The following is a 108,501-nucleotide window of genomic DNA, read 5'->3' on the forward strand; positions in this document are numbered from 1 at the left end:
CTCACAGAACACGGCCTGAACAGTAGCAGGCGTCCCTGACCACTGGAAAGGATTTTATGGATACTCGCATATCTGGGAAGGACAAAAGAAAGGAGAAGGAAGAGGAGAGTAAGCGCTGGGGGAGCTGAAGCAGGGGAGAGATTCCCACATCCGGAGGAATCAGTTGGGACAGAAAGGGAAGCATTTGAGGCTGTCGGAGGGTGAAGCAGCTGATCCATGACAGTCTGAATAGAGTGAAAACCACACAGACAATCCGAGCCGCGGCCCTACATAACCTGTCCCAGGATGCACGTCCACTGATGGCGCATGGTAGCTGGGAGCTGGAGCATGTAGACTGGAGAGCAAACCCAGGGCGAGGACTGCTATTGATTGCGAGGAGATGACCTGAAGGAAAGGAGGAAATCTGCAGCAGGAATTTAAGGGAAACAGGGCAGCTTTAAGCAGCCTTTTAAGGGAAACAGGGCGGCTCCGGAAGCAGGGCGCTACTGCTGAGTTACATGCAGGGGGTGGAGCCATCTATGTAGCCTCTCTCTCCCCACGTTACCAGCACTGGCCCCTGAGCACTAGAGAAGGATCCCAGCGAGGGCAGCCCTTCAAACACCAGCTGCCAGAAGCTAGAAAATACTATTAGAGTCGTATCTCTTGAGCCCATGGCGCCTGGTGCTCTGGGAGACTCCCCGATCCAAGCAGCCATGCCATCTCCACTCCTGGTCATCAGTCGGGCGGACCCAAGTCCTCCAGGGCAGCCTTGGGAGTAGACTCTTATGGATGGCCAGCAGGTAGATGTGGGGATAAAACTACAATTGAGCTCCAGGGGCAGAGTGCCTAAGGAAGAAGATTTAAACCCTTTTCATCAGCCGCACAAGCTGCAGATTAAATCCATACAATCAACTAGGTAGACCCTGTGTCTGTGGAATATATGAAGACAAAGAATGTTCCCTGAAAAGAAAACCCTGTAGCTCTGGCAGCTGCAGACATTGGAGACAAGCATACCCAGGAGCAGGGCCAGATCAGAGTCTGTCCTCACAGCAGGTCGACCTGCTTTCCCCAGCACTGGAGGGCCTCTTAGGGAAGTGGAGATGGGCTGTGGCTCACAGTGAAGGGAAAGGATGCTGACAGCTGAGACCTGAGAAAATATTTATTATTATTCTTATGTTTTGATTCCTTCTGTTGTGGGTTCTCGTTTTTTTCCTTTTCTTTTTCTCTCTCTCTTTTTTCTCTGTTGTGGTTTTTATTTTTAATACTATTATTATTTATATTTAGGTTTTTGAGATTCTTTTAAATCTTACTTTTTCTTTTACATAGTCTATTTCTGTTTAGCTTTCTGCTGTTCTGTGCTTTTTGGGCTTGTTTTTTTTTTTTGTTTTCTGGGCGTTCTTTTTGTTGTTGTTGTTTTTAATATACGTAGATCTTTTTTACATACTTCTGTTTAACTTTTCATTTCTCTTTTTTCTTTTTTACCCCCACCATTTTTGTTTTCTTTGCTTTATTGTTCAGTTGGCACTCTGCTTTGGTTTTGTTTTCTGTTTTAGTTAGTTTTGTTTTTAACTGATTGATTTAATTTTTGTTTCTTTTGTTCATCAGGTCAAAAGAACTGACCTGACTTTGTTGGACTCTCTTGGGTTTTGTTTTCCTTGGTCTGTTTTGATTTCTTTTGTGTATATATGGGTGTGTGTGTATGTATGTTCCTTTGTTTTTGTTTCTATCTGCCTGATTTTTCTTTTACTCTTTGTCTGGGTTTTGTATTTTGCTTTTTTTGTTGTTGTTGTCTGTTTGTTTTAATCCCTTTTATTGCCATGACAGCTTGTGGGGTCTTGGTTCCCTGACCGGAAGTTGGGCCTGAGCCTCTGGGATGGGAGCGCTGAGTCCAGGATGTTAGATCAGCAGAGAACTTCTGACCCCAGGGAGTATTACTCAGAGAGAACTCCCACAAAGGCCTCCACCCAAATCTAAGACCTGGCACCACTCAACTGCCTGCAGTACTGCAGCACTGGATACCTCACCTAAACAACAAGCAAGACAGGAACACAAACCCAACCACCAGCAGACAGGGCTTCCCATAGACACCCCAAAACATACCACCTCACACGGCCCTGCCCATCAGAGGGAAAAAACTCGCCTCCCACCAGGATGCAGGCACAAAGCCTTCACAAGCCACCAGACCAACCTCATCCATCAGGGGAAAAAACCAGAAACAATCCTTTCTTCCCTTCTAGGAACCAACTCTCTCCAGATGTATCTCCCGCCTCTCTGATCTTTCCTTCTCAGTCTCTTTACAGACTTCCTTTCTTTTGTATGTCCCTTAAATAACGGTTCTGTCTTTGACTCTCTTCTTTTTGTCAACTAGAATTTAATTATCTTTTGTTTTAATGGTCATACATCCCTCTACTGGTAGTCTCTTTAAATTGAGGAGACCGAGTCTGGGGAGCCACAGTGGCTAGAGTTCACAGGGCAAAGTTCCAGAGGTGAGAGTGTCCCTCAAGTTTTCAGCTGAATACTAATTAGTGCATATGAGGAAGGAAATCATCCAACTCTGGGGAAGAACTACCTGACAGGAGCAAAGGAAACAATTCTCAAAGCTCATACAGGGACACAAATAGTTCAAATTCATATCACACAAAATGGAAAATCTTTTAATTTGTGTTTCATTAAGTAGTAGAGAAAAATTAGTCCTAGACTAACAGTTCCATATAACAAAGCTGAAGAGCAAGGCTCAGAGAGATTTATCTCTTTGGGACTTCCTTGGTGGTCCAATGCTTAAGACTCTGCTTTGCCATTTAGGGAATGTGGGTTCAGTCTCTGGTCAGGGGAATAAGCCTATGCAACTATGCAATGTCTGCAACTAGACAGTCTGCACACCACAACAAAAATCCGCATGCTGCCACTAAGACCTGAGTCAGCCAAATAAATAAATAAATATTTTTTAAAGATTTAACTATTTATAAATAAATTAACTGCATTTCCAGACCAAAACTCAAAAATACAGGAATATCCAGCACCTAGAAATGTAAAGTTCACAATGTCTAGCACTTAACTCAAAAATTACAAGAAAATGCAAGGAAACAGGAAAATACAAACCATAATGAAGACAACAATCAATCAATAAAATCAGACTCAGAAAAACCACAGATTATAGAAGTTGAGGACAGGGATATTAAAACAGACACTATTCTATATGTTCAAGAAGATAGAGGAAATATTGAGCATGTTCAGTCAAGATATGAAAGATTTAAAAGACCCATATTAAAATCCTAGATGCAAACTACAATGTCTGAGGTGAAAAATATATTGCATGTGGTTAGCAGCAGATGACAGAGAAAGCAATGGCACCCCACGCCAGTACTCTTGCCTGGAAAATCCCATGGGTGGAGGAGCCTGGTAGGCTGCAGTCCATGGGGTCGCTAAGAGTCAGACATGACTGAGCAACTTCACTTTCACTTTTCACTTTCATGCATTGGAGAAGGAAATGGCAACCTACTCCAGTGGAGAATTCCTGCCTGGAGAATCCCAGGGACGGGGGAGCCTAGTGGGCTGCCGTCTATGGGGTTGCACAGAGTCGGACATGACTGAAGTAACTTAGCAGCAGTAGCAGTAGCAGCAGCAGATGAAATATGCAGAAAGAAAACATTAGTGAATCTGAAGGCAAAACAACAGAACTGTCTAAAATGAAACACATGGAAAAAAAAAACTATCAGGAAAGTTTAATAAAACTTTAAGCAACCTAATATATATGCAATTGGGGCAGAAAAAAACACTGGAATAAACAGTAACTGAAAAAATTAGATAAAAACTATCAACCCATAGATCAAATAAACTCAATGAAACACAAATACAAGAAACATGAAATAACATGGTACCAAATAACATGCAAAGTTGCTTTAAACCAGTGATATGAAATGACTGACTGATCAACCTATCCCACAACTTTCCTTTTGGACCAAAACTGACTGAACAATAGACATGGTATTCCTGGAACTTCGACAAAATATGAAGTTTAGGGTCTGGTCCATTCCAGACTCTTTACATGAATCAGATCAGCTCTAAAACATGAGATCCAGCCTCAGACAATACCAGCTGTCTCCAGCTCTCATTCAGATGGTCTGTCATTTACTGTCCAGAATTGTCCTATTTATGTTCTTTGCCTTCCTGGATTGACAATCCCCTTGAATTTTAATCTATGTACATGTTCTTTGTAATTGCACAATCCATTTGGAAAGGATTTCCTATTTCTGGCTCTCAGCACTCTGTTCAGACCTGACTTGGAAATGTCCCCTACCCCAGTCTTCAGGAGCTAAACCAGACAGGCCATGACCATTTTTACCAGTTTTTCTATGAAAAGTTTCTAGGAAATTTTTAAGAGAATAGGTCTTAAAAGTTCTTACAGCAAAGAAAAAAAAGTGTTTAACTGTGAGATGATGGATGTTAACTAAATTTATTGTAATATATACATACACCAAATCATAAAAGTTGATGCTGTTAAAGTACACTCAATATGCCAGCAAATTTGGAAAACTCAGCTGAGGCCACAGGACTAGAAAAGTCAGTTTTCATTCCAATCTCTAAGAAGAGCAATGCCAAAGAGTATTCAAACTACAACACAATTGCACTCATTTCACATGCTAGCAGAATAATGCTCAAAATTCTCCAACCTAGGCTTCAAAAGTATTTGAACCCAAAACTCCCAGATGCTCAAACTAGAATTAGAAAAGGCAGAGGAAACAGAGATCAAATTGCCAGCATCTGTTGGATCATAGAAAAAGCAAGGAAATTCCAGAAGAGAAACATCTACTTCTGCCTCACTGACTATGCTAAAAAGCCCTTGACTGTGTGGATCACAATAAACTGTGGAAAATTCTTAAAGAGTTGGGAATACTAGACCACTTTACCTGTCTCCTGAGAAATCTTTATGCAGATCAAGAAGCAAGTTAGACCAGACATGGAACAGCAGACTAGTTCAAAACTAGGAAAGGAGTACAATAAGGCTGTATATTGTCACCTTTATTTAACTTATATGCAGAGTACATCATGCGAAATGTCAGGCCAGATGAATCTCAAGCTAGAATCAAGATTGCCAAGAGAAATATCAGCAACTTCAGATATGCAGATGATACCATTCTAATGCCAGAAAGTGAAGAGTAACTAAAGAGCCTTTTGATGAAGATGAAAAAGGAGAGTGAAAAAGTTTGCTTAAAACGCAATATAAAAAAATGTATATAAGATGATGTCATCCAGTCCCATCACTTCATAGCAAATAGATGGGGGGAAAGTGGAAGCAGTGACAGATTTTATTTTCTTGAGCTCCAAAATCACTGTGGATGGTGACTACAACCATTAAATTAAAAGATGCTTGCTCCTTGGAAAAAAAGCTATGACAAACTAGATAGCATATTAGAAAGCCATTGCTTTACTGACAAAGGTCCGTCTAGGCAAAGCTATGGTTTTTCCAGTAGTCATGTACGGATATGAGAGTTGGACCATAAGGAAGGCTGAGTGCTGAAGAATCGATGCTTTCAAATCATGGTGCTGGAGAAGATACTTGAGAGCCCCTTGAACTGCAAGGAGATCAAACCAGTCAATCCTAAATGAATGCTGAATATTCATTGGAAGAACAGACACTGAAGCTGAAGCTCCAATATTTTGGCCACCTGATGCAATGAGCCAGCTCACTGGAAAAGCTCCTGATGCTGGGAAAGATTGAGGGCAAAAGGAGAAAGGGACAGCAGAGGATGAAATGATTAGATAGCATCACCCACTCAATGGACATGAATTTGAGCAAACTCCAGAAAATGGGGGAGTCTGGTGTGCTGCAATCATGTGGCCAAAGAGTTGGACATGACTTAGTGACTGAACAACAACAACAAAAATGGAATGAGGTAAATTGTAAATTGAGTATAAGCATTGTGCTGAGGGCTTGAAGAAATGGGGCTTATTATATTTGTGGCAGGAGTTAGCTTTCAGTAAGTAAGACGAAGTGAAAAGGAGTGTGGGACATCAGAGAAAACAGCCTGGGGCTTCAAGGAGTTGCTAGATGTTGAGCTTTGAAACTCTTGTGGCACTGCAGCCAAATGGATGTGGTTCAAGGCTGAGCAAACAGATCATGTCTCCTGAGCAAACAGATCATGTCTCAGTGTCTCCTGTGGCCTATGGAGACCATAGGACCCTGAGCACAGACAAGGGTCACAGACCCTGAGCTTCCTGTTAATCTGTAAGACCAGGTCAGTCCCACTCTATCATTCACAACTCTCTCACACAGCCCAGGCTGCCACACAAACCCACTATATAGCTGCAAAAGTAAGCCACTAGGTGATTTTAGCTTTTGTAACTGTTTGGAATCATACATTTTATTATGCTATTCATTAACCTTAGCAAGAATAAGCGATTGACTTTGAAGGATAGTGGAAAGGGGCAAGAAATGATGTAATATATGAAGTAAGTGTGGTAAATCCTTTTATGAAGATAAAAAAGAGAAGAGATCAATATGTAAATTGGGTGAAATTCTCTAGCTTGATCAAGATGAAGATTTCTGACATATTATGAAACTCTCAAAATCTGATGGTTATGTTTTATTTCGTACTTTTTTTTTTTTGGCCTGTGCCAGGTCTTCGTTGCAGCATGCAGGATCTGTACTTGTGACATGTGAACACTTAGTTGCAGCATATAGGATCTAGTTCCCTGACCAGGGGTAAAACCTGGGGCCCCTACATTGGGAACATGGAGTCAGCCACTGGACCACGAGGGAAGTCCCCTCACTTACTTTTATTTCTTCCCCCTTTAAAGGATATATTTTAAGTGGTTAGGCAAAAAGAGAAATTTATAGTCCTCATAAAAATTGATTTTAAAAAATTTAACTAAAACTACTTTAAATATGTTCAGTTCAATTCAGCAAATATTGAGGGTTTCCTTTTCACAAAGTCCTGTGAAAGAAGTGTAATTGTGTATAAATAGTTTAAAGGAGGATTTATACTCATTATAAGAATTGTGATAAAGTCTGTTAAAAAACAGAATTAATGAATGGACATTTTTTTTAAAAGAAGACATACAAATGGCCAACAGGTACATGAAAAGATTGACAGATGAATGAATAAAGTGTGGTGTGTATATATATATATATATATATATATATATATACACACACACACATATATACATACATATATATATATACATATATATATACATATATATATACATATATATGTAAAATGTGTATATATATATACATATATATACACATATATATATACACATATATATATATGTAAAATGAAACATTATTCAGTTACAAAAAAGAAAAATTTTGTCATTTGTGACAACAGAAATTGACCTTGAGAGAGAGAGTTTTATGCTAAGTGAAACAAGTCAGACAGAGAAACAAAAATATCATATGTGCAATCTCACTTATATGTGCAATTCAAAAAGACCAAAAAAAGAAAAAAAAGGCAGCCAACCTCATAGATAACACAGAACAGATCTGTGGGTGCCAAGGTATAGGGTGGAGGATGGGTGAAATGGGTGATAGAAGTAGAAAGGACAAACTTCCAGTTATAAAACAGATAAGTCATGGGGATGTAATGTACAGCATGGAGACTATAGCTGCTAATACTGTACTGTATATTTGAAAGTTTTCCAGAGAGTAAATCTTAAATGTTCTCATGATAAGAAAAAAATTTCTGTGTCTATGTATGATGATGGGTAGGAACTAAAGATTGTGGATCATTTCACAATAAATACAAATATCAAATCATTGTGTTACACACCTGAAACTAATGTAATATGTTAATTATGCTTCAATTAAAAAAAAATAGAATTAAGTCCAAATCAAACATTTGTTGAACTTTTATCATGTATAAGGCACTGTGTAGGAGATAAAAGAATAAATAAGGCAAGTTTTTCAAGGATTTATAACCTGCTAGAGAATAAAGCGAGTATAAAAATACCTGAGTTACAAGATAAGGCAAGATATATTTTTACTAGGAGGGTACAAAGTTCTGTGCAACTTTCAGGAGTGAAAGATCACTGTCAGGAATCAATCTCACTGACTCAAACTGCAGAATCAGTTCCAAATATAAGGAAACATTTATAAGCCATGAATGAAGGAATTAATACCTTGAGTTTAATCCTTGTGTGGCTAAAAATATGAATTGTGATGTTTCCTTGTTGGAACTTATTTAGCATCTACAGATAGAGTTTTAGTTTTAAATTATGTTTCACTATAAAGCCTGGTCTAAATATAAAATCTAATTTTAAGCTTTTATATCTGTAGTAAACCTTCATGCTCTTGGATTATGTTACTATCACATGGGATTCCTGGGTCCAGGTGATACCACTGCCTGTGAACCTGATTCTTCCTCAGTAAGATGATTCCATCTGTGCTGATATAGGGACTCTTTATTTTTAGGACAGTTATTGCTATGGTTACTGTGAACCATAGTACTGAAGAGTTGCCCTTCAGTACTATGTCTCTGAACAGCTAGTATTTCCCACAGAAATTTTTTAGCAAGAGAATAAATGAAATGAAATATATCATACATTTAACACAAGAAAAGCTATAATCACAAAACATGCATTTAATTGTCATCATTTAAATATATAATGCAAAGATTTTTTAAAAATCTCTTCGCTCTTCTACAATAACATAAAAAAAGTCTGACCAACATATTTAAAATAAGTACATTTACAAAGATATTTGATTAATTATCAAATCAGTAGGAAAATGCAAGTTAAATGCTGTTTTATCCAAATTTGGTTTGAGAACTGAGTAATTAAAGTAGGTGAAACACATGGAAAATATTCAAAAATCATACTAAGACCATGATAGAAATTCACTTGCCAATAGAGGCAAGTGATCCCGAACACAGTTTGCTTCATGTTGTTTTAATGCCTAAGAGTAAAGACTATGCTGAACCTTAGAACCAATGGGTATGAACCACACGGTACAGAAACATCATGACTTTGCTGTCAGATAAGTAGACTGGCTTTGCTCCCTCACCATCTTAGGAGCCTTCCACCATTAATTCTCCCAGCGATTTAGTTCCCTCAAGTGGTCCTCACCATCCGTCTCTCCGTCAGTCCCACTCTAGAAAGCCCAAGAGCAGTCCCACGATGTCACCATCTTCTCCCAAGCCCAAGTCACGCGTCTGTGGGGCCTACTTCATTTTCTGTATGTGGGGGCAGCTTTGCTTCTTCCTCTCCTAAGAAGAGTGAGAATAGACCTTTTGACATGTTAGGAAAATGGGGCAGCCTTAAAAATGACTGATCCCATTGCCAGTGACTCATTTACACAAGGACTTTTCCAGGTTAGCAGACAAGGCCCTTTTCAGTGGGCCTGCTTCTGTGGGTTCACAGAAACCAAATTACTGTGGGTTGCAAAGAACTAGCAGGTCATTTGAAAAGCAGTCATCCCTTTACCCAGACTGTGGTTTTGCATGCTCAAGTTCTCAGTCTGTAAGCTTTGGTGAGGAATCATTTTGGCTACTGGAAAAACCGTAGCTTATTTTTAATTTCTGGCTGCCAAAGCCACCACACGTGTGGTCTGTGGATGACCCTTGTCTGCAGAATGAGGGGGTGGGGGAGGGGGCAGAGAAGGGAACGGGGTTTGGGGCTCAGGGTTGCCTTCCCACCAGGAGTGAGGGAGGGAGACCTTGCTGAGTGGTTTTGACGCAGCCTGAGCTCACAGCACTCTGGTCTGGGTTTCTCAGAAATGCCCTGCCTGCCCGGCAGTGACCTTCCCTCTTGACCTGGAGTCCGACCCCTTGGAGCACTGTAGCGCCCTACTCCTCTGTAAAGACTGTACAGGTTCAGCTTCTGAAATGTAGCAATGCTCACCTTGCCAGAACCCTAATGAGTGCATTCCCGCCTTGAAAACAACCCTGCTGATAGTTTTCAAAGTTTCTTTATGATGTTTGATTTTTACATTGAAAAATGAAATAAAAAATACTGGTGTGTTTAAAAAATAAATAAATAAATAAAGTAGGTGAAACATTTGCAGAGGGTATTAAATGTTTTATTTATAATGAGATTTAACTAATAAATTACAGATACTGTAATTAGTAAGAATCCAAATGCAATATATTTCTTTCAAGCCATAATTTGCTTTGCAGAGCACTGTTTGAAACATGATTATGAATTACTCTTTCAGTTTAAAAAAAAAAATTGAAAATATAAGACTCTTCCAAATGACACAAAATCTTCAGATTTACATCTTTTTTTTTCCTGATTTACATCTTTAAGTGTACTCAGTGTTCTTATTTCACATGGGAGTTTCAGAAACCTAAGTCTTTAGCAACAACCAAAATCCTTTTTAGTCAGTTTTGGGGCCACATTTCAAAAGTTACTTTTCTAAAATTCTGTATGCGATATTCACTATAAAAATATACAGACCTTGAGACAAGATTTTGCTTGTTTTTTTAAATAGCTAAAGCCATGTTTTAAATTGTTTATATGTATCAAAGGTAATTCAGTCTAATAAGTGACATTTAATAATTTAATGAGTTAGCATTTTGAATAATTATATTTATAATATATGATAAATGTAATACTATATAAAAATAAAATATATTGCATATTTTATATATAACATAACATGTTAAAATAAAACTCTTTACAGTAGACCCTTTCTAATAGAACTATTGGTAGGTAATGCAATTTCCATTGTGTGGTCTAGTTTCTAAATTCCTAAAGCTGATTTTCTGCCCAAAAGAAAAAAAAAAAAAAACAGAAGCAAAATAACAAAGAAACCATTTCTTTGTTGCTAACTTATATTGAGGTAAATCAGGATTTACATGGAGGATTGTAATCTCAATAGTACAGCTGTTTAATTTAAATATCTTGAAATTCTAGAAATTCTGAGGACCCATGAGGATTATATCAAAATTTGAAACTCATGTTACCAAGTGAGTGAAAGGTTATCATGAAATAACATTTAATTTTTGTTGCTAAACTACCAAGCTTTCATATAATAAACTATATGTTAAAAAAAAAAAAAAACTTAATCTGATGAGTCCTCTGAATGCTATTTTCTAGTGATAACTGAATACTCTGAGGAGAAAGTACAGTAAATCCCCCCATCTTTGTCTTAACATTTTATATGTAATATGTAAATATCATCTGCATTAGGAATACAGAAATATAGAAATTAAGGGTAATACAAAAATTAAACTTATTTTTAAGTGTTTAATTCAGTGATTTTTTTATTATATTCACAGATATTTGTACCATCACCACAGTCAATTTTAGTAATTTTTGTAAAACATAAATTTAAGTGTTTTCCTAATCATGATGACTACATGCTATCATTATTTAATATATCAGCTTTATATACTCTTAGGGCAAGGCTCATTGCACTAACAGTGGGTCCAATCCAAATTTTGGTCTTTCCTTTTTTGTTGTTGTTGTTTTTGGTTGACTTTTTTTTTTTCACGGTTAAATCATTATATTTACCTGGTAATATTGCTAACAGAGTTCACAACTTATTTTCTTCTTGTTTGCTTATTCTTGCATATCGTTATTAGCAATTTCTTTATAAAACATCTTTTTAAGGCATTTATCCTTCACAAAGGTTACCTTGGTAAAGCTAGTAGATAATAAATTCCATAAACCAAGTACATATCAAGTATTGTATGTATTTCTGCATTAAGGTGAATTCTTTAGCATCTGAGCCACCAGGGAAACTGATAAAAAGTATCATCTGTAACAATTCACTTTAAAAAGTCCCTTTGTCCTCCGCTTTGGAGGGCTGAAGTCCCACTTTCCCCTCAGGGTATCTTCAGTTCAGCTCAGTTCAGTCGCTCAGTCCTGTCCGACTCTTTGCGACCCCATGAATTGCAGCATGCCAGGCCTCCCTGTCCATCACCAACTCCCGGAGTTCACTCAGACTCACGTCCATCGAGTCAGTGATGCCATCCAGCCATCTCATCCTCTGTCGTCCCCTTCTCCTCCTGCCCCCAATCCCTCCCAGCATCAGAGTCTTTTCCAATGAGTCAACTCTTCGCATGAGGTATCTTAGTTACCAACAATTCTGTTGGATTATTTGGTATCCACCCAAACTGGGAAAACCCCACTGTCTATATTAAACATTAGCAAAATTCATTCATTTTTATTAAATATGAAAATAAATATGTTTAAGTTTCTCCTCTTCTCACATCAATGCATAGTCTTGCACATCCTCTGAGTTATCTGTATCCCATTTCGGGGACCATCATGTTAGAAACTGAGTCTCTGATATGTAAATTTGTAAAAAGAAAAATGACAAATATGGCTAGTAATAGGAAAGATAAAGGAACTATTTCTACTGGAATAGTTTTATTTAGTCTCTAGTCAAGCAAGCCTTCCCACTGTCCTATCCTTCAGAAGTTAAACAAATTTATATTAAGATGTAGGCCGACATGTTAAAAACTCAACATACCTCAGAGATTTTTACAGACTTGGTTCAAGATCACTGCAATAAAGCAAATAGTACAATTAAATATATATATAAAGCACCTTCTTTTTCCAAGTATCATTAAAGTCTATATTTGATTGAAGTAGCAAGTTTATAATTGTAAATACATCCTACTATGCAAGTAGTGTTCATTTCTGCTCTTCCATCTTGTCCATATTCTGCAATCCCTTCTTTTCCTTTTTTTATTTTCTCCTGTTTCTTCCATCATTGTAACTGTCCACTTGGATAAACTCCCATTCTTTTCATGTTTTTGTCTTTGTATACATTTTCTATGCCAACTTGTCCCCCAGCATCCTCACGTTACTTTTAAAAAAATGTCTGAATCTGTTTCATTAGGTGTATCAAAACAGTTCCATTCAAAGTACAAGTATACAGTAAAATGACTATATTCATTATTTCCTTTTTCAATAAAATATTACATTTCATACTTTAGATTTTTAAAAATGCCTACTATTTACTTCAAGCATAATAGGAAAGTAGCTCTGAGAAAAGATCCAAAAGGATACTTTAATGGCATTTCATAGTACTTATCAGATACCTGATAGGTAACATAACTTAGTGGTAACTAAGTGGGGCATCACTATGAAGAAAGCTAGTGGAGGTGATGAAATTCCAGTTGAGTTGTTTCAAATCCTGAAAGATGATGCTGTGAAAGTGCTGCACTCAATATGCCAGCAACTTTGGAAAACTCAGCAGTGGCCACAGGACTGGAAAAGGTCAGTTTTCATTCCAGTCCCAAAGAAAGGCAATGCCAAAGGATGCTCAAATTACCGCACAATTGCACTCATCTCATGTTAGTAAAGTAATGCTCAGAATTCTGCAAGCCAGCTTCAGCAATAGGTGAACCATGAACTTCCAGATGTTCAAGCTGGTTTTAGAAAAAGCAGAGGAACCAGAGATCAAATTGCCAACATCTGCTAGATCATGGGAAAAGCAAGAGAGTTCCAGAAAAACATCTATTTCTGCTTTACTGACTATGCCAAAGCCTTTGACTGTGTGGATCACAATAAACTGTGGAAGATTCTTCAAGGGATGGGAATACCAGACCACTTAACATGCCTCTTGAGAAATCTGTATGCAGGTCAGGAAGCAACAGTTAGAACTGGACATGGAACAACAGACTGGTTCCAAATAGGAAAAGGAGTACTTCAAGGCTGTATATTGTCACCTTGCTTATTTGACTTCTATGCAGAGTACATCATGAGAAACGGTGGGCTGGAAGAAACACAAGCTGGAATCAAGATTGCCGGGAATAATATCAATAACCTCAGATATGCAGATGACACCACTCTGATGGCAGAAAGTGAAGAGGAACTAAAAAGCCTCATGATGAAAGTGAAAGAGGAGAGTGAAAAAGTTGGCTTAAAGCTCAACATTCAGAAAACGAAGATCATGGCATCCGGTCCCATCATTTCATGGTAGATAGATGGGGAAACAGTGGAAACAGTGGCTGAGTTTATTTTTCTGAGCTCCAAAATCACTGCAGATGGTGATTGCAGCCATGAAATTAATGATACTTACTCCTTGGAAGGAAAGTTATGACCAACCTAGATAGCATATTCAAAAGCAGAGACATTACTTTGCCAACAAAAGTCCATCTAGTCAAGGCTATGGTTTTTGCAGTGGCCATGTATGGATGTGAGAGTTGGACTGTGAAGAAAGCTGAGCACCGAAGAATTGATGCTTTTGAACTGTGGTGTTGGAGAAGACTCTTGAGAGTACTTTGGACTGCAAGGAGATCCACCCAGTCCATTCTAAAGGAGATCGGTCCTGGGTGTTCATTGGAAGGAATGATGCTAAAGCTGAAACTCCAGTACTTTGTCCACCTCACGCAAAGAGATGACTAATTGGGAAAGACTCTGATGCTGGGAGGGATTGGGGGCAGGAGGAGAAGGGGACGACAGAGGATGAGATGGCTGGATGGCATCACTGACTCGATGGATGTCAGTTTGAGTGAACTCCGGGAGTTGGTGATGGACAGGGAGGCCTGATGATGGACAGGGAGGCCTGGCTTGATGCAATTCATGGGGTCGCAAAGAGTCAGAGATGTCTGAGTGACTGAACTGAACTGAACTGATGGATTATGGAGTCTGACCTGGGTTCATAATCTAACACTAGAAATTACTAGCTATGTCATCTTGGGTTTTGTTACTTTACTATGGACTTGGCCAACATACAAAAAGGGATAATAATACTTTTAATAATCATCTACAGTAGTCATAGTATGGATGTGAGAGTTGGACCATAAAGAAGGCTGAGCACCAAAGAATTGATGCTTTCATACTGTGGTGCTGGCGAAGATTCTTGAGAGTTCTTTGGACAGCAAGATCAAACCAGTGAATCCTAAAGGAAATAAACTCTGAATATTCACTGGAAGGACTGATGCTGAAGCCAAAGCTCCAATACTTTGGCCACCTGATGCGAAGAGCTGATTCTTTGGAAAAGACCCTAGTGCTGGGAAAGATTGAGGGCAAGAGGAGAAGGGGACGACAGAGGATGAGATGGTTGGATGGCATCACTGACTCAATGGACGTGAGTTTGAGCAAACTCAGGGAGGTACTGAAGGATGGAGAAGCCTGGAGTGCTGCAGTTCATGGAGTTGCAAAGAGTCAGACATGACTGAGGGACTGAACAACAACAACAACAGTGCTTACTTGTGAGGCTAGTAGACATATAATTAGCATTTTTCTCAAATGTACTTTCATTTTAAGAACAAGAATCACATTTAATTGGGTCTAGTTCAAGTAACAGCAACAGCTAAGATGAAAGTGGCTTGTAAGCTTTGCAACTCCTTAGAAATTCAGGTAATAATTTTGAAATTAAAGTATAAAGAAAACTTTACTTCTTGCTTCCAGCAAAAATTATGATGGACAAGGAAAATCAATTCTAAGACTGGAGAACAAAACTGTTATTCTCTACTATAAATGTATCAAGCACTGAATTTTCCATTTTTTTCTTACCTAACAGAGCAAACGAATTTATAATTAACAAGAAATTCAGTTTCTTTAATATAGATATGGTTATTTAGGTTATCTGCTTCTTGAATGAGCTTTGGCAATTTGTCTCTTAAGGACATAGTCAATTTCATAAAAATTTATTGGCATAAAGTTGCCAATAAATATTATTGTTGTTTTAATGTCTCTATGGGATCTGTAGTGGTGTCTCTTCTTTCCTTACTAACATTCCTGATCTGTCTTTCTTTTCCCTTATCATTCTAACTAGTGCATGCGTGCTCAGTGGCTCAGTCATATCTGATTCTTTCCAACCCTGCCAAGCTAGAGATCAATCCTTTCAGCTGTATGCCATCAATTTTGCTATTTGTGTTTTCATTTCATTCAATTAAAGGTATTTTCCAATTTCCCTAGACTTTTTTGAGCAGGGGGGTATTTATAAGTATGCCATCCTATTTCCATATATTTGTAGATTTCAGATGCTATTTTTATGCTAATTTCTTCATAGCCTGAGAATATATTATGTTTGGTTTCAATCCTCTTAAATATATTATTTTATGGCCCAGAATATAGTCTATTGTGGGAAATGTTTCAGGAGCATTTGAAAAAAGGCTCTACTCTTTTTGAGTGGTGGTGTTTAGTTGCTAAGTCATGTCCAACTCTTGGGACCCCATAGACTGTAGCCTGCTGGGCTCCTCTGTCCATGGGATTCTCTATGCAACAATACTGAAGTGGGTTGCCCCTGGGTGGTGTGGTCTATAAATATTGTATCAGGATATTTAAGGGATTTCCCTGGTGGTCCAGTGGCTAAGACTCTAAGCTCCAAATACAGGGGGCCCAAGTTCGATCCCTGGTCAGAGAACTAGATACTGCAAGTTGTAACTAAAGATTACAAAAACACACACAAACACACACACACAAGTTCGTCACTCAAGTTGTGTCAAATTCTTTTTGAACACATGGACTATAGATGCCAGGCTCCTCTGTCCATGGAACTTTCCAAGTAAATATTGCACATGCCACAACTAAAAGAGCTTGCATGCACACTATACTGTGTGCTGCAACCAAGACCTGGTGCAGCCAAATAAATATTTTTTAAAAAAAGATGTTAGTGTTGTTCAAGTTTTTTAGAACCTTACTAATTTTCTATCTACTTAAGAAGTTCAATAACTAAGAAAGCACTGTTGAAATTTCTAACTAGAGACTTGTCTATTTCTCTGTCAGTTCTGTTTGTGCTTTACACACTTTGAAGTTCTGTTCAGTTCAGTTCAGACGCTCAGTCGTATCTGACTCTTTGTGATCCCATGAACTGCAGCACGCCAGGCCTCCCTACCCATCACCAACTCCCGCAGTCCACTCAAACCAGTGTCCATTGAGTCGGTAATGCCATCCAACCATCTCATCCTCTGTCGTCCCCTTCTCCTCCTGCCCCCAATCTTTCCCAGCATCAGGGTCTTTTCAAATGAGTCAGCTCTTCACATCAGGTGGCCAAAGTACTGGAGTTTCAGCTTCAACATCAGTCCTTCCAATGAACACCCAGGACTGATCTCCTTTAGAATGGACTGGGTGGATCTCCTTGCAGTCCAAAGGACTCTCAAGAGTCTTCTCCAACACCACAGTTCAAAAGCATCAATTCTTCGGCGCTCAGTCTTCTTCACAGTCCAACTCTCACATCCATACATGACCACTGCAAAAACCATAGCTTTGACTAGAGGGACCTTTGTTGACAAAGTAACAACTCTGCTTTTTAATATGCGCTCTCAGTTGGTCATAACTTTCCTTCCAAGGAGTAAGTGTCTTTTAACTTCATGGCTGCAATCACCATTTGCAGTGATTTTGGAGCTCGGAAAAATAAACTCAGCCACTGTTTCCACTGTTTCTTCATCTATTTGCCATGAAGTGATGGGACCAGATGCCATGATCTTCGTTTTCTGAATGTTGAGCTTTAAGCCAACTTTTTCACTCTCCTCTTTCACTTTCATCATGAGGCTTTTTAGTTCCTCTTCATTTTCTGCCATAAGGGTGGTGTCATCTGCATATCTGAGGTTATTGATATTTCTCCTGGCAATCTTGATTCCAGCTTGTGCTTCTTCCAGCCCAGTGTTTCTCAGGTTGTACTCTGCATAGAAGTCAAGTAAGCAGGGTGACAATACACAGCCTTGGAGTACTTCTTTTCCTATTTGGAACCAGTCTGTTGTTCCATGTCCAGTTCTAACTGTTGCTTCCTGACCTGCATACAGATTTCTCAGGTGGCATGTCAGGTGGTCTGGTATTCCCATCTCTCTCAGAATTTTCAACAGTTTCTTGTGATCCACACAGTCAAAGGCTTTGGCATAGTCAGTAAAGCAGAAATAGATGTTTTTCTGGAACTCTCTTGCTTTTTCCATGATCCAGCTGATGTTGGCAATTTGATCTCTGGTTCCTCTGCCTTTTCTAAAACCAGCTTGAACATCTGGAAGTTCACGGTTCACATACTGCTGAAGCCTGGCTCGCAGAATTTTGAGCATTACTTTACTAGCGCGTGAGATGAGTGCAATTGTGTGGTAGTTTGAGCATTCTTTGGCATTGCCTTTCTTTGGGATTGGAATGAAAACTGACCTTTTCCAGTCCTGTGGCCACTGCTGAGTTTTCCAAGTTTGCTGGCATATTGAGTACAGCACTTTCACAGCATCATCTTTCAGGATTTGAAATGGCTTAACTGGAATTCCATCACCTCCACTAGCTTTGTTCGTAGTGATGCTTCCTAAGGCCCACTTGACTTCACATTCCAAGATGTCTGGCTCTAGGTGAGTGATCATATCATTGTGATTATCTGGGTTGTGAAGATCTTTTTTGTACAGTTCTTCTGTGTATTCTTGCCACCTCTTCTTAATATCTTCTGCTTCTGTTAGGTCCCTGCCATTTCTGTCCTTCTTTTAGCCCATCTTTGCATGAAACGTTCCCTTGGTATCTCTCATTTTTTTTTGAAGAGATCTCTAGTCTTTCCCATTCTATTGTTTTTCTCTATTTCTTTGCATTGATCACTAAGGAAGGCTTTCTTCTCTCTCCTTGCTATTCTCTGGAATTCTGCATTCAAATGGGTATATCTTTCCTTTTCTCCTTTGCTTTTCGCCTCCCTTCTTTTCACAGCTATTTGTAAGGCCTCCTCAGACAGCTATTTTCTTTTTTGCATTTCTTTTTCTTGGGGATGGTCTTGATCCCTGTCTCCTGTACAATAACATGAACCTCTGTCCATCGTTCATCAGGCACTCTGTCTATCAGATCTAGGCCCTTAAATCTATTTCTCACTTCCACTGTATAGTCATAAGGGATTTGATTTAGGTCATACCTGAATGGTCTAGTGATTTTCTCCACTTTTTCCAATTTGTCTGAATTTGGCAATAAGGAGTTCACAATCTGAGCCATAGTCAGCTCCCGGTCTTGTTTTTGCTGACTGTATAGAGCTTCTCCATCTTTGGCTGCAAAGAATAGAATCAATCTGATTTCAGTGTCGACCATCTGGTGATGTCCATGTGTAGAGTCTTCTCTTGTGTTATTGGAAGAGTGTCGGGAGCCAGCATGAGGAATTCCACCCGTGACAAGCTCATGCGGCAAGAGCTCTGATGGCAAGGCTAATCAGACCTCAGGTTTTCCCCCTGGCATTTCCTGAGCATCCACCCCCCAGAAAATAAGAATCTGCCTGCTTTTACACTTTTCTGATATTCTCTGGAAAAAAGTCAACTCAGGGCTTTAGTCTTCTGCATTTGAAAGGGATGTTTCAGTTAACCCCCTCTGATTGCTCTCTAGCTTGCCTAACAGGTTCCCTGGACCTCTTACAGCTTGTGAATTGCTTGCAGCCCCCAACCGCGAGAGGCACAAAACTTAAAAGCATCTTAAAGATACAGAGCCTTTTCTAAAGAGTTAAAAATTATATTGGTGACAGGATTTCACTGTTGACTCAATGATTGCCACCAGGCCTCCATATTCTTTATCTTTTAGGCACCTGGGAGGATGTTAATCAATGTAAACGGGATATGGAAAAAGATATATAATAGTTCTGATGTTAGCAACACTAGACTTTTGAGTTAATTACTTCTCTTTGCACTCCTCTTGTGTCCTTGCTATGTAAGAATGTAACTTTATTTAGTACTTTCCGAGAGTGGCACCAAACTTTGGGAAGATCACACAAATAAGTCTTCTGGTTGACAAACCCTTATCAAAAAAAAGGCTGTAAAATGTTAATTGGCCCCTTTTGGCCAGAAGATCATGTAAATCACCTAAGACTTGTGTATACAATTAGGTATGCAGAGAGAAAAGCCTGGTTTTGATAAGAGTCTGGGCTGCTAACACTGCATAATTTTGTATTACCCATTGACCTCTATGTACAATCTGAAAGGTATATAAGGCCTTCTAAACAATAGGAGCAGGAGCCAGTCACTGGACTGGTTTCCCCTGTGTCTCTCTCTCTTTTTCCCTCCTCTTTGCCTTAATCTCAGGCTGAATTTCCATCTGGGGCGCGGAGGCTCGCCAAGTCTACTTACTTGCCCTGGCTGTTAAGACCTGCGCGAAAGGGAGCCTAAGGCGAGGCACCCTTAGATATTCAAGCGAGCGCCGGTGGCCCAACGTAGATGGTGCAAATTCCTTGTCCGGAATTTTATTGGTCTTCCGCGTAATCCAAGCTATTCAGCCCTCTTCCTCCACTTAATCTTCCTACTACACAATTGTTTCCTAATCTTACATTAATAAATAAATAAGTCTTTCCTCGCTGACTCCGTCCACCCTTTGAATTCCCTGGATCCACCGGGGCTGGACCCCGGTAGAAGAGGGTGTTTGTATGACCAGTGTCTTCTCTTGGCAGAACTCTGTTAGCCTTTGCCCTGCTTCATTCTGCACTCCAAGGCCAAATTTGCCTGTTACTCTGTTTCTTGACTTCCTACTTTTGCATTCCAGTCTCCTGTAATGAAAAGGACATCTTTTGGGGGTGCTAGTTCTAGAAGGTCTTGTAGGTCTTCATATAACTATTCAACTTCAGCTTCTTCAGCATTACTGGTTGGGGCATAGACTTGGATTACTGTGATATTGAATGGTTTGTCTTGGAAACAAACAGAGATCATTCTATCATTTTTGAGACTGCATCCAAGTACTGCATTTCAGACTCTTTTGTTGACTATGATGGCTACTCCACTTCTTCTAAGGGATTCCTGCCCTCAGTAGTAGATATAATGGCCATCTGAGTTAAATTCACCCACTCCACTTCATCTTATTTTGCTGATTCCTAGAATGTTGATGTTCACTCTTGTCATTTCCTGTTTGACCACTTCTAATTTGCCTTGATGAAGTTCTGTACATATTTAAATTTTTATGTCATCTTAATGAACTGACTTCTAGTATCATAAAACACCCTTTTAAATAATATCTGTTTTCTAATATTAGATGGCCACTTCAATGTTCTTTCCACTACAACTGAACTCATTAGCGTTTGCACAGAATATCTTTTTCCATTCTTTTACTTTTACCCTATGTCTTTAAAGGGGTTTTCACATACACAGCTTATAGTTGGGTCTTGCTTCTTTCCCAAGATGCCAATCTATCTTGTAATTGGAATGTTTTAGTTTAAATTTTAGACCATTTATATTTGGTATAATTACAAATATGATTAAGCTTAAATCTAACATTCTGCTATTTCTATTTGTCCCACTGCTCTTTGTTCCCTGTTAAATGCATTCCTTATCCTCTTTTGCAGTCTTTTTTATGACTCCATTTTAGCACATTCCACTTACCATTGACACCTTATTAGGAGTTCATCTGTTTCATTTATTTAGTGATTTCCCAAGTTTGTATTTATAAAGAAGAAATTTACAAAGAAAAAAAAATCACCCTGGAGTTTTATATTAGCTTTATTTTTCAAGCAGAATTATTACCCATCTTCAGCAAGCCGAGTTTTAAGTCTCAACTTTAATTAGAGATTTAATTAAAATTTAGAAATTCAATGATATGGGGAGAATCTTTTGTTAGAAAATACAGGAAAAAATGTCAAACTTCTCACTATGCGGGAACAATTAGAACTAAAGAAAGAGTAGAAAGTATTATAAGAAAAACTAACATGACAGATGCGCATGTTATCATAAACAAGGCAGTCAAATATTTTATAATATAAACTGCTGCTGCTGCTGCTAAGTCGCTTCAGTCGTATCCGACTCTGTGCGACCGCATAGATGGCAGCCTACCAGGCTCCGCCCCTGGGATTCTCCAGCAAGAACACTGGAGTGGGTTGCCATTTCCTTCTCCAACGTGTGAAAGTGAAAAGTGAAAGTGAAGTCGCTCAGTCGAGTCCGACTCTTCGCGACCCCATGGACTGCAGCCTTCCAGGCTCCTCCGTCCATGGGATTTTCCAGGCAAGACTACTGGAGTGGGGTGCCATTGCTAGGTCCCTGTAAACTGCCTACAGAGGATGGTAAAAGCAGCAAAGTCAACTCTTAAAAATCTGGGGACTTCTTTCTGCCCGTGGATGCCACGGAGAAAGCATTGTTGGAAGTCTCCGCTCCCCCACCCCGCCCTGTCATCATGTCTAAGTCAGAGTCTTCCAAAGGGCCCGAACAGCTGCGGAAGCTCTTCATCAGAGGATTGAGCTTTGAAACAATCTATGAGAGTCTGAGCAGCCATTTTGAGTAATGAGGAAGGCTCACAGACTTGTGGTAATGAGGAAGGCTCACGGACTTGTGGTAATGAGGGAGGCTCACGGACTTGTGGTAATGAGGGAGGCTCACAGACTTGTGGTAATGAGGGATCCAAACGCCAAGTGCTCCAGAGGCTTCGGGTTTGTCACATACGCCATGGTGGAGGAGGTGGATGCAGCCACGAGTGCAAGGCCACACAAAGTGGACGAAAGAGCTGTGGAACCAAAGAGGGACGTCTCAAGAGGAGATTCTCAAGGACCTTGTGCCCACTTAACTGTGAAAAAGATTTTTGTTTAAAAAATAAAATTAAAAAAAAATAGATTTTTGTTGGTGGCATTAAACAAGGCACTGAAGAACATCACCTGAGAAATCATTTTGAACAGTATGGGGAAATTGATGTGACTGAAATCATGACTGACTGAGGCAGTGGCAAAAAGAGAGGCTTTGCTTTTGTAACTTTTGATGACCATGACTCCGTAGACAAGATTGTCATTCAGAAATACCACACTTTGAATGGCCACAACTGTGAAGTGAGAAAAGCCCTGTCTAAGCAAGAGAAGGCTAGTGCTTCATCCAGCCAGAGAGGTCCAAGTGGTTCTGGAAACTTTGATGGTGGTCATGGAGGTGATTTCCGCAGGAATAACAACTTTGGTTGTGAAGGAAACGCCAGTAGTCGAGGTGGCTTTTGTGACTGCCGTAGTGGTGGCGGATATGGTGGCAGTGGGAATGGTTATAATGGATTTGGTAATGATGGTGGTTGTGAAGGAGGCGGCCCTGGTTACTCTGGAGGAAGCACAGAGACTATGGAAGTGGTGGACAGAGTTACGGAAACCAGGGCAGTGGCTATGGTGGGAGTGGAAGCTATGACAGCTGTAACAAATTGTGGAGGTGGAGGTGGCTTTGGTGGTGGTAGTGGAAGCAACTTTGGAGGTGGTGGAAGCTACAATGATTTTGGCACTTACAATGATCAATCTTCAAATTTTGGACCCACGAAAGGAGGAAACTTTAGAGCAGAAGTTCTGGCCCCTATGGCAGTGGAGGCCAATACTTTGCCAAACCATGAAACCAAAGTGGCTTTGGTGGTTCCATCAGTGGCAGTAGCTATGGCAGCGGCAATGGCGGTGGCAGGTTTTAATTACTGACAGAAAACAAAGCTTAGCAGGAGAGGAGAGCCAGAGAAGTAACAGGGAAGCTACAGGTTACAACAGATTTGTGAATTCAGCCAAGCACAGTGGTGACAGGGCCTAGCTGCTACAAAGAAGACATGTTTTAGACAATACTCATGTGTATGGGTGGAGAAGGCAATGGCACCCCACTCCAGTACTCTTGCCTGGAAAATCCCATAGACAGAGGAACCTGGAAGGCTACAGTCCATGGGGTCACAAAGAGTCGGACACGACTGAGCGACTTCACTTTGACTTTTCACTTTCATGCATTGGAGAAGGAAATGGCAACCCACACCAGTGTTCTTGTTTAAAGAATCCCAGGGATGGGGGAGCCTGGTGGGCTGCCATCTATGGGGTCACACAGGGTTGGGCATGACTGAAGTGACTTAGCAGCAGCAGCAGCAGCATGTGTATGGGCAAAAAACTTGCACTGTACTTGTGACTAATTGTGTAACAGGTTATTTTAGTTTCTGTTCTGTGGAAAGCGTAAAGCATTCCAACAAAGCGTTTTAATGTAGATTTTTTTGCACCCATGCTGTTGATTGCTAAATGTAATAGTCTAATTATGACGCTGAATAAATGTCTTTTCTTTAAAAAAAAAAAAATCTGGGGACTTCCTTGGTGGTCCAGTGGTTAAAACTCCATGCTTCCATGGCAAGGGACATGGGTTCAATCCCCGGTTGGTAAACTAAGATCCCACATTAAAAAAAAAAAAAAAAAAGAGTACACCTATGTTCATAGCAGTATTATTCATAGTAGCTAAAGTGTGGCAGCAACTCAAGTGTCCATCAGCAACCCAAGTGTTCATCGATTAATGAATGGATAAGCAAAATGTGGTATATACATAAAACAGAATTATTATTTAGCCTTAAAAAGAAAGGAAATTCTGACATATGTAACATAGATGAACTTTGAGGACATTATGCAAAATAAAATAAGCCAGTCATAAAAAGACAAATTCTGCATGTTTCTACATAGAGTAGTCAAAAATCACAGAGAAAGAAAGTAGAATGATGGTTGCCAGAGGCTGAGGGGAGGATGGGGGTTATTAATTAACTGGCATAAATTTTCAATTTTAAAAGATGAAAAGAGTTATAGAGATGGATGGTGGTAATGGTAGCACAATATTATGAATGTATTTAATGTCACTGACTGTTCACTTAAAAAAAAACAAGATGGCAAATTTTATCACAATTTTAAAAAATTAAAAAAAGAAACCTATTAGAACATATCCATTTGTTCAAATATATGCTGGCTGTCAGCTATTTGCAGAATGTACTGCTGCCAGTACTCAACCTCTTATGTATTCTCCAAGCCAAATCTGATATGGCTCGACATGCTTTTTTTAAGAATGAAAAAGCAGACTGGTACACGTTTTCTTATTTTATTAAATCTTACTAGTATTCCTTAAGGAATAAACACATAGGTGAGTAGGCTACAGTGAAGAAATCTTTTTATAAGAAAGTTAAGACATTAAAATATATTTCCAGGTATTATCTTCAGTGATGTTTCTTATCTTTTTTCTGGGACTCCAGGTAATATTCAGCCCCTACAGCTACCACAAATGCAGCAAATCCCCACTTGAATCCTTTTAATAATGCTCCAACAAAGGAAACATTATTTGCAAAGCCACCCATGTATCTCCAAGCTTCATTGCTAGAGGGGAAAAAAAAGGGGAAAATTATAATCACATATGACTTATTCATTAAGTAAAATAAATTTGATTTTCACCTTTCTAACAGACTTAAATGCTACCTTATATAAGATAATTTAAGTGGATCACAATAGGAATTGTTCTGTGGTATAAGATAAGTAGCTCTATATGCTCACATTTCATATATGAAATACAAGAAAAAGCACTTGATGGTTTCATATTTCACAGTCATAATACTCAGAATGTTACAGAATTCTCAAATGCAAGACTCACCTTGGCCTATCCATCACAGGTCAGTTGTGTAGCTTTGCCCATGCTAGTCATTATAGCTTCATGGAAAGAGGAAGTTAAGAGACTTAGGTATTAATCTTAGCTCTGCCACTTTACGAGATACACTCCTTTTAGGCTCAATAAATTACTTAATCTGTCAGGGCCTGTTTCTTCTACTCAGTAATGATTACTATCAATCTTATAGTGTTATTATAAAGATTAAACAGAGTAATATATGATGTATTTTGGCACAAAAAGTACTACTAGATACTACTATTACTATTCAATGAATCATTGCTTTCCCCTGTCATATAAGTCTGACTTTAGAAGATTAATTTCTTGCTCTGGCAATACTTCTTTTGAGTATCCAGAACACAGAAAGAAACAAAGCAGAAAGCTCTGCTGAGAAAAAGGGTTCTATCGCAGGTAAGGATAAATCATACTACTTAATGATGCAAGACTGTATGCTTTCCCCAGTTAGGAACAAAACTAGGATGTCCACATACACCACTTTTATTCAATATTATATTAGCAATGTTAGACAGTGAAATAACTCAAGAAAAAAAATTGAAAGAAAAGTGTGGTCTTTGTAGATGAAATCATTTTCTATGAAGTAAATTCTAAGAAATCTCTGAGAAACATCTGCTAGAACTAAAAATTCAATTCAGCAAGGTAACAAGATAAAGTCAATATATAAAAAGCAATTATATTTTTATATACCAGCAATGAACACTTGGAAACAGAAATTTAAAAATACTATTTATAATAGCATAAAAATATGGAATAATTCAGGATAAACTTAACAAAATATGTACAAGACTGTATAAAAACTGCTAAGAAAATTAAAGGGGATCTGAATTGTCCATGGACTAGATGATTCAATATTGTTAAGACATAAATCATCCTCAATTGAGCTGAAAGATGCAAGTCAATCCCAATTAAAATCCAAGCAGGCTTTTTGCAGAAACTGAAAAGCTCATTCTAAAATGTAAATATAAATACAATGAACCTAGAATAGCTAACATAACCTTTTTTTAAAAATCAGACATCTCATTTTATACTATCTGATCTGAAGATAGTGTCATATTGACAAAAGTTAGACATATTGATCAAGGTAACAAAAAGAATCCAGAAATAGTCCACACAGATATTGTCAAGAGATTTTTGACAATGGTGTCAAGGTCAATTAATGGGGAAAGACAGTCTTTTAATATACAGTGCTAGAACTGGATGTTTATGTGCAAAAACTTTAACCTCCATCCTTACCTCATATGACATTAAAAATTAACTCAAAATGGATCATAAACCTAAATGGGAGAAAGAACACTATAAAAGCTCCCAGAATAAAGACTAGGAAAATCTTAAAAAGCATAAACCCATAAAAGAAAAAAATGCTAAACTGGGACTACATCAATATTTAAAACTGTCTTAAAGACATTATTAAGAAAATGAAAAGTTAAGTCATACTCTGGGAAAAAATCCGCAAAACTTTTATCTGATAAAGGACTTGGGGACTTCCCTGGTGGCCCAATGGTTAAGGCTCTGTGCTTCAACACAGAAGGCCTGGGTTTGATCCCTGGTTGGGGAACTAAGATTCCCACACTCTTCAGTGGGACCAAAAATAAATAATTAAATAAATAAAATCATTTAAAACAACATACATATACTCTTACAATTCAATAAAAGATAAACATTCTGATAAATAAAATGGGCAAAAGATCTGAATAGACATTGCACCAAAGAAAATATACAAATGGAAAATAAGCATATGAAGATTCTCATGATCGTCATTCTTCATGGAAATGCAAATTAAAACCAAAGAGATGTTACTATCACATTCACTAGAATGGTTAAAATTAAAAGGCTGATAATACCAAGTATTTTTCTTGGCCACACCACAGGGCATGCTGGATCTTAGTTCCCCAGCCAGGGATTGAACCCACATCCCCTACAATGGAAGCACAGAAGCAGAAGCATGGAGTCTTAACCACTGGATGGCCAGGAAAGACTCAATACCAAGTATTAATGAGGACACTGAACAAGTAAAATTCTCATACATTGCTGGTTGAGAATGCAAAACGGTACAACCATTTTGTAAAACAGTTTGGCAGTTTTTAATTTAAAAAACAAAACCAAAAAATACTTATCAAATGATTCAGAAATCCCAGTTAGGTATTTATCCAAGAGAAATAAAAGCTTATGCTCACACAGATTTGTACTTGAATGTTTAAAGCAACTTTACTCATAACAGCCCCAAACTGATAACCCAGATGGAACTGGTGAACAGTAAACAAAACGACGTATATGCATACAGTGGAGTAGTACTCAGTGATAAAAAAAGGAAGAAACTATGCTATAAGTTAACAATGTACCTAAGTCTCAAAAGCATTATGCTAAGTAAAAGTGGCCAGAACAAAAGGTTATAGATTGTATAATTCCAACTGCATGAAATTCTGGAAAAAGCAGATCAAGGGCTGCCAGGATCCAGGGGCAGGATCGCAATGAGTACACAGGATCATGAGGGACCTTTTTGGTATGCTAGAAGTATTCTGTATCATGACTGTGGTGGTGGTCACATAACTGTACATATCTGTCAAAACTCACGGAATGATACGTTTAAAATAGGGTCAATTTTACTGTGATATTTTAATAAAGCTGATCTTAAAACTTAAATGTAAAAAGACATTTTCACTGATTTTTTTTTTAAAAGAATATGTTGAAAAGGAACATAGATATTCTTTCTCTAGGATAAATTCTATCTAAATTATTTGATTGTTCTTACCGGCCCCATGGATCCCTTAGTCCTCGTGCAGCCAGTTTCTCTTGGACAGTTTCTAATGGTGTCCCTTCTATCTTCCATTGTTTATAATCTGGAAGTTCCATTTTACTAGGACCATGTTCATGTCCATGTCCATGTGCCATGTCTATAGAAAAAATTAATTTAGGGAGAAATACATACATTACAGGTATCAAGTACCCAAGTTTACTATTTTTTTAAAGGCAAAACACTTAAAGTGACTTTTAAAAAGAGAGCCAATATTTGAAAACTCGAAGTTAAGAAATTTTATTAAAGTGTCTTATTACATAACTAGTAAATGTTCAGTTTGGAAATATACATACATAAGATATAAAAAGAGCCCATCACTAAAAGAAAGCATTTACTCTTTGGTTTCTTTCTTAATTATGGTAATAGCAAACATTTACCATGCCCTATGTCTCAGGTGCACTGTTAAAGCAATCTAAGTGTCAACTCTCTTACGGTCTTCCTAAAACAACTCTTCGAACTTAGATTACTATTATTATCTTCATTTTATAGATGAAGCCAAAGAGGCTCCAAGAAGCTAAGTACCTTTCTGAAGGTAACAAAAACAGTCAATGGTATGGCTGGGTTTTGAACCTTAAAGCTTCATCTCAGAGCCCTCGCTCCTAACTTTTAAGCAATACTGTCTACTGCATGAATATGTATAATAAAATATACTTGCTCTCTTCAGACAATTTTTTAAAACTGCAGTATTACTGTGGTTAATATATACAGATCACATGAACTTTTTCTGTAAAGAGCCACACAGTAAATATTTTAGGCTTTGTTGGTCACAAGGTAAAATCAAGGATATTATGCAGATACTTATATAACAGGAGAGAAAACAAATTTCCATAAATATCTTACTAATTCAAAATATAACAGTTGAGTATAATTTTTGTAATACAAGTCTTCTGATGAAAAAAAAAAAAACCGCAATTCCCTTTCAGTGGGTAACATTTTCCTTAACTGGGGCTCAAAGTTTAGTGTTCCTTAGTATCAAATTGATTGAAAATGTTCATCTGTAAAAATTCTTCTTAGCTCACTGGCCACATAAAAACAGGCAATGGGCTGAGTTTGGCCAGCAGGCTGTAGTTTGCTGACTCCTGCAGATCAACAAAGACTTAAAAACAATTTTTATTCAAATATAGTTGACCTACATATGTTGGGTTTCCCCAGTGGCTCAGTGGTAAAGAATCCACCTGCAGTGCAGGAGATGCAGGGTCAGTCCCTGGGTTGGGCAGATCCCCTGGAGAAGGAAATGGCAACCCACTCCAGTCTTTTTGTCTGGGAAATTCCCAGGACAGAGTCTGGCAGGCTATAGTCCACGGGGTCACAAAGAGTCAGACATGACTTAGCGACTAAACACACACACATACACACACACACACATATGTTGTGTTTCATATGTGCAGCAAAGTGATTCAGATATATACATACATAAATATAAGTATTCTCTTTTTTATATTCTCTTCCATTAACAGAGTCCTTAGGACCCCCTTTTAATTGATAAGAGTGAAGTCGCTCAGTCGTGTCCGACTCTTTGCAACCCCATGGACTGTAGCCTAACCAGGTTCCTCTGTCCATGGGATTTTTCAGGCAAGAATACTGGAGTGGGTTATTGCCCCCAATGGGTATACAAAGATATCAGTTTTCTAGTGTTATTTTTAAAAATAATACAGAAATACTTGAGCTCAACCCCCAGCTATATTGTTATGAATTTCAAATTATGAAGGTGTAAATTAATAATGCTCTCCTGTAATTTGTGTAAGATTAGCAGTAGCAATTCTATAATCATTGCTTTCCAGAAATAAAACCAAACCAAATAATTATTACCGTTTTGTCTGCATTTTTAACTATAAACAAATCCAATAATAAGGCAGGATTCCTACACTGCATTTTAGAAGACAGAGGTAATTATTAGATAGTGTATACTAAAGACATATTATGTGAAGCACTCATTTTATTAAACAATAGTTCCCAGAATATGGAGGACAAAATTCTACAAAGTAATTTTGACAAATCAGCCAACACTTAATATTTTTATTTATAGACATTAAATCGGTTTAAAACATTATTTAAATTACATTTATTTAAAACATTATGTTGATGATTTCACATTTAAAGGAGAATAAAAACCAATACCCAACAAACACAAGTTAAAACTACAACATTCACAGCCCTGAATAAAACATTTAATCCGTTATTTCATTACTGTTCGGTGGATCCAATAATATAAAGGAAACAAATTATGGTTTCAGATTTCAGTCTGATTTTTGAGATTCAATACATTATCAGAAAAGAAATACTTTTAGAAGCATTTAATTATAATGACAAAATGTTGGCTTCTTCAGATTATGTTTTCAAAAAAGTTTTTAAATTTATTTTTAATTGAAGGATAGGATAATTACAATATTGTGTTGGTTTCTGCCACATATCAACATGAATCAGCCATAGGGATACATATGTCCCCTCCCTTTTACATATACATATGAGCCTCCCTCCCACCTCCCACCCTATCCCACCACTCTAGGTTGTGAAAGAGCCCTGGTTTGAGTTCCCTGAGTTAAAAAAAAATTTTTTAATAATGTTTCATTCCAAAAATCTTTGGATTAGAAGGTAAACTCTGTTTTTGGAAATATCAATTCTAGAACATTAAACCTACTAAAGTATCAAGGTACTCTAGAAAAAATACAAAACCAAAGGTCAATTTTTTATTAAAAAACCTGATTTTTAAAATGAAAATTGAAATATTACTATGGTATGAAGGCTATCTCAAAGTTATACTACTACTATGCTCAAAATATTAATTTGGAAATAAATCTTTGAAAAAAAGTAAGTATACATGAACACTCATTTCTCCCAATTTCCTCTAATAAATTCAATGTATTTTCTCTTCTATCTAATTAAAATACTTCAGAAAGAGTCCCTTCATAGGGATTTACTAAATATTTCAACAAATTTTCAAAAAGAACAAAAAGTTGAACAATATTTTTAGGGAAGCTTCATTTACTCTTAAAAATAATTTCTACTTCACAATAGCCATAAATCAAACAATGATATCCTGATCTTAGAATTCTACTGAAATGCAGACTTTGGTGCTGTACAGATCTGGTATTAAACCCTGAGTGCACCATTAACAGCTATAAAATCCTGATCAAATCATTTTAATCTTGCTGAACTTCAGTTTCTTCATATAACATGAAGTTAGAACCAACCTTGCAAGACTGTAAAAACACACTGTGATGATGTGACTTCCACTTTCACACTCAGATGGTGAGAATGCAATTTAACACAACCACTGTAAAGAACTTTGGTATGACCCAGAAAAGTTAAATATTTGAATATCTTGCGTGTGTGCATGCTCAGTTGTGTCAACTCTGTGCAACCCCATGGACTGTAGCCTGCCAGGCTCCTCTGTCCATGGAACTCTCCAGGCAAGAATACTGTGGCTTGCCATTTCCTCCTCCCCCAGGGGATCTTCTAGACCTAGAGATAGAATCTGCATGTCCTGCATTGGCAGGTAGATTTTTGTTTTGTTTTGTTTTTTTAACAACTGAGCCCCGTGGGAAGTCCCTTGAATATCTTATGGCCTAACAATTCCAGTCATAGGCACTGTGTTTTTATAGATATAAACAGCATATCTGAAAGGGTAAAATAAAATACATCAATTTTGAAGACAGCATGAAGAAAATGCATTTCATTGGTAGCTTTTAATACTGAGTACATCTTAAAATGATAATACTTTCAATATATATACTGGGCTACATAAAATATACTATTAAAAATAATTTTATGTTTCTTAACCAATACAACATTGTAAAGCAATTACCCTCCAATTAAAAGCAAATAAATTTTAAAAATTTTGTCTCTTTATACTTAATATGGCTATTAGAAAATTTTAAGTACGTGGTTTGTAATTATATCTGCACTAGACAGCACTGCTCTAGAGAAACTCTTGCATCTGAATAACAGTTTTATAAGAATCTTTCTAGTCATGTTATTTATGTTTGCCCCAAACTGTAAACAACTCAAATTTACAACCATGGAAGAGTATGAATGAATTTCACAAACAATGAGCAAGGGGTGAGTCAGAAAAAATATATATAACTTTTAATTTCATTTATATAAATGAAAAAAAACCTAACAATTCATTTTTTAGGAATGCATTGTGGAAAAAATTTAAGTGAAACAAGTACATTATTATTACAAGTTAGGACAGTGGTTACTCCTGGTGGAGATGGAATCACAGTAACTCATTCACAGAACTTCTAAGGCAGTGTTTTTCAAAGTATTGTAATTATTGTACCCCAAAAGAGCTTTTTTAGACCTTTTTGTCCCTGTTAATCATGTTCTCACCTTACCCCTCCAAGTGAAATTTTAATACCCCAGTTTATGTACTATGGCTTTTTGGAGGGCCACAAACCATTGTATTGTTAATACCTAAAGGTTTTTGTGGGGTTTTTTTTGCCCTCTCACCTCCACCTAACAAGAACCAATTTTTACTGACTTAAAGACAATCATCTCTGTTGAGAATGCATATTTTAAACTTTTGGCAATGCTTTATTTCCTAACCTGAAGGTTGGTGAATAGCTGGGGAAACAATGGAAACAGTGAGACTTTATTTTCTTGGGCTCCAAAATCACTGCAGATGGTGACTGCAGCCATGAAATTAAAAGATGCTTGCTCCTTGGAAGAAAAGCTATGACAAATGTAGACAGCATATTAAAAAGCTGAGACATTACTTTGCCAACAAAGGTCCGTCTAGTCAAAGCTATGGTTTTTCTAGTAGTCATGTATGGATATGAGAGTTGGACCATAAGGAAAGCTGAGCGCCAAAGAACTGATGCTTTTGAACTGTGGTGTTGGAGAAGACTCTTGAGAGTCCCTTGGACTGCAAAGAATCCAACCAGTCCATCTTAAAGGAAATCAGTCCTGAACATTCACTGGAAGGACTGATGCTGAAGCTCAAACTCCAATACTTTGGCCACCTGATGCAAAGAACTGACTCCTTGGAAAAGATCCTGATGCTGGGAAAGATTGAAGGCAGGAGGAAAAGGGGACAACAGAGGATGAGATGGTTGGATGCCATCACCGACTCCATGGACATGAATCTGAGCAAGCTCCAGGAGTTGGTGATGGACAGGGAAGCCTGGTGTACTGCAGTCCATGGGGTTGCAAAGAGTCGGACACGACTGAGCGACTGAAATGAACGGGGTCAATTGTTTGCTTGATTATAATTTGTTTATATGTACTTATGTTTTATATAGCCTTCTTATATGTATTAGGCTCCTCTGTCCATGGGATTTTCCAGGCAAGAACACTGGAGTGGGTTGCCATTTCCTTCTCCATCTGCTATGTATATGTCACAATAAAAATTAAAATTAGATAAAGTGACTTAAACTGTGTAAAGAAGTCAGTAAGAGGTGATTAATTTCCATTTCAGAGCTGCTCAAAAAAGAACAGCAAGGAAATTAGTTCAACAAGGAAAGAACATGTAATCACTAATTTTTTTTCCCCACCTCATTCTATCTATGTCTGAAATGAACCTATAAGTTTGGTGAAGATCAATCTCCACTCAAGGGAGCTGGCTCTAGTACAGGAAGAGTGCAGGCGTACCTTCCCTAAGAAGGAAATAAGTGGGTAATGCCACTTACAATATACATAATTTCACAGTTTACCAAAGACTTTGAATTATATGTTTCAATTTCTCCTCTAAAAAATTGTTATTACCATAGGAAAAATAGAAAATTAAAGACAAATGAACTGGTTTCACCTTTAGTGTCCCTTCCAGTCCCTGCATCTGTGTATAGGCAATTTAAAAAGAGTAATCACACTAAACATTAATGTGATGACTTTGTATCTCCTTTTCACTTTAACTCTGTGTCATAAACATTCATGCCAGAAAAATCTAGTTTAAAAGTTACTACAGGGACTTCGCTGGTGGTCCAGTGGTTTAGAATCTGTCATGCAATGCAGAGCAACTAAGCCTGTGTGCCACAACTGCTGACTGCCACAACACTGACCCCAAACACTGCAACGAAAGGTCACGCATGACAAAACAAAGATCCCATGTGCTGCAACTAAGGCCGGACTGCAACCAGATAAATAAATACTAAATCTTCAAAAAAAAAAAAAACAAATAAATAAAATTATACTATACATCCCAGGTGGCTCAGCTGTAAAGACTCCGCCTGCAATGCAGGAGATGCGTGTTGGAGCCCTGGGTCAGGAAGACCCCTTGGAGGAGGAAATGGCAATCCAGTCCAGTAATCTTGCCAGGAAAAATCCCACGGATAGAGGAACCTGGTGGGCTACAATTCATGGGGTCGCAAAGAGCCAGGGACAACTGAGCAACTCCCATGTGGCTCAGCGGCAAAGAATGCGCCTGCAATGCAGGAGATGCGGGTCCTGGGTCGGGAAGATCCCCCGGAGAAGGAAATGGCTACTCACTCCAGTATTCTTGTCTGGGAAATTCCATGGACAGAGGAGCCTGGTAGGCACCTGTCCATGGAGTCGCAAAAGAGCCAGACACGAGTTAGCGACTAAAGAACAACAAACACAGGCTCGTGAGGCAGGCATTGCAAATTTACAAACTTTCAATTCGAGGATGGTTGTACCATCATTCGATTCAAAGGTAAACCAAAAAACACGGGGTAGCAGAGGAGGAAAAAAAAAGGGTCTGGACTTAACTAGAGTGATTCTCATTGCATCCTACAGCCACCCCTCACTACTCCAGGACTTCGTTGTTCTCTCCTGATAGTTCTTCGATTCGTTCCCTCTTGAGCACTCTCATCATCCTCCATTTAGTCTCTCCCTTTTGACAATCCTCAGAATAGAGTTTCATTCTTATTCCCGAGCGAGCGATCTCCCAACAGCTCCCCAATTTACCTGACAGCAATCTGACCTCTCAGGACACTCAAGATTCACCCTTCCAGCAACCGGAAACGGAAGTTGTCACCTCGAGTTACTTACGGCAGGAAACCAGAGGAGAAATTAAACATTCTTGCGCTGGGTCACAGATTCCTGGACCAGCGGAGGTGACATGAAGCCGGCCTGAAGTGGACATTTCCCCCGCATATCTGTGCATCTGTAGTTTGGCCGACGTAAGGGAAACTGTGGAGGACAGAGGGTGAGGAAAACGCGACGTCGTCCTTGCAAGGAGGCCGGAATGTTTAGACGCTGCACAGAGGGAGGCCGCGGGCATTCTGCTACTAATCAGCGGCACCGTTGTTGGAGAGTGGAATCACCCAATGAGAGGGCGGGTTGTTGCGCTGCAGTTGGCAGGCTGCTGTGGGAGGCGGTGGCGGTAAGAAGCCGGAGGCAGCGGGGTGACAGGTAGGCGGCGGCGCTGTCTTTGGGGGACGCGGAGTGCCAGATAGGAAGGATTTTCTTCTTCTCGGCCACAGGAGCTATAGACGGGATCTGCCGAGGTTGGTCTGGGAAGGCGTTAGCCCTAGTTTTGGTGGTTCCGGAACCACTAGGAGATAGGTAGCTGCTTGGAAGGGTCGCGAGGAGGAGAAGCAGCCGAGGCCGGTGGAGGCTGAGCCCTGCGGGGCGACTTGGGAGCCTCGGGCGTGGGGGGCTGCGGTGGCGCTGGCGGAGACCGGAGAGAGGCGGGAGCAAGACGGTGTTGTGAAGGCTGGAGGAATTCCTTGTATGGAGCTCAGAGAGAGAAGAGGACGCGACATTGCAAACACCTGGGAGAAATCCTAGGGTTTGCTTCTTCCTAGGGCCATTTCTCAGAGTGGGAACTGGGGTAGCGATGAAGAAAAATATATATTGCCAGTGAGATAGTTGAGACTTCATAGCTATACATTATGTAACCCTTGGCTGTTATTTACGCAAACAACTAGGTTGTCCCTCCTGAAAAGAGGAGGTCTTGCAACCTATTAATGTGTCTGAATAGTTTTTTTGTTTTATTCCCCCTGTTGGTTTGACTGTTTTCTATCCTGGCAGGCTCTGTGGGCGAAGAACCATGAAGGATAGAGTAGTCACGAAGAGCTTATCCCAAATATGGACTTGGGTTGAGAGATGTGTTAGTTTGAGATGAGCGTGGCCAGGTTCACGTTTTGTAGTTCGTGAATTTATTTGTTTTAAGGGTCATGACTGACTACAATTTTTTTTCCCCCCAAATCTTAAGGGAAGTGGAGACGCTCGAAAATCTATAGCAGAAGGTAAGTACAACTTGGAAAATGACTAGAAAATTAGTTGGTAATTTTTTTTTTCACTCCCTAAATATTGTGGACGTTAGAGACTGAAAAAGAGATGGTGGTCTGATTTTTTTTTTGTGGGGGGTGGGGAGGGAGGGGAAGTTATCTTTTAAGTAATTTGCTCCCTAAGTCTGGGAAACTAGTTATGAATTATTTATTTCTTAGGTTTAAAAAGTATGTCCTTTGACCCTCTCCGATAGAGGTAAACTATGTTCACAGATATAACTCTAAGTTTCTGTCACTCATTTGCACTTTGAAATGTAGAATTAAAATGGAATTCCATTCACTGTGTATTATGGAATGACATACTACATTAAAAAGCCTGATATTTTATAGCGCATTGGAAAGCAGTTTTAAAAGAGGCATTGTACATTTCTAAAATGTAAGCTGATTGAAATGTTGCCTTTAGCTTAGACTATAAAGACTAATGTAGTATTTATTAGCAAGTATATAATTTTTCTGAGCTTATTTTAATACTGCATGTCAGAAGAACTTTCCAAAATTCTTTTTTTTTCCTATTATTGATGATTTATATTAGTATATCCCAGAAACTAAATTAGGAACTTTTTTTCCTCTAAATGTCATTTGGTGAAGAGTGTTGGATCATCAAGAGTTTGTTCTGAAATGTTTAGAGTACTGGGATATTTATCTGTTTCAGATAAAATTTTGATACTTGGTATTTCATTCTTCCTTATCTTTTGGCAAGAATAATACTCAGTCACAAAGAACAGTTCTGCTTCTATTTTAGGTGAAGTTCTGTAGTGCGAGTACCTATGAATAAATCTCTGTTTTCATGCAGGTTATGTGTATCTTGTGTGTATATGTATGTGTTTCTTCTTATTATGTAACCAGCCTACTAGAGATGTCTTAGAGAATGGCTGATTCTAAATGGCCAGTAGGTGTCATTGTTGAATGCAATAAAGTTGAACATTGAATAGGAAATAAGCAAGTGATTTAAAGAACACTAATCCAAATTAGAATATAATAATAATTGGCTGATTATTTATATGTGATTAGAAATTATCTTTTCTAGTACATTTCAATATTGAAGCTGTTTATAAGGGATTTGAAACAAAGGCCGTGAAGAAGTATTGTTTGCTCAAAAATGGACCTTGAAAGCCTGTTTTTCTAATCCAGCTCTTAAACTGTCTTGACAAACAATATGGATTAGGATTGTTTGATTTTTTTTTCATACATTTTTGGCATTCTGTAGTAATTTATTGGGTTTTAGAACGATTAAGGTTTTTAGCTTGACTGGATTTTATAATAGAAAAATAATGCTACATACTGAAAAACTAAAATAATAAAATATGAGCAGAAAGTCTCCAAACAAGTTATCAGCTGCACAAAATAATACTTTGTTATTGTTCTTTTAATGCAGGAACAGAGGAATTTTTGTCTTTCTTTTTCTATGGCTTAGTTTTTTGATGTCCAAAATAGCTTCTTTTTACATTTTTATCTGACTAGTAGACTATGTGTTTTTCTCAGGATGATGAGCTGAACATTCATCTAAAATGTAATATAATGGGTTCTGGAGGGAGCTGGCACAGAAAACTCTAGGTTGCTTAGGGCTGCTGTTAGTACAGCCCCTTACCTGCTATGCTTTCTGCTGTGCTCTTGCCACTTTGTAGCTCGGCTTCTTTTGTTTGCTATTGATACAATGTTTAAAAATACGATTGGAAAATATTTATAAAATTTAAAAAAGCAGAGTTGGACCTAATTCAGGAATTCTCCATGAAAGTGAGGAGTTACATATATATCAGAATAATCTTAAGAGTTAAAAGAAAAAAAGGTACACATGCATCTCCATTATATCATCTCCACTTTGCTGAAGAATCTTAGTGGTAGGGAGAATATGAGGAAGGTAGATATATTTTGAAGGAAAAATAAATCCCCTAGATGATACGGTTTACCACAGGCTTCCACTTGAGAATCATTGATCTCATTTAAGGCTCTCCCAATGTGGTGTGAACCAGAACAGTAGTTTTAGCTTGAGACAAAGGGCTTCTAAATCTATCAATATATTATAGCTCAATAAATTTTTACCATTTATTGTCATAACTGGGATGGATTTTCTAGCCAGGAGCTAAAGTTGCCAGAAATAAAAATTGTGCTGAATGTTTTGGTTGGAATTAGTTTTTACTTGGCACTTAGCTCCTTTACATAAACCAAGCTAATTTCTTTCATTATTCAAACCTGTTCTCTTAATGTCTCTGAAAGCTATCTAGTTCTACCACTAGAATTTGGAAATAAGAATTTGAAGTTTCTTCTTTGTGGTTGTGCTGGGTCTTTATTGCTGCACAGGCTCTTTAGTTGTAGAGATCAGGAGCTACTCTTAATTTTGGTGCGAGAGCTTCTCATTACGGTGGCTTCTCTTGTTTTGGAGGGTGGGCTCTAGGGCTTCAGTAGTTGTGGCTCCCAGGCTGTAGAGCACAGGCTCAGTAGTTGTGGCGCATGGGCTTAGTTGCTCTGCGGCATGTGGGATCCTCCCAGATCAGGGATCGAACCCTTGTCTCCTGAATCGGCAGGTGGATACTTTACCACTGAGCTACCAGGGAAGCCTGGAAGTTTTCTTGATGAAAGGGTTTTTCTTGCAATATTGCTATGGTATGATGAAGCTATAGACTCATCTTTTGGTAAAAAAAAAGAATAATAATATAAAAACTTGAAATTGTGAATGTGTTAACTTTGACACAGGATATGTTTAGAAATTCATGATTCATCCTTATAAATCCTAGATGTTCTATTTAGGTATTTGTCTTCCATGGAGACAGGTATGAGAAAAAATAAATGTGTAGACTTTATTTTTAGAGAAAGGAATAAAAAAGTCAATTATTAATATATTAAGAGGTGTGACTTTGTTTATAAAATTCTTTCTCAGTTTGAGATACAACTGCAAAAAATGTAGTCATAAAATAATGGGACGTGGCACTTAAATTGTTTTTTTTTTTTTTTCTTTTTTTTTTTTTTCACTTAAATTGTTAAATGGCAAAGCATGGATTCCATAATAGTTGTTTTATTCTATTGCAAAATACTGAACTTCCAAAAAGGTGAGAATCAAACTTATCTATCACTTTTATCATTATGAATCCTTGGCTTTTTTTATTAAGGTATAATTGAAATTATCCATTGACCCTTGGTATTGCTTGATTCTTATTTAGCTCTAAGATTTGTCAGTTTACCTCTTTAAATTCCTTTCTACATATCTTTTTTTTTTTTGAAAAATGGGTAGAGGGAGTTGGATACTGAGAGAGTAGTGAAATTTATGCTTTTTACATATTCTTTTGTACTGAGGCTTAATTTTATTTTTTAATTGACTTTTTAGAGTAGTTTTAGGTTCATAGCAAAATTGAGTAGAAAATACCGAGAGTTCCTGTACACCCTCTCACACATGCATGGCTTCCAGTACACCCCACAGAGTGGTGCATTAGTCACAGTTGATGAGCCCACATTGACATCACCCAAAGTCCATGGTTTACACTGGGGTTCAGTTTGGGTATTGTCCTCTGTATGGGTTTGGACAAATGTATACTGACATATTAAGACTTTTTAATCAGCTTGTATTCCTTTTATATTTCTTTTTAAATGAGAAAGAGAGTGGGGGAGGGGAAAGTCTATTACTCTATACCTCATACTTTATAATAGCATTGTAAAACTGATAAGTGGGCATGAAGTGCTGTAAGATCTAAAGTTAATATGAATTTTCAGTGTCACAGTACGTACTGTTTTATTGATTGTGGGGAGAAAAACTAAAGGGAACAATTATTTCTATTCTTCAGGGTTCTGTTGTCAGATCTCTTGTCATTTTGCACCCTGTCTCTCTGATGTTACTCAGCATCTAAATGTGATGATTCTCAAATCTCTGTCTCTAACCAGAGTTTTTCTTGATACCTAGTTCTGTTTTGTAATCTAGTTGCCTGCAAGATGGGAATGATCTGCAGATTCCCTGTGCATGTGTGCTCGGTCATGTCCGCTGTTTGCGACCCCATGGGCTGTAGCCCGCCAGGCTCCTCTGTCCCTGGGATTCTCCAGGCAAGAACACTGGAGTGGGGTGCCATTTCCTCCTCCAGGAAATCTTCCTGACCCAGGGATCAAACCCGCATCTCCTCCTTCTCCTGCATTGGCAGGTGGATTCCTTACTGCTGTGGCACCTGGGAAACCCTGCGTATCCCCTAGATACAGCATACCTAAAGTTCAGTTTATATTTTACCATCTATCTAATGTGCTGAAGCTGGAACCTAGTGTTAGTCTTGACACTTTATTCATACACCCCTCATCTGAGCAATGCTAGGTTCTGTTGACTCTACCTCCTTACTGTTTCTTTGATTCCATTTATTTCTCTCAGTTTCTACAACCACTGGAAACAGTGTGAAGAGTTAGGACCTAGAGGCAGATGATCTAGATTAGAATCCCAGCTTCACCGTTTATAGCTTCAATTTCTTTGAAAAAACAGAGTTGTACAACCCAGAAACTGCACTATTGAACATTTATTCCAGGGAAATGGAAACTTAAACTCATATAAAAACCTGTATCTGAATGTTCATAGCAAATTTATTCCTAATCTCCAAAAACTGGAAACAACCCAAATGTTTTTCAACAGGTGAATGGTTAAACAAATGGTGGCACATTCATAATATACAGCAGTAAAAAGAATGAGCTGTTGATACATGCAACAACTAGGATGAGTCTGAAGTGAAAAAAGCCACTCTCAAAAGGTTACATTCTGTATGATTCCCTTTATATAGTGTTCTTGAGATACCAAAATTACAGAGATGAAGAGCAGAGTGGTGTTTGTCAGTGGTTAGAGATCAGGGAGACGGGAGTGAGTGATTATAAAGGATCTTCTTGGTGACAGAATAGTTCTGTGTCTTGATTGTGGTGATAGTTACACATGTCTACATCTTTTATAAAGTTGTATAGAACTACACATACACATGCACAGGCAAATGAATGCTTGTAAAACTGGTGATATCTGAGTAACCTGAGTGATGATATCTGTGGACTGTACCAATGTCGGTTTCCTGGTATTGGTATTTTACTGTAGTTATGCAAGTTGTTACCATTGGGGAGAGGATACGTGGGACCTTCTGGCACATGGTTTGGGAATGTGAGTCTGTAATTGTTTTCAAAATAAAAAGTTCTTTAAAAGGGTTGTATTAAGGATTAAATGAGCAAATACATAAAAATTTCTAATTACAGTAGTTGGTTCATCATAAATGTGTTATACCACTACTATATATAAAATAGATAACAGAGACTTACTATTTATATTTAGCACAGGGAACTATGTTCAGTATCTTGTAATACTGTATAATGGAAAAGAGTCTGAAAAAGAATATATATTCTGTATATACACATCTGCATATATGTAACTGAATCACTTTGCTGTATACCTGAAACTAACATAACATTGTAAATCAACTAGACTTCAATAAAGATAAATTTTTTTTTAAAGACACCAAGGTGACATTCTATAAAAAATAAATACATAATACATGTAATAGTAGGAACAGCAGTAACAGTAATTATGGTCTAGGCACCTAATTTCCTACTAGACCTCTCACTAGGACCATTCCAACAGTATTCTTATTGGTCACCTGCCTTTGTAGGTCTTTCCTCCCTCTGGTCCATGCTACATTGTAACCAGAGTTCTCTTCCAAAGTGCCTATTACATATTACTCACTTCATACAAAATCCTTTAATGGCTCTCCATTGTGTTTTCACACATTAATTTTTTTTTTAATTGTAGTAGAATGAAGCGCTGGAGTCAGCATGGCTTACAAGATACTATAATAGGTGAACTAAAGATAAAAACAGAAAAATCTCAAGCAATTGTTCTCACCTTCAAGAAGCTATTGTTTTAAGTATTATCTTAAAGTTTGTTGCTGCTGCCTAAACCAGTACCCCAAGATTTAATGACTCAGGACTAAAAGATTTTTTTATGTTGCATGATTCTGTAGAAAAACTAGCCTACCAGAGGATGAGAAGCCACACTGAGAAGAACTGAAGCCCTTTAATGAACAGCCAGCTCCGTGTGCAAACATATGAGTGTGAACATCTTGGACCTTCTAACTCAGTCAACCCTCCAGGTGGATTCAGCTGCATGAGAGAGCCAAGTGAAACCAACAAGGAATTGTTTAGCCAACCTGCAAATGTTGGCACTCGCATGTTTGCACACGGTGCTGGGTGTTCGTTAAAGGGCTTCATTTCTTCTCAGTGTGGCTTCTCATCCTCTGGCAGGCTGGTTTGGCATCCTTACAGGGCATTCTTAAGGTAGTCTTCTAAAAAGGTAAAGAATCTGTAAGGCTGCAAGGCCTCTTTGAGGATTAGGCTTTGGAACTTATTTAACAGCCCTTCCACCATATTCTGTTGGTCAAAGCAGTTCAGTAAGCTAGTCCAAATTCAAGGGAATGGAGAAATAGAAAAGGACCTTTTTCTCCATCAATTTAGGCTGCTATAATAAAGTACCATAGACTGGGTGGTTTAAACACCAAACAGTTATTTCTTACAGTTCATAAACTTGGGACGTCCAAGATCAAGATGCCAGAAAATTTTATGTCAGCTAGTGACCCATAACCTATATCAGAGATGGCTGCCTTCTCATTGTGTTTTAACATGTGAGAGAGCTCACTGGGGATCTTTCTTATAAGGGCACTAATCCCACTCATGAGATGCTACTCCATGAACTAATCACTACCCACCCCACCAAAGGCCCCACCTCCGAATCACATTGGCAGTTAGTATTTCAGTATATGAATTTTAAGTTCAGTTGTTCAGTCATGTCCGACTCTTTGCAACCACATGAATTGCAGCACTCCAGACCTCCCTGTCCATCACCAACTCCCGGAGTTCACTCAAACTCATGTCCACTGAGTTGGTGATGCCATCCAGCCATCTCATCCTCTGTCGTCCCCTTTTCTTCACCCCCACCAATCCCTCCCAGCATCAGTCTTTTCCAATGAGTCAGTTCTTCGCATGAAGTGGCCAAAGTACTGGAGTTTCCACTTCAGCATCATTCCTTCCAAAGAACACCCAGGACTGATCTCCTTTAGAATGGACTGGTGGGATCTCCTTGCAGTCCAGGGGACTCTCAAGAGTCTTCTCCAACATCACAGTTCAAAAGCATCAATTCTTCGGCACTCAGCTTTCTTCACAGTCCAACTCTCACATCCATGCTTGACCACTGGAAAAACCATAGCCTTGACTAGACGGACCTTTGTTGGCAAAGTAACGACTCTGCTTTTCAATATGCTGTCTAGGTTGGTCATAACTTTCTTTCCAAGGAGTAAGTGTCTTTTAATTTCATGGCTGCAGTTACCATCTGCAGTCATTTTGGAGCCCCCCAAAATAAAGTCTGACCCTGTTTCCACTGTCCTCATCTATTTCCCATGAAGTGATGGGACCAGATGCCATGATCTTAGCTTTCTGAGTGTTGACCTTTAAGCCAACTTTTACACTCTCCTCTTTCACTTTCCTCAAGAGGCTTTCTAGTTCCTCTTCACACTCTGCCATAAGAGTGGTGTCATCTGCATATCTGAGGTTATTGATATTTCTCCCGGCAGTCTTGATTCCAGCTTGCACTTCTTCCAGCCCAGTGTTTCTTAAGATGTACTCTGCATATAAGTTAAGTAAGCAGGGTGACAATGTAGAGCCTTGACGCACTCCTTTTCCTATTTGGAACCAGTCTGTTGTTCCATGTCCAGTTCTAACTGTTGCTTCCTGACCTGCATACAGATTTCTCAAGAGGCAGGTCAGGTGGTCTGGTATTCCCCTCTCTTTGAGAATTCTCCACAGTTTGTTGTGATCCACACAGTCAAAGGCTTTGGCATAGTCAGTAAAGCAGAAATAGATGTTTTTCTGGAACTCTCTTGCTTTTTTCATGATCCAGCGGATGTTGGCAATTTGATCTCTGGTTCCTCTGCCTTTTCTAAACCCAGCTTGAACATCTGGAAGTTCACGGTTCACGTATTGCTGAAGCCTGGCTTGGAGAATTTTGAGCATTACTTTACTAGTGTGTGAGATGAGTGCAATTGTGCATTAATTTGAGCATTCTTTGGCATTGCCTTTCTTTGGAGTTGGAATGAAAACTGACCTTTTCCAGTCCTGAGGTCACTGCTGAGTTTTCCAAATTTGCTGGTATCTTTGAGTGCATCACTTTCACAGCATCATCTTTCAGGATTTGAAACAGCTCAACTGGAATTCCATCACCTCCACTAACTTTGTTCATAGTGATGTTTCCTAAGGCCCACTTGACTTCACATTCCAGGATATCTGGCTCTAGGTGAGTGATCACACCATCGTGGTTATCTGGTCATGAAGATCTTTTTTGTACAGTTCTTCTGTGTATTCTTGCCACCTCTTCTTAATATCTTCTGCTTCTGTTAGGTCCATACCATTTCTGTCCTTTATCGAGCTCATCTTTGCATGAAATATTCCCTTGGTATCTCTAATTTTCTTGAGGAGATCTCTAGTCTTTCTCATTCTTTTGTTTTCCTCTATTTCTTTGCATTGGTCACTGAGGAAGGCTTTCTTATCTCTTCTTGCTATTCTTTGGAACTCTGCATACAGACGCTTATATCTTTCCTTTTCTTTTTTGCTTTTCGCTTCTCTTCTTTTCACAGGTATTTGTAAGGCCTCCCCAGACAGCCATTTTTCTTTTTTGCATTTCTTTTCCATGGGAATGGTCTTGATCCCTGTCTCCTGTACAGTGTCACAAACCTCCGTTCATAGGTCATCAGGCACTTTATCAGATCGAGTCCCTTAAATCTATTTCTCACTTCCACTGTATAATCATAAGGAATTTGATTTAGGTCATACCTGAATGGTCTAGTGGTTTTCCGTACTTTCTTCAATTTGAGTCTGCATTTGGCAACAAGGAGTTCATGATCTGAGCCACAGTCAGCTCCCGGTCTTGTTTTTGCTGACTGTATAGAGCTTCTCCATTTTGGGCTGCAAAGAATATAATCAATCTGATTTCGGTGTTGACCATCTGGTGATGTCCATGTGTAGAGTCTTCTCTTGTATTATTGGAAGAGGGTGTTTGCTATGACCAGCAAAACGCTCTTGGCAAAACACTATTAGCCTTTGCCCTGCTTCATTTCATATTCCAAGGCCAAATTTATCTATTACCCCAGGTGTTTCTTGTCTTCCTACGTTTGCATTCCAGTTCCCTATAATGAAAAGGACATCTTTTTGGGGTGTTAGTTCTAGAAGGTCTTGTAGGTCTTCATAGAACCGTTCAGCTTCAGCTTCTTCAGCGTTACTGGTTGGGGCATAGACTTATATTACTGTGATATTGAATGGTTTGCCCTGGAAATGAACAGAGATCATTCTGTCGTTTTTGAGATTGCATCCAAGTACTGCATTTCAGACTCTTTTGTTGACCATGATGGCTACTCCATTTCTTCTAAGGGATTCCTGCCCGCAGTGGTAGATATAATGGTCATCTGAGTTAAATTCACTCATTCCAGGCCATTTTAGTTTGCTGATTCCTAGAGTGTCAATGTTCACTCTTGCCATCTCCTGTTTGACCACTTCCAATTTGCCTTGATTCATGGACCTAACGTTCCAGGTTCCTATGCAATATTGCTCTTTACAGCATCGGACCTTGCTTCTATCGCCAGACACATCCACAACTGGGTGTTGCTTTTGCTTTGGCTCCATCCCTTCATTCTTTCTGGAGTTATTTCTCCACTGATCTCTAGTAGCATATTGGGCACCTACCAACCTGAGGAGTTCCTCTTTCAGTATCCTATCATTTTGCCTTTTCATACTGTCCATGGGGTTCTCAAGGCAAGAATACTGAAGTGATTTGTGACACAAAAATTCAGTGTACAATAGTCCACAGAGAAGTCAGATTATTTTCTATTTTCTTAATGTATGGATGAAAAACAACCCCCAAAATTATACAGTCACTATAAAAATGTGAAAATTTTTGTAGATTTAACAAAAATAAAAACACAGTTACCAAAGACATAATATGGCAAGCCAAGAAGAACAGGTTCAAAATCTTTATGAAGTAGAATATTGATCATAATATGAGAGAATCAGCCTTATCAAACTTGTGCTACAGTAGTAGTTCTTGGAAATTTGAAGGGGTTAATATGTAGAAAATTCACTGGTTTTTATTTGAACAGGTTTTAAATAGCTGATTTAACATTTTCTATTAAAATGTTTATTTTTCCTAACCTCTTGTTTTCATATAATTTACTTTTGGCCAGTCACAGTAAGTCACATTACTTTTCTAGAACATAACTCCTAAATGTTGGCAAGAAATTATAGTACTGTATTATGTAATCTTTTCAGTGTACTGAACTATTATAAACAGCTCTCCATCTGAGCTATAATGGTGGTGTACTTTCACAGAGTAGATTCTTTAGTCAGTCTTTCTTCCTATACTCCCCCCCACAACTCCCCACCCCCCCATTTCAGTGGAGATGAACACTTTATTAGCATTGAAGCATAACTGAGATGGCTTATTGGTATCTTAGACCATAGATTTGTTGCTGGAATCTCTTTCTTACCTTACCAGGTAGGAATTGTTTGGGCTGCTAGAAAGAGAGGTAAGAAATAACCATTGCTTAAATAAGATAGTAGTTAATTTCTTTGTCTTGTAAAAACAAATTCGAAAATAACAATCTTAAGACTGATAGAGCAGCACCATAGGCTTGTCAAGGACCAGTCTCATTCTCTTTTTCCTTTGCCATCCTTAGCATGTGGCTTCTATTTTCAAGATCACAGAATGGTTGCTGTATATCCAGCTGTCATATCCATGATCTAGGCAGAAGAAAGGAGGAAGAAAAGCAGAAGATAAAAGGGGCATACCTTTCTTCTTTTAAGAAACCTTTCTACGGATTTCCCTGGTAGGCCAGTAGTTAGGACTCAGTGCTTTCACTGCCATGGACCCGGCTTAAATCCCTGATTGGAGAACGAAGATCCTGCAAATCATGTGGCGTGGCCAGGGCGGGAAAAAAGGAAAGAGAGAAACCTTTCTATAACTCTGATCTTGATGACCAAAACTTAGTCATTTGGCCATACTCAGCTGTAAATAAGATTCAGAAATGGCTTTGGCTGACAGTATAGACTAGATCATTGCGGATGGAGTGTGGATCTATATCAGATGGGAGCTAGTAGTCTTTGCCATACTTGCCTTCCTGTCTCCTCTCCTGAAGGGCTTCCCAGGTGGCTCTGATGGTAAAGTATCTGTTTGCAATGCGGGAGACCTGGGTTCGAACCCTGAGTTGGGAAGATCCTCTGGAGAAGGGAATGGCAGCCCATTCCAGTTTTCTTACTGGAGAATCCCATGGACAAAGGAGCCTGGCGGGCTACAGTCCATAGGATCACAAAGAGTTGGACATGATTGAGCGACTTTACACTTTCACTTTTCACTTTCATTCTCCTTAGTCTGCTGCTGACTGACCACTTGTTGCTGTTAAGCACTTCATTCATTAGTCATGAACTAAGTGCTGACTGTGTGCTAAGCCCTGTCGGGAACTGGAAATACAGGTATATCTAAGACATACTCCCAGTCTGGAGAAGTTACAAATCTAGTTTTCCTGCCCCGACCCCAACCCCAAGCAATCACAGATCTCTCCTTAGGGTGTTACTGATATCCTGTTCTAGTCTTTGTCTTGAGGTTTCATTCTCTTAGTCTGTCTTTTAATGACAGGTGTGATGCGGGCCAATTTATTGGTGTGGTGATGGTTAGTGCCTTTTTGTTGGCTTAAAAAATATTTGCCTGCTGTGTGGATGGAATTGAAATTTGGGGGAGAATGGATACATGTATATGTATAGTTGGGTCCCTTTGCTGTTTACCTTCAACTATCACAACATTGTTAAAAAAGAAAAATTGCCTGCTTCAAAGACACAAAGATATTTTGCTATGGGTTTTTTTGGTTTATTTACTTTCATTTTTAGATCTACATTCTATTTGGAATTTTGTGAATTGTGTAAGGTTAGAGATCATGATACAATATTTTCTATAGGGATATCCAGTTGACCCTGCATCTTTTATTTAAAAGACTCTTTTCCCAAATGCACTGCAATTTGCCTTTGTCATAAATCAGACAATCCTACTTGTATGTGACTTTCTAGGCTTTACTTTTTCATTGGTAAGTTTTGGTTACTATACTTGTACAGTTAATTACTGTGGCTTTATAATAGGTTTTAATATTTTGGAGTAGAGTCCTCCAATTTTTGTTTTTAAAGGTTGCCTTGGTTATTCTTGGCTCCTTGTATTTCCATAGGGATTTCAGAATCAGCTTGTCAGTCTGTCTTTTAAAGGAGAGCAGTGGGATTTTAAAGGAAAGCAGTGGGATTTTGATTAAGATTGCTTTGAAACTAGAAATCAGTTAGGAGAGAACTGATGTTTTTACTGTGAGCTGCCAAACTCTGAACATGATACGGCCTTCAGTTTATCTCTCAGAAATGTCTTCTTGTTTTCAGTATACTGGTCTTGCATATCTTCTGTTAGACTTTTCTCTCTCCTTTTTTTTAATGCTATTGGAAGTTGCATTTTTATTTATTTAGTTTCTTTTCTTTTTTTTTTTTTTTTAAAGTTTTTTGGCCATGCTGTATGGTGTATGGGATCTTACTTTCCCAACCAGGGATCAAACCCAATGTCCCCTGCATTTAGAGCGTGGAGTCTTAACCACTGGACCAACAGAAAAGTCCCTGATTTTGGCTTTAATATCTTCTTTGACTCATAGATGTTTAGAAGTATAATTTAAAATTTCCAGGTAGCTGAGGTTTCTTTTGGTTTTTGTTTATTCAATTCAGGTCAGTCACTCAGTCATGTCCGACTCTTTGCAACCCCCATGGACTGCAGCACACCAGGCTTCCCTGTCCATCGCCAACTCCCAGAGCTTACTCAAAACTCATGTCCATTGAGCTGGTAATGCCATCCAACCATCTCATCCTCTGTCATCCCCTTTTCCTCCCACCTTCAATCTTCCCCAGCATCAGGATCTTTTCAAATGAGGTACATCAGGTGGCCCAAAGTATTGGAGTTTCAGCGTCAGCATCAGTCCTTCCAATGAATATTTAGGACTGATTTCCTTTAGAATGGACTGGTTGGATCTCCTTGCAGTCCAGGGGACTCTCAAGAGTCTTCTCCAACACCACAGTTCAAAAGCATCAATTCTTCAGTGCTCAGCTTTCTTATGGTCCAACTCTCACATCCATATATGACTACTGGAAAAACCATAGCTTTGACTAGATGGACCTTTGTTTGCAAAGTAATATCTCTGCTTTTTAATATGGTGTCTAGGTTGGTCATAGCTTTTCTTCCAAGGAGCGAGTATCTTTTAATTTCAAGGCTGCAGACACCATCTGCAGTGATTTTGGAGCCCCTCAAAATAAAGTCTCTCACTATTTCCATTGTTTCCACATCTATTTTCTGTGAAGTAATGGGACTGGATGCCATGATCTTTGTTTTCTGAATGTTGAGTTTTAAGCCAACTTTGTTGCTCTCATCTTTGGCTTTCATCAAGAGGCCTTTTAGTTGTTCTTCGATTTCTGCCATAAGGCGGTGTCATCTGCATTATTTAGTTGCTAAGTCGTGCCCAACTCTTGCGACCCCATGGACTGTGGCCTGCCAGGATCCTCTGTCCATGGAATTCTCCAGGCAAGAATATTGGAGTGGGTTGCCATTTCCTTCTCCAGGGGATCTTTCCGACCCAGGTATTTAACCCCGGGTCTCCTGCATTGCAGGCAGATTCTTTACCAACTGAGCTATGGTATTTCTCACAGCAGTCTTGATTCTAGCTTGTGCTTCATCCAGCCTGGCTTTTCGCATGATGTACTCTGCATATAAGTTAAATAAGGAGGTGACAATATACAGGCTTGACGTACACCTTTCCCAATTTGGAACCAGTCTGTTGTTCCATGTCCAGTTCTAACTGTTGCTTCTTGACCTGCATACATATTTCTCAAGAGGCAAGTCAAGTAGTCTGGCATTCCCATCTCTTTCAGAATTTTCCACAGTTTATTGAGATCCACACAGTCAAAGGCTTTGGCATAGTCAATAAAGCAGAAATAGATGTTTTTCTGGAACTCTCTTGCTTTTTCTATGACCCAAAGGATGTTGGCAATTTGATCTCTGGTTCCTCTGCCTTTTCTAAATCCAGCTTGAACATCTGGAAGTTCACGGTTCACGTACTGTTGAAGCCTGCTTTGGAGAATTTTGAGCATTACTTTGCTAGTGTGTGAGATTAGTGCAATTGTGTGGTAGTTTGAACATTCTTTGGCATTTCCTTTCTTTGGGATTGGAATGAAAACTGATCTTTTCCAGTTCTGTGGCCACTGCTGAGTTTTCCAGATTTGCCGGCATATTGAGTGCAGCACTTTCACTGCATCATCTTTTAGAATTTGAAATGGCTCGACTGGAATTCCATTACCTCCTAGATTTGTTCGTAGTGATGCTTCCTAAGGTCCACTTGACTTCGTAATCCAGGATGTCTGGTTCTAGGTGAGTGATCACACCAACGTGGTTAACTGGGTTGTGAAGATCTTTTTTGTACAGTTCTTCTGTGTATCCTTGCCACCTCTTAATATCTTCTGCTTCTGTTAGGTCCATACCATTTCTGTCCTTTATTGAGCCCATCTTTACATGAAATGTTCCCTTGATATCTCCAGCGGATCTTCCTAACCCAGGGATCAAACCCAGGTCTCCCACATTGCAGGCAGATTCTTTACCAGCTGAGCCATGAGGGAAGCCCTTTTATTTATTAATGTTATTTTAATTATTATTGAAAGTTGAAAGTTAAGTCTCTCAGTCGTGTCCGACTCTTTGTGAGCCTGGTGGACTGTAGCCCACCAGGCTCCTCCGTCCATGGGATTCTCCAGGCAAGAATACTGGAGTGGGTTGCCATTTAATTATTATTAGTTATTGTTAATTATTTGCTTCCCTGGTGGCTCAGTTGATAAAAGAATTCGCCTGCAATGAGGGAGACCTGGGTTCAGTCCCTGGGTTGGGAAGATCCCTTGGAGAGGGAAACGGCTACCCACTCCAGTATTCTAGCCTGAAGAATTCTGGGACAGAGGAGCCTGGCAGCCTACAGTCTGTGCAGTGGCAAAGAGTCAGACATGACTGAGCGATTATTGTTATTTATTAATTATTGGAGTTAAAGAACATACTCTGAATTACTCAGTTTTCCTGTCATTTGCCCTGTTGTGTTTTCTTGTTTGGTTTTGTTTTCCTCAATAGAGAGCCTAGTATCTATATCCTTAACCTAGAAAGTCTGTCAGAGACCAATCTCTACAGAGCTTCCCAGCATAGCTCTCAAGTCTGCCTGCCTGCACTGCTTCAAAATCTGGCAAATGTCTCGATGGTTCCAAATTCCCAAAGTTCAAAAAGACAGAGTCTCCTTGACATCAAATGTCTCTTCCCAAAGTGTTACCAATTTCTTGTATATCTTTCCAGAGACATTCTGTTAGTCCTTTTCAAGTTTTTTCCCCATGGCAAAACTTCTCATGAAATAAAAAATTTCATGCAATAGCCCAGTGTGTGAGAGATGAAAAGTCAGCTGCCATTCTTGGAGTAGGAGGTTTCCCGATGCATCTTCAGTTTGAAAAACTTCATTTAAAGTGGTAATGTCATTTAACTCCAAGAGAATTTTATTGCAGTATTCCTTGTATTAAAAAAGTATTTTGTGATGAACTATTTAAAAATATTAATTTACTTTTGATGTTTTAGATTCTGAAGTTGTGATGAATTTTGAATCAAAGAAGTAGAGTATAATGTGGTCAGCAACTGCATAATAGTAGTTATGACTTTATGAGAAAACTATACTTTAAGCAATTTGAAAATAATTTTTAATGTTTTTGTGCCAGAACTTCAAGTAGTAGCCTTTTCTGTATTCTTTCTCAAAATGATAAACTTTTCAGTCTGTGAAATTCATGCAAAATTGTAATGTAGCTATTTATATTTATTATTTAAGCTCTGTTTTATGCTGTACATTAAATTTTTATTGATTGTTACGTGTGTGTGTAAGATCACTGTAATGTTTCAAAAATTGGATTTATAGGCTTTTTGACTAGGAAGTAACTTATTTTTGTAGATTATTCAGGTTAAGCTCTAGAAATTTTAAATAGCTTACTCTAAGTCTTCACAGATATTTAATGGTAAATTTGAAAGTAAAACTCAGACTTTTCTCCAAATCTGATGTTTTTAAAATAAGTTTTATAATGGTATTTGAGTATCTCCTGGTTATTATAGAAAACTTAAAAATAATCCTAATTATTTTTTAAATTAGGTACACTGTATTATAAATGTATTTTCAAAATTATTCTTTCTCCTTTATTTTACATTCTTGATAATATTCTCTCTCCGTATTTTACAGTTTTTCATTTTCATTTTTTGTAGAGTTTGAAAATATTTAAGTCTCAACAAATGAATTCCACACTTGAACTCTGCTGCATTCCTGTGCCACCTCCTCCATTAGAACACTGATCTTACAACAGAGGTAAAATCATAGAATTTAACTTTTTAAAGGTTAAAGAATGAAGTTCCCATAGTTAGACACGTTGGAATTTTTGGTGGGTAGCTTCTGTTTACAAAATGTTCCCTTGGTATCTCCAATTATCTTGAAGAAATCTCCAGTCTTTCCCATTCTATTGTTTTCCTCTATTTCTTTGCATTGACCACTGAGGAAGGCTTTCTTATCTCTCCTTGCTCTTCTTTGGAACTCTGCATTCAAATGGTGTATCTTTCCTTTTCTCTTTTGCTTTTCGCTTGCCTTCTTTTCACAGCTATTTGTAAGGAGTTTTTACCTAGGAGACTTGAAATAATCACATCTTAATTATTGCCTTTTAATTTTACTTTTGAAAGTGTTTCCTTTTTAATTGTCTTTAAAATTTTTTGTTTCGTAAACTTTGCAGCTCTTAAATTATTGAATTTACTCAGCATAATTGTATTGTCTAACTACATCTAGATCAATGCTGTTTATGAAATTTCTTTAATAATGTCTGTGTTCTACATCTGTGCTTCTAATATGGGAGACACTAGCTACATGCTGCTACTAAGTGCTTGAAATGTGGCTGGTGCAAGTAAGGAATTGGTGGGGTTTTTTTTAATAGTACAGTTTTTTTTTTTTTCCTCATTCTTTTGGCCATGCCATGTGGCTTGTAGGATCTTAGTTCTGTGACCAGGGATCAAACCGAGACCCTCTTCTGTGAAATCTCTGTGTCCTAACCACTGGACAGCCAGGAAATTCCCAGGAATTGATTTTTAAATTTTATTTTAATTAATTAAAACTGGACAGTGCAGCTCTAATGTTTTACTTAGAGTTTGGTATTTACAATAATAGCATGTGTTAAGTGCTTTGTTTCATACTTATACCTTGAAAAATGTAGATAATTGTTGACCTTGTTTGAAAATTTGCAATAACAAAACCATTGTTTACTGTCATATGTCACCCTGATAATTGTATAGCTTTGTTTATCCAATGGTTTTGGTCCATTAGAAATCCTTTAGAGCCTTTAGAAATCCTTGAGAGCAGTTAATCTTTAAAAAAAATTCTTCGACATAGGTAATCCCCATTTTATAAATGAGGGATTTGAGACCACAGATTAGTTAAGTAACTTTCTCAAGTTAATATAACTTGCAGGTCATGGAGCTGGAATTCAAACTCAGGCAGTCTAGAGCAAAAGGCTGTACTCTATAACCAATTGGCCATCCTGCCTGTTACATCCTGTTAGTCGCTCAGTTTTGCCCAACTCTTTGTGACCCTGTGGACTGTAGTCCACCACGGGGCTCTGTCCATGGAATTATCCAGGCAAGAATACTGAAGTGGGTAGTCATTCCCTTCTCCTGATCTTCCTGACCCATGGATATGAACCCGGGTCTCCTGCATTGCTGGTGGATTCTTTATCATCTGAGCTACCAGGGAAGCCTAGTTCTCTCTAAATTGTCAGTTTCTAAAGAAGAATACATATAGTGATGATCAGCTAAGACACAATATATATCTGTGTAGGTAGTGAAGAACTTACTGTACTTGTACAAGTATTGTGAGTTTGCTTTCTGACAAGTAGTTATTGACCTCTTTAAGATCGTATTTCAGCACTTTATTTTTTTTTTATTTTGTTGTATTCAGATCTTGCCAATAAAGGTGGCCATTGCTATGGTCACCAAAAAGATAATCATTTTCTGTGATACACTTTTTAATTTGTTTCATACTCTGGAAGTGAGGCAGTATGGGCCTGAATTGATCTGCATGCTAGAATATCAGCTTGATTTTTGGTTTTAAATATAGCTTTTATATACCAGGTGATGGGATGAGTGTAATATGCAGCAGAAGAAATGATTTTCAGAATTCTGTATTGTCTGTTTAAATAAAAAGAGGACTTGTAGTATGTTAATAACTATGTTCATAGCCACCTCTAAATGCTAAAAGATGCAGATTCGAGTTAGAAGACATATTAAAATTTTTCCTTTGTAACCTACTGGTTACAAAAGAAAGTACTAAAATATATTTATAGGATTTTAGATTTAGAAAGTAACTTATCATTGTAGCGACCTGAAGCCCAAAGGGTTTAAGTTATTTGTCCAAGATCCTATACACTTTGTGGTTCATTGATTCAGCAAATAGACATTAAGTACCTGTTATATGTCTGCTGCTGCTGCTGTTGCTAAGTCGCTTCAGTCGTGTCTGACTCTGTGCGACCCCATAGACGGCAGCCCACCAAGCTCCCCTGTCCCTGGGATTCTCCAGACAAGAACACTTGAGTGGGTTGCCATTTCCTTCTCCAATGCGTGAAAGTGAAGGAATAGTTATTGTAGGACAGCACTACAGGCTGGAACAGAATCCCTGGTGTGAAGGTGTGCATGAAGCGATAGAGACACTGAGAAGTGAATATGGTCAGAACATAGAAAGCTCTGGGGGGAGAAGTATGAGCTGTAAGACAGGGACAATTACAATTACATTTTTCAACCATCATTTTAGTAGGTATTAAATTCAAATTCCAGCTCTGCCATTTAATTTGTGTTGCCATGTGTGGATCACTCAAACTTTACCTTTAATTTTCCTCTCTGTTAGATGGGGATAACAGCTATTTTATAGTACATAGTATCCTGAAGATTAATTAGGTACTGCTCGTAGTAGATACTTACACAGTGTTTACCTTCAGTTCAGTTCAGTTGCTCAGTCGTGTCCAACTCTTGGCGATGCCACGAATTGCAGCACACCAGGCCTCCCTGTCCACACCAACTCCCAGAGTTCACCAAAACTCATGTCCATTGAGTTGGTGATACTATCCAGCCATCTCATCCTCTGTCGTCCCCTTCTCCTCCTGCCCCCAATCCCTCCCAGCATCAGAGTCTTTTCAGTGAGTCACCTCTTCACATGAAGTGACCAAAGTACTGGAGTTTCAGCTTTAGCATCAGTCTTTCCAAAGAACACCCAGGACTGATCTCCTTTGAATGGACTGGTTGGATCTCCTTGCAGTCCAAGGGACTCTCAAGAGTCTTCTCCAACACCACAGTTCAAAAACATCAATTCTTCGGCACTCAGCTTTCTTCACAGTCCAACTTTCACATCCATACACAACCACTGGAAAAACCATAGCCTTGACTAGATGGACCTTTGTTGGCAAAGTAATGTCTCTGCTTTTGAATATGCTATTTAGGTTGGTCATAACTTGCCTTCCAAGGAGTAAGTGTCTTTTAATTTCATGGCTGCAATCACCATCTGCAGTGATTTTGGAGCCCAAAAAAATAAAGTCTGACACTGTTTCCACTGTTTCCCCATCTGTTTCCCAAGAAGTGATGGGACCAGATGCCATGATCTTCGTTTTCTGAATGTTGAGCTTTAAGCCAACTTTTTCACTCTCCTCTTTCACTTTCATCAAGAGGCTTTTTAGTTCCTCTTCACTTTCTGCCATAAGGGTGGTGTCATCTGCATATCTGAGATTATTGAGATTTCTCCTGGCAGTCTTGATTCCAGCTTGTGCTTCTTCCAGCCCAGTGTTTCTCATGATGTACTCTGCATATAAGTTAAATAAGCAGGGTGACAATATACAGCCTTGACGTACTCCTTTTCCTATTTGGAACCAATCTGTTGTTGCATGTCTAGTTCTAACTGTTGCTTCCTGACCTGCATATTGGTTTCTCAAGAGGCAGGTCAGGTGGTCTGGTATTCCCATCTCTTTGAGAATTTTCCACAGTTTGTTGTGATCCACACAGTCAAAGGCTTTGGCATAGTCAATAAAGCAGAAATAGATGTTTTTCTGGAACTCTCTTGCTTTTTTTCATGATCCAGTGGATGTTGGCAATTTGACCTCTAAAACCAGCTTGAACATCTGGAAGTTCATGATTCACATATTGTTGAAGCCTGGCTTGCAGAATTTTGAGCATTACTTTACTAGCGTGTGAGATGAGTGCAATTGTGTGGTAGTTTGAGCATTCTTTGGCATTGCCTTTCTTTGGAGTTGGAATGAAAACTGACCTTTTCCAGTCCTGAGGCCACTGCTGAGTTTTCCAAATGTGCTGGCATATTGAGTGCAGCACTTTCACAGCATCATCTTTCAGGATTTGAAAGAGCTCACCTGGAATTCCATCACCTCCACTAGCTTTGTTCGTAGTGATGCTTTCTAAGGCCCACTTGACTTCACATTCCAGGATGTCTGGTTCTAGGTGAGTGATCACACCGTCGTGATTCTCTTGGTCACGAAGATCTTTTTTTGTACAGTTCTGTGTATCCTTGCCAACTCTTCTTAATATCTTCTGCTTCTGTTAGGTCCATACCATTTCTGTCCTTTATCGAGCCCATCTTTGCATGAAATATTCCCTTGGTATCTAATTTTCTTGAAGAGATCTCTAGTCTTTCCCATTCTGTTGTTTTCCTCTATTTCTTTCCATTGATCGCTGAGGAAGGCTTTCTTATCTCTCCTTGCTGTTCTTTGGAACTCTGCATACAGATGCTTATATCGTTCCTTTTCTCCTTTGCTTTTTGCTTCTCGTCTTTTCACAGCTATTTGTAAGTCCTCCCCAGACAGCCATTTTGCTTTTTGCATTTCTTTTCCATAGGAATGGTCTTGATCCCGTCTCCTGTACAGTGTCACGAACCTCCGAACCTCCGTCCATAGTCATCAGGCTGTCTATCAGATCTAGTCCCTTAAATCTATTTCTCACTTCCACTGTATAATCATAAGGAATTTGATTTAGGTCATACCTGAATGGTCTAGTGGTTTTCTGTACTTTCTTCAATTTAAGTCTGAATTTGGCAATAAGGAGTTCATGATCTGAGCCACAGTCAGCTCCCGTTCTTGTTTTTACTGACGGTATAGAGTTTTCCATTTTTGGCTGCAAAGAATATAATCAATCTGATTTCGGTGTTGACCATCTGGTGATGTCCATGTGTAGAGTCTTCTCTTGTGTTATTGGAAGAGGGTGTTTGCTATGACCAGCAAAACGCTCTTGGCAAAACACTATTAGCCTTTGCCCTGCTTCATTCCATATTCCAAGGCCAAATTTGCCTGTTATGCCAGGTGTTTCTTGACTTCCTACTTTTGTGTTCCAGTCCCCTTTAATGAAAAGGACATCTTTTTGGGGTGTTAGTTCTAGAAGGTCTTGTAGAACCGTTCAGCTTCAGCTTCTTCAGCGTTACTGGTTGGGGCATAGACTTGGATTACTGTGATATTGAATGGCTTGTCTTGGAGACGAACAGAGATCATTCTGTTCAGAGATCATGTACTGCTCATAGTAGATACTTATACAGTGCTTACTTTAGGACCTTATTACCTGTCTTTTTGAAATGAAAGAAATGAAACACAGGTTTAAGTATAGCTGGTAAGGGGGTATGATGATTTAAACATAGTTAGAATGATGTCCAAACTTCCAGTTCAAAGATAAATAGGTCATAGGTATGTAAGGGCTTCCCTGGTGGCCCGGATGGTAAAGCGTCTGCCCGCAGTGCGGGAGACCCGGGTTCAATCCTGGGTCGGGAAGATCCCCTGGAGAAGGAAATGGCAGTCCACTCCAGCACTCTTGGCCTGGAAAATCCCATGGATGGAGGAGCCTCGTAGGCTACACTCCATGAGACCCGCAAAGAGTCGGACACGACTGAGCAACTTTACTTTTACTTTTTAGGTATGTATAAATGAATTTAATGGGTTTGTGTAATAAACTTGAATTTAATGAATTAATAAGCTTGTAAAATGTAGGGGTGAAACTGTCAACTGAGACAAAAAATTGAGTCTACCACTACATTCTATTTCCTGTCATTAAATTAGGTAAAGTTAAAAAAGTAGCTAATACAGTGTTTATACTTAAAAGGCTCGCTGATAACTTTCTTTTTTCTCACTGTCAAGACACATTTTTTCACATTTTTGAAATCAAGATTTATATTGTCTAAATATGCTTTTCAGCAGCCAGGTAAGTAAATTTTGACCATTCATATTTGGTGTTTTGGGAATTTAGCTTTGTGTATTCATTTATTCAGTTATCATTCCAGTTGATTTAAGTAAAACCACATAGGGTTGAATTGTTAAATGAATTTTTGCCCCTAATTGTTACTTAAAATGTCTACAAAATATCACAGTATAATACAGTTTTGCAGTAATAATTTTCTCAGCAGATTGCCTGACACATGGCAGTTAATTCAAAGATGGCAATATTGCCAGATCTCTGTCTCTAATTTCACACCTGAGCAAGGTTAGTATGAATGACTCATACATCTGGGAGAATATCTGGCTGTCAGAAATTTATGGATGATTTTGAAGGGGGCTCTTAGCTTCCATCTGTATTTAATTTGGAAAAAAATAAAATTATTAAGCTTAGTTAAACAGAAAATGCAGAAGATATTTCAGGATTTGTTGTGACCAAAAATAAGTGTCATTGCACAGCTGCTAAATAAATTGAGTTCATGAGCACAGATAATTAAATCAGATGTTTGAGTGCCTGCTGTGTGCACAGTGCCTGTTCTTGTGAAGTACAAATTCTAGTGGGAAAGCCAATAATAAGTAAATAATTGGAACATTGTATGTCAACTATGCCTCATTAAAAAAAAAGATTATTTACAGATTTTGCTAAAATGATATGAAGGAAAGGACAGAGTGTTAAGGGTTGGAGGGCAGAGCATGTAGAGGCAGCCAATATAAATAGAGTAGACACAGCGACTTCTATGAAGAGGTTAACATTAAACAGCCGTATACAAAGAACTGGGAGAGTGTGACAAGTGTAAAGAGACTAAAGGTGGCCAGAAATGTAAGGGATAATTTTTAAAAGTCTTATGGGATTATGTGGATAAGCTTGTGCTCTTATCCTTTAGTTAAGCCTTTTGTTTCATTTTAATAAAGGGTTATTTCTTATTTCCTACTTAAATTTGTTAATAAACTATTGTCTTAAAATTAGTATCAGAAAATCAGGGAAGTATGGTGTTTTGGTTATGATTATTATTAACACCACTGTATTCTTCTGTCTGAAGTTAACTTGCAGACACATTAAAAAAAAACAGTGTTGATAGAAACCAAAATGATTTGACAAGGCAAATTTGTTTTTATGGGAGATATCATATAGAAATTTAACATGATAAATTTAACTTGGATGTAATACTGTTTTTCAAACTGAAGGTGGTTGTTAGAATTACTTGGGGAACTTTTTCAAACTGTATTCCGGGCCCTGTATCAGTTAGGGCTTCCAGTGCAGTATATATCAGATTAAAGTTTTGTGTTTCTTTCAAAAAATAATGTTTGATTTTCTTTTTAATTTTAAAAGCTGTTGATGTTTTTTGTAAAGAATTTGAAAATTTTTTGATTAATTGTAGTTGCTTTTTGTTGTCCTTTTCTATAAAGTAGTCATTGTAGTCAAAGTATAGATATTTCCTAAAACATAGAAATAAATCATAATTTAAGTAATTTTCAGTATTTTAAATATTTATCTAGAAACTTGTTCATTTTAATTTTTTTTAAGTATTTGTGTGTATGTAGCAGTAGCTAGTTTGAAATGATGAAAAAGAATTACAGTTGCAGCAAGAAACTCTAAACTGTTGACCCTTGAACAACACTGGTTTGAACTCAGCAAATCCACTTGTACTCAGATTTTTTCAGTGAATAGATGCAGTGCTACATGGTACATGGTTGGTTGAATCTGCTGATAGGGAGGGCCAGCTATGGGAGTTGAGTATCCTTGGATTTTGGTATCCACAGTGGATCTGGAACCAACCGACAGAGAAGATTTTACTTAGGAATCAACTTAATTTGAATGTGTTGATCTGTATGAAGAAAACACAGAATTTATACAGGCATGAAAAAGAAGATTTTTAATAAAGAGCAGTGCTATGCTTCTGTATTGGATGACTCAGTGATGTGAGGATGTCATTTGAAATTAATTGTAAATTTAATTCCTATGAGGATGGAGTATAGAAAAGAAACTTATCAGTAGAAGTCTAATGTTTAACTGGAAGAATAAAGCAGGCAATAATAATGAAATACATTTTTAGGAAAGAATTAATATGGGACTTGTACTATTACAAAGTGTTAGTCATTCAGTCATGTCCAACTCTTTGTGACCCCATAGACTGTATAAAGTGCATTATAAAGCCACAGTAAATAAAATATAGTTCTGGTACAAAATTGGGAATAATAGCTCATAAATAGTTCCAAATATATGTGGGACTTTTTGTTGTGTTCAGTCTCTGAGTTGTGTCAGACTCTTTGTGACCCCAGGGACTGTAGCACGCCAGGCTTCCCTGTCCTTCACTATCTCCCGTCGTCTGCTCAAACTCATGTCCGTTAACTTGATGATGCCATAAGGGTATGGGAAATTTCCTAAGATACCATTATTAAAGATACCATTATTAAATATAAAATAATTGATCATTCCTTGATTTAATATCATCCAGTATTAAGTAATAAGTCATACAGTAAGTCATGTTTAACCTTTTCCAGTTATGTTAAGCTCTTTTTTAATGTTTGAATCAGAATCCAAATAAGATTTATATTTTGGTATTGATTGTTTTTAACATCCCTTTTAGTCTACTCATTTTCCTCTTGCAGTTTATTTGAATAAATCTGTCAGCCTATCTTAAAAGCATTTGCTACTTGAAAATAAGGAGCATTTCTTACTCCTTTTTGTACTCCTTGTTATAGTGCATTATATATGGATATTTAGGGAATGTTGGGGGGATTCGAAAATCCAGTTTCTTTTTTTTTAGATAGAAATTTATTATGAAATGTGACACATTCAAGAAATACTGTCTTTTTCATTTCAGTTGCTTTGGAGACATTTCCCTCCCTGCTCAAGGAATTTCTTTTTTCTTTTGGTTACCCTTTTGAGTCATAAATTAAAAACCCCAAACCTTTTGTTGTCTGCCTCACTTAAAAAATAATACATATGTATTTTTACTTTTTTGTAATTCAGAGTTACACAATTAGAATATCCTCAGTTAATCCTTCCCTCAAAGGTAAACACTAAATAATTTATGTATTTTTTCCTCCCAGCTTTTCACATTTATATAATTTTTGATAGAATTATAACTTATATACTATTATACAACTTGCTTTTTCTACCTGGACATTTTTCCATTTTAGAAAATATAAATCTACCGTCTTCAATGGCCTTATTTTGTATAGTGTGTATATATGTATATGTTTATCATCATTTTGCTGTACATATATGACCCTTGATTTCTAACTTTTTTACCTTTGTAAAAATCTGTGCCATTGTGTATTCTATTATGTATAACTTATTCCAGTTGTATATTTGGTAAAAGCAGGGCTTCCCTTGTAGCTCAGTCGGTAAAAAATTTGCTTGTAATGCAGGAGACCTGGGGTTCGATTCCTGGGTTGGAACATCCCCTGGAGAAGGAAATGGCAACCCACTCCAGTATTCTTGCCTGGAAAATCCCATGGACACAGGAGCCTGGCAGGTTACAGTCTATGGGGTCGCAAGAGTCGGACACGACTGAGCGACTAAGCACACACACTAGGCATGGACTGTACCTTTGTCTTGGGTAATGTGCAGTTTGATTTTACTTTGTAAACTAGCTTTTGTTACTTTTTACTTTGGAATATAGTTGTTGGGGAAAATATAAAAGCATTAGGAAATTAGGTTACAAACATATCATTAAAGATAGAACTTCTTTATAAACAGTTTTGTTGTAATTGAACACTAGTCTGAAACGGGGGCTTGCCCAGTGGCTCAGCAGTAAAGAATCTGCCTGCGATGCAGGAGCTGCGGGAGACACAGGTTTGATCCCTGGGTCAAGTGGGTCCCCTGGAGCGAGTGGGGCATGGCAACCCACTCGAGTATTCTTGCCTGGAGAATTCCATGGACAGAGGAGTCTGGCAGGCTTCAGTCCATGGGTCGCAAAGAGTGAGACATGACTGAAGCTACTTCCAGGAAGGCAGTCTAAAAGTAAGCCTCCTTATCTAAAATATGCACTAGATGAGTTTCTCCTTAAACAAAAGGCACACATCATTTACTTTGGTAGTTTCTGTAAGTAACACTGTCCTCAAATTCAGTGCTTTTTTTTCTTTCTTTCTTTTTTTCTCCCAGAAAAGAGGAATAGAAGGTAGAAGAAGATGCTGGGATCTGAACGTGGTGTTGTGGAAGAATGGTTATCAGAATTCAAGGTAAATTGCATTGAGGATGAGCATGTGTCATATGATTCTGTATGTTGTAATTCAGTGTATATATTCATGTATATGTTCATGGAGAAACTGAAACGAAAGTTATAAAGTGGGAATGGCAAAATATAAAATTACTTGTTTCTGTAATTGCACCTCTTTAAAAAGACACTAATGTGAATAATTGCAAAAGACCCTGATGCTGGGAAAGATTGAGGGCAAGAGGAAAAGGGAGCAACAGAGATGGTTGGATGACTTTACCTACTCAGTGGACATGAGTTTGAACAAATCTGGGAGATAGTGAAGGACAGGGAAGCCTTCTGTGCTGCAGTACATGGGGTCACAAAGATCCGACATGACTTAGCGACTCAACAACAACAACAAATGTGAATTATGGCCAGAAGATAATACGTAAAAATGAATCTAGTTGTTAGGATTGATAAGGTGATATATTCAATAAAAGAAGGGAAGCCTCCAAGCTTTAATAAGACATGGAAATCAAATTTGTGCCTTATGTTTTTATTTCCTGTGATTAAAAATCACTCATTAATTTTACTAAAAACTGTATAATTTATTAACACTATAGATATAAGTGTTTTGTGAAAATAAAATACAGGAATTGAAATATATCCCATGCTATTTTTTTTTTAAGACTAAAGTGACTCATTTCAGCAAAGCTTGTGTAATACGTGATTTCTAATCATTTCTCCTGGTTGACTAGTTAGAAGAATTGTATAACATTCTAATTTATTTGTTTTATTAGCTCATGGTTATTTCATGTATTAATTATTTTTTACTTTTCTTAGTTGACTCGTATAAGTCTTTTTGAGAAGGACTCATATAAATTTAAGTTTTTGACTTCTCAAATATTAAGTTCACTTTAAGTTTCCTTTGATGTTTCTTTTAGGCATTACCTGACACTCAGATCACCAATTATGCGGCAACTTTACACCGGAAAAAAACACTGGTACCAGCCCTCTATAAAGTTATTCAAGACTCAAATAATGAGGTAGGACAGTTTATAAGAAAAATGATTTTATTGTAGTACATAAGAAATACGTGTACTAAAACACATATATGTAAGTTTTGTAGTTTTCCTTTTTTTTGTTTAATCCTTCCAATGGGACTGGAAAACTTTCTTTCTGCTTTTTTTCATTCTGATAGTTGCTTTGGCTTTCCCCATGACCTCCCTCTCCATATTTTTTAATATTTTGACTAAATTTGTTACGGTTGAGGACAGTACATTTTGATTCTTGGTTTGAGTGACCACCATCTTAGGGGAGTATTTATTTAATTTGAAACTTTACTCTGTTTCCTGTTTTGGAATGTCTCCTTTCCTGGAATCTAAATTTTAGCCGTACATGGTTTGAGATTTATTTAAGTATTGTTTGCAGTCCTTCTATTGACAGTGTAGAACTCTGTGTAATCACTCTAATCAGAGAATTCAGTCAAACTGGTAATGTGAAATGATGCTGCTAGTAAATTTAGCTTGGAAATGACCAGAGAAAGCCTAAATAATCACAGTCAATAAACTTAGAGTAAGAGTTTGCTGTTGTTTAGCCTTGTGCTAGAAGGGGAAAAAAGTGCAGCTATTGACTCTATATGTTAACTTATGCAAAATACACACATTATCTTTCCATTAACATAATAGTATGACATACAGTTTTATCACCACTGGATTCATGTATGCTTTAAAATGAAATGAAAGGAACACACAGGAAAGTAGCTTCTTATCTTCCCAGATACAGCCTCCAAGAGTGCCTCTGCTGTGTACTGGAGTGAGTTTGAAGAAGTTCAGGTAATCATCTCCTAACCAGCAGCTTAACTTAAAGTGCATCTTCATTTTTGTCCTATCACTAAAAGCTTGCTTATTGACCTCTTTCTTTCCTATCTCCTAAACTTGGATTGGCTCTCAGTTGGGCTTGCATCTGTTGCTATTTGTAGCAGCAACCGCAGGACTCATTTGCTTCTTTTTCTCTTGCTGTGTATTTTTGAATGTTTTGTAACTTTAGGGATGGTAATGGACACATGCATATCTTTCTTGGTCAGGAGTTTTCAGAATTCTGTGTGAATATTGAATGTATGTATTCCCTTGTTTTGTCTTAACATTAAGCTTTGCTTATTAAAATACATTTGTTTTATGCTTTCTTTTTAAATTGTAAGTTCTTCATGGGCAGGGGTTATATATTTTTATATCTGTTTATATATATATATATGTATGTTAATTCCCTAGAATGTAGTATTTTATCACTAGTAAATATTGATTAGAAGAATAGTGAAATACATGGAGAGAATTCCTTGGCCAAGTTCTAACCATTGGACTGCCAGGAAATTCCTGTAGAAGTTTACTATTCCATATCATGGCTAACCTGTACTATAACTCGTTTAATCCCTAGACCAGCATGTTACTTTTTCTGCTTTCCCTCCTTCCAGATCCCTTACTGACTGCAGCAGTTCTGCTGCTTCCACTTCCAGAAAACCATTGACCCTACTGCTTCCTTATGATTTAATTATTCTTCTGCCTCCCTGCAAATGTCTCATGTCCCTCTTTTCTTAGCTACATTTTCGTGGTCCATCATTACAATCATTCCCTTGCACACATTCTCAGCTCCTTTGCTTCTCATTCCCTTAATTCATATTCTCTGGGCAAAATCTCAACACTAGATAAAATCCACCCATCCATCTACTTCATGCCTGTAACTGAGCAACTCAACGTACCTGGAGAAAACAGTTTTTTTTTACTTTCTCCACTTAAATGCAGGACTGAAAATTAAAAGTGAGCATATAATATTTCATTTTACACTCACCCACTGTTCATTTTATTCCTTCCTTTTCCTCAGACTTACCATCCTTCCTCATTTTCAGTTTGCTTTCTGTGTCGTTATAAAAGAAGGAAATAGTTGGAAACTATTTTCCTACTCAAATCTGCCGCTCTGCCAGCATCTCTAGTCAAACTCTCCTGCTGTTTCTGCTGTTCACTGGATGAAGTGTCTCAGATTGTATCGAAAACTATCTCTTCTACTTAGGCCTGGATCTCATCTTCTCTAACCACCTCAAAGATTACTCCTGCAGTTGTCTGCTCTTTTTCTTCTGTTGTTGATTTTTTTTTCCTTTCTTGATGAAAGGAATATGATAAACAACAATATTCTATTTTTTAAAAACCTTCTTTGATTTGCTTCCTATTTTATTACCTACACCATTTTTCTGTTCTCCTTCCCAGTGAACTTTACAATATTCCTATTCAGCCTCTGCCTACTTGTGCTCATTTCCTCTCCTCATATTTTTTCATTACCCACTCATATTTGGATTCAGTCTGCATTATTCCACCCAAACTGCTCTCAATGGATTCATCATATGGCATGCCTGTTAGTAATTATCATGTCAAAATTATTTGCTAAGTTTGAGGGAAGTGTAAGTTATTCTTAACATCTTTTGCTGTAGGTGATAGCACCATTTAAGTATAAGTGTTAGTTGCTCAGTAGTGTCTGACTCTTTGCAACCCCATGGACTGTAGCCCACCAGGCTCCTCTGTCCATGGAATTCTCCAGGAAAGAACACTGGGGTGGGTTGTCATCCCCTTCTCCAGGGGGTCTTCCTGACCCATAGACTGAACCTGCATCTCCTATATTGCAAGAGGATTCTTTACCATCTGAGCCACCAGGGAAGCCCCATCTACCTATGTTTCTGTCTATTTATTTACTTATTTATATACTGTGCCACATGGCATGTGGGATCTTGGTTCCCCAACCACGGATTAAACCCAGGCCCTTGGCAGTGAAATCACAGAGTCCTAACCACGGGGACTGCCAGGGAAGCACCTTTCCCTTTTTCAAACTCTGTGAGGAGGTCATTTCTGATACTGAGAAACTGAGAACATGATGGCATGATACATATGCTTGGAATTAAAGATTTTAACAATACATTGGCAAGTTTTTAATAGTCTTATTTTGCAGTGGTATCTGATGAAAATTTACTGGATTTCCAGTCACTTCCCCACCCTCCTTTTAAACAACAAAAGTACTAATTTTGGTTAATCTATATTTCTTTGCAGTGCTTATTAAAACACAGTCTCTACATGCTAATGTACTTGCTACTGAGGACAGGAAATAAGGTCTTTATAACATAGACAAATCATAATAGTACCGCAGCCAATGACATTTAGAGAAGGCAATTTTAGAGTCTTACTAAAGAGGAAAGTAGATTTAAAACATGGACATATATTTTTAATACATAAATTTATGAAGACAACAATGTTTAATTCCCCTAAAGAGCTGAAAGTTGTCAGTACTTTAAAAAGTTACCAGCAGTTGGCCATTTTCAAAAGTTCATTACTTCATTATTGGTACTACATAGACTATACTGCTTGAAATTAAGCAATCCTCACCTCTTCCTCCACCTCCTTTCTGGTATAAGAAGAGTTGTATAGTGAAAACATCATCTGTGTCAAAATATCTGAATTCTGGTATCTTTCTCCACCACTAATTTCTATGACCTTGGACAAATTGTCTGACTGGTCTAGACTTCAGTGTAAGGGGCGAGTTGGCATGTTTTTTAAGATTTTAAATCCTATGATAGTGATTTCATGTAAAGCATTTGGTGGTTAGTAGACTAGAAAGTATGTAAATTTTTTCTGGCTTTAGAGTTCTTAAGAGTTAAGCTTAAGTCATCTAAATAATATTACTGTACAATCAATATAGGATTTGTTGACTTGAATTCACTATTGTGAAAGTAATGACTTTATTCTGAAGTGTTAGATTATTAGAAACATATATATCTACATTCAAGCAGTTACAAGGGTGTATATAGTATTATCAGAATAGAAGTGTATAAATTATTGAATTATTCCTTTTTTAAAGCTACTGTTACATTATTATATGTAAAATAGATAACTAATATGGATTTACTGTATAACACAGGGAACCCTACTCAATAATTCTGTAATGACCAATATGAGAAAAGAATCTAAAAAAGAGTGGATATTTTGTTAAAATGTCTAATTTGAAAGAAAGAGAGGATATTTTGTTAAAATGTCTAATTTGAAGAATGTCTCTCATGACAACCATTAACAGTGAATACTCCTCCTTTAGTATGTTAAATGATACCTTTGACCTAGTCCAGTAATTTTTTTCCCCTATTACACCTAAGCTCATCCTTTAGTCAGTCACTCAGTCGTGTCAGTCATGTCTGACTCTTTGTGACCCCATGGACTATAGCCCACCTGGCTGCTCTGTCTTACAAAACTCCAGAATACTGGAGTCGGTAGTCACTCCCTTCTCCAGAGGATCTTCCCAACCCAGGGATTGGGTCTCCCACACTGCAGGCAGATTCTTTACCTTCTGAGCCACCAAGGAAGCCAAAGCTCATCCCTTAGGTCTGTCAAACTTTAACAAATTTATTTAAATACAATTCTGTGAGCACTACTGAGGGCCAAGATCATACGTTTCATCCTTCTTAAACCACGAAGCTACTTCCTGAATCTTATAGTTTGAATGATGTAGGCCCTCTCTAAATTTTAGATGGTTAATAAATACAAGAAAAGGATTCAGCAAAGTAAAAAGAGTGTATGTATATATGTAACAGATTCACTGTGCTGTATACCTGAAACTAACACAACCTTGTAAATCAGCTATACTCCAATAAAAATTTTTTAAAAAACAAAAAGCTGGTGTTAAATTTTAATTTAAGCATTATTTTATAGTTTCCTCTCAGTGTTTTATCTGCATTTTAAGATCATAGGCAGTTTTCTATAGTCTAGCAGTTTTGTGAAGTTATTCTAGCAATACTATTCTAAATTAACAGTACAAGTTTAGGAGGAAAGAGGTTTATATAAACTGCTTATTTTCTTCTTAAGATTATAAAGTTCCTTATGTCATATTTTGTGATATTATACAAAAAATTATCAGGTTAAACATTGGAAAGGCTATTTCTCTATACTTCCTCCTTTTCAGTCTTTCCAATAAATACAATTAGCAAGACTTGTCAGTCTTAAAATATAAAAGTAATCTGTTTTACTTATATGTCTTTAAATGAAAAGGTCAGTTTTCATTCCAATCCCAAAGAAAGGCAATACCAAAGAATGCTCAAACTACCGCACAGTTACACTCATCTCACACGCTAGAAAAGTAGTGCTCGAAATTCTCCAAGCTAGGCTTCAGTAATACATGAACCGCGAACTTCCACATGTTCAAGCTGGTTTTAGAAAAGGCAGAGGAACCAGAGATCAAATTGCCAACACCCGCTGGATCATGGAAAAAGCAAGAGAGTTCCAGAAAAACATCTATTTCTGTTTTATTGACTATGCCAAAGCCTTTGACTGTATGGATCACAATAGACTGTGGAAAATTCTTCAAGAGATGGGAATACCAGACCACCTGACCTGCCTCTTGAGAAACCGATACGCAGGTCAGGAAGCAACAGTTAGAACTGGACATGGAACAACAGACTGGTTCCAAATAGGAAAAGGAGTACGTCAAGGCTGTATACTGTCACCTTGCTTATTTAACTTATATGCAGAGTACATCATGAGAAATGCTGGGCTGGATGAAGCACAAGCTGGAATCAAGATTGCCAGGAGAAATATCTATAACCTAAGATATGCAGATGATACCACCCTTATGGCAGAAAGTGAAGGAGAACTAAAGAGCCTCGTGATGAAAGTGAAAGAGGAGAGTGAAAAAGTTGGCTTAAAGCTCAACATTCAGAAAACTAAGATCATGGCATCAGGTCCTATCACTTCATGGCGAAAAGATGTGGAAACAGACTTTATTTGGGGGGCTCCAAAATCACTGGAGATGGTGACTGCAGGTATGAAATTAAAAGATGCTTACTCCTTAGAAGGAAAGTTATGACCAGCCTAGTCAGCATATTAAAAAGCAGAGACATTACTTTGCCAACAAAGGTCCGTCTAGTCAAGGCTATGGTTTTTCCAGTGGTCATGTATGGATGTGAGAGTTGGACTATAAAGAAAGCTGAGCACAGAAGAATTGATGCTTTTGAACTGTGGTGTTGGAGAAGACTCTTGAGAGTCCCTTGGACTACAAGGAGATCCAACCAGTCCATCCTAAAGGAGATCAGTCCTGGATGTTCATTGGAAGGAATGATGTTGAAGCTGAAACTCCAGTACTTTGGCCACCTGATTTGAAGACCTGACTCATTTGAAAAGACCCTGATGCTGGGAAAGATTGAGGGCAGGAGGAGAAGGGGATGACAGAGGATGAGATAGTTGGATGGCATCACTGACTCAATGGACATGAGTTTGAGTAGGCTTTGGGAGTTGGTGTTGGACAGGGAGGCCTGGCGTGCTGCAGATCATGGGGTCACAAAGAGTCGGACACAGCTGAGCAATTGAACTGAACTGATTTAAAATATTCACTAGCATTTAGATGTCCAAATATTATGTATTGCAAAGTGCCTTTATCTACTAAGTGGTATATAATTTGTTTAAATCACATGCATTGGAGAAGGAAATGGCAACCCACTCCAGTATTCTTGCCTGGAGAATCCCAGGGACAGGGAGCCTGATAGGCTGCTGTCTATGGGGTCGCACAGAGTTGGACACAACTGAAGCGACTTAGCAGCAGCAGCAGCAATCTAAAGTTGATATTCAGTATTTCAGGGAGAAATATCAATAACCTTAGATAAGCAGATGACACCACCCTTATAGCAGAAAGCAAAGGAGAACTAAAGAGCCTCTTGATGAAAGTGAAAGAGGAGAGTGAAAAAGCTGGTTTAAAATTCATCATTCAGAAACTAAGATCATGGCATCCGGTCCCATCACTTCCTGGGAAGTAGATGGGGGAACATTGGAAACAATGACAGACTTTATTTTTGGGGGCTCCAAAATCGCTGCAGATGGTGACTGCAGCCATGAAATTAAAAGATGCTTGCTCCTTGGAAGAAAAGCTATGACCAACCTAGACAACATATTAAAAAACAGAGATATTACTTTGCCAACAAAGGTCCGTCTAGTCAAAGATAGTTTTTCCCATAGTCATGTATGTGTGTGAGAGTTGGACCATAAAGAAAGCTGAGCGCTGAAGAATTGATGCTTTTGAGCTATGGTGTTGAAAAAAACTCTTGAGAATCCTTTGACAGCAAGGAGATCAAACCAGTAAATCTTAAAAGGAATCAGTCCTGAATATTCTTTGGAAGGTCTGATGCTGAAGCTGAAGTTCCAATACTTTGGCCACCTGATGTGAAGAACTGATTCATTTGAAAAGACCCTGATGCTGGGAAAGATTGAAGGCAGGAGGAGAAGGGGATGACAGAGGATGAGATGGCTGGATGGCATCACCAACTCGATGGACATGAATTTGAGCAAGCTCTGGGAGTTGGTGATGGACAGGGAAGCCTACTATGCTGCAGTCCGTGGGGTCGCAAAAAGTCGGACATGACTGAGTGAACTGAACTGAAAGTTGAAATTTAGTTTATTTCCAACAATATCATTTGACATTCTTTTCTTCCAATCGAAACTTCTAAAAATGGAAGATTGTAAGAGTTGGTAAGAACAGAAAAAGAAACTAACTGTAAACTAGTATATTAGTTAAAGAACTGATTATCTAAGAAGTTGAATTAAGTACCATGTGTTGAAAGAGATGTTGATATATGGACATGAAGGACTTCTTATAGTTACAGATCAGTTCAGTGTGTAGTCCCTGTATAAATAGAGATTGAGGTTTTGGTTGCACTGATTTCGAATAAGCAAAAATTAATATTGAGAATTTATTTTTAAAATACAAGTATATGTGCCTTAAAAAAATACAGCCAAAAGAATGGAAATAGCTAATGCATTTTATTTTCTTTTTAGCTTCTGGAGCCTGTCTGCCACCAGCTGTTTGAGCTCTATCGTAGCTCTGAAGTTCGACTTAAGAGGTTCACACTGCAGTTCTTGCCAGAATTGATGTGGGTTTATTTACGGCTTACAGTTAGCCGAGACAGACAGAGTAATGGTTGCATTGAAGCACTTCTGTTAGGAATTTACAATTTGGTAAGTGGAAAATAATAGTTGGAAAATGTCAAAATTTTTTTTAAGTCCTCTGAAATAATACAGAATAGTTAGAGGAAAAGAAATTTAAATGTCTGTTGAATAACTTATTTGAATTAATTAAATTGAGTACATAGGTGTTCAGTGTATGCTAGTAATGCGTTTTATAAAGTAGGTGAAACTATTATAATTGATGAAATTATTAATTTATGGCTTATTTTTCTGATTTTTAAATTGACTAATATTTGTAATGCCTTGCATTAAAATTTTTAAATTTATTTTTAATAATCATTTGATAAAACATTATGTATCTGATACTGTATTGTTCATGAAATTGTTTTCTTTTAAGGAATTCTTAAGTACCTTAAACATTGTGGGTTGTTTTTTTTTTCTCATGGTGTCCTGTTTAGAACATTGGTGTTGAAATTCCAGCCTTTGAATTCTTGTATTCTGTGTATTCCCTGTAAACAAACACACTGCATAATAAAACTATATTTGTAGATGAGAGGTACCTCAGCTAAAGTACCTCACAAAACATTTGAGTCTACAAAAAATACTCTGCACCAGTGCCCATTTCTCTTAAGCATTATCTCTTAATCATTAAAGAACATTTCCATCACTGAAATGTGAAGGAAGAAGTCTGGCCTTTGAAGTCACTTGTATTTTGTTTAAAAATAGGCCCTGCCACTTACTGGCTGTTTTAAATTTAAACAAGTTACTTAATACCTTGATTTCAGTTGCCTCATCTGTAAAACAGAAATAAAACATTGATAGTAGTTTTAAAAGCGATTAGAAGTACCCAGCGTGTTGCCTGAGGTGTTTATTGAATGTTTACCACTACTATTATAAGTAGTAGTAGTAATAGAAGTGGTATCATAATTAAAGGTGAGTTGTTTAATGAAAAGTTGGTATAGGTATAAAATTACTTTGCTACCTTACCTGATTTTTTTATTTGAAAATAGGAAATTTTGTTTCATCTATCATCATGTCTCTAGTGCTTAGCACAGGTGCTTAGTAAATGTTTATTGATGTTAGTTATTGTTTGTACTGTTTGGTATAATAAACTTCAGTGGTGGAACAAATAAAGCAAAAAATCTGGGGATGCCTGACAAGTTCTTGACAGTACTTGTTGGTGCTATGGTTTAATTATCTTTTGGTATCTTAAAAATAGTGTACTGTTTTAAAACACTCAATTATGTATCAAAAATGTAACCTCGAGTTTCTGTCTTCTTTTATATCTTTGTTCTCTCATCTCTGCGGTTCTCAATTTTTCTTACCACCTTGGATTTCTTTCATATATTCATTTCTCTTTTTTCTTCTTTTCTCACCCCAGCACTTCTCCCTTGCTTCAGTAGCCTAACACCTTCTCCACAGATATACATGGATAAAAATCAAAAGTATTTGACTTAATTTGAAACTTAGGGATAAAAATTAAAATTTTATCCCCTAACTTAAATCAGGCCCGTTCATCTTAGCATAGACTTTCTCTGAGACACAGTGGCTCAGATGTGGTAACTAGTTTGACTACAGAGTAGGTAAATGATTTCCCTAAGGATTTTTAAACCACTTTCCTGCCAAAATTAGAGGTATGGCCATTGTTCACATGCAACTGATACTCTCCTGTGACATGTTAAACTCAGAAACTGGTTCTCAAGGAAAGTTCTTTTGGGTTTGTGTTTTGGTAATGATAGTTGTTTTTTATTGTTGTTTCTTCCTTTTATGCTGTACAACCACTCATCTCTCTGACCACCTTCCTTCTAGGTCTACTAAGGGTAGTCTGTCTCTGGGTTTTATGCCAGTCATGTATACTAATATGGTTTTAAAAGAAACAGATTAAAATAAGACAGTAGACAGAAGGATTGGTGCAGGAGGGGCATTTCACCCCTCTAATTGCCGGTGTCTGTAGGCAGGTTTTTACTGATACCTGTAGAAGACTGGAGGTGCCAGAGACTGTAGAAATGAATGCCATGACTTTTTCAGTGAAAGATAAAATGCTTTTTAAAAATCACAGGGATGTTTCTGTTGTTCAGTAAAAACTATTAAGTATGAATTTATGATTAATCACTTGGATTAGTACCATATAATTATGTTAATATGTAGCTTATTTCAGGTCATTAATTTATTATTGAATAATTTCATTGTAAGATTTTCTTTTAATAAGTGTAGATCTCTTGGCTAAGACCTTTAATTTTAATCTTTTATATGGGAATTCTATTTTTAGTTTTCTGAGGAACCTCTATACTATTTTCCATAGTGGCTTTACTAACTTACATTCCCACCAGCAGTGTAGGAGGATTCCATTCTCTCCATACCCTCTCCAGCATTTGTTATTTGTAGACTTTGTAATGATGGCCATTCTGACTGGTGTGAGGTAGTACCTCATTGTAGTTTTGATTTGCGTTTCTCTAAAATTAATGATGTTGAGGCTTCCCTGATAGCTCACTTGATAAAGAATCCACCTGCAATGCAAGAGACCCTGGTTTGATTCCTGGGTTGTGAAGATCTGCTGGAGAAGGAATAGGCTACCCACTTCAGTATTATTCAGCTTCCCTTGTGGCTCAGCTAATAAAGAATCTGCCTGCAATGCAGGAGACCTGGGTTCAATCCTTGGGTTGGGAAGATCTCCTGGCGAAGGGAAGGGCTACCCACTCCACTATTCTGGCCTGAAGAATTCCATGGAGTGTATAGTCCATGGAGTTGCAAAGAGTCAGACATGACTGAGTGACTTGCACTTTTAGCATCTTTTCATGTGCCTACTGGCCCTCTGTATGTCTTCACTGGAGACATGTCTGTTAAGGTCTTACCTTTTTTCGATTGGGTTGTTTGTTTTTTTGTTCTTGAGTTATATGAGCTTTTGTATATTTTATTTGTAACATTTGCAAATATTTTCTATTCTAAAAATGTGGAACACTTCACAAATTTGCATGTCATCCTAGTTAGGGCTATGCTAATTGTCTGTTATCTTTCCATTAATCTTTTAAACTCAGCTAGTTTCTACTAAGAGATATGATAACTTGTAATCTCCCTGGCTGTCCTGCAAATTTATCATGAGGATTTATATATGTGCCTATTTCATGTCTTTGTTGTCATGGTATTTTTGATTAATTGTGTTATTATATCTCTCAATGTCTCCCAAAGGACGTCAACTACCAAAGTGTACAAATTTGCTAATTGGTTAAAGATACATAAGGGTAATAATATTTTTATTACCATTTCTAAAAGTCTTCCTCAATCGCCAATTATATATTTGTTAAATTAAGAAAGCAGTTATTTCTTTTAATAGAGTTGTGTGACTATTTCATTATCTCTGAATTTTCTTTTTTTTTACCATAGGAAATTGCTGATAAAGATGGAAACAATAAAGTTCTGTCTTTTACCATCCCTTCCTTATCCAAGCCGTCAATATACCATGAGGTAAGTAAGATTGGAGAGGTAAAATCTTTAAAAATTATCAATATATTGAGCAAAAGTCAGTTTCATACTAGAGATAAATATTCCTAACACATCTTTAGCAGATTTGTTTCTTTAAATGTGGATGTTTGTTATTAGTGATATAAAGCTGAGCTGTTGTCAAGAGAGATAGAAATTACTTATTGGAAAATTTTCCTCTAGTTCTGGTTTATTTCTTTTTTATTCTTCTACCAATATCATCACTGGTCTTTTTTATTATATGAATTTTTAGAAATATTCCTTTAAATTTTTTAAGTCGTCCATATTAGAAATGATAGATTGATTTATTTTTTATTATTTTTTAGGAAAATAACTACTTAGAAGAATATTAACACAGTACATTTAAAGTACTCTGATTGATGCATTCTAGATATTCATTAACCTTATACTTCTGATTTTTCCAGTATTTATTTGGTTGAAGATTGTGAGAACACTGATAATTATGTAGATAGATGGCTCCTATTGACCTGAACTCCTGCCTGCTCTCTTTAAGGATATATATTATGAATCAAGCTTCTCGTCTGTTGGGCCTTTAGTGCATAAAGTTGTGAGGAAAGCATTTAAATTAACTGATTCACTAGTAGTCTAAAAATTAGATTCAATTTTCTTAACAGCAAGCAGTATCCAGTTGCTTCATAGCTCAATGCAGCTATTTATTTTTTAATTGATTCCCCTGGGACTTTGTCTTTTGTTGGAAATAGAATGCCTCTTACTTAACCAAGGCTGATTTTAGCATAGAACATTTCTAAATATTAGATTTTAACTCTTCTGTGTATCAAGTTATAAAATGGAGGGTAATGAGACATTTACAAATTGATGGTTCTAACTTTAGAAACATGAAATCAATTATATCACTATTAAAGAGCCTTTTGATTGTAGTATTTATTCTTGTTTGTATTATGCAATTATAACTCCCTACACCTTGCTTTCTTAATGTAAGATTAATGAGAGTATCAGCCTCTGTGAAGTTAGACAAACCTGCAGGTTTGAATGTATAGTCCCCAAGAGTGCTCTGAGTTCTGGAAACAAACAAATTAAAGTTGTTGCATTTGTAATCTTTATTTTTTTAAGCAATTTTTCTTATTCTCTGTCCTAAATATAGATTCATTCCATAATATTTCAAAAACAAAAGGGGTGTAGTTTTAGTTTTATATATTGTATATATGTTTTAAAAGGAGCTATAGAACATATATAATTGAAAAATTGAAGAGATTTTGAAAGAGAAGAAGAAATGGTCTGAAATTACCTTTTGTTGAAGCAGAATTAAATGTTCTCATGTTACAGATTTTTATTTTATTTTAAAGACACAGTCTCATACTTTACCTTGTTTTTATAGCCCTCCACGATTGGATCCATGGCCTTGACAGAAGGGGCATTATGTCAGCATGATCTCATCAGGGTTGTTTACAGTGATCTTCATCCTCAGAGGGAAACATTCACTGCACAAAACCGGTAATAATCAAAACTGTAGATGTTAAAATTGTTAATTTACACTTAATAGTTAGCTATAATTACTTTGGTTCACATTTGGTATGAGAAGAGACATATTGTTTTCCAGAATTGTGTACCATTTTGCAGTCCCACCAGCAATGTATGATAGTTTCAGTTTCTCAACATCTTTACCTACTCTTTTTTTTCCATCTTTTTGATTATATCTATCTTAGTCGGTATGGAAAATGGTATTTCATTGTGCTGTTGTTTTTGCAATATGTTTTACCTTTTTGTACAGTCAGCTATGTCAGAAATACATACTTTTTTTTCCCCAAGTTAAACGTGCATTAGTTCTAGAGTTTATTACGAAAAACTGCAGTCTCTGGCTCCCCATCCCTTCCACTTCTCCTTCCCTAGATGTAACAACTTTTAACCAGTGGTTCTCAACCAGGGCACTTCTGCCCCTTCAGTGAACATTTGTCAGCGTCTGGAGACTTGATTGTCATAACTGAGTGGGAGGGAAGACTGCTACAAGCATCTCAAGTGTAGAAGTCAGGGATGCTGTTCAGCATCCTGCCACGCCTGGACTGGCCCCCCACAACAGTCATTTATCTGGGCCAAAATGTCGATAGAGCTGAGGTTGAAAAATCTTGCTGTTAATATTTACCATCTTAGTAGTAATTTACTGCTTTAAATTTTTTCACTTTGGGGCATTATCTAATAACTTATCTCTATGAAAGATAAAAACTTGGGTTGTTAGCTCTCTTCGTCCTTTCTTCTCAGCATAGTTATCTTGTAATTCTGGAGAATTCATTATTTAAATTTCTCATTATTATGAATGATTTTTTTTTTTTTTTGGCCATGCTATACAGCATGCAGAATCTTAGTTCCCCAACCAGGGATTGAACCCGTGCCCCCTGCATTGGGACTGTGGAGTCTTAAACCACTGGCCCACCAGGGAAACCCCTTGAATGAACATTGCTCATCAGAACTATTCAGAGCTGAGCTTTGTGACTGGTTACTTTTCCTTTCCTGCATATCTTTTTGTTTTCCTTGAAGTTCATCTTTGACCTTTTGTTTTCTTTGTTTACTATGTACTTTGTAATTTAGCCCTGTAAATTTTCTATCAGTTTTCTATGTAGCCTTCCAAAACTTTGTTTACACCAGTTATTTTCTCAATTTTATCTTCCTGAAAAAGGAGCTCCCAGAGCCTTTTTTGACTTACTGCAATCTGAACTGTGTTTCCCTCTTTGCCTGGTATATACTTGTTATCTTGGTATTTCCCCTCACTATTACCCTGGGAATTGCCTTTTTCTTTTTCCTGTGTGGATGGATCCACTGTTTCTTGCACCCTAGATCCTCATTCTTTGTTTCTAGTATTCTGAAATTCCATGTGATATTTCTTGGTGTGGGTTTATTTCCTGTTTGTACTGAGCAGTACATGGGCCTTTTTGATTTTGAAACTCATGTCCTTCAGGCTGGGAACTTTGCTTAATTATTTTTTGTTAATTAGTTTAACCTCTCCATCTTCTCTAGTCTCTTATTATTTGTCCTTTATTTATTTGGTCTTTTATTATCTTTCTTTGTGGAGCTTTTATTATTTGGAGCTCCTATTGTGGCACTCTTTCCTCTTCCATTTGCCATATCTTTTTCCTTTGGCTTCACTTTCTTATGATAGTTCCTCAACTTCATCCACCAGTTCTGTTCCTGAGTTTTTAATTTCTGTCATCATATTTTGTATATCTGGAAGAGAATTTGACCACCCTAAGAGGAAAGACTTAAAGATATGGACAGAATACATCATATTTTGTATATTCTGAATGGTCTTTTAAAATAGTTCCTATTTGGATTTTTGTTGTTGTTTTTTTATTTTTGAAACAGCATCTCTTTTTTTAGAATATTAATGATAATTTGCTTTATTTAAAGTTTTTTTTCTCTTTTATTTATGTTTATTGTGTCCTCCAAATTGTGTTCTCCCACCCCCGTTTCTTTATTTTGACCTCATTTTCCTATTAATGAAGTTCATCAGATGTCTGATAATCCATTTTTCCCTACTTATGTTTAAGAGCTGGGAATTTAAAAAAATGAGAAGCTATGACCATGTTGGTAGGGGCTGATTGAGTATGAACTTCCCAACTTCTCACTGGGCCATTCATTTGGGGAACTTCCCAAGTCCATATCTTTAAGTCTTTACTCTTAGAATGGCCAAATTCTCTAAACTCTTCTAGTTTCTTAGTCAGAGGGCTGCTAGCATTCTGATGCCCAAGTGAGGAAGGAAAACTTGAGGTGTCAGTATCCAGTAAGACCTATTTTACTTAAGTTTTCTATTTTCAGTATCTTCCCATCCTCCCCACTCCAACCCAAATCACACTTGTGCTTGGTGGTTCCCTGGTAGAAGTTTCTCTTTTATCCTTTCAGAAAATAAGTCTTCAATTTCAGAAAATAAATCTTCAATGAACCTCGCAGCATAGAGAAGGAGAAAGGATCTGAAGATGTGAACTGCTTCTGTGTCATACTTTGAACTCAATTTTTAACTTTTCATTTTGAAATAATTTCTGACTTTAAAAAAATATTTCAGAAGTAGCACAAAGACTTTCAATATACTCTTCGCCACCTATGGCAAGCCTTTTAGAAGTACTGTGTTCCTGGGTCCTGCCCTCAGAGATTCTAATTGGGTCAGTCTGTGTTGAGAAACAGGAATATATTATTCCAAAATGTCCTTAAATAACTATAATGTGCATTCAGGTTTAGGAGCCACTTTCTTAGTGATTGTACAGATTAAGAAAGCACTCATTTATTCATTCAATAAAAATTAATTGAGCAATAATAATGTATTAAACACCGTGTCTGACACTAGAGTTAGAGATGAGTAAATTAGGGTCTCTGTCCTAAAGTTGCTTATTACTGAATGGATAAAACAGAGGTAGAGACATAGAACTGATTTAGTGAGATAAATACTGTATTAGAGCTATACAGATGAACAATTTTTGTTTGTTTTAGTTGGGAGAATTAAGAATGTCTTTATGTCTGAAATTAAAATTTGAGCCAGGATTTGAAACCTTAGTAGGAGTTTTCCAAGTGAAAAGTGTTGTAGTAAGAAAGGATAATATCAATAAAAAAAAAAAGCAAGGTATTATGAAAAATTATGGCATTATTCATGGAATGATATAAGAAAACTGTTATCATATGGTGTATGTGGTAGGCAGTGGAGGGAAATAAGGTTGGAGAGGTAGATTGAGGGTGGATTTTTAAAGGACCTTTTATGCCTTGATGAGTTTGGTCTTTATGATGCAGTCAGTAGTAACAGTAGATTAGTGCAGATAAGGGAGTCATCTATTCAAGCATGATGGGGGGTTTTTGAGGAAGAAAATATAGATGGCAGCAAGTGCTATGACCTTTAATAAGGCAAATGGAAATAGGGAAATTATTGAGGATATTACAATGATCTGATTGAGAAATAATGAAAATCAATATTAAGGCATTGTTGTTATAACCATCCAACAAAGAAATCATTTACTACAGTCTGTAAGTAGAAATAATTATTTGTGATCTTTTTCTCCTTGTTTTTGTTTTTTCTAGGTTTGAAGTCCTGAGTTTTCTCATGTTATGTTATAATTCTGCTATCGTGTATATGCCTGCTTCATCTTACCAGTCTCTTTGCCGAATGGGCTCCAGGTAAGCATAATACTTATCATTATTTCATACATTTTTTATTGAGCACATTCTCGCTGGTAGGCACTGTTCAGCAGTAAACAAAACTCAGGAAACTTATCTTCCTATAGGAATTTTCTATCATTCCTCATATATCATGATTTCTTTAAAGTATTTCAATATTAAAGAAGTATTTTGTAGCTCAACATCAAGCTAAGCCAAGATAATTTAGGTTCAAGGTGGTTTATTGGTGTACTTGGATGCCAGTTTTTATAAATCACTTTGAATGTTTTGAATAAATAGTCTTCTGTATAGAGAAAGTAAAGAAATGTGAACTTTTTCCTTTCTGTATCTCACAAAGAACTCTCTTCTTTGGGTAAGATTAGCAATAGCATCAATTATGTGTATGTCTCATTTATATTTGTATATTCTAATCTTTACCAAACCAGAATTTCCAATAATTTGAACAGACCTGAGCTAAAATTTTTATTTCCGCTATTGAAAAAAAATTAATATAAATAGGTTTGGAGACAGAGGAGGGGAATTTTAATTACAGAAGGAACACTCAATTTATCCTGCCCAGTTGATTTTTATTTGAGGAAGTGCAAATAAAAAGGGTGAGCCTTCTCTACCCACTGAAAGTTAAACGCTATGTTAGTTTTTCTGTTGCCTCATAAAAAATTGCCATGAATTTAGTTGCTTAAAATAGCATACATTTATTATTTCAGTTTTCTGTGGGTCAGAAATCTAAGTGTCACTTAGCTGGGCCTTCTGCTTAGGGTATTACAAGCTGCAGTTAAGATGTCTGCTGGAGTTGCCATCTTACCTGAGGTTCATTTGAGGAATTATACGCTTATCATGGCAGAATTCAGTTCCTGTAGTTGTAGGACTAAGGGCTTGAATTTCATATGGACTGTCTGCTGAAGGCCAGCGTCAGTTCCTTGCCATGTGAGCCTCCCAACTTAGGCAGCCTACAGCATGGCAGCTCACTTCTTAAAGCAGAGTAACAAGAGATGATACACTACAGTCTTAGGTAATATAATCACATAATCATGTACATGTATGTATGAAAATCATATCACCTTTGCCATGTTACAAACAAATCACAGGTTCCACCCATGTTACAAACAAATCACAGGTTCCACCCATGCTCAAGAGGAGGGGATGACACAAGGGTGTGAATACCAGGAAGGTATCATGAGGATCAGCCCCACATGCCCCACCCCCAACCACTACTACAAATGCTTTGCATAGGTTCATATTGGTGTATTACTGAGAAGAAACTGTGGTCCTATTTATAACAAAACTCACTTTTGCTAATTGGAGGTAGGCCAGTCTAAATTAGCTGTTAATTTGATTTATAGATTTGTAGATTATTTTAAAGGGTATTATTTCCACTCGTGTATAATAAGATTAATGACTAACAAAATTCTTGTCTCTACATGTTGTTTGTTTTTTTAAAACTTTTAATTTTGTATTGGGGTATAGCTGATTAACAAACAATGTGATAGTTTTAGGTGAACAGCGAAGGAACTCAGCCATACATATACATGTGTCTATTCTAACCTAAATGTTCTTATCAAGAGAGTATATTGTTTAAGCACTTACTGCATATATACAGATAAATTTATTTATAGATGACTATTTTTGGCTCAATTAAACAAATTCACTATATCTCTAATTGGTAACATTTAGTATGGCATCTTACAGAGTTCCTTAATAACAAATGATGATAGCGTTTAGTAGTCCTCAAACTTTTACTCACATATCCCTTAATGAATTTTGAAAAACTTTATAGCCTTTATACATTTTTAAGTTAACATTTAAATTTTTTATTCTTTTTCAAATAGTTGTAAATTATATGATTTCCAGCATGTAAATATTAATATAATAAAACAAATAATTGTTAGTTATTTTAAATGTATATAATGTAAATACACAGTGATCTAATTGATACCATCATCTATATATGAAATAAATGAAAAATAGTCTTTCCTTAATAGTCTTTCTCCTTAAAATTGAATATGTATTGCACTTTATCCACATAAATTTTATCCTAATATAGTGCTGTTATACTTAAAGGTCTTTTATTGATCAACTAGTTATAAACCTCTGCCACAAAGAAAATATGTAAATTAAAAATACAAAAATATTTCCAGAGACCAAAATGCACTAAACACTAAAAAATTTCTTCTGAACTCACCATTGCAGTTATTCTAATATATTAATTTATTAAAATAGTAGAGGTATGTAACATCTCTGCTAATTATTAAACATAACTTTTCTGGAAGCATATTTTAATGAGATGGAAAATAGAGGATAGTTTATGACACTTTAAATTTTTTGAGAGTTCTGTATCATCCACTGATCCATCCTGATAAAATTTGGGATGTGTGAAAGTTATGCATTTCTTTTGTGAAGAGGGAGGAGGAGGATTATGAGAGAGATACCTATTTGAGAAAAGTTGTTTCTCTGAGGGCTTGCCTAGTGGCTCAGATAGTAAATAATCTGCCTATAGGAGACCCAGGTTTAATCCCTGGGTTGTGAAGATCCCCTGGTGAAGAGAATGGCTACCCACTCAAGTATTCTTGCCTGGAGAATTCCATGAACAGAGGAGCCTGGTGGGCTATAGTCCGTGGGGTCACAAAGAGTCGGACACGACTGAGGAGCTTCACTTTTTCATTGCTTTTATTGCTATAGTCCACTAGAATGTGTGTTTTGTGAGAGCATAGATGTTTTTTTTAATCTTTTTACCTATACTGTATGCATAGGCCCATGATAGTGACTGACACATAACAAGTACTTAAAAAATATTTCAGTAAGTGTTGAATATGTGAGCTTATAAACACAAAAATATTTTATTTAATGAATCAGCAAATCACACTTAAGTAATGTATTTTCCTAGGGTTTGTGTCAGTGGGTTTCCACGGCAACACGAAAAACAGTGGAAAGAACTCTGTGGTCGAATAGTGTTGGATCCCGAATTTATGGTGCAGCTTCTCACAGGAGTTTATTATGCCATGTAAGTAGGTGTACTGTGAAATTGTGTGGATTCTTCCTAGTCTTTGAAAACTTAATATTTCCCTTTTTCCTTATTAGTTTCACAATATTGAATATTTTGTTCCATGATGGACCCATTATCTTATTTTTCTAATATGAGTTTCTTTTAGTAGTTTTAAATGAATTATACTTTTTTATATCTGCTCTCTCAACAACTTTCTTTTTTTTTAATTTATTTAATTGGAGGCTAATTACTTTACAATATTGTATTGGTTTTATTGTATTGGTTTTGCCATACATCAACATGAATCCACCATGAGTGTATACGTGTTCCCAATCCTGAACCCCCCTCCCACCTCCCTCCCCATATTATCCCTCTGGGTCATCCCAGTGCACCAGCCCCAAGCATCCTGTATCCTGCATCAAACCTGGACTGGTGATTGTTTCTTATATGATATTATACATGTTTCAATGCCATTCTCCCAAATCATCCCACCCTCTCCCTCTCCCACAGAGTCCAAAAGACTGTTCTATACATCTGTGTCTCTTTTGCTGTCTCACATACAGGATTATCATTACCATCTTCCTAAATTCCATATATATGCGTTAGTATATTGTATTGGTGTTTTTCTTTCTGGCTTACTTTACTCTGTATAATAGGCTCCAGTTTTATCCACCTCATTAGAACGGATTCAAATGTATTCTTTTTTATGGCTGAGTAATACTCCAGTGTGTACATGTACCGCAGCTTTCTTATCCATTCGTCTGCTGATGGACATCTAGGTTGCTTCCATGTCCTGGCTTTTATAAACAGTGCTGCGATGAACATTGGGGTACACGTGTCTCTTTCACTTCTGGTTTCCTCGGTGTGTATGCCCAACAGTGGGATTGCTGGGTCATATGACAGTTCAATTTCCAGTTTTTTAAGGAATCTCCAAACTGTTCTCCATAGTGGCTGTACTAGTTTGCATTCCCACCAACAGTGTAAGAGGGTTCCCTTTTCTGTTCCTCTCCAGCATTTAGCTTGTAGACGTTTTGAACAATCTAATATTCAGTGCTGTATTGTTAACTATAGTTAGCATGGTGTACATCATATACCCAGGATGTTATCTTATAACTAGAAGTTTGTACCTTTTGAACCAACCCTTTTGTACCCTTTTTGCCTGCCTCTGGCAACCACCAGTCTTTCTGTATCTGTGAGTTCAGTTACTCTTTTTTTGTTTTGTTTTGTTTTAGATTCCACATGTACATGAGATTATACAGCATTTGTCTTTGTCTGAGCTATTTCACTTAGCATGATGCCCTCAAGATCCATCCATGTTGTCACAAATGGCAGGATTTCCTTTTTTTTTTTTTTTTTTGGATCATGTGACATACAGGAGTTCCCCAACCAGGGATCAAATCCAAGCCCCCTGCACTGAAAGTGTGGCATCTTAAGTCCTAGGATTTCTTCATTCTTTTAAATGAATAATATTCTATTATGTGTATGTAATTGTATATATAATATGTATGTGTATAATAAGTATGTATACACTTATATGTACACACACACCTTATCTGTGTGTTTGTCTAACACATATTTGTTGTTCAGTTGCTCAGTCATGTCCGACTCTTTGCAACTCCATGAACTGCAGCATGTCAGGCTTCTCTGTTGATAGCTATCTCCCTGAGTTTGCTCAAACTCATGTCCATTGAGTCAATGATGCCATCCAACCATCTCATTCTCTGTCACTCCCTTCTACTCTTGTCCTCAATTTTTCCCAGCATCAGGGTCTTTGCCAGTGAGTCAGCTCTTTGCATCAGGTGGCCAGAGTATTGGAGCTTCAGCTTCATAATCAGTCCTTCCAATAAATATTCAGGGTTGATTTCCTTTAGGATTGACGGGTTCTATCTTCTTGCTGTCCAAGGGACTCTGAAGAGTTGTCTCTGGCACCACAGTTCAAAAGTGTCAATTCTTCAGTTTTCAGTTTTCTTTATGGTCCAACTCTCACATCCATACATGACTATTGGAAAAACCATAGCTTTGAATATACAGACCTTTGTTAGCAAAGTGATGTCTCTGCTTTTTAATACACTGTCGAGATTTGTCATAGCTATTCTTCCAAGGAGCAAAGCGTCTTCTAATTTTGTGGCTGCAGTCATCATCCACAGTGATTTTGGAGCCCAAGAAAATGAAATCTGACATTGTTTCCACATTGTCCCTATCTATTTGCCATGAAGTGATAGGACCGGATACCATGATCTTAGTTTTTTTAATGTTGAATTGTAAGCCAGCCTTTTCACTCTCCTCTTTCACTTTCATCAAAAGGCATTTAGTTCCTCGTCACTTTCTGCCATTAAAGTGGTATCATCTGCATATCTGAGGTTGTTGATATTTCTTCTGGCAATCCTTATACATACTTACATATACATATATGCCGTATTTTTTTTTATCCTTTTATCTGTTAATTTACAATTAGATTGTTTCCATGTCTTGGCTGTTGTACATAATGCTCCAGTGAACATGGGGATACAAGATATCTTTTTGAGATAGTGATTAAGTTTCCTTCCAATGCATAATAGTGAAATTGCTGGATCATATGGTAGTTCTATTTTTAATTTTTTTAGGAATCTCCATATTGTTTTCCATAGTTATTCCACCAATTTACATTTCTACCAGTAATGTACAGGGTTCCCTTTTCTGCACATCCTTGTCAACATTTGTTATTTCTTGTCTTTTTGATACTAACCATTCTCACAGATGTGAGATGATACTAATTTGCATTTCCCTAGTGATTAGTGATGTAGAGCCCTTTTTTATGTACCTGTTGGCCATTTGTGTGTCTTCTTTGGGAAAAAGTCTGTTCAATTATCTGCCTATTTTTAATTGGATTACTGGTTTTTTTGTATTGACCTGTATGAGTTGTTTATATATTTTTTGTATTAACTCCTTGTCATATATATATGATTTGCAGATATTTTCTCCTGTTCCAAAAGTGCCTTTTCATTTTGTTGATGGTTTTCCTTGCTGTGCAGAAGCTTTTAGTTTAGTGTGGTCCCACTTGTTTATTTTTGCCTTTGTTGCCTCTGCTTTTGATGTCAAATCCAAAAAATAATTGATGGGACCAGTGTCCAGCATTCATCTTACAAGCAATAAGGGGCTTATTGCTTTTGTTTTCTTTTAGGAGTTTTGTGTTTTCACATCTTACATTGAAGTCTTTAATCCATTTTTAGTTGACATGTTGATAAGAGAGTTGTCCAGTTTCCCTCTTTTTGCATGTGGCTGTCTAGTTATCCCAGCACCATTTATTGAAAACATTATCCTTTTACCTTTTTTATATTCTGATATTTAAATTAAATGACCATATACATTTATGTTTATTTCTCAGCTCTCCATTCTGTTCCTTTGATTTATATGTGTTTTATGCCAATACCATACTGTTTTGATTACTAAAAGCGTTTTGATAGTTTGCAGTTAGTTAAGTATCATGTCTCCAGGTTTGTTGTTCTTTCTCAAGATTGCTTTGGCTATTCATTGTCCTTCTTGGTTCCATATAAATTCTAAACTCCATATAAATTGTTCTGTTTCTATGAAGAATGTCACTGAACTTTGATAGGCATTATATTGAATTTGTAGATTTCTTTGGGTAGTGTGGACATTTTAACAATTTTAATTATTTCAGTCCTTGAGCATGGAATATCCTGCTGTTTATTTGTGTGTTCTTCAGTTTCTTTCATTGAAGTCTTATATGAAAACCATAAGTTGTCTGTGTTCAGGTCTTTTACCTCCTTAGTTAAATTTATTCCCAGGTATTTTTTATGCAATTGTTAATGGAATGGTTTTCTTAATTTCTGTTTCTGATAGTTTGTTACTAGTAGCTTCCCTGATAGTTGGTAAAGAATCAATTGGTAAAGAATCCGCTTGCAATGCAGGAGACCCTGGTTCAATTCCTAGGTTGGAAAGATCCGCTGGAGAAGGGATAGGCTACCCACTCTAGTATTCTGGCCTGGAGAATTCCATGGACTGTATAGTCCATGGAGTTGCAAAGAATCGAACGCGATTGAGCAACTTGACTTTACTTAGTGGGATGGTTTTCTTAATTTCCCTTTCTGATAGTTTGTTGTTAGTGCATAGAAATGCGATAGATTTTTGTATGTTGTTTTTATACCTACAACTTTGCTAAATTTGTTTATTCTAACAGTTTTTTTGGTGTATTCTTTAAAGTTTTCTATGGTTGACTCTTGAACAATAAGTGGGTTTGGGTGCCAGTTGCAGAGTTGAAAATCTGAGTATAACTTTATAGTCAACCCTCCATATCCATGGCTTCAATCAACCACAGATTGTGAATTACAGTAGTTGGTTCTTATTGAAAAGAATTCACATATAAGTGATCTTATGCAGTTCAAATTCGTGTTGTTCATGGGTAAACTGTCTATATATTATGTCTTCTGCAAACAGAGACAATTTTACTTCTTTTATTTTTTATTTGCTTGAACTTCAGCGCTGTGTTGGATAAAAGTGGCAAGAGTGGGCATCCTTATCTTATTCTTGATATTAGAGAGATCTTGTTCTTGTCACTGTTGAGTAGTTGTTGACTATGAGCTTGTCATATGCAGTCTTTATTACACTGTAGTACATCTACTCTGTACCCACTTTTTTGAGAGTTGTTTTTTTATCATGAATGGGTTTTTAATTTTGTCAAGTGCTTCTTCTACATCTGCTATTATGATGAAGGATTTATCTTTCATTTTGTTAATATGGTGTGTCACTGTTGATAGATGTTGAACCATCCTTGCATCCCAAGATAAATCCCACTTGATCATGGTGTGTGGTCAGTTGTTGAATATAGTTTGCTAATATTTTGCTGTGGATTTTTGCGTTTATGCTATGTTTCTCAGAGGTATATTGGCTTGTAATTTTCTTATAGTGTCCTTGTTTGGTTTTTGTATGAAGGGGCTGCTGGCCTCGTGATATGACTATGGAAGTGTTCACTCTTAGAAGAATTTAAGGATTGATATTATTTCTTTAAATGTTTGGTAGAATTCAATCATGAAGACATCTGGTCCTTATTGGGACCATCTTTTACTTATTGGGAGGTTTTTGATTGATTACTGATTCAATTTCCTGTGGGTACAGTGATGGGTGTGTTCAGATTTTTATTTCTTCATGATTCAGTCTTGGTAGATTGTATGTTTCTAGGAATTCATCCATTTTCTGGATTGTCCAGTTTGTTGACATATAATTATTCATAGCTCTTTCAGTACTTTAAAAATATAACTAGTCATTAAACTGAAGTCTAAATACTGTCACATAGTTCATAACCCAGATTTTCATGAATTCAAATATATAACCCAAAATATCAGCACGTGATAAAATCCAATTATTTTGAAGAGATATCTGTGAAATATTTTAAATGTTAATATTTAAATTTTTGTTCTTGTAGCCAAAATTGGGATAGTTTAGAAATGCATGATGCAAATATTAATGTGAAAATCTTGTTACAGAACCAGAATAATAGGACTTGGAGCAATAAAAAAGATTGTTATTGAAAATGAGAGATATTTGCTAGAGAGATATTTGCTAGAGACTGTAATCTGGTTCTCCATAGGTATAATGGACAATGGGACCTTGGCCAGGAAGTCCTTGATGATATCATCTATAGAGCTCAACTAGAACTCTTTTCTCAACCACTATTGGTAAGTTATTATATTTACTTTTTGTTAAACTTTCCTGTGCCTAAAAAGGATACTGCTGCTGCTCCTAAGTCACTTCAGTCGTATCCAACTCTGTGCAACCGCCATAGACGGCAGCCCACCAGGCTCCCCCGTCCCCAGGATTCTCCAGGCAAGAACACTGGAGTGGGTTGCCATTTCCTTCTCCAATGCATGAAAGTGGAAGTTAAGTCGCTGAATCGTGTCCGTCTCTTAGCGACCCCATGGACTGTAGCGCACCAGACTCTCTCTGTCCATGGATTTTCCAGGCAAGAGTACTGGAGTGGGGTGCCATTGCCTTTTCTGAAAAAGGGTACTGCTGGTATAAAATTCAGTATGTAACATATGAGACAGTACTAATCATTGAGGGGGAAAACAGGTTTTTTCCATACCAACAGTTGGAAAGGAAACAAAATTGTTTTAGATCCTCTTATTTTACAACATAGCAAAATAAAGTTCAAATAAATTAAAGAATTAAGTGTCTTGAAATCCTTTAAGAAAAGAAAGAAGAAAGGCTATAAATATTTGCTCAAATTTCTGGAGAAGGAAAGGCTATCTATATTTAAGTGACTGAACACATCACTAAAAAAGGTTGATTTTTTTTTTTTAACTACATAAACATCTAAATTCTAAACCATCAGTTTTTTGTTTTGTTTTGGAGCGGGGAAGGGGGCATTCTTTTATTTTTTGGCCATGCATTATGGCATGTGGGAACTTATTTCTTTGACCAGGTATCAAATCTGTACCCTCTGCTGTGGAAGCACAAAGTCTTAACCACTGGACCTATAGGGAAGTCCATAAACCATCAGTTTTTTAAAACCAAAATTAATATGAATTAGTTATCAACAGGCATGACAGAAAAAGCAAGTTAATATTTAGTTTTACATAAAAATTTCATACTCTTCCACAAAATAACTATATCTCCAAAAGGTAGATGATCAATCAAAAACTAAATTTGAATGTCCAGTAGTAGGGTGAGGAAGGCATTTTCTGTGTTACCAATAACAGTATGACATAACTCTGCACATCCTTTTGGTAATGTATATTTGTTTTCTTTGAGCTACTATCCCATCTTTACCAACATTTCCCAAGAAATTACTTAAAAATTTTTTTTAATGTATTGTGAACACTAGATCAAGGTTTGTTTTAAATGCAAAGGAATCTGAACTCTAAACATTATTTTACAGCAGAGAATCATTAAGTTATTTACTTGATGAAATTATTTATTTGAAAATTAATATTAAGGAAACATGCTAGCTGTGTTAATGGTAAAGTAGTATATAGCTATTTTTTTTTTAAATCTAGACAGGACAAAGGAAACATAACATGTTAATAGTTGTCTAGGTGATTCAGCTGTGGATAGTTTTTATTTCTTTGCAATTTTCTGTATTTTCTAAACTTTTTCTAGTATTTTTAGAGTTGTATTTTTTAAATTATGTATTTTTACTTGCAGCAATTTAAGAGTATAATTTTTGAGTCATTTTTTCATGTCTTTTTTATAGTTTAAGCTAAATATAAATTTATTGAAATGACATTTATATTAATTCTTTCATATTTGAATTTTCTTTTTTCCTCATGTCAGCATCCCTAATTTTACCCTAAAGTTTCCTGTTTAAAAAAAAAAAAAAAAGATTGCATAGGGAATTCCCTGACAGTATTAGTTAGGGCTCTGCTGTCTCCCTGCCAAGGGCAAGAGTTCCATCCTTGCTTGGGGAACCAGGATCCCACAAGCTGCACAGTGTGACCAAAAACAAAAAACAAGTGGACAAGAAGATAAAAAATTACATCTTGATAATAACACCTTGCAAGACTCTTTAAATTTATAATTTTATCCCTGTAAGTCTTATAAATTAAGTAGAAGTGGCATTTCCAAGGCAATATAGGTAAAGAGATTCGTAATCTATAGTTCTAGAATAATCCTTTATTGCTATGGGTCTCCAAGGGACCCAGTAAATGACATTCCTTCCTCTGTTCGAAAATAGAGCCAGATGATAAATAGATAAAATAGTTGGTAGATAGAAAAACAAGTACCATCTTTATTGCTGATCAAGGTTAGATTGAAAGACTTCACTCCCTACCCTTTAGTCAAGATGTTGAAACAGCCCACTGGAGAGAAAGTTTGAGTTGGGAGAGAAGGTTTGAGTTAGCAGAGCAGGCAGGGGTATCCAGCTTGCTGCATTTCACTTGTCCTGTCCACGTGGAGAGTGAGGGAGAAAGATGGTCCTCTAGCTCAAGATCTTTGCTAGGTCAGTACTACTCAATCAGAAAACATGGAGCAGCCAATGGCTGTTACTTTCCAGCCAGATACCTCACTCTCCTCACAGAGGGCAGAACTTAGTGGAACAAAGTGCCAGATGTGTTTAGAGAAGATGTCTCCTCATGAAAACAAAGCTAATTTTTTTATTATATATTAAATTTTGCATGTTATTTATCATCTGAAGAATCAGAAAGAAACTTACTCAAAATTTTCTTGTATTAGGGTTCAAATGTTTAAAACTCTTTGGAATGTATTTTCTCCTTGAAAGCCAGAAACTTCAGAGTTCATGAGGGTGTGTGACTCATATTTTTAAATGAATTCTCATCTTAGAAGCCTACCTGAAAGAATACAGACCAGTGGAAATATAAAGATTTCTGACACATTATATTTTTCTATTTTGTAGAGCAACTTTTAAATACATATTCAAGAAAGTATGGAAACATGAAATGTACAGTAAGCATAAATTGTATATTGGATGTAAGTACATATAGACTTATCATTTTAGGTTGCCAATGCCATGAAAAACTCATTACCATTTGATGCTCCTGATTCTTCACAAGAAGGCCAGAAAGTACTTAAAGTTGAAGTCACTCCAACAGTGCCGAGGATTTCTCGGACTGCGATTACAACAGCTTCAATCCGTCGCCATAGATGGAGGAGAGAAGGTGAATATAAAATCCCTATAGCCCACTAATGGGTTAAAGTAAATTTATCACTGTTTTTACAGACTATATTTACACATGATATTATAGTACTTTATGTAGTTAAGTAAAATTGTTTAGTTGTTATAAATAGCACTAGAAATGTGGTTTGTATACCTGAATTCATTTTAATATAAATATGTATATATATTTTATAAAGTAGAAAGATGTCATTTAAACTGCTCTCTGAATGTTAAAACAGAAAATAAGATGAAGTTAATTTTTTTTAACTAGTAATAACAATAGAAAAGAAATTTCTTTAAGCCTGTTTCCGAAAAAAGGTACCTGTATGAGCAGTGTGGGAGAAAATTATATAACTGGCCAAACTAATGGTATAATACAAGCTATACATAAAATAACTGATTTTTATCTTTCTTTTCCTTGTTTTGTAAGTGCTGAGTCCAGCAGTATTTCATAGGCATATGCTACTTGAATAGTCAAGCTGTCTTGCCTAAGAGAGATTAATTGCCATTTTAATGATCTCTATTTTTTCTCCTATTCATTTGCAAACCTCACATTGTTCATCTGCTGCCTTATGTGTGTGCATGCTGTGCACACACATGTAACTATATAAATAATGTTTGTGTTTATGTCATATCCATATATACATTCTCTTATCTGCCTGGGTCAAAATGCTCAGAAAAGAATAGAGCAGCAAAAAAGCACTAAAATTTTATATGTTGAATCCCAGATGGCTTTGACTTCTCAAACGAGGCTGACTCGAGTATTCCTGGCTCCCCGATCCAACACGGCTCCACTGACCTAGGGATCAAACGTGTGCAAGAGGGGGAGGTGCTGGTGCACAGGACTCCTGAGCACGGCTCACCGGAGCCCAACTCAGCAGCAGCCACAACAGAGGGTAGGACAGAGATGAGGAGGCAGAAGTCAGTGAGGCAGTTGCTGGAGAAGGATCCTGGCTCTCTGTCCCCAAGCAGAACATCTTTCCATTCTAGTGTGTGTTTCCACTACCCCAGGGTGTATTAGACTCTCCTTGCAAAGCGCACCCCCCCTATATGCTAGCACCAGGTCAGGTACAATCTTTAGTTACCATTTGTGCTGGCCTGGAGTCTGCATCCCTGTGTATTAAAGAGCAGCTTGGCATGGCTACTAACAAGGGAGAGGCCTGTCTCCAAAAGGTCTGCAAATGCTTGGGATTTCTTCATTACTGAGCATGTTTATCCTAACATCAGGAAAGGAAAAATGCACCCAGTGGACCTGAGCCTTATTATTCAATGTGTATCAATTTCATTTAGTTGATAATGTATTATTTGGAAAATAGGTGAGAGTTTTAAAGCTTTAATACATTATCTTTGAGAAATGGGACTGAAATGGAGCTGGCTGATTTGTCTCTAGTCCCAGGGTGGCCAATTAACAAAAACTTATCTCTTTGACAGAATAAACTAGTATTGATTGGCTTCTTATAATCTTCAAATCAAGTTGCCTGGGTCTGAACTACTGACATCTTTCCTCTATAAATGTACTCTCCTGGTGCACACTACATTTTTATCATTTATTGTAAATAATGCTTACCTTATATAGCTCCCAAACAGAAGTGAAGTGTATTATTTAGAAGTCATAAATCTTAGTAGATCCTTGTTTATACAGTATGGGTATCTCAAATGAGATTTTTTTTTTACCTCTCCACCACCACCACAGCCACGACTATTATCTATAAAAGAACACTTCTCTCTGATAGGAAAGTATTTATTTGCTGTTTAACATGTGATGCCATAGAAATCGGTTTTATAAAAGAGGATACTGTAGCCTAACAGTTTTTTCATTATTTTAATGTATTGCTGCTGTGGAACTTGTATACTAATTTATGAAATATAGCAAGTAGTTTTAAAATAGGTTACATATTTCTATTTATTCCACCTTAGGAAAATCTTTTGCTCTTTGGTGTGTTAAAAATTTGAGCATGCTCAGTAAGAACCTAAATCTACCTTCTGTTCCCTTGCCCATTTGCCCAGAGTGACCTGACTTCATTTAACAGTGTTGCATGTGCATGATCTAGGGACCCAAAGAAGTTGGTACTATGAAGAGAACCATGTGAAAGACACAGCCTTTCCTTTTCATTTTTTCTGTATCTCTTTATGTTATCCCTGGGAGTCAGTTGTATCTTGTATAAGGCGTAAAAATAAGTATATGAATAGATGTCAAATTCAGAGTTGGCCTAAATTGATCAACATCTGTTTCTCCACTTTCTTAATGACTAAATGAGCCACTTGAAGTGGATCTACTGCCATTGTTAGAATATTGGAGTATCCATGCTAAATGTGGTACAATATTCACTAACATTGATGAAATTTAAGTATGGGATTGGGTAGAATCATTTCTTCCTATTAATCATAAGTCATACACTTTGAAAAAGGAAAAAATAGTAATTCCTTTAAAATGTCCTATTAAATGTTGAAACATCCTGTTTTAATATCTCCTACTACTGACAAAATTTCAGTGAAGGTGGGATATAGCCATTTAGAAAAGGAATGAGTCCCATTGGTGTAGTTGAAATTTCTCAAGTTATTTTTCCTTTTAATCTAGGTTAATTGTAGCTTTAAATCAGTATTAGTAAAAGCTAATTTTTAAGGAAAAGCAACATAAATAGGAAAATTCATTAAAAATCCTTTTGGTTGTCTCATCTTTGGATCATGAATAGTATTATCACCCAAGGAGAAAATTAGAAAGGAAGATGTTATTAGACATAATAGCCTTTTTATTCCTTGAGGTTTTTTAGACAGAAATATGGAAATTATTAAAACTAATGAAAAGTTTGGTAATTCTGAAGTCTGCTGGAGCTTTTGGTTTAGCATCAGTAATTGACCTTCTAAAAGAAAACAAAGGGAATTTCACCTGGCACTGCAGTGGTTAGGACTCTGCTCTCTCAACTGCTGAGGACCCAGGTTCAATCCCTTGTCAGAAAACTAAAATCCCACAAGTCATGTGGTGCAACCAAAAGAAAAAAGAAAACATGTTTTCTAACGGTTTTAAATAGTTTTACAGTTAAAGTTGTATTTATTACGTGTTGGAATTGAAGGGAGAATTCATCACCTATCTTTATCCTTATTGTTAAGTAATGTTTATGACTTTTAAAGCTGTATTTAAAATTATTACTAAACTGAGGACCATGCTTGTGATTAAAGTATATTCAGTGTTCCACTATACTGAAATAGCATTTCTTAGTATATAAAATATCAGTAGGTTCTCTTGCATGGTGGTTTCTACGTTGTCATATCTCTTTTATGGCCATATTGCTTGGGCATCAAATCTGCATGTGGCAAAATTCAGAAGCTAGCACTAAGTCTCTCATCTCTTTTCCTAACCATATGTATAGCCAATGACATATTTCTGTTCACTTCTAGTTTTATATTACTGATATTAATTCTGAACCAGTAACTATCTTTTCCTGGGCATTGTGGAGTTCTTCATAGTAATTATAAATAAATTGCTTAGATGTCGTATAAATATAAAGTTTTTATTTTGATGTACACTATATACTGTTCTTGAGGAAGGGGTTGAGAGAAGTGGTGTCAGCTGCATTTTCATATGGCTTTGCATGATGAATAAAGATTATTAAACTGCTGGATATAACAAGAAGATGCCTTTTGCTTTAAGGATAGCCTATTTCATTCTTTTGAAGGAAAGAAATAACTAATCCATATGAGAAAATATATTTTTCCAAGTACTATGTTAAATAAAGATTGTGTTTAAGTATTTTGTGTATATTTTACTTAGGTAACTTGTATCTTAAAGTGATATTTTTTTGGATTTCTGTCCTAACAGTTTACCTTAGCTAAAATATTGATATCTGAATGTAGATTTAGACTGAACTTTCTTATAATCTGGTAAACATATTTTAAAGGTAGCAAACTTCTGTCAGTTTTTGAAAGAAGCAAATGTTCTATTTTCTAAGAGAGTGTTGATAATACTTTCAGTAAAGGAATCGGGCTTTCTGGAAACCCAAACTGAATACATGCTGCTTTTCTTACAAAATCCCAAGATAAGAATTCTTTTGTTAACTGCAGTTTCTGCATGAAACTTAATGGAATACTATAAGTATTTTGTGATCCCAAAATAATATATCTCAATATTTAAAATCTAAAATATAAATATATAATATAAAATTATTATATATTATTTATTATATTATAAAATAGTAAAAAATTCTTCCTCAGTATCTTTGTCGGTTCTTACCTTTGTTCTCTGATAATCAAATATTTTCACATTAATTGATCAAGAAAATATGGAAACCAGTGAGTAGGCATGTTCATAAGATAAAATATGACTGAAGTTACTAGAAGCAATGTAGAGTTTTTAGTTTAGAGTTGGAAAATGTACTAGTTCCATGTTAAAGATTTTAAAGCCATTTAGAAGCAATTAGCTTTTAAATATAAAATTTCATAGTAGTTAAAAAGGGTTTGGGGATGAGTTTTTGACATCATTCTGGGTGACTGAAATTAGAAGGGTCTCCTATTTTATGATAGGTTAGGGAAGATAGGAAAATTTTTGTTTTTTTTAGACAGATATGCTCACCTCAAATTGACAAGGTGTATCATAAAGATTTATGATCACTATGTATTTTACCTACAGTTGTGTGTCTAAATATTGATATTAATAGTATGCTAGACTTGTTTGTGAATAGTTTTACATAGGCTAGCCCAGTTAAAGCTAAATGAACAGAATAAATAACATTAGAATTCTGTATAGATTGAGGCTCCTTCCCCTAAATTATTTAGGGAAAGTGTTTGTAGCAAGGGTCATTGCTGACCTATAGCAAACATTACCTAGGAGAAAAGGTCAGTTGAGTTGTTATTCACGGCTGCTTTTTATTTAATTTAGCTATTGCTGAGTCTGTCTGATTTGTTTTTTAGGTGCTGAGGGTATAAATGGAGGAGAGGAGTCGATAAACCTGAATGATGCAGATGAAGGATTTTCATCAGGGGCTTCCCTCAGCAGCCAGCCAATTGGGACCAAACCATCCTCCTCTTCTCAGAGGGGAAGCTTAAGGAAAGTAGCAACTGGGCGTTCAGCCAAGGATAAAGAAACAACTTCTGCCATCAAATCCAATGAGAGCCCTCGAGATTCAGTAGTTCGCAGGCAGTATGTACAGCAACCAACTGATCTTAGTGTAGATTCAATTGAGCTGACACCGATGAAGAAACACCTGAGCCTGCCTGCTGGCCAGGTGGTGCCAAAAACTAATAGCATTAATCTAATCCGGACAGCCAGTGCTTCCTCAAGTAAATCATTTGACTATGTAAATGGCAGTCAAGCAAGTACCAGCATTGGGGTTGGCACTGAGGGTATTACTAATTTAGCAGCTAACAATGCTAATCGATATTCAACTATCAGTCTACAGGAAGACCGGCTAGGTCAAGCTGGAGAAGGTAAAGAGCTCCTCAGCCCAGGAGCTCCCTTAACCAAGCAGTCTCGATCCCCAAGTTTCAATATGCAGCTAATATCCCAGGTGTAGTCTTGATATCCTCTCTCATCTTTCTGCTTATCTTCTAGACTGAACATTTCATTGTGCGAGAAGACACTTCATCCCACATTGTGAAAACATTGGTCATCATAAACAGATCTGATTTAGTTTAGGTATCTTCATACTGTATTTTGTATGGAAACAGCAATAAGGTTTTCTTTTCTCTCTTTTCTCTATCTTCTCTTCACCTGTTCCTTGTAAGCGTGTTTGTGAAGCAGTAGAAAATGTTTGCGTTTTCCACACCTTCGTTTCTCCTTGGGTGATGTGCAATCCATCGTAGGCTGATCGGTCCCATTTCAACACTGTGAGACTGAGGTTATGTTAGAGGAAATGGTGTATATGATCCCTATGAATGATACTTTGGCTTTTGTTTTAAAAAAAAAAAAAAAAACGGGTTTGTTCTCATAATCTGTAGAACTATGAAGATAACTGGATCATATTTTTTCTCTCTTAACCAGGAGTGCCTCAGAGATTCTGCTATGACTTTGGACTTCTCTGAGTCTGTGCAATCATTTTCTTGAGAAGCATGGGGAAAGGTGGTAGACTGCTGCACTTTTTCATTAAAATGAGGGTGGCTCTTTTTTTCCCCCATCTCCTTTATCTCTAGGATACAATGTTCAATTACTGAGGCATTTGAATCAAGTTGTGGCCACCTCTGTTGGAGGACAGGGCTCTAAGTTGATTGTGTAATAGAAAATGCACTTTCTCAATGGCTCTATAGTCATTATTAACATGTCTTCCCTCCTCCCCACAGGGACATAAGGTCATTTCTGTCCTTTGAGTTTGAACAGCTAATAAATCAGAGAATCCAAGGGGCTTGTTCTATTTCCCAGGAATGATTGACACTTCGGTGCTGGGGTTTTATGGGGGGAGGGGGCAGTTTCTGTTTAGCTTGTGTGGGATTGTTTGTGTGAGGGGAAGTTTTGATTTTTTTTTTTTCCTTTTCCTTTGTGAGCTGATGATGACTGAAGTAGAATAAGTACGTCTTCAGGTAAAGAGAGGGATTTCTCAACCCACTTTCTATGATGTCAGACTATTGGAGAAACCCTTTCAGCTGCTTTCTAGATGTACCTAAATTCAGTCAGATATTTTGGATTAAGAAACCTGAAGTCCTGATAGGTCATATACTCCAAGGAAATACATCAGGGACAGATAATTGGCTGAAAACACTGACGCTTCAATGTGACACATTTTTATAGAGCATTTCTACCAGGGGGTACTGACTTGATTTCTCCTACAAGGACCACACTGCCTTTGTGTTTAATGTAATGCAATTTGTGTACCTTCTAATCATATATCTGCAAAAGTTCTCATTTTTATAAATCTTTGAAATCATGCCAGTAAGCTAGATGTTGAATGTATGTAAGTAGCATTTGGTAACTGCTAAGAGGCTATGAAAATGCATTATTGGTTTTTTTAGAAATTATTTTTTTTTTAGTTCTGATTTGGTTGGATAAGATTTCATTATGAACTCATCTGGGCCCCAGGCTCTAATGCTTGACTGAAATAGAAGAAAGTATATTGGTTTTTGAAAATCAGTGTATTGTGACTTGAACTGCTATACATTCTTCCACACAATATTCAGAGCGATGAATGCTTTGTACATTTAGACATTCTTATTTTATTATTGTAAAAGAAAAATATACTGAATTTACAGAAGCAAGTATTCTCCTAATTAACAAAGTTTGAAATATTACCTCTACTGATTAAAATTCCAATAGATTTTGATAAAATAACCAGAAAAATGCTTCTCATATTTTCACACCTTAAAATCCAGCCCCTTCCTTTTTATTGTAAGAGGTTTTTATTTTGGGGGGTTTTGTAAGGTACTTTCTGTTAGAATCTTTATGAAAACAGTGAGATGCTTGTTTGAATTTGGTGGTGTGTAATATTTTTCAGCTCATATGAAAATGGAAAACTAGAACCTGAACTATTACCTATAACATTGCCAAAGTCTGAAGAAAAGCTAAAAGTTGATAAATAGAGATTTATTGATTTGTGTATATATATGTGTGTGTATGTGTGTGTATATATATGGTGTGTATATGTATATACCACAAAGACATATTTTAGATATCTTTTCTTTTAATTTAACTAAGGGATGTCAGATAAATGAATTAAAAGCAGCCAAATAAATGAGGTGTAAAGATATATAACATAATAAGGAAAACACAGTTTTGGGTATGAAAAGAAAAGAGCATTATACTTAACAGGAGGTGAGATCTTGGCTGGAGATCAGTCACTTTATGGTAAAACTGCCTGGTTGATTTAAGAGGCTGAAGGGTTGTTTTTAATTTAGCAAGTTGTGCATTTATTGGCACCTAAATCTAGCATGCTTTTAGTTATAGCACAAAAAAACCCCAAATAATACCAAATTACAGCAAAAACTGTAAAAGACATAATAAACTCTCCCTCTGATTTGTTAGAAATATTACATTTGAAAAGTTGGTTTTGAAAAACTTTCAACTTAGAGGATTTCATATATCTCTATGTGTGTTCATATATATTTTGTACATACACATACCCATTAATGTTTCATGACCCTCTAACATTTGTGTTCCATTCTTTTAAGTGGTATAATTTGGCCCCAAAGAAGAAACATTTCATTTAGTTCAAATTTTGCATTTGGTGTCTTAGAACAGATTTCCTGTGCAAGATACAGTTAAAATAGAGTGAGTCAGTCATAAACCATAGTCACATTTTCTAAGAGATTTTTTAATATTCATTTGCATTATTGCATTTAATGTAAAATAGTTTTCAGATATACAACTCTTACAGATATATGCCAGCAATATTCATGCTTTATCCTTTAATAACTTTTTGTTTTTATACTTCCTAACTTCCATTTTTAAAAGTTCTTTCATTTATGGACAAGCTAGTTAGGGCGAAAATACTTGTTTTCTATAATAAAACAATTTGATTGATGTTATCTATGCCAGGTTCAATTAAGAAATACAAGGAAATTATCTGCAAGTTTTGGGAATTCTTCTCTATGATGTTAATTTGAAATCTTGTTACTAGAACACATATATTTTAGAACAAATGAAGTGTAAAGTGAAAGCTAGCTTAGAAGTAAGATTTTTAAATACGAAAATATTTTGAGAAGCTGCGTGGGAGCGTGATGATTGTGATTTGAAATCCTGATCATTACCACTAGTCTTATCTTCCCAATGATTCTCCTGTGCCTATTTATTATATAAAGTCAATTTTTTTGTGTGCTAGAGAGACCATAGAGGTAATCTAGGAGTCTCCCAGCACCCACTCCTTCATATCCATTCTCAGGAAACTGAGGCTCAAAAAGGTTGTAATGTGCTCAAAGTCACATAACTTAGAAGCAGAGCCAGAGTCAAATTTGTCTCCCGTCAAATGCATATTAACACCCCACTGCCTCCTTTCACTCATCAGTTCTGCAGTTTCTTTACAGTTTGGGTCTAGTAGTGGTGAATATAGCACATTAAGAAAAGTATTAAATCCAGAGAAAAAGGTAGAGTAATAAACATAGATGGGGAAGGATAATACATTTTTCTTACTCTAATTTATGCCTTACTGTTTTCTGCCACTTAACAATTGTATGCTGCCATTTTATAGTTTATTATGTTTCTGGGAATTTATTTAAATGCAAAAGTAAACCCAGTGAAAATTACTTTAATCAGTATTTCTAGTTATCTTAAGTAATTTTGAATCAGCCAGCTTTCACAGTCACCTAGGTGGCAGGTTAACTGTATTGCACAATGTAGTATTGCAAAGTAAAGATAAATTTGATTCCGTAATTTCTAATGTAAGGAGATTGAACCTTGTGCTCAGAGCAGATAGATAACAAGCAATTATTTCCTTCTGTGATTGAAAAAGATGTATAGTGAAGTTTATGGTTGCATAGCAGAATGGTGAACCATGTCATTTAAAGTGTATATATGGTATAAAATGTCTTAAATGCGGTAGTCCCAGCTATATAAGCTCAATATTTCCAACCTACATTCTCAAATTCCACTTGGTAGCTTTACTGAAGTACTGAGAATAACTCTTTTTAAGTTGTTTTGTTTGCACCATTTTTGTGAATATTGTAATGAATTGGGGTATTTTTCCTACTCAGACGAGTTAGTATGGGTCCATTTTTGAGTACTTTTAATTGTTGACAATCAGTCAGTCTCATTTAATTCTCTGCATGTTCATCTGTAAATAAAAATACTAGTACGTATCTTCAGTGGGTAGTACACTATTTATACAGACACTAGCAAGGAAGTTCTCTCCATTTCTGATCTTGGAATTAAAAAGTAAGTTTTATGGTTTTGTTTTTTAAAAATCAGGATTTCAGTTACATACTTGTTTTTTAGTTTAAAAATGTTTAATAAGTCATGACAGTGGTCAGAAAATCTACAACAATTTTAGAGCAGTTTTTTCTATACTATGGCTATGTAAACAGTCTGAACCTGAGACTTTTTATCTTTCAAGTTGAATGATTATTGTCATGTTTCAAACCACTAAGTCGGTTGAGACACTTATTTGTAAAAATAATTTTTAAAAAAGTGCTTTTTAGAAACAAGCTGTTTGAAAATCAGGTAGAAATAATTGATAGCTTAAACTCTAAATGTTAGAATATTTGCCAGATTATAAAATTGAATGCAGTATAAAATTGTTAACAGTGCTAAAAACAAACCATGAGTCACCAGATTGATACAACTTTCCATTGCCAAGGTGGTCGTGTTGATAATGTAAGACATAAATTTTAGTATTAACTACATTGTATACCTAATGGGTATATCATATTGGCACTGAACATATATAGGAAATACTATTTGTAGAGTCAACCAATGTGCACTTAAACTGTTGGATTTTTGGTGGTGCCAGAAATTTGTGTGGTGGTCCCAAGCCATTAGAATTAGAGGAGTCATATAATCATCCAGCCTTCCCCTGCCCATGTAGGTACATTGCTTCTGAACCTGACCACATAACCACAAAATTTAACTTCAGTCTCTTCAGTATGTTTATAATCTTAGCCATTAGTCACATGAGAAATAGAAGAGCAAACAGTTTTAGGATAGAAGTTAGCAGATAGCTGGCAATGATGTGAAATAACTGGCAGCATAGTACAGATACGTAAGTTCTATGTTTTGTTTCTGGATTTTGTGAAAATGTTTACAAATTAAGTCATATTCAGATATCTGCTATTATGCTGTTTAATACAGATTTTTACACCCAAAATTAGAATTAGGCATAGCTTAAAGTATAAATGAGTCTCTTTTTTTCAGAATTGTGTATCTGAAGGTAGGTTTAGTAAAGAAAGTCTTCTGTTTTCAAAGAAAATGAACTTAATTGGACAGTCCATTCCCAACTACAGAATTCATATTAATCTGGTTTGCTGCATTTGAGTGTCAAAAGTGTAGTGTTAATGATATCAGAGGAAATTCTTCACGTCTTCATAAATTACAAAAGTTACCAAAGAAAATGAATCAACCAAATATAAAATTTGAAGTACCTAACTCTTAAGGAATGAGGCCCCTTTAACATGAAGGATTGATTTCTAGCCCTGGGGGAAATATTCTTCCATGTGGAACAGATACACAGAACCTACAAGATTCCTTTTGAGGTTTTCTTATCGTGTTGGTAAAATGTCAACATTTATACTTCCAGCAAAAGTACCAGTTAAGGGTTAAGTCCAAATATTATTTCTTATGGCAAGTTTTCATGTCTCCTTAATTCAAATTAAGGATTTTGCTCATCAGTATTAAATAAAAGGGGGGGAGAGAAGAATTCCTGTAATCGGTATACTGTATAATATTGTGACTTTCTAAAATAATTGAGGGTAAATTATAGAAATGTGTATTTTTAAGTGAGCAATGTCAGTTATTTGTAGTAAGTATGATATTGGCTAAAACTATGTTTGTTTACATAATTTATGTACTCGATCATTCTGGGTATTTTTTTTCTTCACAGAAAAACACGATTGGGTTAAGAAAAGTTAAAACACTTATTTTTAAAACAGTTCAGTAAGCATTAAAGAATTTACTTAAACTGTTAAATAATGATTTGGGGGATATGAATTTGTATATTACCTGATGTCCCAAACAGGCTCTATGTATTATTTTTTTTATATCAGATAGAAGTTAAAAAGTAATGAATGTGTTGATCTGCTATCTTAGAAAAAATTGGCTTTCTAACAATTAAGAACTTCGGTTTTTGTGGGTTTTTTTAAGTTTTATCATCCAAACTGAATTGAGACATATGCTAAATGTTCTTTGTGTTGTTTTACAATATTTGTAAGAAGTTCATTAACTGCTTTACAGTGGTGGTTTTTTGATTCTTATTCTAAAACTTATACTGGCTTTACATTCAGTTTAACTGGTTAAGTGAAACAGTTTTTATGGTGCAAAGATAATTTTCCCACTTTGTCATCATAATAATTTAACTCTCCTGACCTACAATTTCTAAAGAGTTTTTTACTACTGTAACATCATGTATCTGATCTCTGTCACAATGGACAAGTATACAGGAAATATCCCACTTTCACATGTTTGCTTCATAAAAGGATACAGGTTGAATAGGTCAGCTCTTATGTTTTTGTTTCTTAACCAGGATCAACCTATAGCTTGGTGTAAACTTGCCAAGTATTCAGAGAATAACGCTGGTTAAAATTTAAATATGATAGTCAGGAAGAAAATATGATCTCTATTGACTGATGTCCTTTCAAACTAGGACTAGTGAAAACATTTTTTTCAGAGTTGAAGAAGAAACGCACATTTAAGATCATATTTATTGGTGCATGTAAGCCATTATCTTAACTGTCTTACTGAACTGGTTAATGCTGTTGATTGTTGAAATGTGAAATGTAGTCACTGTTGACCTTGTAAATATCTGCCAGAGATGAAAAAATATTTTAAGTTATAAATAAAGATGTATAAAATTCATTATCAGTCTGCAATGCAGAATCATATCTAAGATGTTAAATATTGTGTTTCTTGAGAGATGTGTAATTTTTCCCTAGATGTATCTAGTTACATTAAGGATGTAAATTTTCTTTTGTACAGTATAAAATACAGCTTTATTTGGCTTTTGACTGGATTTTCCTGAGTTAATTTATATCATACCTAGGTTTCTTAGCTTAAAATGGTCCTTCATTGCATTTTTCAAAGCATGCAATTTTATTCACGTATGTCTGAAGTTTTTAATTTATACGATACCCTATTAAGGAAATTTATAAAATTAAGGCAATATATAAAATTACATATAGCACCCAAAATAAGAAATAACATGTAGGCAGGAGTGAAATTAATACATAAAACATGTGCCATACATTTATGTTACTGTTGAGGTACATATTTATCTCTGAACTTTAAAGCAGCCAATGAGAGAGAGATTAACAATGTGATTTTGAGATATCCTTAAATCAGTTTCTCAGGTGAAGCACAACTGTTTCTAGTACTGAGACATTAGAACTAATTTTCTTTTCTGGAGCCACCATTATTACAGTGCCATTTACACTCTTCAGTAATGTATGAAAGTGCTTTTCTCATACGCTTACCAGCAGTTCGTTCTCTAGCATTAAACTTCTTGATCGATGCTACATTGTCTTTCTAAAGATTCTTTAACCTCCTCTTAGAACATGGATTTAACAAAGGCCTGAGCCCCAGGCTGCCTTTTCCTTTCCTTTTACATGCACTTTCTAGAAAAATCTCTCTTGTACCTTTTTTCCTCATGCCTGGTATTCCTTACTTACGAGCCAAAGCTTTCTCTTCCCTTTTATATCTTGTTATGCCTTAATGCAGAATTGCTGGTATAGATTAAGCAGTTCCAGAAGAGTGATATAAGGCAACTCACCAGACCTTTTTATTTCCCTCAACTCTAGTTCTCCATCAGTTAGGAAGAATGAGTTTTACCAGTTGACAGTTTCAGTATTCCTTTCATTAAAAATATATTACTTGGTGGTCCATTGGTTAAGATTCTGCATTTCCACTGCAGGAGGTGCAGATTCAATCCCTGGTTGGGAAAATAAGATCCTCCATACCACGCAGCAGGGCCTGGGAAAAAAATTTAAAAATTTTAAGTATCAAAATATTACTTGTTCATTTGAAAACCTTAGAAAATACAGAGAAAGTACAAAGGAGAAAGTCACTTTAAGGTACTATAATAGTGAATATTAATAAGGTAGTGGAGGCAGTATCCTTCCACACAAATACAACTCTGGTCCAGGACACAATATTTTATGGTCCAAGGATGAATTAAAAACGACACTTGTTCAGTGGTAGGATGTGCCAAGCACCATTATAAACACTTTACAGAAAACACCACTATTCAGTTCTCAGTTAATGCAAGTGTCTGATAGGTATTTGTTGTGGTGGTAGTGGTGTAGTCCCTCAGTCGTGTCCAACTCTTTGCAACCCCATGGACTGTAGTCCACTAGGCTCCTTTGTCCATGGGATTTCCCAGGCAAGAATACTGGAGTGTATTGCCATTTCCTTCTCCAGGATATCTTCCCAACCCAGAGATCGACCCCGTGTCTCCTGCACTAGCAAGCGGTTTCTTAACCACTGAGCCACCTGAGAAGCCCCAATAGGTACTATTACTCTTCCTTTATAGAAAAAGGAAATTTCATCTGAAGTATCAACCACCTCAGATATGTAGATGATACCACTTTAATGGCAGGAAATGAACTAAAGAGCCTCTTGAAGGTGAAAGAGGAGAGTGAAAAAGCTGGCTTAAAACAGTTGATTCGTGTCAATGTATGGCAAAACCCAAGTAATTAGCCTCCAATTAAAAAAAAAAAAAAACATTCAAAAAACAAAGATTGTGGCAACTGGTGCCATCACTTCATGGCAAGTCGATTGGGAAAAAGTGGAAACAGTGTCAGATTTCATTTTGGGGGGCTCCAAAATCACTGTGGATGGTGACTACAGCCATGAAATTAAAAGACTTGCTCCTTGGAAGAAAAGCTATGACAAACCAAGACAGCATATTGAAAAGCAAAAGCCAAAAAAAAACTACAAAAAAAAAATGTCACTTTGCTGACAAAGGTCTGTATAGTCAAAACTATGGTTTTTCAAGTAATCAGGTTATGGATGTGAAAGTTGGACATAGAGAAAATCGAAGAATTGACACTTTCAAACTGTGGTGCTGAAGAAGACTTGAGAGTCCCTTGGACAGCAAGGAGATCATATGAGTTAATCCTAAAGAAAACCCACCCTGAATATTCACTGAAAAGACTGATGCTGAAGCTGAAGATCCAATACTTGGGCCACCTGGTGTGAAGAGCTGATTCATTGGGAAAGACCCTAATGCTGGGAAAGATTGAGGGCAAGAGGAGAAGGGGACGGCAGAGCAAGAGATGGTTGGATGGCATCACTGACTCAATTGACAATGAGTTTGAGCAAACTCAGGGAGATAGTGAAGGACAGGAAAACCTGGCTTGCTGCAGTTAATGGGATAGCAAAGAGTTGGACACAACTTAGCAACTGAACAACTAGGTCACCGAGCTAGTAAGTGATAGAGCAGAGACACTCAAGACATTCAGGCTCACAGACTTCTGCACTTAACCATCAAGATACAGCTGCATATAATGTTGATTGTTCTCACTTGCCTGAGGCCAAGGGCCCTGTGGAAGCTGGGAAGGAAGGGGAGTTTGTATCTCAGAGCTAGATTACTAAAAGACAAGACAAACCCTTGAAAGAATCAAGTCCTCATACCCTAGATATCCATAGTTATTTTTAAATTAACTTTTATCCTACATGTGTTGGGTTGGCTGAAAAGTCTATTTGGGTTTTTCCATGTTACAGAAAAACCTGAATAAACTCCTTAGCCAATCCAATATGTTTCCAGTTGACTACTGTCCTTAATTATATCCCATTCTTATTTCTCCAGAGTGCATGTGTGACTGGAGAAATGAGAAAATAGTCTTTCTATGGTTCCTATGAGGAACCTCAGTTGAGAAAAGCTGGTTTATTTTTTTTAATGTAAATTTATTTATTTTAATTGGAGGCTAATTACAATATTGTATTGGTTTTGCCATACATCAACATGAATCCGGGGTATACACATGTTCCCCATCCTGAACCCCCCTCCCACCTCCCTCCCCGTACTATTCCTCTGGGTCATCCCAGTGCACCAGCCCCAAGCATCCTATATCCTGCATCAAACCTGGACTGGCAATTTGTTTCTTATATGATATTATACATGTTTCAATGCCATTCTCCCAAATCATCCCACCCTCTCCCTCTCCCACAGAGTCCAAAAGACTGTTCTATACATCTGTGTCTCTTTTGCTGTCTCACATACAGGGTTATCGTTACCATCTTCCTAAATTCCATATATATGTGTTAGTATACTGTATTGGTGTTTTTCTTTCTGGCTTACTTCACTCTGTATAATAGGCTCCAGTTTCATCCACCTCATTAGAACGGATTCAAATGTATTCTTTTTTATGGCTGAGTAATACTCCAGTGTGTACATGTACCACAGCTTTCTTATCCATTCATCTGCTGATGGACATCTAGGTTGCTTCCATGTCCTGGCTTTTATAAACAGTGCTGCGATGAACATTGGGGTACACGTGTCTCTCTCAATTCTGGTTTCCTCAGTGTGTATGCCCAGCAGTGGGATTGCTGGGTCATAAAGGCAGTTCTATTTCGTTTTTTAAGGAATCTCCACACTGTTCTCCATAGTGGCTGTACTAGTTTGCATTCCCACCAACAGTGTTAAGAGGGTTCCCTTTTCTGCACAGCCTCTCCAGCATTTATTGCTTGTAGACTTTTGGATCACAGCCATTCTGACTGGCATGAAATGGTACCTCACTGTGGTTTTGATTTGCATTTCTCTGATAATGAGTGACATTGAGCATCTAGAAAAGCTGGTTTAGACAATTCATAAAGAAGAGGAGTCTCCCAAAATACAAAACTTTAAAAAATTGATTTCCTTCCTCCCAACCACCCTGTGGAAAAGTGGCTTAGGAAGTTGGACTTATTTGCAATTATTTGTAATTTAATGTTATTTTTAACTGCATGGGAGAGGGTAGAAATAAAGTCTTTCATGTTTAGGGCCTCTAAAGATCTAAATGTGGCCCTGGGTCATAATTCAAATAGGTTGAATGTAATCTGTGGTAATAGCCCTAGTTGTGTTCCAAATGTTACATCAGAAAGGGGTGATACTGACTTCTAAAACAT

The 108,501-nt window shown here is 36.9% G+C and overlaps 2 protein-coding genes and 2 pseudogenes across 5 annotated transcripts; 2 read left to right on the forward strand and 2 right to left on the reverse strand.

Moving 5' to 3' along the window:
* Nucleotides 1–21,813: 21,813 nt before the first annotated feature.
* LOC120854628 lies at nucleotides 21,814–23,339 on the forward strand (annotated as a pseudogene).
* Nucleotides 23,340–24,580: 1,241 nt separating this feature from the next.
* NDUFB3 (NADH:ubiquinone oxidoreductase subunit B3) lies at nucleotides 24,581–35,108 on the reverse strand. Of its 2 annotated transcripts, none has more exons than XM_040228825.1 (3): nucleotides 34,828–35,108; nucleotides 27,919–28,060; nucleotides 24,581–24,868 (listed from the first exon to the last, which is right to left on the reverse strand). In XM_040228825.1, exons 2-3 carry the CDS (start codon nucleotides 28,056–28,058, stop codon nucleotides 24,712–24,714), a joined length of 297 nt encoding a protein of 98 aa, XP_040084759.1. In that variant the 5' UTR covers nucleotides 28,059–28,060; nucleotides 34,828–35,108; the 3' UTR covers nucleotides 24,581–24,711. The 2 variants fall into 2 exon arrangements, with proteins under 2 accessions (XP_040084759.1, XP_040084760.1); XM_040228826.1 differs by lacking the exon at nucleotides 34,828–35,108 and adding an exon at nucleotides 32,512–32,638.
* Nucleotides 35,109–35,180: 72 nt separating this feature from the next.
* FAM126B (family with sequence similarity 126 member B) lies at nucleotides 35,181–104,405 on the forward strand. 3 transcript variants are annotated; one of them, XM_040228822.1, is made up of 14 exons: nucleotides 35,181–35,274; nucleotides 36,080–36,113; nucleotides 52,513–52,612; nucleotides 62,641–62,717; nucleotides 63,619–63,720; nucleotides 71,518–71,697; nucleotides 75,028–75,108; nucleotides 76,481–76,596; nucleotides 80,155–80,250; nucleotides 83,132–83,248; nucleotides 88,815–88,902; nucleotides 91,680–91,839; nucleotides 92,567–92,734; nucleotides 96,744–104,405. In XM_040228822.1, the coding sequence occupies exons 4-14, from the start codon at nucleotides 62,667–62,669 to the stop codon at nucleotides 97,343–97,345; spliced, it is 1,761 nt and encodes a 586-aa protein (XP_040084756.1). In that variant the 5' UTR covers nucleotides 35,181–35,274; nucleotides 36,080–36,113; nucleotides 52,513–52,612; nucleotides 62,641–62,666; the 3' UTR covers nucleotides 97,346–104,405. The 3 variants fall into 3 exon arrangements, with proteins under 3 accessions (XP_040084756.1, XP_040084757.1, XP_040084758.1); XM_040228823.1 differs by lacking the exon at nucleotides 92,567–92,734; XM_040228824.1 differs by lacking the exons at nucleotides 35,181–35,274; nucleotides 36,080–36,113; nucleotides 52,513–52,612; nucleotides 62,641–62,717 and adding an exon at nucleotides 64,454–64,509 and having other exon boundaries at nucleotides 63,631–63,720.
* On the reverse strand, nucleotides 74,591–74,688 carry LOC120855187 (annotated as a pseudogene).
* Nucleotides 104,406–108,501: the final 4,096 nt, after the last annotated feature.

Source organism: Oryx dammah, unplaced genomic scaffold, assembly GCF_014754425.2.
Source record: "Oryx dammah isolate SB20612 unplaced genomic scaffold, SCBI_Odam_1.1 HiC_scaffold_27, whole genome shotgun sequence".
In the NCBI taxonomy this organism is placed as follows: Eukaryota; Metazoa; Chordata; class Mammalia; order Artiodactyla; family Bovidae; genus Oryx; species Oryx dammah.

Bases quoted from the DNA above. Each gene is read 5' to 3' on its own strand.
- NDUFB3 (XM_040228825.1), bottom strand. From the start codon at position 28,058: ATGGCACATGGACATGGACATGAACATGGTCCTAGTAAAATGGAACTT. The intron at 24,869-27,918 runs GTAAGAACAATC...TTTCCCCTCTAG, and splicing joins CTAAGGGATCCATGGGGCCG to CAATGAAGCTTGGAGATACA.
- FAM126B (XM_040228822.1), top strand. From the start codon at position 62,667: ATGCTGGGATCTGAACGTGGTGTTGTGGAAGAATGGTTATCAGAATTC. The intron at 62,718-63,618 runs GTAAATTGCATT...TGTTTCTTTTAG, and splicing joins AATGGTTATCAGAATTCAAG to GCATTACCTGACACTCAGAT. The intron at 91,840-92,566 runs GTGAATATAAAA...GTTGAATCCCAG, and splicing joins CCATAGATGGAGGAGAGAAG to ATGGCTTTGACTTCTCAAAC.